Genomic DNA, 142,993 nt, shown 5'->3' with positions numbered 1-142,993 from the left:
GGTGACTGTTGTTCTCAGAGCCATGCTACAGAGGGAAGAAATGTTGGCTTTTCTGCTTCCAGGTCTGAGTAAAGGGTTCTCCAGCTTCAAGACGTCTCTTGCAAGCAAGCACACGATTGCTCTGAGGCTTGTGGGAGTTACAATTCCCTCAGCCCCTGCAGCTCTGCCAGGAAAGGGGGAGCCAAGTTCAGGGGTCTGCCTTGTGCCCATTGCCAGGACGGTAACATTGCCAGTCAAATGCAGAAAAATAAATGCCTTTTCCCTGGATCCAGTTCTAGGGCAGGTCGGTCATCATGGGTCCTGTGGGTGAGATTCTGGAACCTTCTCCAAATAGACCTTCTCCAGGGACTTCCCTGGCATTGTGTCCTCTGCAAACCTTTCTCTGCGGAACGTGACACTGTCATGGAAATGGGCAGTTCAAGTTGCCGGACTGTTGGAGTGGAGCACGGATAACCCATGCGCTGTAGCTCTCCTGCTGCATGGGGATGGAGGGAGGCAGGTGGTGTGGGAGAGCTGCCGGCAGGGAAGGGCGAAGCAGGTTGCCTGATGGACACAGCGCATCCCTGAGCCCCACGCTGCATGCCTAGTCCTTGGGAAGGCAGGGCACAGCCCAGGCAGTGGCAAAGCAACCTTTGCCCATGCATCGTCCTTTGCATGACAGGACCACTCACTCCTTGGCCATTCAGCTGAGCCAGCCAGAAGAGGGACCGCGTTAGACCAGTTGGCAAGGGCCGGGTTTCTTTAGGGGAAGTAGATGCCAATGACATTCAGCTTCTGCCAAAGGTGGTTTGGAGGTGGTGCTGCAGGAGACGGGCACCTTCTGTATGGTTTGAGCTTTGAGCAATGGGCTGGTCGATGCTTCACAAAGACGCCCGGCCCCTCTGAGTAGCCAGAAGCTGCTCCCAGCAGCACAGATGACAATAACATTCCTGTTGCCTTCAATTGCTGTCGTATTTGAGCCATTGTATCTGTTGACAATAAGCTGTGGGGAGAGCTGAGGCGCTTCCAAAAATGTCTCTTCAGAGCCAGCCTGTGAGTGATATAATTCTTTGGTACCCTGCTGAGGCACCAGCTCAGCAACCTGAGTGGCAGCGGTGGTGGGATGCTGGAGAGAAAGCGAGTCCGGGGGGATGAAAGACAAAAGAAGGGGTGAGTGGAAGGATGGAGACTATAACCCAGACCTTCTTACTTTCTCTCTGACAGTGCTCCCCTGCTGTAGTACTTATGGTGAGAGAACCTGTATATATTTTGTTTCTGTTCTGTTTCACTCTTTGGGCTTGACAGAAAAAAAAAGCAGCGGATGCAATGGAAAAATGAAGTGAGAACAGCAATGCTCCCAGGTCACCCTCTTTTTCCTTTCCACTGCGCTTGCCAAGCACAACCCATTTCGGTCTCTGCTAACAATGCTCCATGCTGCACTACAGCGTGCTCCAGCTCCCCAGGGCATGAACTGAAACAGAAACTCCTGGCAGCCCCCAGGGAAATGCAGCAGTGAGGAACCCACCACCAGGCTTTTACACTGAGTCCAAAGCTGTGGGGTGTCACCACCATGAGATACGCGTGTCACGGTACTTTGTGAGGGTTGCAAATGGCCTAGGAAGACACCACGTCCAGCATCTGAGCGAATGGCCAGCTACATCTCTGAGTGCGTGAGAAACGGCGTGGCAGTTATGATGAGGTTGTTGATGAGCCCCGGGGGGTTTATAGACCAGTCTGTCGTCGTTAATCAAAAAGCTTTTTTTTTTTCCCTCTGCCTGTCCACAGTCCTCTTGACTCTGAACTGCTTGCTTTTTGGTGTGTCCCGAAGAAGAGCTTCAAAATACAAATTGCTTCCTGGGAGCGTAATCCAAGGTAGAGCCCTAGGCAATATCACGTTCAGATGCCTGATCCCTTGCACTTAGTTTTAAAGAGCTTAAATATGAACTCCCTTCAACAAAGTGACCTTTGGCCTGTGGTCTGTAGACCCCTTAATTCTGAAAGCTCTGTGAAAGGGAGTTAAGGAAAGCAAACCTTTTGCTGGCAAGTTTAAATTCACTGTATGGGGCCTGTGTCTTCAAAAGGGAGAAAACCTTGCGAAGATCTATAATCAGAAAGGTTGAAAGCTACCCGTCCAAGAAACTGGAGGCCCTTACGGGAGATGGCTGTGCTGGCTGCGGTGTATCTTTTTGTTCACAAAGGAGAAGTTTTGCCTCCTTTCAGAAAGCACTGCAGGACCTGGTTCCTCTCACAGTCCTCCCTTAAGCATTGGCTATGAAGTAAATGGAGGATGTTTTCCTTCCCTGAATATCTATTTCATTCCTAAATAAACCATGGGTGAGTCTGTTGTTTTGGGTTGTTTTTTTTTTTTTTAACGGAAGAAACACAAACCAGTAGGGATCTTACAAAGATTTTAATAGCTGCATTTGGTCCCTGGGTACTATGAGGATTGGTGAAATCACTGAACACAGAATAGGAAGGGACATTGGGATAGGCTAACCCATCCTCCTCTCCAAGGCAGGATTAACTAAACCTAGCCCATGCCTGACATGTTTTTCTGACATGCCTTTAACAGCCCTCCAATCCTCCAGCCTACTCAGGAAGTGATTCACTCACCTTATTATTGAGAGACGGCTCATGGTATTGACCTGGATCTTCTCACGGTTTTAGGCACGTGAGTTTGACTTTTCCCCAGTGGGAAAAGAGAACGGGTTATTCCCTTCCCTTCTGCAGTGACCTTTCACATGTCTGAAGCCTATTACTGCGGCTCCTCTCAGTCTCCTGTAGACTGGATGAAAACACAAGCCATGCTTTCTAGACCTCCCATTGCAGTTGGGGCGGGGCGGGGGTGGTGGTGATGGTAAAGCAGCTGGGCAACACTTTGTGCAATTCTTCCAGTGTCCATGATGGTGATCATACAGAGGGAGTGGATAAAACTAGGATAGGTCGAATGCCACCCATGCTCACAGAGCTCAGCTGAGAGCAATTCATGTGCACCAGCACCAAGATGCCTTTTTGCAAACCATCCAAAGGCCTGAAGATATGGTTCTGCAAAACTCTCCCTGTCCTCATGAGTCACAGGATAAAGGAGCTGCTGGATTTGGACTCTGTTACCTGGTCTGTACCCTCTGCTGATATGAACCCTGTGATCTCTTCTGCTCTGGCTCTTACCTCTTACATGACTGAACTTCCAGGAAGGCTTGGACTGAGACTCAAACACCCGCTCTGTATGGGCAAGTTCAGACACAGGTTTTTGCAAGCAGGTCTTTGCTTCACCCATGGACAATTTTCATCAGGATGGTTTGCCTCCAGTCCCATCTGTTGTTGTGGCCTCACACATACAGCTCGTGGCTTGTTCTTGCCTCCTACTCCTTGGCCAGCCAAAGTCCCATCCCTGTTGCACATACCATAGCCCTCAGCAGCCAGGTACAGTGCTCCTTATCATGTTACAGGAAAATCAATCCTTTTCATCCACAGAGAACTAAAACTGCATTTAACTATTTCCTGAGTCAGCACCACTCTCGAAGCTAATGCAATGTCAGGATTTGGTCCATGGTTTCTGCAAGGCTGTGATATGGTAAACCTAGGCTGATCCCTTCTACATAGGTGAGGCCAGACTTTGTTTACGACAGGACATTGCTCCACATCTAGCCTATTGCACACTCTTTCTATCTCTAGTGTTATTGTCTAACCCTCCCACACTTAAGACCTGGTGTCACCCCATCAATATTGCGGTGGGGTGCAATACTGTCTTGCTGTATTCAGCAAGACACAGTCATGTTTGCAGGTAACATTTCAACAGCTCTCCTTAGCCAGGCTGAAGCATGGGGCATGTTTAAAGTGTTTGGCTGACTAAGTGCAGATAGCTTCATTTTGGCGTGCTGCCAGGATGTGGCCCTGTCCCCCCAAGGTTTCCCCTTAGCTGCAAGGCAGCATCACAGCATCCTTTCTGTGACCACACAGACATACCTAATGGCATGTCTCGCGCTTCTCCTGCGGCCAGGACTGTGGCCTGTATCACCTACACGTGCTTGTACTGGTATCATCTTCTTCATGCACTCAGAAGGAGGGGCCTCTGACCCACCCACAGTGTGGTAATGAAATGGTGGATTTGGTCATACAGGTGGCCTGGGAAATGCCCAGCTATAGGGTTCCTTCTGCCAGGTGTTCCTTGCCTCTACCAGAAAAGATTTTGCCGGTGCAGCTAGATATGGCATCCATGCTAGCATGGAAGTGCTACTGCTGGGGAGGTTCTGCCTATAGAAGGCTCCACAAAGCCAGTATGAGGCCCTGCACTGGGGCTTTTGCTGGGATAGAGTTGTCATTGCACAGCAGACCTTTTCAACTTCCTCCAGTATGTACTCATACAAGCTTCCAAGAGCAGGAAAGTGCTTTTCACAAGCAGAGCAATTGCGTGCTGCAAATCTGGGTGTACTTCATGTTGGTGGTTGGGTGCCCGCTCCCAGTGCCAGTTTTTGGTTGGTCACTGACACACATGGGGAGCACACCATGACCTCAACAACCAGCACAGCAGTGCTTCTGACAGCTCAGCCGCTCTGTGCTCGGTACTGAACAGGTCTGCCTCCATCCCTAGAGCAGCTGTTTCACTGGCCTTGGAGCTTTGGTCGACCTCGCAGGTCCCCACTCAGGTTGCATGGAAAAGAAACACCCTTGAAACCATAAATGATCACGTATTACTTCTATTGAGGGCACAAGTGGCAGTCCCTGCCCTGAGACGAGAATTTTCCAGGGGAGATCTGTGCAAACAGACATGCTCTGTGCAAACTCCTGTACCGGTCTGCTTTCCACCTGCAGTCTGAACGAGTTACATCTCTACTGCAGAAATGCAGTTGCAAATACAAACTCTCCTGACGCATACAGACCAAACGCTGCCTGTCTTTTTGAGTTCCCAGCTCCAAATTATGACTTTTGAAGTTCCTGGCAAAATTTATTCTGAATTCGTATTCTAAAAGGGCAGAAACCATTCATGCATTTCCTTGTTCCAGAAAAGGCAGAAAAGCTTTGATGACGACCTACCCTTTAACATGCTACTTTTGTTCAGAGCGTTTCTTACACTGAAAGCCAGGTCTGATGCTTGCTTAGCTGCTCTGAGCAGTGTGAAAATGTTGTGTTATGTGGTTGTCAGAAAACCATGATGAGGCTTGTCCACTTGGGAAATTTTACTGACATAACTTCTTTGACTGTATGAATTTTGCTGGCGTAGCTAAACAGATGATAGATATGACCACATATTATATGTCATTCCTTAGCTAACAATACCATGCAAAGAACATGTTGTGGGCAATACCCTGTTTTGATGTCTCTAGCCTGCGTAGACAGCGGCTTCCTCAGACTGCAATCAAGTCCCAAGATTGCACAAAGGTTATGGACTGCCTCCAACCTTCCAGTTGGGGACCACTGTTGTGTATAGGAGTAATAGCTAAACTATATAATTACTTCTGATCACATTCACATCAAAGACTTTAGGACCATGCCTTTGCTACATCTGCTATCAGTTAAGGATGCATGATCTTTTGCTTACTGAGCTGTGTCAGCAAGTCCCTGCTGTCTTGTACATGGAAGAGTTAAAAGAAACTACAACTGGTAGGTAGTGTAAAGCCCCATGTGTTTTGCTGTGCAATATAGCAGTGAGCTACCTTGAGAAGGAGGTTAATACAAGACCTTGCAAGAGAGTGGCCAGCCAAGAGAGTTTTGCAGCTAGCAGCCTGCAATCAGCCTCACCAAGCACCTGCATGAAGAAAGGAAAAGGGTTTTGTGGTCTGAAGGGCAACAAAGACAGGTCCCAAAACAACCAAGTCCTGCAAAATCCAAGCAGGGCTCAGATCCATGCAGTGAGCTGTCCGACAGCAAAGCCTAACAACTCTTCATGCCCTGCCTGGTCCTCCCTGCCCACGGACACCTTGCCAGCTTCACCAGCCAGCAGGGGAAGCAGGCTCCCAGCAAAGAGAAGCAAGATAACTCTCTTCCACACCAGTCAGTCTCAGGTCTCTTAGCCTGACCAGCTCCATCTGGACACTGTCAGCTCCAGAGATGGGCAAGACACAAACACAACGAAAGTAGAAACGTAAGCCTTTTTTTTTGCTGCAAGGAACAAGTAGACTCCAGTCTTTTATGTTCGCTTACGTGAAAGGACTGATTCGGAAAGGGCAAAGCTGGGAGGCTGAGTGCCCCGGGTGTAACCAAGATCTGTGTTATGCTAACAAGGAGCTTTGCTACACATGGCGCCATTTGTTATGCCGCTCTTTTGCCAGGCTCCTGCTGCTCAGACGGTCACGCAACAACCTCTCGCTCTCATTAATGCCAGACTGGGTTCCCGCCACCGCTCTCCTGTTGCTTTTAATGATGTGGCCACCAGCCAAGGACTGCTGGGGAAAACCCTACACCTTAGGCTGGGTGTCAGCTGATCCACAGAACTCTTGGGATGGGGGGCTTAAAAGAAAACAGTTGAAATGGGGACAATTCATGGGCAAAAAAGTATGAAAGTCAGAGGGTTATAAGTGCAAGAATAGGGAGCCAGGAGGGGACGCAAAGCAGATCCCCAACATTCGTGCCTAACGCTCCCTGCAAGCATCCCAAGTGCGGGGAGAGAAATTGCCACTGTGGTCCCCCCTCTTCGTCCTCCTCCTCCTGAGGCTGCATGTGGCCAATCTGACCAAGGCCAAGAGGAGGCTACCAAGGTCTTGTGACATGGTGGGGCCACAGGTGGAGAGGGTGCAAGTGGAAAGGTGGGGAGAAAACCACTTAGCTCTTGGGGGAGCTGGGAGAGGGGCAGGGGCATGCCAGGTGCATGTATGCCAGGGTCTCTCGCATGCTGCAGAAGGGATTTGTGTCTGGGGACCCCATAAACCCATGCTTTGACCATGTCTGTGTCTGCTGCTTCTGTGGGGTGTGGAGTTGGCTCAGGGAGCAAGGAGTCCTGCTGGTGTCCTTCCACATCTTCTGAGGGTAAAGGCTGGCTCCATATAGGGGCTGGGAAAAAGAAGCAAGTGGAGTCCAACCAGTTGTAGTCCAGAAAGGCTCTGAGTTTGGTGACACCTGCAAGGACTGTCCTCTGGAGCACTAGGGTCTTTCTGCCATCTGCACACAAGAGGTGGAGGATACACAGTGGGGACTCACCAAGGACATCCCTCTCTGCCCCTTGGTGGTTGCAGGAGACCTGGTTGCTCTGAGATGTTCACTCTGGGCTGGAGAGGAATCTGTGGCAGAGGCAGGCCTGGGCAAAGCATGGAGCTGGTGTCCCTGGGGATGGCACGGAGCACAGGCGAAGGGACCCATGTGGCCAGTGCTCTTAGCCCCACTGATGTAGGCAGGGGAGGCTGCCACGTCGGTGACCAGGCAGCCTCCATATGCACTAGGTCTGGGTGAGGAGGAACACTCTTCAGCACGCGCCATGAGAAACACCTACAAGCCCAGCTCTCAGCACAGCCCCCTCGCCTCGCTGTGCTGACAGACACGGGTCCCTTGCGATTCAGAAGGTCCAGCATGGCAAGGCCAGCCCAGAGGCACTTTGCTGTACAGGGGTACCGCTGTAGCATTTGTACTGTGGTGGTATTTTTAGGGGCAACGACACTTGTGTTCCCAGGCATACAGACACAAGGTCAGTCTGAACCTGGTACTCCTTCCTATTCCCTGGCCCCAGGCAGCTCCCCACACAGGCCCTCTGAATTGCTCACCAGCCTCCTAAGTGACCCTAACAACCCCCACTGTCTGCAGGCAGGGTTCCGGAGGGACACAGGCCACCTGAACGAAAGGACAGTGTGCTGGCTTGTCCTTGGCCGGCTGCCAGACGCCCACCCAGCTGCTCCCTGACTTCCCCTGCCTCAACAGGACGGGGGAGGAAATAAGATGAAAAAAACCCCCTCATGATCAAGATAGTGACAGTTTAACAATAAGAGCAAAAGCTGCACAGGGAACCAAAGCAAAAAGAGGAATTCATTCACTGCTTCCCATGGGCAGGCAGATGTCCAGCCATGTCCTGGGAAGCAGGACCTCAGTACGCATCGCGGTTGCTTGGGAAGACAAATGCCATAACCATGGACACCCCTCCTTCCTCCTTTTCCTGAGCTTCTATTGCTGAGCATGATATATGGTATAGTCATACGGTACAGAATATCCCTTTGGTCAGTTTGGGTCAGCTGTCCTGGCTGTCCCCTTCCAACCTCTTGTCCCCCCCAGCCTACTTACCTGTGGGGTGCAGAGAGGAGAGAGACAAAGCCTTGACACTGCATTGTTCAGCAGTAGCCAAAACACTGGTATGTTATCAACGCTATTTTAGCCACAAATGCAAAGCACAGCACCATACGGGCTGCTGTGAAGAAAGTTAACTTCCTAACTCCATCCCAGACAGACCCAGTACAGACAGTAGGCGAGTCTTGTCTCTTTTGTACACACACTTGCAATCGCTCAACTTTTTTTTTTTGCACTCTTGCCATCTCACTTGGAGCTGGGTCTGCCTCCCCAGTGATACCCATTTCTTAAATGCAATCATGTCAGCTCCATCATGTATACAATGAACCGTTCTCTGATGTCCTCAACAACCTCAGGAGTGCTCCCACTCAGAGATGCCCATTTCCTTCGTATATGCTACCATGAACACCTGCAAATGAGCCATTACACACATTTGTGCTCATACACACCCATTTGTTCCTACCACAAATACAGTTCTAACACGAATCTGAACCTCTGCACCGGCAAGCTACTTAGCAACCTGAACTCTTAACATAAACTACACTGACTGCACTGGTGAGCAGCACTTACAATAAAAATCACGTTAGCTTCCTTTCTGGCTTCCCATCCAGACAATGTGGTAGCCTGGGAGTCATGTTAGGTCAAGAGATGTAGAAGTCTGAACTAGCTGCAGCTGCCTCAAACAGCTCTAGAAGGATCTTTGCCTTTGTTCAGTTTTGATCCTGCTGTAATAGGCAAGAGTAACTGGTTTGGGTCAGCATGCAGAGTCCCTGGGAAACCCACTGCTAGAGCAGATGCTTGGCTTTGTCCGGCGCCTGGGCACCTCATGCAAAATGGGGACTTTGTGTTTGCTTTTAGAAGATAACTAATTCATATAGGAGGTTCATGAATATTCAGTTGGTCCTTAGGGTTGGGGAGAACAATCCCTAAAACAAAGAGGCAAATTCTTTTACCCTTCATTTGGGGGAGTGCAGTTCTCAGCCTACAGGCTGTGAGTAGCCTGCGGTCCCTGTCTGTCACAGTAGGATCCATTAATGACCCGTGTTTTTCCAAGCCTGAGCGTGCATTGGTTGTGAAAAACAGATGCAGTCAGCAAGAGCTTGGAGTTAATGTTTCTGGGTGAAGGAGAGTTTGGAGGCAAGTCCAAGAGCATAAGGAGCCAGGCTGAAGTCAGTCAATCTAGCTGTTGTAGCCTCTCTGCCTTTATCCCCTTTCTGTGGCTGTACCTGCCCTGGGAAGCTGTAACAGTCTCCCAGCAGTGTGGACATGGCTTTTTCTGCATAGCTACTGTAGCTATTCCTCTGTGCAATGAAAAACAACTGGTGAAGACTGTCTTCACCAAAGGGGTTTGTCAGCAGCATGCTATTCCCAAAGTTTGTTTATGGCCTCCTCCCCCATTTTCCAGCACACATTTTAGAGCTTAGACACACTGTCAAGGTATTGATGGTAACAAACTACTAATAAATAATGATTGTACCTTGTTTGTCTATGTTCAATGACCCTGCAGGTGTTGGGAACTCAGACATTTCTTCCCAGGCAATATGCAGCTGATGAGCAGGAGTTTGCTGTGCCACAGTGACCTGGGTGCATATCTAGGCTCTTGTATACATACTTCTATATACCAAGCAGTTGTTGACATTGTTTTCACGAACTTCCACGTGAAATAAGCCTTGTAAAAGTGAAATAAACTTTCCTGGTAAAAGTGCTCTTTTGCAGCATAACTGTACCTATACTTGGGTTGTTACTGTCTGATAAAGTGCTGTCTTCCCTCCTCTTCCCAGCCCCCTTCCAAAATTATTACCCTGGTATTAAGTACAGCCTTGTTTTCCTTGTCTTCACCCTCACAGGAACTCTCCAGGTTCCTGTAACTGTTCCGCGTTGTCCAACCGAAGCAGTAGAACAAGTTGGGTGACCATTGTGTGACTGATTGCCACCCTGCAGTGGGGAAGGCAAATAGTCAGGGCTGGAGCTAGGTGAAGTGGGCACTGCTTGCACCAAATGAAGGCAGTATTACTTTGGTGGATCTCTGGTCTGGTCCCAAAACTCTGCTCCAGCGGTGGCAGGTGAAGACAGTGACTAAATGTGTTCATCAGTGCTACCTCCTGTGTGTGCAAGGCACCTGCCAGGAGATGCGTGTGCTGCGAAAGGAGGCTCCGTGTGACCTCTCATCTCGCTATATTTTCCCACTCGCCAGGAAATGTGTACAACACCAGCACCCATCACCAGGTCCTCTTCCATACTTCCACCTGTTGCCCTTCTTTTGCAAGGGTGTCTGTGTGCTCCTTTCTCCCCTTCCCTCTTTTACCCCAAGATCTCCACTTTCTCCTGCTCAGCTCCAGCTTTTCCATCTGCCCCACACTGCAACCCTCCTTCCCCCTCCATCGCCATTCCTCTTTTTGTTTTCCCAGGAGAGGAGTGGTTCAGGCTGTCCAGCTGCTGACCGAGGAGAAGGAACAGAGATGAAGGAGAAACATGGTCCGTGGGCAGCAGGAGCTGGTGCAGCATAACCACATGCTGCTTTTGCCCCCCGTCGCCGAGCAGTGATGGAGAGGGCTGTCGCACCGGTGTTGTTCTGTTGGCCTGGCAAAGGTGAGAGAGCGGAGGCAGGGGATGGGGGGGAAGGGAGTTGAAACTTCAGCTGCCCTTTGTCTTTTCACCTCCTCCGGTTTATCTGGTGCCCTGTGGAATTTATGATCCTCCCCCCTGCAAAGGGCTGTTGTATTTCAAGTGACAGAGTGCCTTCCAGCCGGGTGATAGACCTCGCATAGTTAGGCCAGTTAGCCTGCCCTTTAACAACCTCGAAGGGCTTAATGAGCAATAACAAACTTTCTCCCAGCAACAGATTTGGGAAGACTGATTATCTCTGTTTTACAAGTGGGGAAACAGTGTCGATCCAGTCCAAGCCTATGTGGTGCAGCTGAGCGATGGATACAGCCCACGATTTCTCATACATTATTCTGAGGCTGCTAACAATCCCTTGTCCTTTCTCCCTCTCCATGCTCAGCTGGATATTTGCCCAACTTAGGGAGAATAAGCACATTAACTCTTGGCATTTGAAGAAGCAGAGAACAGGTAAAGCAGAGGAGAACAGGAGCAAGTCCAGCCAAAGTCAGACAGAAAAATCCCATCTCAGCAGCAGGAGTTGTCACCTAGGTGTTGCTTTTCAGGTAGCCCAGGTGAAGGACCTTAGGAGTGTCACCTTATCTGTTTCTCATCTCATTGCTATAGTGTGTTGTGAGGGGGACAAGAGGCATGGTTCGAGAGGACGTAGCCCCTGTGACATGCAATTGGAAAACCACAGCTTCCAGAGCTGTTCTGCCAGTGACATTTTTTACAGAGCAGCCCCTCAGTGAAGTCCCAACACCAGCAAGCATGAGGGGCAGCCCCCCACCCCATGACCCCATGTCAGATCACTGATCAGGGACCACCTTCCCCTCTCCTCCATCCACATGGGATGGGCCCCCACAGCACCAGGGCAGCCCTGGCAGCAGACTCTTTCCAAGCACCGTGCCTTTTTCTGATTAATAAGACACAGCTGAGAGGCATTGAGAATTAGAGATTAGCCCCAGCACTGGGAGCATGTCCTCTGCCTAGCCCTCTAGCATAGTGGGAGAGGCAGAGGAATGCAGAGATGTGGATTTCATACCCCCTGTACAAGGTTTGAGGTATCCCCAGCTCTGGAGGAGGGAGGTGAGCCCTGAGCACCTTGGGGATGTGGCAGGCTGACCAGAAGCCCTCTGAGGACATGGGTAGCTGCTGATGCAGCCACCTGCATGCTGGGTGAAGCACCAGGTGCTGCAGCTCCTGGGGCAGGTGCAGGGCTGCAAGGTATCACATGTTGCTGGTGGCTCCCTGCCCCTTGCCAGTTCAGCCAGGGGTGGAAGGACGCACAGACCTTGGACAAACAGGGTGCCTGGCAGGTATAGCTTTCTCTGAGCATTAGCAGCCCAGCCTGCTTTGCCTGGGGACCTGGGGTGGCTTTGCTGCACTGGTACAAAATGCAGCTGCACCAGTGCTGCTGCTTGCTCCCCAAGAGCACCTGGGCATCTCCCTTTCCCTAAGCAGCCTGAGGGCCCCATCAGTCTGCTCCTCCTCTCTGTCTATGCCCGTACAGTGCCTTCGGGCTGTAGTAGGTAGCTGTGAGACTGTTAACTCCTTCCTCCCTATCCCAATAGGGAAACGCACAGATGCAGTCATGCCAGGCAGAGCTCCCATGCAGCTGAGACTCAGACTGTTGGCTTGACAGGAGTGGCCTCCTCTATATATCACCTGGCACTCAGATGTGTCAGTCTTCCTCCTCAATGCTAAGTTTCAGAGGTCAAGGTGATACCCATGAGATTCAGCTCTCTTGCCATTGTTTTCTTACATGTGGTCTCTCAGATTCTCAGAGACAGGGATGCATAAGCTGCAAACTTGTTGGGTTTGCATTTATTTTGCTTTTCATAGTCACAAAACATGAAAGGCCTGTTCTTCGATAATTTCCAATACTGCTATACTGATATCCTCTTAGTGGGATTTGCAACAGGATAGCTGATGGACTACATGTTTCTTGGATCAATTTCAGCTTGCCTTCCTTGTGGCTCTGCTACGGCTTCTCTGGTTACTACAGGTAGGTGTGCTGAAACCCAGATCAGTAACACACACTGTACCTTCTGCCGTCCGCGTTTGCAGGTGAGCAAGAAGGAAAGCCACCTGCAAAGGCTCTTCAACCTCTGCTGCCACAGAGGAGTCATGCAAACCTTGGTACAACCTGCAACTCAATCCATGGGCATGACCTTTTTGGTAAATAAAGTACAGTGCCCCAAGTTTCTAATTCTCCTGCATTATTAAAGTTTTGCTCGGGAATTAATGTGGGTCAGCCTCTGCTTATGGGCCCATGTGCTCATTTCAAGTGTAAGCTTATCCAGAGTTTGGAGATGGCTAAAGGCAGGATTTTGGCTCAGTCTTTCTTTTTTAAAAAAGACCTTATGAACTTATGACCCAGGGACAAGTATCCTCATAGATGGATGGGACCCATGTTTTCTTCCAGACACAACAACTGAGGAGAGATAAAAACCCTGCCCTTTTGTAAGAGTTGCAATGCATTACTCTCCATGTCCACAGAGGCAAGGCAGGCCTGGATTGATTTACAACAAGGATGATTTATGGTAGGTATTGGGGAAATATTTTCCAGTTTTCAAGGGTCACTAGTCCTCCAATAAGTACCCACAGCCTCTGCTGCTGGGCTACCACCCATCAGTTCTTAAAAGTCTGCACAGTTCGGGCAGGCTGGGGTAGGTATCCTAGATCCTGTTTCAGAGCAGTAAGTGGGTTAGAACAGCATGAGCTAATCAGTGAGGCAACTGGGTATGGCCCACGGCCTTTTTCCTTGGAAGAAGGTGGCTTTTGGGGTATGCATTCAGTCAGCATCCCTTTCATTCAGCTGTGTGGGTCTGGGTGATGAGAGCCAGAGACCTCCCCGCTGTACCACTGTAGGAGAAAGCGTGGGGGCACCTTGTATACAAGTGCATGATCCAGTGGGGAACTACAGTTTTCCATTTAGGATGAAGCTGGAGTTTCCTAGGCTCTGCAGTGAATCCTCACCAATTAGTACATGCTGTTTTAGACTTAAGTATGGCTAGAAGCAGGGTGATGCCCGTGCAGTGAAGCTTACAGATTGATCTTCTTCATGGTTCAGCTCTAAACGCTACCCTTTGGATCAAACTTTTCTTTCCCTTTCAGACTTAGGGTAGAAATCTAGTCTCACAGTCAGACTGGTGTAAAGGTCTACTAAGAGTGAGTAACATCCCAGCTACGCAGTGCTAAGCACAGAATTAGGTGCAGTACTTGGATTACCTTTTTTATTACACTACAGTCTTCCTTCAAGGCATTCCCTTTTATAGTGGCAATGACCCAGTTCATACTCATTAACTTGGGTAGACTGACAGCAAGGAGCTTGGCTTTCCTGCCCCAACCACATCAAACAAACAAAAAAATCCTGCATCAACAAAGGCACAAGCACTACTTGCCAGCAGGAACCAGAGGTGTAACCTGCATCCACTTGCACAGTTGTTTTCCACCTCAGACTTCTCTGACCATTACGTTTGCTAATGGTGTTGCATCTGCAAGAGACCTTTTGCAATCTACTGCACTGATCCCAAGCAGAGGAAATGAGGCTCCATCCACATGGTACAACAGGAGAGTGGAAATTTAAAAAGTTAACAGCATGAGGTAGAGTACCAGTTATGCCCAGGTCCCTCTGCAGTCCTGAAGACCTTCAGGTGAAGAAGGGGAGCTGACATCCTTCCACTGAGCTCCAGCTTGCCACAGCTGCCTCATGACACCCTGCCTGGAGTCCCTATCTCTGATCACACACTGATCCTTGTTGTGCTGTGATTCTTCTTTTTTTTTTTTTTTTTTGTCCCCTCCCTCACCATCTTATAAGCTGATTTCAGGATTGCTAGATGGCCACAGATCATGAAGGCACCCGTGTTTTGCTGTCAAGGACTCTGGAAGCACTGCTAGAATCTAGCTGACCTCCAATACAGTGCTGTCTGTGTTGGCAACATGGACAAAAAGTATTTCCAAAGCTCAAACACAGAGCAGACTCTCTCTTTGGAAGAGCAATAAACAAATCTCCTCTCCTCTTTTACCCAAACAATCCTTTTTTCTTTCTTTTTTTCTTTCCCCCCTTTTCCCCCCCCCCCTACTTCTCAGGGGGTTATGCCCTTTTATCACCCTGTCTGTTCTCTGTTGCCTGGGAGAGGCAGAAAACCTAACATGACAGATCCATCTTGCTTAGGGTGGAAACTCTCCCAAAAGCCTCAGCATATTCACGAAATCCAATACCTCAGAGAACCACCCACCTCGCTCATGTTAAAACCATTTCTTGAGAGATTACATGAAACTGTCTGTTGCGCAACTCTCAGAACATCAAATAACCCCCTTATTTATAGTATATACACTTACAACAATAAACCTCCCTTTTGAACTGCATTGGCCAATATAGATTTAAAAGGCTTTTTTCCTTTTAATCAACATCTCAATTTGTTGTTTAAGCATTCAGTGCTTTGGCTTGAGAGGAGCTGGTCTCGTGACTTCCCGCAGGACTAGTTGATTAGGTTTGCAAAACCTTCTGTTTCCTCCACTGTGGTTCTCCAGAAGAAGATGGTACCGCTCCAATTTAGTAATGCCAGCTTCTTGCTTAATATGCTCAGCTTGCATCAGGAAGCCTATGTTTTGAGTTTGCAGGTATACCTGGGAAATGCTGCCCCAAAAATGAAAGAAGATCAAAAAGGATATTTCTTCAAGCTGTTAAGCAAGATTAAAAAATATCTGTAAAATTTGAGAGGTCCCTTCTGCAATAGCTCCAGCCTGTAAAGGCCAGAAAGTGTCAACCACTGGCAAGCAGTCCCCTCTGTGCCCACTGCAGCTCCTTTGGTCAGTCAGCTGAAATGATGTGTTTCTGCCAGTGCCCTGGGCACTAAGTCAGGCTCCAGAAGTCACATATTTTTCTTAGCTCCAAGCTGGTGGCCTTGGCCAAGGGCAGCTGTTCCTTGGCCAGATGAAGTCCCTCCATGATGGCCAAGAGAGCCAGGCTAGCTCAGGCTGGGTGGCAGGTCCTGGCCAGGCACAGTGCCCGAGCCACCCTGGTCCTGCTGGATCCGCAGCACCCTGAGCCCACCCAAGGGCCACCTCAGCTGATCAGCTCAGGGTGCACTGAGCCAGGAGGGGAGCCCTCTGCCCCCCTCCCTGGTCCTGCTGGCCAGCATGGTGTTTTGGCTTCTCCATCACCCAGCTTGTTCCAGCCCCCTGTTATTTCAGCTAGGGAAGAGCTGACCCCCTCCAGTTCTTCCCCTGTCTTTTCCCTCTCTTCATTGCTGGCGACTTCCTCAGGGCAAGGAAATACTTTCTTTTATGCGTTCGTACAATACTTAGGGAATTATTTGCATGCTTTTATGGGCGGTGCGTGCCCTTGCCTGGAGATGCAGGAAAAGAGGATTGCATGGGCGTGACATGCATTAGCTCTTCAGAACATACCTCGGGGAGGCTGTCTGGTGAGTTTGGTAATGTCCTTGGAGAGGCTTGTGTGCACACTGTGAGGGTAATAAGCTACTAAGAATGAAGACAAGGGTGGTGGTGTTTGTCACTGGCATCTTCCTACTCATCGGGGCATAAATAACAGAGAGGAAGCTCCCATTGTATATGTAGGAACTGGAAGCAAGGGAAAGTTTTCTCGGCTGTCCACTGGGATAGACTGTAGATGACTCAGGCTGTTTTCCTTACTACCTCTTTGCAATATATATTTATACATATTTACTTCAGTGAGGTCTTATTCTTAAAATTTCCAGGTGTAAGTATTCCAGAGGAGCCATCCCAGCAAACCTTCCTTGTGGGAGTACTGCTTTTACTGTCACAAGAGAGTCCTGTTAGTTTAGCTGATTTCGATAAGTGAAACAAAAATGATTATATATTGGCAAAAAGACTTATAAGTGGATTCAACAGCATTTGCACTAAGGTTTTTGCTGTTATGGAAATTTCAACTTCTCTGCCAAAAAAAAAAAAACAGGGGAGGGGGAAGATGTTCCTTAACAATATTGCTGTTCTGGCACAAAAAAATACTTTTACAGACCTGCCTTAAAATTAGTTTTCCCAGGTATTCACTCAACTCATGATTAGCCTCTCCCCACTGAACACTTTCAATGTAACTAGAGACCAGGCTTGAAACAAGCTAGTGCATCCAGCAGTCCTCCTGAACATGCATACATGGGAACAAGATCTGAACTCTGACACTGAGCCCTCAAACCAAAATAAAATCCTCAGGCTCTTTAGAACTGGGAAAATTCAGCTCTGGAAATGCTGGGTCTGGTGGTTTTTGCTTTTCTCTGCAACAGAGGAATCTGCTGGATTTGAGCATTAGATCAGAACATCTTGAGGCTTAAGGGTGGATCTTGGTTATGCAGCTCAGGTCTATCACTAACCATAATGGGCTCTCTGCATTGTTTCTTGAGGACATGCCCGTGCAGACAATAGCTATGTGCTGGCAAGCCAAGGTCTAAACGTATCTAAACACTATATAATCATAAAAAACCCTCCACACTGGGGGATAGGGAGCTGGGCTGCTGTACTGCATGTACTTGGCATATACCTGTGCACGGTACAGAGCAATGTCATTGGAGGAGCAAATCACATTCTCCTGGGACACGCTATTCCTCCAAGCTGCTCCCCTGGTCTCCACTGTAATTGCCTCTTGGAGTGCTAGATGTTAATGCTGTGGCCCCAGGGAACGCTGCTTTTTCAGCAGCCTATGGGAAAGAACAAAGAGGGCGACAGGAGAGCACTGGGAGCAAAGCACAGCAGTAGGCACCTTGCTCTTCCTCCGGGAAAAACCCAAGCTACAAGTCAGCAGATTTACCACAATTTCAAGCACTGTTAAAATGTCATTGCAGTCCTGGCACCAAGTATGTGTTGCATGAAAGTAAAGCTGCACTTGCCCAAAAGCAGCCAGTGCCAGAAAGACGCTGAACAGAACCACTAGTGTCCTGGTGAAGAGGTGGTATCCACCTAAGCAGAGGCTGGGCTTTCAGGTTAGCCTGGAACTGGGACTCCAAGCAGAATATGGGCAATCTTAGCTCTGCTATGAACTTCCCAAGAAGCTCAGGCAACACAAGTTGTGGTGCAATTCACTGCCCCTACCTTCAGCTTATTCAAAAGATCAGGTCTTTAACAGGGCCAAAGTTAGTGGAGAAATATGAGGACTTCCGGAGTGACTCGTCGCACTCTAGGTTTGGTGGCGGATGTTAGTAGAATTAATTGCTCTTTGGAGAGGTGCTCTCTAGTGAGTATGGAAACAACATGAATCCTACCCTTGCCCCTCTGTGCTTTGTTTCTTTCTGCCTCCTGTACAATGTAGATAATGACATGATGAGGCTCTTTGTGTGGGACCACACTTGGAGATACAGTTTGCCAGCTGGGTAAATCCACAAGTGGCTAGTGCAGTGCATCAAAGCGGCTATGAAAGCACGAGCAAGCTCTCAGAAGGGTGTACCACGCGCACCTTTTGTTACTCATAGAAAATGGACAGCATCCTCCCCTCAGCAGGCATTGCCCTGGGCAGCCAAAGGAACTAATGCATTATAAATCCATGTGATCTTTCCCAGCAATAGTGTGTTCCCACGTACACGGTCTGTGCTGCTGTCGGCTGCACTATCGGCTGCCAGCTCGTACTTCAGACTTTTTCTAATTTGATTAAACCCAGGACCACTTTTTCTTAATCTAGGTGTAATCCCTCAGACAGAGCCTATCACAGCCTCTGGCCCATGTGCAACTCTTTTATCTAAGGCAGCCAGAAGCGCTGCCCAAGAGTGTGACGGCTGCATGATAGTCTGCCTGATACAATGGGGTGGAGATGGGCGGCCCCCATCGGGAAGAAAGGACCTGCCACCCTGCTGCCCTCTGCAGCACAGAGGGACCGCCAAGGTGCCTTGCTGGTACAGGGGAGTGCCTGGGGCAGCCCAGAAGTTATAACTCAGAAGCACATCTGGACAGGTAACTGAGAGCAGCCTTTTGGCCATCTCAGAGTAGGGCTGTAAATCCCCTCAGCCTGCAGAGCCCCAAGGTCAGAGAGAGAAGTGGAGCAGCATCCTCCCCAGAACTTCTCCTCGGCGGCTGGCTCTGCCCTGCCAACAAGGACTGTGTGACTTGCACGCCGGAGGAGACAATGCGGGTCCTTCCCTCGTTTCAGCCTGAGCCACCACCGCTCTGCACTAACTTTGAGAAAGATGATGAGCTCCCTGCTGCTCTGGTCTGCAGTCAGACCACGGCTATGCTCAGCGTACAGTTGCACAAGGGTGCTAGGCTGACAGTGTCCAGACACGCTCCTGTGGGTATGTGGGTATGTCGTATGTCCGTGCCCATTCAAACCCTTTCTTTGCGACGCATGCTGAAGCTGATTAAAGTACGAGAGCCTCCGTGTCCTCTGGTCTTTACACAGAGTAAGCAGCAATACAGACAACACTTGCCAGGAGTTCACTCTAATTTTCCCAGATCTAAAGAAATGCATCCACAGTAAATGTGAAACTGCAAGTTTATGCAGGTTCTTTTTGAAACTGTAGGGGAACTACATCTTGTCCTTCCCATTGCAGTAAGCAGCCATCCCTGGCTTATTTAAAAAAAGAAACAAGCATATATGCATGCATTTGTGTGAAACTCTGCTGGAAAAAAATCTCTGGGCTAGCACTTGTCCTTGTGGACACCAGAAATCCCAAGTAATGCCATTGAAGGAGAGGGGGTTAGGCTCAGCTCTTGGGGCAAACAACAGAATGGATTTCTAAGTATTTGCTTTTAAAGAGATGCTATACCTCTCCACCATGCAGAGGAACCCATCTCAAGGTCTCAATTACCACTAGTCAAGGCTGCTTTTTAGGCTCTCTTGTTTGGGTTCTGAACACATACACACAAATTTTTTAAAATGACATTTTTGTAAAAGCCAGCAACCTTGTCAGCTATGCCTGTCATCTGAGTTCTCTCTCTCTCTCTCTCTCTCATATCAATTCTCTTATTGTAATTAATTTCCTTACTTTTTCCATGGGGTAATATTACAGAGTGTTGATAAGCAGCTCTTTTCTTTTGCCCCAGAACAGTGACCAGTGCAAACAGGTAGGTTTTAAAATCCTTGGAGAGAAAGATGTTCTGCAAACAGAACCTGTTACTGAATTAAAATTGTGTTGCAGATAAGGAGGACTCATAAACTTGAAGCAAAAATCTATAGCTGGTCAAGTGCTTTGCTTGCTCATGCCTATTTGAGTTGCTCTGGGCAGTAAACACTCTGGGAATACAACACATCCTTGGGCTATAGCCCATCTGCATAGAACAATTTTGCTGCTGAATGTGCATTTCTTACTAAGGCTAACTGCTCATCTCAAGGCTATAATGATACTGATGCACTCACGCCATGAACTGCAACCCACTGTTCTGGCAGTTCTCTTGTTTTATTTCCCCGCCGCAAGAGCTGGAATGGATTGTATTTGTTGCTGAAGCTTATTTTTGCTGGCTTTCCATCTCAGGCAGTGGAAGATTTTATGGAGCTATCTTGTCTGTTTCAAAACCTTTTTTTAATCATCCTTTTTCCCAGCAGTTACATTGTCCTGAAATAGCCCCGTATATAAATACCAATCATGCGTATGTGCTTCATGTTTCCCAGGGTACAAAACTCCCTCTACAAACACAGTTTAGGAGAACTACTGTGAGCCCGCACCTTCTGGCCACCAGGTTGGCTGGCTGCAGCCAGTATAGCTGACATCCGTGCTCTTTCCTGGACTTCTTGTGTGTCTCAGCTAAGGAGACAAGCGATTTCTCTGCACATAAACTCCAGGAGTCAAGGGTACTTCCAAGCATCAGGGATTAGGACCATATTCAGACTGCCCCAAATCCAGACTGGGGTGTTTCCTAGCACCTTCCCCGGTTCTGTCACTTCTGCAGGACCCCAGGGGCATCCTACTTGAGACCCTACCTCTGTGCCTCAGGGACACAAGAGCACTTCCTTACTAATTCCAGGTGGGCAGGACTCTTTTCCTAACAGCTGTGAAGCACTTGGCCATTATAAGCTATGGGACCTGTATAGGAACTATACTCGATTACCAGCAAATCTGGGGGCTCCTGGCTCCCACACTGCGGTGGCAATGCTGGTTTACGGCAATGCTGCCTTGTGCTGGCACTGCTGTTTGTGCAGACCTGATGCGAGATCCCTGAATAAAAGACTCCAAGGAAAAAAAATGGGGGATGCTTTCAGCGTGTTTGTTTCAAGTGGGATCGGTTCTCCAACTTGTTTCACAGTGTTTGTCCACAGCACTTGGGCCAACACAGCTGCTGGGAGAGATGGGAAGTACCAGGGCAGCAGAAGGAAGGGACAGGGGATTATGGTGGTGAGGCAAAGCTTTTGCCCTGTGAGTGCTGACGGATGAGTTCGGACATCCAGGCACAGCCCCAGACTCCTGAATGATGAGATTACCCTCCCTCTTTCTTAGTGAGACATATTTCGAATGTACCTGGCAGACATGCCTTTTTTCAGTTTGGTTTTCTCCTTACCACATGCTGCTTTTTAGACAACGACATAGAGGTACTACTAAAATGCCTGCTCTGTAGCGCTTGCCTTATCACAATACCTGGTTTTGTAGCTTTTTGCAAAAATCTTCATGGGGGCTGGATTATCCCAAAAGCGAGCCTGCACAATGACTGACTCCATTTCAGAGCCTGATACTTTCAACCTTTTCTCTATAATCCTGAGGCTGTATAGAAAATTTCCCTGGTTCAGGGGGAAAAAACCCCCAAACAAATCAATAACACTTCTAATCAACAACTAGCTCCTTCCGAAAGCTCAAGCACTCCCATGCTTGATAGTTTGCAAAAAAACTATCTAAAAAAAAAACTAGCAAAAAAACTAAAAAAAAAAACATGCAAAAGCAGTTTGATAACTACCAGCTGAAAAATGCATCTGGTGGAAGACCCAGAGCAAGAGTCTGGTCCTTAAGAACAGGGTGCTAATCCATAACCTATTACTGTGTGCAGCACTTGCCAAGAAAGCCCACACAGTGAGGTAAGGTTGCACCATGCTCCCTCCTTCCTTGAATAAAAAGTGCCTGCTCTAATGAGAAGCAAGTCCCTGATTCAGCAAAGCACTTAAGTGTTTTGATGAACCAGGGCCAGACTGAACATCTTGTGCAGAACTCGGTTGTCTAGTGAACAATATCAAATATTTTATTGATGGATGCAGACTTAAATGAAAATTAAAGACGTGGCTATTTAAGGCCGTAGGTGCCCAAACTCATATTGTTCATTTTCTATTGTATTAAAGTAATCATTTGTATGGGAACAGAAGCAGCCACCTCCAGAAAATCCATCCCTGTCATGCTGGGAAGAATATTCTCAGTCCTCCCCCAGCGCTCTGTCAATTTGATGGCTAATGCAGCTTGCTTAGAAACTCGTCGCATTCAGGCTGTTTCAGATCAACAAGTTTCAGCCATATCCTCTCTTTTCCTACCAGAAACGCCCAGCTTTAGTACCCCCATTGGCTGCGTAAGGTATGGGGAAGTGAGGCACGGCCTCCTGTAGGCCAGATCAGATACTAGCAGGTATGACCAACACGGTGGAGCACCACTAGACAGGTCTTAAGATCCTGCCGTCACCCTTACTTGGCCGTGGGTCAGCAGGCAGGGCGCTGAGCTCCGTGCTGACCTTGGTCTGTGAGGCTGCAGCCAGCAAGGGTCCCCGTCAGCCTGCTCTCCTCTCTCCAACACCTCCGGCCGTCCTGCTAAAAGGGGCTCTGGAACTCAGAGAACATTATCCATTATGGCAGAGGAAGATAAACCTCAGTCTGTTAAAGCTGGCTCCCTCTCATTCACCGTGCAGCTTTTCACCCGAAATGCTGGAAGCGGCCGCGTGTTGTAACTGAAGGCTGCACCACAGTGCATGCAGACAGATGGGGCGAGCAGAGCTTGGACGTCAGCACATCCTGACTTTGGGGTGTCTCTCTTTGGAAACGTCGTATTTTTCTAACGCAAATTTTTTAATAGAAAGTTATCAGTATCTTTTATATGTTTGAAAAGATATCTGTAGCATAGTAAAATGCCAAAAACACCATACTTGTTTCTAATATGGCAACATATACTTTATTCTCTCTCTCCTTGTCCACCCTAGAGCAACAATCTTCAACTCCTTTTTACTTATCAATCATACACCCACTTGCCCTCTCAGCTAGGTAAAAAGCCAGTGGAAGTATCAGTTAAAAAAAAGAAATCTGGCATTTTTCACCAGCTTCTATATACTTAGATGCAGGCACCTCTCTGCCATGGAATACAGGCAGGTGCAAATGGGGGGAAAGGAGGGGGAAAAAAAAAAAAAAGAGTACATGCAGACATTTTTTGGCTCAACCCTATGCTCTTTCAAATATATTCCCATACAGCCACTAGTGCTCCAACAATTTGCAGAGAAGGTGTAAGTTACAAGACACTCAGTTTATCTGCTCTGGAATGGCAAAGTGCACACACAGATATACACCATGGTTCCAGGGAGTCTAGGGATTTCAAAGCTGCTTTATCTCCCAGATAACTCACTGGCAAAGAAGGGCGAATTAAAAACAGCGTCACTAACTAAAAATGGAATGATAGATTACAATTATGGGCTTTAAAAAGGAAGTGTCACTTAAATACATGTTACAGTTTTGTCCAGAGCAAGAGTTTTAAACCTTTTTTTTATTATTTGTGGATTCCTAAACATTTTTTCCTGGAGAAGTGCAAATCCTTGAATAGTGTATTTGAATCTATCGGCGATGACGTTGCTTTTCTTGTTCTCACAGCATCTCCCCCCCCCCCCGCAAGTAGTCTTTGGGGATTTGTGAACCAGTAGTAAAAATCCGTCTCCTAGCAATCGGCCAGGAACCACACTCTCCTAAATCCTGCATGTTGATCTGAGTCACTGCATGACTCTTCTAAGCCTCCACCTCCTCTCCAGTAAAACACAAAAATCCCACAGTTTTTAAGTTCTCAGGCTGAGGCACTTTGAGCTTACTCTTGAGAAAGGCTGAGTGGCAGAAGTTCCCACCTACGGAAGTGCCAAGTGCCCAGGAATTTTGTACAGGCATAGCACTGAGGCACTCAAAATGGCAGGAATGCTGCGTATTTCTGCCCTTCGCCTCTGCAGCCTGCAACACCATCGCTCTAAAGAAAGGTAATGCCATTTATGTGCAGCAGCCAAGGCTGGAGCCCTCATTTTCACAGGGCCTTTGAGGAGTCTTTGTGACGTTTTTGCAACAGTATTTGAATGACTGACTTGAAAGGCTTCAGAAAAATGCAAAATACTATCAAAAATGCAAAATGTTTGTATCCCTCAGCCAGGGGGAGGAAAAAAGTGCAGGAAGAAGCTTAGCCAAGCCTGACTGGGTGTAGTGGATCTTGATCTTTGCTCACCCCATAGTTAGATATTGTTCCCCCCCCCCCCCCTTTAATGGAGTCACAGCCTTATCTCTTAAAGCAATTTCATAAAAGGCAGGGGACAAGACAGCAGGGGGTGTGAGACCTGTAATTACAGCCAAAAGGTTGATAGAAATCGTGTTACATACAATCACCGTGTCTTCTCTGGGTCCCTTCTTAAGGGAATTACCCATCAAAAAGCACGAATCCCTTTTGTCCGCCTTTCTGAACCACACCGGATAGAGAGCTCATGGTGGAGCACATCTCGCTTTATCTGCACTGCTGCTGCTTTTGTTGCCTGCTTTAGCCTGCTGAAGGTAACCCCATCCTCTGAAGACTCTTGAGATAAGGTACAAGCAGATGAGGGAAAACAGCTTGTTTGGGCCCACCTCTTCTTTTTTTTGCTAAGCGGGAGCCCCTGCTGTGAAGGGCACTGTACTGTCCACAGGCAAGCTGCCCCAATGTGCACATATTAGTTGCCACTGAAGAAGTGGGTGCAGCTTTCAAGGTGGAGGCCAAAACGTGACTCTTGTTGCAACACATGCAAAATGCTGGTGGACGTGGCAGATGTCACAGAAGGAAAAAACAGGTGGGACACGACATTCTTTCCTATTCCGGGTAGTATCCACTGCTGGCATCTAAGATTCCAGTTTTCCCAAGAAATACAGCCCTAGGCTGTGGCAGTTGCAAAGGGATAAAGAAGATTTGCTTCTCTGTGTCAAGCTACACGCAGTCTGTTACTGGAAGCAGGAATATGCCTGAGCAGAAGCTGTTGTATCTAGCACCAAGAGCAAAGGGCTTTCAGACCCTTGGGTTCTTACCTAGAACTTGCTAAGGCTTTTCTGCATGCCTGCCTTCCCCCTCTGTGACTCTGTTTTCCTGTCCCTAAAATAGCCATTATAAATCTCCCTGCTGTAGAGCGCTCCCAGCTTCTCAAAGTAAAAAAACACTGCAGTAGGGCTGTGTGATGTATTGCTGCAAATCTACAAAATAACGATTCATGATTACTTCCGGGATGGGGACACACAAGCCAAAAAGCAGGAATTTTCAGGTATTAAAACCTGATTTGGATCTGACCCACTGGCAGGAGTGAAGTTCCCTGTGTGTTATCTCTGCTTCTCTCGGTCACCCTGCCAAGGTATCGAAAAGAGTTTGTAATTGCTTGTAGATACTGAAAACAGAGCTCTCCTGATTTTTCTTAAGCTAATCTCTCTGATACCTATTATGGGAGGAGAACACAAGTACTCTATAACCTCCCTGCCTGGTTTGACATAATAAAACTTCCTTTGACCTGTATGGATTTGCTCTCTGTTTAAATAACTGGCAGTAACAGAACTGATAGCATTTTTCTCCTGAAAGAGACACTAGGTCTGAGTTTATGGCACCACAGTTGCACACTACGGTTCCATGTTGTGAAGAAATGACAATGCGTCAACTACCCCAAGGCAAAAGATGGATCAAACTGATAGTGTGCCAACTCAGCTACACTGTTTAGAAGAATCATAGAATCATTTAGGTTGGAAAAGACCTTTAAGATCATCCAGTCCAACCATTAACCTAACACTTCAAGGGGAAACATGGCTCAGAAGTTGTTTGGAGGTCTTCTTTTAATGTCCTATTCATGATGCTTCACTGCCACATAGAAAGAAACCCAAGTTTGGCATGGTGGATTGCTTTTAAGGGGTGAAATGCTGTCAAAGAGTCAAAATGAAATGAATAGGTGATTTCAGGCTCTGAAATTTCTACCCAGTTCCTAATGCCTATGCCCTGCTCCCCACCCGCTGGCAAGAGCCAGGCCTTTCATGGGAAGTCTTAAAAGAAAACCTCAAAAATGAGTAATGAGAGCTAACTGACAGCACTGCCTCAGGCTCAAGACGGTGCAACTTGGGAGGGAGACGGCTGCCCAGGTGCCATGTATTTTTTGGGTAAACCAAAAGCTTCAGTCTCCAAGTCTGTCAACACAGTGCCAGATCCAATAAAGACCATCAGAGGCACAAAATGGAGCTTATGCAGAAGACTAAAAAAAAGTGTCTCTGAAATGCTGTCCTGACATCTAAAATTGCATCTGAGCTCAGTGCTGGTTTTTAAAGTTCACTACGTTCAGTCCCAGTAAGCAGCTCAGCACTCAGCAGGTCAAGCCATTTGTAAGCCCAGCTGGAATCCCGAAGATGGAGCGTCCTGCATGTCCACAGGCGCCAGATCCATCGGAAGCTCTAAAAGCAGGTCTAGGGCACAGTGACAGGACCAAGCTCCACCAACAGTGTGGTGCCTCCAACACCTCTTAAAAGATGATGATGGTCGTAGTGGCAACCCTTCCCCTTACATACCTGGGCCTGTGGGCAAACGGTTTAATGAGCAAGCTCTTGCCCAAGACGTTTAAGGCCTGAACTCAGTTTTCTTCTCCCGCAGAGGGGAGTTTCAAGGCCTGCTTAGCAGTGAAGTGCCGTAACTACGTTCCTCCTCCGCAAGAAAGTTCCCAGCTAATTTTTGGGGCCCTCGGCAGGTGAAGCCTCCTGCGGGGACGAGCCTACTGAAACACTTTCTCATTTCCAAGTTGACGCAGGGTCCTGGAGGTTCTACTAAGCCGTCAAGAACGAAAAAGAGCAGGAGCTGATTTTCTTTGCCAGAGGATCTAGACAGAAGTAAAACGCAAAGCGATCAAACACACAGTCACAACTTCTGCGCCCGTCTTTCCCACAATTTGAAGCATGCGGGAAGGATGGCGGTCCCCCGCGGAGGGCACAGAAAGGTGCCCTCGTAACTCTTCACCGAGCCCTTGACCGCCACGTGTAGCCACGGCCACGCTTTGAAGCGGTTTCTGGCAAGCACACGCGCATCTCCCAGCGCAGGGAGCGCGCTTCACCCTCGCCAGGTTTGAAGCATCGCGGCGCCGTGCCACCCATGCCCGCCCCCCACAGCTCACCAGCGCACCCCCCCCCCCCTCCACGCAGCGGCACAGGCTCAGGTTTGGGTGGAAAGGGGGCCCCGGAGGTCCTGTGCCCCTCCGTGAGGGGCGGCAGCGCCGCCAAGACCGGCGGGGCACCCACGGGGCACGCCGAGACTTCGGGCGGCCGCGACGGCGGGGCGGGCTCCCGCCGTGACCGTGGGCGGCCGTCACGAGGGAGAAACCGCCAAACCCTCAGGGGGGCAACGGCGGGGGAAGCGCGGCGCCCGCCATGGCGGCGGCGCTGGGGCTCGGCCCGGCCCGGCGCCCCGCCGCGGCCTCTCCCCCGGGGGGGCGGAGGGAGCCCCGGCGCCCCGAGCCGCCTCCCCCACCGCGGCGAGGCGCGGCTGGGGCAGCCGAGGTGAGCCCCAAGGTGCAGCCGGGGCCGGGCCCGCGGGCAGCGCTCCGGCCCACGGCCCCAGCTCCCGCCCAGTTGCGTCCCGCCTCGGAGGGGAGGGGCGGGGGAGGGGGCGGGGCGGTGTGGCGAGGGCTCTTTATGCGGCGGGAAGCCGGTGGCTCTCTGAGCTGCAGGCGGCTGCGGCGGCAGAGAGGAGCGACCCGGGCGGGGCAGAGGGGGGCGAGGCGAAGGCGAGGAGCCGACGAGGAGGAGGAGGAAGAAGAAGAAGAGCAGCAGGAGGCGGAGGAAGAAGAAAGAAGAAGGAGGAGGAGGCGAGCGGCGGCCGGGGCGCTGCTATTGTTCCGCACCTGCCGCCGGCCGGGACACGTGGCGCCGCTGAGCCCCGCTCCTCGCCCCCAGCCGCCTGACCCGCACGCAGTCGCCCGGCACCATGGGGAAGGGGGTGAGCGGCGGGGGCCGGGCGGGCTGGGGCGGAGCGCATGGCATGGCCGGGGAGAGCGGCCGGCAGCGGGACACCCGAGGAGCGGGACCGCGGCCGGTCCCGCTTCCCCTCCGGCTGGGGCGGGCGGGGCTCCGCTTTGTCTGCGCCGGGCCGGGGCGGGCGGCCACGTCGTGTGTGCGGGCGGCGGGGCCGGGGCGGGCGGTAGCGGCCGTTGCGAGGGCGGCGCCGGTACCGCCCGCTCCCGAGCAGCGCGGCCGGGCGGGCGGGCGCCGCCGGGGAGGAAGTAACGGACTGGGGGGGCGGGCGGGCGGGGCCGGCGGCCCCTCCCCGCGGGCCCGGCGGCAGACATGGCCGCGCAGGGGGCCCTGTGCCGGTGAACCCGGGCGGCTGGGGGTGGCCCAAACCCCGCCGCCTTCCCCTTGACGCCGAGTCCGTGTCTCCCCCCCCCCCCAAAAAAAAAGGGGCCCCCGGGCGTGTGGGGCCCGCAGCCCCCGGGGCGGGTGTTATCTGATGCCCTTTTGGAGCTGAGCTGCGGAGCGCGGCTGCTCCCCTGCCTCCTGAGAGTACTTTAGACTTGTCGAGACACGAGGGCCCCCGGGGGGGGGGGGGGGGGGGGCGGCGGGAAGAGGAGTTGTCGGGATTATTAGGGTTTGTTAGGGCTAATTTGCCTATTGGTAGCAGTGAGGGCGTGATGGGAGTCGGTGGCAGGAGGGAGGTGATCACCCCTGGCTTTATGGTGTCTGTCCTGTTCAATGAGGTGATAAAAGCATCTCGGGAAGGCCCCGCAGCTCTTTCTGCCCTGTACCAGCGTTGTTTCTACCTTACAGCCTACCAGGAGATGTCCTTATTCAGATCGTATCTTTTAACTAAAGAAAAGTGTATGTGAAGGCTCTTGAAAACAGGAGTGAAGAAGTTGGATGTTGTGATCAAATGCCCCTGTGTGGAGCAGAAGCACCTCTTGGGGTGCTCTGATTTTATTTTATGTTGAAAAAGTAGACCGGTGTCTGGGTTTTATTATTGTTTGCGTGTTTGGTTTTTTCCCCTTCAAATACTTCCCTGTGTATCTTGTATAGTTGGGGGTGTGTAGACTTTTATTTAGTTTTGTTTTAGACTCATTCCTGGAAAATTCCCAAATTTCTCCGCTTCTTGAGGAGAGCGTGTTGGTGTGGGGCCTTGAGAGGCAGAGGTGGTAGCGTTGTCCCTGCCTACAGGTGTTCTGTTCTTCCCAAGCGCTGTTCAAACATTGACTTGACTTTGCATTGTCCTCATCAGTGCGGTACAACGTTGGCAATGTTGACATAACCGTATGAATAGTAGAAGCTGCAAAAACATGGCTGAATGGACAGTTACTCGGAAAAGGGAGTTGAGAAGTGCATGGGGTGGGCCTTGGGAAATTTTTTTGTGGGTTTTTTCCTTGGTGAAGCCCTTTTGATGTTTGGCAGTCCAGCGTGATGTTTTTCAGTCCAGTGGGCAACAGGCAGCCTGCACAGTACGAGGTCATCTAACAGACAAAACATTGAGATGAGGTTTGGTGGTGTTGCAGTCTTCTGGATGCTTTAAATCATCAAAGAAGCCTTAGAGTTGTGTGTGTATGTATGACTGCAGTGCAGAAGGCTTTGGGGGCTTAGGCTGCCTTGGCTGGACTAATGGGAGGTGCAAACACTTGCTAGTATAGAAGGCTGTTGGCTGTCTTGCTTCCATTTCACATTTCATATGTTGCATGGATAATAAAGCAGTTGGCCTGAAACTGAAGTGCTGATGTGAGGGATAATGCCACAGTGTACGGCTGCCTCAGGCTTTCTCGTAGCAAGTCACAAGATTTGTTTGTTTAGTGATGAGAACACATGCAGTAATTGGGGACCCCCTGAAAAATGGGGATGTGAGAGGGCAAGGCTGTGAAAAAGGCAGTGTGTGGTTGCAACACTGAACAGCATGTGCCTGCCCCGAGTTAGGGTGTCCGAAAAGGAAACCTCTTTCCCAGGAGCATGGGATGGAAGAAAGTAAGAGTGAGAGAACAAATCCCTTGCCTTTGCGGCTGTGAGGAGAAGCAGAGCATCTGTTTTACTTTAAATGGTAACGGGGCGAGGGGAGGGCCATGAGCTGCCCGGGTATGACGTTCAGCCCAAAAAGCAGATTATCCAAGGGTGTGTGTGTAGTGGAGGAAAGTAGATGGGATTTCATTTCTGTTCTGAGCTGCCTGGAAGCTGGCTGCACACAGCAGCGTGCTTTGCTCCATCTCCCTTGTTGCACACATGTAGCACACAGTCATTAGTGTGTGCTTTGAGTTGCTTCTGGAGGTCAGCGCTAATGCCTGAACACCCCAGTTAAGGGTTTTTTTTCCTGTCAGAAACTAGGAGGGCTTATTGTATAATGGACCAGCTGAGGGGAAATTATGCAAATCAAAGCAATCCTCTGGTGCAATTAAGAAATCTTAATATCTTACTGTCCCCCCCTTCCCCATCTTTTTCATTCCGACTTTTATTACTAAGGCTAGAGGAGATTCCTTTTGCCAAAGAAAACCCTGGGCCTAGTTAACGCACGCTTTTGCAAAAGCGGTGTAACAGGATGAAGCGTCTCTGGCAAGTGGGCTGTACCTGTGGATTGCAATCCCACAACCCAGTAGGATCCTGACCTTGCTGAAGACTGCAGAAGGTCATGCTTCACCCAGGCCTTTTCAAGGGGTAGCTGAAGTCACCAGCTCCTCTAGGGGAGAACTGTGTCCAGTCCACTTATCTTCATGTGCTTGATAACTACTAGAGATTTCTGGATTGATGGTAAAGATGCACTAATAGTCCAGGCAAAGAAGTGTGGGAGATGACGCTCTGTAGCTGGCATAGCACCGAAAAACCAGCAAGGGCTGCTCAGCTGTGCAGTGGTGGCATTTGGAAAACCAGCTCTGCACTTCGACCTTCAAGCAGCTCCACAAAAAGTAGAGATGTTTGTCCTAATATCAAGAGAAGATTTAAGGTGTGTGGGTGGTCCTGTTTTTACCCTGATGATGAAAACCCTTGCAAAGTTTAGATCCCTTGTCATGGGAGGAGAGCTTGTCCTTCCGTATTTTGGGAAGCAGCAGTCTACTCACAATGAGTGATTACTAGCTGTTGAGTAAAAACTGCTTTGTACTGTCCTAGATGCTGAGAATCTTTTCAATTGATGCAGTTGATTAGACTTTTGATTAAAGATAGGAGGTTGAACACAGCTCTTGGGAGGGAGTAAGAAGGATCCAGAGAAGGCATTTGCATCCCCTGCTAAGATTACGTAGGGTCATGGGGTGGTGTGTCCAGTCCAATAGGCATAGTCCGTATCATGACTCATCTGGTTAATATATTTACTGAAGACTGTCTCATGAGGCAGCAGGACAGTAACTTTTCTGTCTTCTCTGCACAGTTGATTATAATGACATAAGTACTAGAACAGACCAGGCCTCCAGAGACTGTGTAATTTATTTTGGCTCTTACTTGATATTTCTTCTTGAATTAGGTGATGTTAGAATAGGGTACTTCTGAGCTTGTCTGCTGATTTGCACCCCTCCCGTTTCCTGGTCAATCATGGCTTGTGTTGAGAACATCAGCAATGAATGGCTCAATTAGTCCGGAGCGGAAGAGCATAAGCTGTATCTGAAAGACAATAGGATTTTCTGGGGGCTGTATAAAACTTCTTACGCTGGTGTGTACAAATGTTGTGCTTAAGCCAGTGTGAGGGGGGGAGGATCTTGCATGGAGGGAAAAAAAAAAAGCTGTGTTGTTCTTTGTGTGGCAGTTTTGATGAGTCAGAGTTCCTAGGCTAAGTCAAGTAACAGGGGTGACATTTCTGATGAGACAGACCTTCCTTTGTCTTCAGGCCATGTGATTAATTCTCGATAAGATGTGGATCTGGAATACCGTAGGCTGCCTTCTCATTGTACAGCAGGAAAAGGAGGGGAGAGCAGGGAAATCCTACAGTGCTGAGGGGTGGGATGAACCCCTTGTCCCCTTGCAGCACAGCCAGCACAAGCCTTTGTTGAACAGAAGAGAGGCAGTGGCCCTGAAGGCAGAGAATTGGGGCAGGACTTTGACCTATGCGTCAAGTTCAGATTTGAATGATGGAGCCGGAAGTTCAGACTCTGCATGAAATGATCCTGTAGCAAGAGCTGAAACTGATGCTACTGACTTAGCTTTTCTGTAGGGGTGGGAATGCAGTAGTAAAGCAACAGAGGGGAAGATACTGTGCTTAATTTTTTTTTAACTGAGGAACTCTGAGCTCCTTGGTAAGATGGACTCAATTAAGACCCAAATACTTGGGTGCTTAAAGAAATGAGTAACTAGCTGCTTTTTGTCCTGAGTGTAACTGATGGCTGGGTTTTTTGTTCAGTTTTTTTAAGCAAATCATGCTTGAACAAGGGCAGCGAGCCTTTTTGTGTTTGCCCATTTGTATGTTGTCTCTGCAGCTGAAAGAGCTGAAAACCCTTATATTCTTGGGCTATTCACTGCTGCCCCTGATAAGCTAAGTAACTGTACTTCTCACAGAAGTTTCAAAGAACCAGGAAGCTTTTTAGATCACCTGCAAGAGCTTTTTTGGGGGGGAAGGGGTGAAGCTGAAGGTGGTGAAGCTGATGGACTGCTAGTCAAGGCACCAGCTCCTTTGCCTTCATTAGAAATTATTTCTCATCTCAAGCAGTAATCAAGAAGCATGTGTTTTGTGCAGGACTGTATTTGGACTTGTCTGCTAGAACTCTAGCAAAAGTCAAAGTTGTTTCCTTCAAAGACTGAAGGAGAGAGAGATGCTTCATGATGACTCTGTGAATTGCCCCATGGCAAATTCTTGTGATGCTGGAATGCAAGGACCATGCTGGTTTAAGTTCTGTGGCTTTTGCTTTTTCAAAAAGTGAAATGGGAGTTTAGGTGCAGGGAAGAGAATGTCAGGAATGCTGACAGTCTGTAGTTCTGTGTCCTTTTCCTGGAAGAGAGGAGGCAAACAGCTCGGCTCTGTTCCACTTATTAAAAACTGTTCCCACTGCACAGCTCTGTAGCTGCGTGTGAAGATATGGGGGATGCAAAGCCTGCCTTTACTGAACAGGGCAAGGGAGGGCTTCTGTGCATGTGAAATGTATGGCTATGGCTGCAGAGTGGTGTTCATGAAGCTTTCTCAGAACAATAAAAAGACTTGTCTAGATGTGACTGACAGGTTCTTTTAGAAAAGTTGTGATTTCCCCCCCCCCTCCTTTTTTCATGTAGTTTCACTTTTGGGTTTGGTTTCTACTTCTCACAAGAGAAGTAATCATTTGTAATCAAAGTAATCACAATCAAGTAATAAAAATTTCCTGTGCTTGCTGCTCAACAGGACAGGTTTTGGATCCTAACAGTAGTTTCCGTGTCCAGATCACTCTCAGGAATCCAGTTAGTGATTTGAGGTGCTCATGCAAAGATCAAGCAAGGCGATGCCTTTGAAACCTTTTCTTAATCTTGTTAACGGTTTGACTCTGGTGCTACTAACTGCTGTTTCATCTCAAAATACTTCTTGGGGATCTTATTGGGTGAAAGTGTCATCACATAAAACTTGACAGGGATGTAGTAGGTCCCACGCAGAAGAGGAGGGAGGGAAAAGCTGCTATTGGAGGCTTGTGAGAGTCTGGAAATGTATGGAGTACTGAATGCAGGAACTGCACTGCGAGGCTGTACTGGTGCCTGGTTTTGGTATCTTACAGGGTGACCAAACTTCTTGCAGCTTGGGATTATTTCTGCCTGTAACTCTTCTGTACTTTTTTTGTCTTTCAAGTGATGTTTATATGTGCTACACTGTGATTTCTTTGTCCTTAGATGCTTGTCTACCCCATCATGACAAGATCTAAATCTCTGCATGATTTCATGTAGAATTAACCATAATGAAAGTGAATGAAAATCCATCTGAATAAAGAGGCTTTAAGCAAATCATCTGCTCTATGAAGTGTAAGCAGGACTGAGCATAGATTGAATCTGCAAAAGTGACTACTGCTTTGTATACCATTCTCGCTGGTCAAACTGCCATAAATTGAAAGCAGATTTCTGTTGCGTAACCAGCCAGCTAGAGTGCCAAACTGAGAATGAAAGTGTTGGAGCTTATCCCCCAGATTCAACCAGTCAGAGATACCACCTCTTATTTATCTTCAGTTGATAGGCTGCTCCTTGCCAGAGGATGTGGAAGACTGAGGGGGGGCGGAGGAGTTAATGTCTTGAAGGGAGCATACGTACACACTCAGGAATTGGTTTCTTCTGCTCTTCATCACTTTTCAGCTTGAGCTGGGGCTCATACATCAAGGCTGACTGAATAGCATGTAGCTTGCTTTCCTCTGAACTTGACTTGCACAATGTCTGGCTGTAATCTGCGTATTGGGGATGCTGTTGAGCAGACTTGTCAGCTCACTAGCTCTTTTTTTATTTATTGAAGTGGTATAACTTTATTAAACTAATCGTTTTGTCTTCCTGGCAGTCTCGTGTGCATAGTTCATGTCTACTGCTGTAGAAGTTGACTGTAAGGTGTTTGTTACAGTACTGTGTCTTCTCTTGCAGGTTGGGAGAGACAAGTATGAGCCTACTGCTACATCAGAGCATTGCACAAAGAAGAAAAAGGGGAAGAAGGAGAGGGACATGGATGAACTTAAAAAGGAGGTCTCCATGGTAAGAGTGTAGGGCATGGAAAGAGCAGCTTTAAGAATATTCAGTTCCCAAAGCCCTATGTTTCACATGACTAAAAGAGAAAAGCACTGGTGTGCTGACAGCATGGTATGACTGAAAGCGCTGATCTCCTTTCTGGTCCCCTCTGTCTCCAAGCCAGACATGCTGCAAGTGTTTCAGCATCAAGATGATCACACAGTAGCCCTGAAAACATCACTTCTCAAAAGGCACTTGACAGAGAACCCAAGTCTTCTGCTTGCCTGTGTTACCTGTAGCAGAGCGTAGCTGCATTTCCTCACCCAGGCAAGCACTGTCTGGACAGCAACATTGCAGGCTTTATTGTGCCATCATGTGAGCGAGACTGCTGTTTTTATTCCAGCTGAGGAGTTGAGTCTGTACAGCTCCATTTACTGCTGGCCTCTGCTCAGACTGACCTCGGTGTTGTTATTCTTTCTAATTATGTGTGAGGCTGTGGGGAGTGTCTCCCATCCCCATCTGTGAAAGTTAGATGATGCTATGCATCTGTCTGTGCACATCATCCAGCTTAGATCTGCTCTCCTTGATGTTGATACAGGTTTTGTTTCTGTGATATGGATTTTACTCTGGGCTCTCATGTTTTTTGCCCCCTCTGTTAGGGAGAGGGGATCCTAAAGCTTGCTCCAAGATCTTGTGTTCAGTAGTAATGCTAACTTAAAGCATCTGTTCCCTCCCCTCTTTGGGGGAAGAAACACTGCTTAAGCTGGCAGCATTACTTTAAAATGTATGAAATTACAGGGCTAATCTTCTGTAGATTCCTACCTTCCTTCCCAACTCCTTTCCTTTCCCCTCCTTCTTCACCCCCCTCCTGTGTCGTGTCGTGTTCCCCCCCCCCCCCCCCCCCCCCCCCACAAAAAAAAAAACCCAAACCAAACAAACCCCACTGAGGCTTCACAGAATCTGCTGCAAGCGTAAAGACTGCACTAGTCACGGTTTGTTTAAAAAGCTGTCGTGTCGTACCCAAGTAGTCACAAGAATGCTAAAGATTGCTTTGAGTTGTGGAATGAGATGAGATTCTCTTCACAGAGAAGATGAGCTAGAGCATTGCTATCTCACTGAATTGTTACAGATAGGAAACCTGGGGTGAGGGGTGGAATTGCTGAGCTCTTGCTGATCAGCCTGCAGGGACTGTGATCTCTTTCCCCCCACCCCCCAACCATTTCTTGTCTTTCAGGATGACCACAAGCTGAGCCTTGATGAACTTCATCGTAAATATGGAACAGACTTGAGTCGGGTAGGTAGACTTTGTTTTTCCTCCCTCCTTGCCATGATGTGAAAAGGAACAGTCTCGGCTTGGAGCACTTCACAAAGGGAAATCTGGGTGGTCTGGCTTTTTTTTCCTTTTTTGTTTAATCTCCCCTCCTCCAGTTAAGTTTCCCAGGCTTTGGGAGAATTGTTGAGCTCACAAATACTTCTCTTCATCCTCCCACTGTACAGCCTGGCTGCAATACTTTAATGACTTTGTTTCTAACAAAGTCACTGTTATCTGCCTCTGAATTGTTCCAAGGTCAACTTGATTCTTGGATTTATTTTTTTTCCCGAGGAAAATCCCGAGGATTTTTTTTTCTGAGCTTGTAATAAAGACAAATGTTTGTTATATTGCAGATGTAGTCTAGTGAGCTAGCACATGCCCAGGGACTTAATGATGGCTACTAGGAGTTAAAATTTCACCCTTTTATAGTAAGAGGTGTGCAAATTTCCTAGCTAACCTCAAAGTCCAGTGCAGAAGCACTGCAGTGGTTTTGCACCTTTGCTCTTGTTTGCTCTCCTTAATGTGTTTTTTGCATGATTGCATATAGCAACAAGTCTGCTCTTACTCTGTAACAACACAGAGATTTGCATATTTCTGTCAAAGACCTTGGCTTCTGAAAGCTGAACTTCCTGGAAGGCCAATCCAAAGTGTCATCATCTTTATGGCCCCCAGCTTTCACTTGTTCCATAATTTGATAGGATGGATTGTGCTGGGCTGTTCCTTGGAGCTCAAAGTCTGCTGCTGTGGCCTTCCCGTCATGCCCTTCTTCAGTGTTTGTAGCCCCATGGCCTGCAGGCTGTTCAAGCAGTATCCAACATCCTGTAGCTCCTCTTATGGCATTCAGCTTTTACATCCTACACTTGTGTGGCAGAGCTCTGGCAGCTGTGGAGATCTCATTACCTGTTGGCATCTCCTTATTGCTGTGGCAGGACTGCCTGCCTTTCCGAGCAGAACGTGAACAAATTCAGAGCTGCCTTCTCCAGTCAGTCTTGCCACAATGCCTATAAAAGGAACCTCTCTTCTAGGGTTTGACTTCTGCACGTGCAGCTGAGATTTTGGCTCGTGATGGCCCCAATTCCCTCACACCCCCACCCACCACTCCTGAATGGGTCAAGTTCTGTCGGCAGCTCTTTGGAGGATTCTCGCTCCTGTTGTGGATTGGTGCTATTCTGTGTTTTCTGGCTTACGGCATACAAAGTGTGATGGAGGAGGAGCCCAACAATGATAATGTAAGTGAAAATGTCTGTTTTACCTCAAAGGCAGGCTGAGCAGCCTGTTTGGCTCAGAGCAGATTAACTTCCTCTAAGCATTTAGTCCAGAAGCTTTTCCCATAAGCACGGGAAATTCAGTGGGTGAGCTTAACACATCTTGGAGTGCTTCCACGTAATGAAATGAACAGCCAACTTCCTTCATGTTGTGTTAACAACACTAGCTTGTGGATGTCCTTTGTGTACAAAATGTACAGAGGCTACAAGTACCTCTATGCTTTGTAATGGGGCACTTAAATACCAAGCAATTTATCTGGATGAACTGGAAACCTTTCAGGCAGATCGTCCTCTGACTTGCTTTCTCTGCTCCTTGTAGCTGTATCTGGGTGTTGTGTTGGCAGCTGTGGTTATTATTACTGGCTGTTTCTCTTACTACCAAGAAGCAAAAAGTTCCAAGATCATGGAGTCCTTCAAGAACATGGTGCCTCAGGTATGGAATACCTCATTTCCCTGACATCTGCCAAGCTGTAGCTAGCTCAAGGTTATTACTATTTTAAACATGGGCTTCAATTGCAAAAGGCCTGGCTGTGAATGGTATGTGTTGGCCTTTAGCAGACAAGATGTCTCTTGTGCCAAGCTGTTAGTGTGTGTTACTAGGTCTTAATGTTGAGGGGTCTGAGAGTCCTTCCTCTTTATGCTCCACATAACTGTGCTAATAGTCCAGGGCAGTTCCTGGCACCTTGTGAGTTCCACCAGCTTATTAACATTCATGGGATGCTTTCTTGATAGTCTAGGGAGCTCAGTAACTGGTGTGATAAGCACTAAAACTCAGATTCCTTCACAGACAGGGTCTGTATCAACCTAGCCATCTAAAGTTCCTTGTTGCCAAGGTGACAGTAAATATCAAGAAAACAAAAATAGCTGTTTTTCTTAAATAAGAATGTATTAAGAATATATTTCTTAAATAAGATGTATTGGAGATAAACATCTTGGTACAAGTAGAAACCTTGTAGAACCATAGCACAGCTATTTCAAGATACTCGGATATCTTAAACCCCTTCTTAAGAGTTGCTTTTGACACAGGTTGTTTCTTTACTGTTTTTCAGCAAGCTCTTGTAGTCAGAAATGGTGAGAAGATCAGCATAAATGCTGAAGGTGTTGTAGTTGGAGATCTAGTGGAGGTGAAAGGAGGAGACAGAATTCCAGCTGACCTTCGGATCATATCTGCACATGGTTGCAAGGTACAGCAGTGACAGGCTGTCTGAAAACTTCATTGTGAAGGATGATGAATTAGTCTGGTTTCAAAGAATGTCTTCTATGCTGTGAATGGGTGGTGGAGAGGAAGAGAAGGGTGGGGGGAGTGCCTAGTGTTTTATGTGCTTTCATTGCTGAAAGCATCTGCCTGCTTGTGTATGACAAAGTACTCTCTTCCACGCAGGTGGATAACTCCTCACTTACTGGTGAATCAGAGCCTCAGACCAGGTCTCCAGACTTCTCCAATGAGAACCCGCTGGAGACCAGGAACATTGCCTTCTTTTCCACCAACTGTGTAGAAGGTATGTGATTCTCCTACTTCCCTGAAGTTTTAACAATACTAGGGATTGAACTGCATAGGTAAGCAATGCAAATGCTGTGTGAATTTAGTGTATTAGTTACAAGAACAGGCTGGAAGTTCACAGCAAAGGCTTTGCCTGTTCCAACTGCAGTACTGTACAATGGGCAAAGAAGACACCACAGGGCTGTTTCTTTTCTTTCTTGCTGCTCCTAGAGGAGTGGCTATGTGGTGTGTCTTTGAGCATGACTGCCTTATTACAGCAGTGTTAAAGTGCAGATAACATAATGTGAACCAAGATGGTTAGGCAGAGCTGTAAGAATTGCTGCTGCAGAAAGCAGGAATTTCAAACATCTCTGGTAGAACTTCCTGTTGGTTGTAAGTACTCTTTGTGCTGAAGCCCAGAGCATCTTTTCCATACCCATGGGGTTTGTAACTGTTCAGTGATGGTGGAGAATTCTCCCTGACTCCTATTGTGTCCTCTGCTGACAGATTGTGAGCAGCAAACTGCCCCCTGCTCTTTCCTCCCCTCCAAAAAGCCCAACCCTGCAGTACTGAGGGAAATTCTTGATCTTTCCCAAGAGCATTGGGGAGAGAAAATGGGCTTCCCATTAAAGGAGGGAAGAGGACACTGTCTATTCATTGAAGGTGGCTTCCTCTAATTCCCTGTACAATTGGCACTTGATTCCCTGGGGTAGAAGGGAGAGGGCACACAGCTTGGCCAGTCACACGGGAATCCTGTGCGGTACGTAACTCCATTTATTTCTCACGCTGCTGGAGAGTAAAAAAGTTGCAGTGGGAGACTTTGGCCATTGGAATACCTACCTGCATTATCTTGGTCAAAGCTTGCTAAACTCTAGGACAGGCTGAACAAACTCCGTTTAGTGTGTTTTGGGAAGTGGTTTTGTTTTCTAAAACCTGTCTCCCTTCTAGGTACTGCCCGTGGCATTGTCATTAGCACTGGGGATCGCACTGTGATGGGCCGTATTGCCAGTCTGGCTTCTGGACTGGAAGGGGGGAAAACTCCAATTGCCGTGGAGATCGAGCACTTTATCCACCTCATCACTGGAGTGGCTGTGTTCCTGGGTGTCACCTTCTTCATCCTTTCACTCATCCTTGAGTACACGTGGCTGGAGGCTGTAATCTTCCTCATCGGGATCATTGTTGCCAATGTCCCTGAGGGGCTGCTTGCAACAGTCACGGTGAGTGAAGTTGGAAAAAAAGATTGAATGAGTTACATACGTGGTTCTTAAGGAAGTGGAGTGCTTCATGCTCAGTGTGCATTCACAGAGGTAAACATTAAAGCAATGGAAGGTACTCTCTGTGGTGAGTGTGTAGGGCTAGGTTTTACAAATTCATTGTAGTCGGACTAGTTGCCCAAATCAATGTCAAGTTCTGCAGCCATTTTTCTAATGGAGATGGGTCCCTAAGCTAGACCCCCACAGAGGCTTGGCATGGTAGAATTGAAGTGAGCAGACTAGGAGTTCTGGACTTGTCTTGCCTTTTTCTGTGGCAAGAAGGGGCCTTCCTGTTACAACTGTTCAGGGTTTCTATACCCATGTGCACACCAGCCCTTCAAACCCTGAAGGGCTGGCAGAGCATCCAGCAAGCTTCACTCTACTCGCAGCTTTTGATCTGGGACCTGGCAGAGATTCTTGTAAGTTTAGTTTCCCAAAGAGATGGCGGGAGTATCTAGGTGTGCTCAGCTGTGTAGGTAGTCGTGACGGGGCTAGAGGTATCCATACAGCCTTAGGAAGCAGAGCAGCAACTGAGTCAGGGAATAAACAGGTGGGAGCTGGAACAGGTAAGAGCCTCTGGTGAGAAGGTGTAGCTGGGGCTGCTCAATTCCTGCACCATTAAGTTGTAGCCCTATCACCAGAGCTATTTTGGGCCTTCTCATATGTGTCCTGCCTCCACCTATTTTGAGAGTTCCTGTGGTTAGGGAACTGCAACTTTAACTAAAATGTTAGTCTGGGCATGTTATTCCCTTCCTAACACACTGAGAAGCAGGAGTCTGAAGCCTTTCGAGTCCTTTTCTGGAGGTTTTGTGATGAGGAAAATGTGTTGTTTAAACCTAGCAGCGGGGCCTAAATGTTGCTGTTTATTTTGCACTGGTGGGGTGAGCATGGAATTAGGTAATCACTGCAGGGCATGTGAGCTGGTTGTCATTCCATGCCCACGGTGAGTTGGGTAGCAGTGTATTACTGCACAAGCGCATCTAACCTGTCATCTTCTTCCTTTTCTCCAGGTATGTCTGACACTAACAGCCAAGCGTATGGCTCGTAAGAACTGCTTGGTGAAGAACCTGGAAGCTGTGGAAACCCTGGGCTCCACATCCACTATCTGTTCTGACAAAACAGGCACTCTGACACAGAATCGCATGACGGTTGCACACATGTGGTTTGACAATCAAATTCATGAGGCTGATACTACAGAGAACCAGAGTGGTAAGTTGGGGTTTTTTTGTACTTTGTACTTGAGGCATCTCATTAAAAAATGGCTTTTTTTTCTGGGGCTTCCTGTACACCTGTACTTGTAAGAACCCATGTTTCTAGCTCTCCAGTCCAAGTGAGGTTCACAGTGCAAGGACTTGTAAGATGATCTACAGTGAGCATTAAAAGACTTGAGGTGACACACAGAAAGCTTTGTGCTGTACCACAGTTCTGTTTAATCCTTAAACTCCATATAGGCTGCTTTTGCTCAGAGTTACTCTATTGGAATTTGAGCCTCTTGAATGTTCAGCCCGTTATGTTTGCCCTGTATGTAGAAATATTTGTTGTTCTGTACTTCAGAGTACCTGGTTATTTTTGCCAAAATGTATCTGATGAAATTGCCCCATATTAAGTCTGCTGAAAGTGTGGACAGCAGAGGTGTTGACCCTGATAACAAATTACTTGAGACTGGTTGTAGATGGAAATTTCCCCTGTTGAACTAGATGGCTGCCCTTGAACAGGGGTTTTCCCCGAACATCCCGATTGTGTTTGCAGAGTAGCAATGAGTGAAGTGACCATCAGAATTCAGCAGGAAGTTACTTCTAGATACTGATAAGAATTGGACATCTCAGTGTGCTGTGCAATTGAGAGAGGTACTTATCTCTCCAGAACTGTTTAGTACAACCAAATTCAGGAGTTTCCTAGCTGTCATCTACCTTGTGAAATGCTGTGCTTGCAACACGTTATTAGCACAAACTTTTTTCCAGTGGTGCTCCTGTACCCTGCCCCCAACCCCAACCCAAAACGTTGTGCTTGTCTGAACCGCTTGAAAAAGCTGCTTTACTGTTCTTGGTCTTTAACACTAGTGCAAAGTAACAAGTTATAAAGTGTTATTTGGAAGCATTCTGTTTTGGCATAGCAATGGTTGGCTTGGCTGCAGTAGAAATAAACCTAGAAGACTTCAGTTCATGGAAAAAGTACATTAGCTTATCAGTTAGCTGTCTGTTCAATTCATCTCCCTTGAAGCCAACTTGAGAGCCAGCATGGGAGAATGGGTATCTTTAAGCATTGTTCCTTTGGGAGCTATTTCATCTAGTTCCTGGGTGATGGATAAAATGAGACAACCTGGAGGTAGAATCCAGCATTGCTTACTCAAGCCCCTCTGAAAGAATGTTATCTGTCCAGAATTCCTTGGCTTTGTCAGCATGGCCTCTGCTGCTGCTGAATGCAGCTGTTACTGGAATCTTGAAAGCAGAGGTGTTGTCCAGCACTGCTGCTATTTCACCCTTAGGCTTGGGTCTTAAAATAATTGCTGCTCATCAAGTACCTGGGAAGGAAGGAGGATTGAAAGAGATGTAGGGTGCTAACAGGCTTTAAGTGTTTCCTGTCTCTGAGGTAAAGGCTTCTTGCTCTTAAGCCTGTGGGATTTTTGGCTTATGTGAATTTTTTTGGGGGGGAGTATGCTTTTTGACATTGTTCCTTTGCTTTCAGGTGCTTCTTTTGACAAGAGCTCAGCTACTTGGAGTGCTTTGTCTAGAGTTGCAGGTCTCTGTAACCGTGCTGTGTTTCAGGCCAACCAGGAAAATGTACCAATTCTTAAGGTGAGTTCCTAAAAGAAATGTTTGTCTTGTTCCCCATCACCACCCTCCCATAACAGTAGTGAAATTATGTCTTGTGGGTCACAGGAACCTGCAAAGTAGAGGTATCTGCCTCTCAATCTTTTCTGCAGTCTACCACTCTTACAGGAAATGGGCTACGGGCAGAGGAGATAGGACTGGGAAGACACATTTCCCACAGCAGACTCCCTGCCATCCACTAGCATCTACAATCTGTTTGGGGGGGTCAGATGCTTCAGACAGGGCTAGGAAAGACCAGAAAGCTTTCCTAGGCATTTCCTAATGTCTGGCTGTTCCAAAAATCACTCTCTCTGGCATTTGTACACTTAAAAGCTACAAACACCCTGTTCTGGGAGCTGGGAGAAGTAGACACCAGAGCTGGGGGAGCAGCAGGGAGACTGTCTGTAGCTAGTCTGTTCTTGCTGGCAAGTCTTAGCTTTTTAAACTTTTGGTGCTTCAGCACTGGTGCAGATGCCAGCCTAACATCAATTCAGATTCCTGCTTCTGAACTGTGACCCAGCCAAGGCTGAAATTAACTGTACAGTGCTTATAATCTGTAAAATATTAGTCATGTTGCTTAGTAAACTTCTTCCCAAGGGTGTTCTGATGCTGTGGTAATACAAAAGATGGAACGAACTATTTTTCCCTAGTAATCCTCTGACTATAGCTTCAGGTCATGTTTTTTAGACCCATTATAAAGAGCTCGAGTTCTTCCCATTTAAGGAAGACTTGGGAAGGGGGAGTTTTGAAAAGTCTTTAGATACCAAAAAGCAGTATAAAAGTGGAAAAAAAATTCATGGATGAAGAGAACAGAAGGGCAAGAAATATTTGGCTTAAACTGCAGCAAAGGAAACGCAAGCAGGACATTGAGCACACACAAATCTCTAGGGCTGAGAACCCCCTCTACAGTGTCTGCCAGTGCTAACCTTACAGGGGAGGAGGCATGGACAGATTAAATCTTCTCTGCCAGAGGCTTGATAAGCTGATCTTATATTGGGGTGGGAGAGCACATGCAAGTGCTTCTGTGTGCATGTCATCAGTCTTCATCTCGCATTTGCTGTGCATTATGGCAAGCAACTTCCAGTAGTTCTTCTCAAAGTTTACCCGCCAGCCTCTTTCTCTGGCTGCACCTGGTTACCTGACTTTTCTCTGCCCTTTAAAAGGGCTTATTGACTTTGGCACCAGAAGACTGCTGGTCTCTCAGGCTGGGAGGCCTGGCATTCTGAAATGCAGTATTTGTCAGTCCTAGATAATAGAATTATTTATTCTTTGCTCTCATATCATGGTATGTAGAAGCTGGGACTGGGCTGAGTTGAATACACCTTTTTTTAAATATCTGATCATCTGTGGTGAGTCCACTGGGACATATGCTTTGATAGTTGTCTCTTTCCTCAGAGAGCAGTGGCGGGAGACGCCTCTGAGTCTGCACTTCTGAAATGCATTGAATTGTGCTGTGGTTCTGTCAAGGAGATGAGAGAAAGGTATCCCAAAGTGGTGGAAATACCATTTAACTCTACCAACAAGTACCAGGTAAGCGTGTGTCCTCTTGAGGGAGAGCCACAGTGTGAAGTGCTTATGTAAATTTGCATGCAATGTGCCTCAACTTGTTTTGGCACCAAAATCTAGTCTAGTTGTTACTTGCTTGTAGACTGCTTAAGACTATAAATTTAAGTTAACGGACCATACTTAGTTACACTGTGTAAGAGCTTCTGGAGCTGCCTTGACACTAGTGTCAGCTGCTCAGAAAAGACCAGACATGCTTCCTGCCTGTGCAGCAGTAGCGCATGGAGAATGGAAGAACTCAGATCTGGGAATAGGAATGAACTGCTGGGAAATGACCTTAACAGATGGAGCTTGGATACAAAAAAGGCCATTGCAACATCCATGGTTATATCTTAAAGAATATATAGTAATTCCTTAGTTTGTGAACCTCTTTAATGTGCAGGTAAATGAAAACTAGAGCAGAAGACACAAGCTGTCCTGAGCTACTGTAGTCACAAAACACTGAGTGATGGTGACTTACTCGTGACCTTTACAGTATATGTCTAGAAAACAGTTTCATTTCTTCCACCGTAGCTGTCTATCCACAAAAATGCAAATCCATCAGAATCCCGTTACTTGCTGGTGATGAAGGGAGCTCCAGAGAGGATCTTGGATCGCTGCAGCACCATTCTTATTAATGGCAAAGAGCAACCACTGGATGAGGAAATGAAAGATGCTTTTCAGAATGCCTACCTTGAATTGGGAGGCCTCGGGGAGAGAGTATTAGGTAAGGAAAAGCAGCCTTAATAAATTGGAAAAGACTTGCCCCTCATGTTACTGTGCGGAGTCCCCACAGATTAAGTGGAGGATTGTACTCTATTCCTACAGCGTAACCGTAGTGTTGAGTCAAGGTGACTTCAGCAATTCATATAGGAACTGTCCTGCCTTTAGCCTTTAATCTAAAAGGCAGCCTGCAGGGTCTTGTCTTACCCAGCAGCTGGGTCACTTAGATCAAAATGAAGCAAAGCATTTGGGACCTTCAGTCTCCATGGGGCCACATGGTATTAGATTTGTTCCACTGCATGTGAACCAAGCTGTGTCTGGGCACCTAGCAACAGCTATTAGTTATCAGAATATGAGCGTGACTCCTGCCTCAATAGCCCTGGCTAAACCTCTGACACTGCCCTGTTATTCTTGTGCAGTTGTTTGCAGAAGCAGTAAGTGTTCTCTCTCTCTGCCTCCTGATACGTAGGAACATGGTAAACATGTTTGATGTGTTACAGGATTCTGTCACTTGGCTCTGCCTGATGATCAGTTCCCTGAAGGCTTCCAGTTTGATACAGACGACGTGAACTTTCCTGTAGAAACACTCTGCTTTGTAGGACTGATGTCTATGATTGACCCTCCTCGTGCTGCTGTGCCAGATGCTGTTGGCAAATGCAGAAGCGCTGGGATCAAGGTACTTATTCCTGAGTTGAAAATGGCCTTGCTCTGTACCTGTGGATATAAAGGGCTTCCCTTAGTCTGTGTGTTTGCTGTAATGAGAGCAAGTGAAGAGAAGTATTAATCAGGATTTAACTAGTACTCCCTCAGGCTTCACTTCTGAGTTAAATACAAATGATTGTATGTTAATGGACTGAAAAATGAGTTACACTCCAAACTGCTAGGGCACTGGCAGGTGCTGATGGCATCGTGTCCCAGAGTATGTGATTTGGCTCAGGTGTGTTCTGCATGTCCCACAGTACTGAAGTAAGAGAGTGAAGCGCAAGCTGGAAACAGAACTGGATCTGACTCAGGATTAACAATTTTCTTTGTCTTCTATCCACCTCAGTCCCTTGCATACTGGTAGCAGGTTACTGCCTGTACCTCAGGCTTGCTCTGTGCCAGGGCTTGCTAATAGAACAAAAGCCACGTGGCCTTTTCAGTCTCAAGGGACCCTAATTCTTTGGGCAGTGTTGCTTTGTAGTACAGGCACGGCTTTCATGGAAGTCTGTTTGCATTTCAGGTTATCATGGTTACTGGAGACCATCCGATCACAGCTAAAGCTATTGCCAAGGGTGTTGGCATCATCTCTGAGGGCAATGAAACAGTAGAAGATATTGCTGCTCGACTCAACATTCCTGTCAGCCAGGTCAACCCTAGGTACTGACTGGTGGAGAAGGCCAGAACTGTTCAAAGAATTAAGCATTTGCCTCTCTCCTTGCCTTGGATAATCTCTCAGCATCTCTCCCTAGACATAAAAAGCTTGGCACCTGCTTAGCTCAGCATGTTGTGGCTCTTCAATGTGTATCATGAGTTATGTGAGGAACGCGCAAGGCTGTCTTGAATGTGCATGTTGTCTTGTGCATGGGAAGTAGTTAGGAGTAAGCCCTACATAGAAAACTCGGGCAGTTTCTTCTGTCCTTTCTCTGTCCCATAGCCTGTCCTGTCCTGATGGTTGGCCCCCACACTGGGGGAAAGAAACAGCTGGCTGGGTTGAGTCTTTTGGGGGCTAACTTTTCCCCCTGAACTGAGCATTTGCCTTGCCTGGTTCATGTCACTGCACAAGCACTGTGTACTGGCCCAATGTAGCAGGCATGAAAAAGTATCTAAAGTGGCATGAGGGAGGGAGGTGGCTGTTTGGGGACTGTTCTGAGCAATCCTGCTGCAGAGCCTGAAACCATGTACTCCTGTGATTCCAGATCTTTAAATAGAGGCTAGGTCTAGTTTTGCCCCCAAACATATACTTAGTTAAGCTTATTTAGTAAGATAACTTACAGGTTCATGGGAAAACTGGTAAAAAGAAAACACCAAGTTTGCTAGTCACAATCCAGACTGAATGGGCTCCTGAAAGTAAGCTCTGTTTAACTGTTTTATACTGTTTAGAGAAAAGAGCTGAAGTGCCACCTATAAACTTGGATCACTCAAAGCCCAGTTCTGTCCCTCTTGCTCTCAAACTCTCTTCTGGGTCTGATTGCAGGTGGGCAAAGGGAGCAGGACTTGGGTTGGGTAGAGGAATTGACACTCGTCAGTGGCTACAAGCAGAATAAATGTGAAAATGGAATTCCTTCCTCTTCAGGGTTAATGTTTGCCTTCATAGCCTGGTGCAGAACTGAGGCATCCTCAGAAAATGTGCTTTGGCAATAAGCAGGCTTTTTGCAGAATGGCTGGGCTGTCTGCATTGCTTAGCTTGACCCAGCCTGTGTTTGGGCTGGAGGGTAGCCATGTAGCTTATGAACTGTGAATAGAGACACCCTGTGGAATGAATTGCTTGGGGAAGACAAGTATTGTGGATTAATTTTTTTTTTTTTGAGGGTAACTTTACAACTTACTAATGCAGGCTGGGGATCACTGGGCTGTGTGACTGAGCAGGTCAGCAGCTGGCTGTAAGGGTGGGGAAGGAATTTCCCTGTCTAAACTAGGTGATGTCATGAGCTGTGTGTGGATAGTGTCCTAGACCTATAAGGGATGGTATGCTGGGTTAGAGAGGTGGTATTTTGTTGTAGCATGCAGGGTACCAAACCAGCCTAAATATAACATTGCATGCTTTTGTTGCTGAAGAGTGTAAAATAGTCTGAACTGGCATAGCGTGAGCGCTCTCTGGGAAGAGCCATGTGTAGATCATCAGTCTGTTGCAAAAAGGATTGCCTGCAGAAGACCACAGCATCTCTTGTGATGTTGGAAGCTAACTGCCTGAGCCAGAAGTTCCTTTCTTGCAGAGAGGCCAAGAGCTGTGGAAACGACTAGTCTTTGCCTTGATGCATTTTAAAAAGCCATAGAAAGAATTAGTCTGCTCATGGGGCTCTTTGTCTGTTGCTTGGCACTGTCTTGTCTTTTTCTTTGTGTTCCCCATCTACCTTTAAACCTGGAGCATTGAACTTCTGTGCAGAGGCTGCCTGGATTAGTATTTAGTTGCAGCAGGAGTTGGTCTTTCCCTAGAGCACTGAAGAGCCATAGTTTTATGGGGCGGATACAGCTAATGAGAAACTCAGTTTAACTTGTGAAGTAAAACATTATACTGTCTCTTGATTGCAGGGATGCCAAAGCTTGTGTTGTTCATGGCTCAGATTTGAAGGACATGACTAGTGAGCAACTGGATGACATCCTGATTCATCATACAGAAATTGTCTTTGCCAGGACATCTCCTCAGCAGAAGCTTATAATTGTGGAAGGCTGTCAGCGACAGGTAAAGAGAGGGAGTCCAAGGATTTAATATCGGAGAAATCCCCAGACATACATGTAAACTACCAACCAGTGCTTCCTTCTGAAGTGGCAGGGCTTAGTATTCTCAGTGCCCTCAGGTAAAGGGCCAGACTAGATCTCTGTCTGTCAGCAGCCTTCAGCTGCTGATGTCAGGCTGCTCTACAATACATAAATATAAGTGTCTTGCAGGAAAACTTCTTCAGTTTGTACTGAGGCTTTCTTCTGATCCTGTGATGTTTCTTAACACACTTAATTCCTAAATGCTCTGGAGGTGCTTGGGAGAGGAGGATTCAAGCTGTTTTATGTTGTCCAACATCTCCTTTGGAGAGAGCAGCATGGTTCTCTGATAAGCCTGATGAGAGTGGGGAAAGGGGCGAGGGGAGGACAAGGAGAAACTGAAGTCTCTTTACAGCAAAGTGAAATTTTTTTTTTATTCTTCATCTCCTGAAAGATAGGAGAAAACTTTTCTGCACAAAACATCTTACAGGATGATTTCAGTCTTTCTATTCTTCCCTTTGACTAGGGTGCCATTGTAGCAGTCACAGGTGATGGTGTGAATGATTCCCCAGCCCTGAAGAAGGCTGATATTGGTGTTGCTATGGGTATTGCTGGCTCAGACGTCTCCAAACAGGCAGCTGACATGATTCTGCTGGATGATAACTTTGCCTCCATTGTCACTGGGGTTGAAGAAGGTGAGTTTATAACTTGGGCGCAGTGGTGGCAAAGTGGCATGCTTCAGCAGTGTTACTTACTGGTTCCCTCTAAAATAGAGGCATCTGGAGGGCTCTGTTTTATTTGAGCTTGTCTCTGTGACAAGTGTTTTCAAGGAGGGAGGCACTTTCTTCTCCCTTCAAAGTCTTCTCCCTTTCCATGGGACCAGCATGACCCTTTGGGATGGGTAGCAGTAGGAAGCAGCTGAGTAACAAAAGCTACTTTGTCCTTTTGCCTAACACTGACCCTACAGTCATCTTTGCCAGCTGAGTCTGACACATTTTCCTCCCTGATGAAGCAATAGCTCTCAAACAGGAGCAGAACAGAGGGTATCTCCAGGGACTCTTGGTGATATTCAGAAACCAGGCCTTAGTATCATACTGCTGTATGCACTGAACCCTAATTGCTGTGACCAAAAATATTACTCTGTATAGGTGATGCCAGGCATGGAGCACGCAGTCTCACCCTTACATGCAAGAGAACTCTTCAATTTGCTGCGCTAGCATTTTGCCTTTCAGTGTTACCACTGAAGCTGCCTATGAGCTACTTGGCTGCCTTCTGCTGATAAGCGAGAGTTATGTTGTTGTCTCTTCCTTGCCCTAGGGCGTCTGATTTTTGATAACCTGAAGAAGTCTATTGCTTACACCTTGACCAGTAACATTCCTGAAATCACACCGTTCCTGATCTTCATTATTGCGAACATACCCCTTCCACTGGGAACAGTCACCATCCTCTGCATTGACTTGGGCACTGACATGGTGAATGTCTTTTTTTTTTTTTTTTTTCTGTCTGAGGAAGAAATGTGGGTGTTTTTAGGTACCCTAAAGAAAGGACAGGTGGAAGGAGAATGCTTAAATACAGTTTTCTTTAGTGTTCCGATGTAAAATAAGTGATCGTTTGATACTCCGTTAATCCACACTCCCTTGTCTTGTGGCTCTCTGAGTCTGAGGATCCTTCAGGGCTCACATAAGGACAAACTGGTGATGGGGAGGGGGTAAGGTCCTTCCTGAATGCTACAGCTAGGGCTTTTGGGCAGTGCTGTTTCTCAGGCTGAAAATATGGGGCAGGGAAGGCTATATACAGTGGAAGATTGAAACGGTTCTAACAGCGGTCCTACCACCTCCAAAGGTCCCTGCTATCTCCCTGGCATATGAGCAAGCAGAGAGTGACATCATGAAGAGGCAGCCCAGAAATCCAAAAACAGACAAGCTGGTGAATGAACGGCTGATCAGCATGGCCTATGGGCAGATTGGTAAGCTGGTCTGTTTTCTCTGGCACTGATTTGAACTTGGTGGTAGTAGGGGTTATACACCATCCTGAGTCAGTCACTGTTCTGCTTATTTTGATAGGGTTGAGGTTTGGGATGTATAAACCAGAACCTCAGGCTGTTAAGAACTTGCCATGATTCTGCCCCCATGGAACATAGTGGTGGCTTGTGCAGCTTGATCCATTGAATCGCTTTCACAGTAATTTTGTTTAATTGCATAGTGCTGTAAAGGAACTGGCTGACAACCAGCTCTACTCTGGTTCAAACTTGTTCAGCAAGAACATAGATCCCATTGTTAGTTTAATTAGAAGTAAAGGATTCTCTCCAGCATATCCCTAAACACAGTATTAGGAGCCTTGATTAAAGGCAGCTGCAGAGATGTGCTGAGTTCACAGGATGGGAGCTCATGCTTAATTGCAGCAGACCTTGGGAACCTTCTTGACTGTATTTTGCGACGGTTGGGGGTGGGCAAGGCTTAATGAGAATACAAAGGGAGTTTTATCTTGTGTCCTTGAGTACCATGCCATCGCAGAACAGAAGTAACTCTGTACAAAGTTGGGAGCAGAAGCTGCTCAGCAAAAGGGTTGCAGCCAAGTTTGATGTTAGTGTGAACTATTTCTATAGCTGCTGCTTGGGAGACCGGGCCCCACAAGGAGTAAGTTTTTAGGTGGTTGGGGTCCCCTGCAAACTGCTTTCTGTTATAATTACACTGCACAGTAGCTTCATCATCCTTTCTTACCTGTTTAGGTATGATCCAGGCCCTTGGAGGTTTCTTCACCTATTTTGTCATCATGGCAGAGAATGGGTTCTGGCCTTCTGGCTTGCTAGGGATCAGAGTTCAGTGGGATGACCGATGGGTTAATGATGTGGAAGACAGCTATGGGCAGCAATGGGTAAGTCTTGAGGCACAGCTTAGAGGCTGCCAGCCAGAACAGTAATGCCTGCTGAACTTGGTGTGAGCACCGGAGAGCAAGGCAGCATGTCTGAACAAATGCTCTCTGCTTTGTCTGCTTCCTAGACCTACGAACAGAGGAAAATAGTGGAGTTCACTTGCCATACAGCCTTCTTTGTCAGCATTGTGGTTGTGCAGTGGGCAGACTTGATCATTTGTAAGACCCGAAGAAACTCCGTCTTCCAGCAGGGGATGAAGTAAGTCGGTCTGTCCATGGAGGATATGGAATTGGATTCCATGTATTCTCCAGCACATGGCATTCTAGTTCTTCGTCCCAGCAGTGTCTGGGCATCTTGGCATAAGTCTTGAACAGTCTACTGCCTTGGTAGTGTATAAAAGAGGGACTGGGTGCTCTCTGTCTTGTAGTACCTGCTGTGGTCATCAGGCTGAGACAATGTGCAATGCTGACTTCCGCTGGCGTTGTCTGTGGGAGCTAGCCCACCTCAAAGGACAGCGTCATACTCCAGTGCACAGCCTTGTGCAGCAGCAGAGCAGCTGATGTCTCGAGAGATCTGGTGGCATGAACCCCAGCTTCCTTCTGAATTTGTGGTGAAAGCAATTGCTTGTTGACTTATTAGTTGTGAACTGGAATATTTCTGTCTGGAGACATAAAAGACTCATGACAATTGTGCCATCAGCTTGGATTGCTTCATAGTCCCCACCTGATGGACTTCTGGGCTAGACCAGAATGTCTGTTTCCATTCACTACCATGTGGCAACTAGGTGTTTTTTAGGATGCCATCTGTGAAAGTACTTTGTCCCTGACTGCTTTCCTGTTTCTGCTAGGAACAAGATCTTAATATTTGGTCTCTTTGAGGAGACTGCTCTGGCTGCCTTCCTCTCCTACTGTCCTGGGATGGATGTTGCTCTAAGGATGTACCCTCTCAAGTAAGTTGTATCATGGTTTTTGTGCAGCAGGCTGTACCATGGGACAATAGTGCCTGGGCGGGGGGGTGGATAAAAGTAGTTGTGAGCTTGTGGAGAACGAAACCTAGTCTTAACCAAGAAGAGCTCAGGCTAGAAGGAGCAAGTGATCCTTTGCTGTAGCGTGCCACACTGGGGGTTTGCCTTGCTGTACTGCTTGTGGGCATGCTTATGGGGAGCCTGCAGTTCAGTGCCCCACTAAAAATTAGCAACATAACTTCACTGGTACTAGTGTGCTGTAGCGCAGCTGCTCTTGTACTTACTTGCATGGCGTATTTTTTATGGATACGGGAGTGCACCTCCAAAGAAAGCTGGTTGAATTGCTCTAAAACGTAGGCCAGCTGATTCTTCTTTACTACAGAACTGGTGATGACATCTTGTGCCTTTTTCTACCTTCCAAAGAAATAGCACAAGTAGTAAAGTCTTTTGAAAGATGCTATATAGCTGCAGATGATCAGTTGGTGCATAGTAACTTTCCTAATAGTTGGGAGGGTGCCAACATCTGAAGCATTGCCCAACAGTATTGCAACACTTCATGGCAGGGTTTAGTCTCAAAACTTGGAACAGTCCTCTAGCTTAAGTGCTATGACATTTTCATGGCAAAAAAAAAAAAAAAAAAAATCCCAGTACATCTTGCATTCCATTCAGAAGTGTTGTCTGGAGTCTGATGCTGAAGGGTGAGCATTTCCTAGCAAGAAAGCTGGCATCTGCCCAGTGCCTGCAGCAGCTAGATGTTAGCACGTGTAAATCATAAGGGAAACCAGTGCAGTTCAAGTGAGCAAGGCTGTGGGCACAAAGGTTATGTGTACATAGAGGAAATAGTGCTGGATTAATAGGTGGAGAGGTGCTGGTACAGAGATGAACAAAGGTGCTATGACGCACCTTGTGTTGGAATTAATATCCGAAAGTGGATTAACCTATTGCAGCAGAAAACTTGGTGGTAATTCTTGGCTTGGAGGATTCTCAGCTGAACCACAGCCTTGTGGGAGCTGGTGCACTGGCAAGCTGGGACATGCCAGCCTTCCTGCACTCTTCTGTGCCATCAAGTCAGAACTCTGCTAGGCAAAGAGCATCTCTGCTGCCTGTGTTCTCACTGCCTCCTCTCCCAAACAGGCCGACCTGGTGGTTCTGTGCTTTCCCATACTCCCTCCTCATATTCCTGTATGATGAAGTCAGAAAGCTCATTATCAGACGCAACCCCGGTGGTAAGAATATTCTGCTAATCTGTGTTTTCCCTTCCTCACCCCTTCATGCTACTGAGCTCTGTAGAAGCTCTGACGGTGCTCAGGGACCCCCAGTGCCAAGCACTACTCAGGGGTGTATTTTGCCGAGTTTCCCCTTCCTCAACATTAATAGTGCAGTTAGTTCAAATTAAGGACTTTCTCTGTCCCTCTCCCTGCATTCTCCTGCAGTATGTGAAAGTACCAATGCACTGAAGTAGATGGAAAAGCCTGATTAATGCTTGGGTAGTTCTAAAAAGCTGGAACAGGGCCTGAAAACTGCAGCACAACAACAATTTGGCAAGATTTTTCCATTGTGATGTGTCATTAGCTCAGGTGCTACAGTGCAAGTTTTCAGAGCCTAAATGGAGCTCTTACGAACCTCATACTTGGTCTGCCTTAAGACTAACTGCTTTCTCCCTCCTTTTCCTTTAGGTTGGGTGGAAAAAGAGACCTACTACTAAAAAGTGCCTGTAAAACATTCCACGCACAGCCCATGCCACCTCTCCACCATCTCCCCTGTGTGTGTACTTCATCTTTGCAAGGGCAGAACTGCCTGGGCAGGAGTGAGCTGAAGCTAAAGGAAACATGAAGAAACATGGACTGGGGGAGAAAGCGAGGGGGAGGCTGGGGTAGGGGGAGCGTCCCGACCATCAGTCCATGGGGATGAGAGTTTTAGCAGTTTCATGTGCCTTTTTGTAAAAGGAAAGTGAAGATTTTCTATGTGCATTTTTACAAATAAAGATGGATTATAAGAGGATGCCCCCACATGGTCTTAGGTGGATGTTTTTCTCAAGGCAAAAACTGGTTCAGGGCAGCCTCCCCTCCCTGCTTAGGGTGGGGTGGTGACAGCACGGGTTAGCCCCTGGCTTCCCATTTTTGAAGCAGGGAAGCAGAGCTGCTTGACCTGGAGGCAACAGCATATGCAGTTTTTAAAAGCCCTGGTGCATCCTACTCTGTAGCTCAGTACCTAATGTGACAAACTGCTTGCAAGCACTTGCATTTCAAAGCCTAAAGCTCAGGAAGCATGCTGGCCTCTATGCATCTTTGGCTACTTTCTGCAAATGTAGCATTGAGTGGAGAGAAGAGCTGGTGGCTGGATATCTGCTCTGGCCTGCTTTTAAGAGGCTGACTTGCTTGCTGGGTTCGGAATGAGAAAAGGCTTCCACTGAAAGGTGCTTGGATCTAAGCAGCCTTGTTCTCAAAATTCTGACGCTGGTTTTCTCGCTTGTTTTGCCAAGCGAGGGATGGTGTTTCCTAGTGCCCTCTGTGCATGCACACACTTGGTCCAGTGTGGCGCTTGCCCCATCCTGATACTGGCTCGTGCCCACAGTAGAGCGAGGGCAGAGACTGGTCATGGGTACAGGATGCTGCATCTTCCACTTTTGAGGAAGGCATTGCTGTTGTCTGGGCTCCAAGTTGGCTCTGTGGGCTGAAGTGGGTCATGCTGCTTCCCTCTGAATATCTAGCTGTTTTCTGTATGTTTTGATTTACTGTTTAATGCTTGTATGGCTCACTTCTGGGAACTCAGTGGGAAAGCTGGCCTTTTGCATGTGGACAGTCACCATGAAATCCTAACTTCATGCTCCTAGTGCTAGGAGCAGCTAAAGCTGCCTGGAGATGCTTCAGACCCTTGGTCCTATTCCTTAACTGCTGGTCTGTGCCCCTCTGCAAAGGATCACTCCACCACAGCACTTGAAAGGATCTGCAGTTAAAACTCCATGTTGTCATCCCTCTTTCCTCATTACTTTTTTTTTTTTAAAGGTGTTATTTTAAAGCCAGGTCACTTCTCTCATGTATTGAACAATATAAACTCAAATAGCAAAGAGGCTGAGGGTGGCAACTGTTTTAACTTGTCTTGGACACTCCAATGTGGAACCCCCAGTTGGAGATCATTAAAAAAATAAAATCAAGTCTTCCAATTGTTGGAGTCTGCCCATGCTAACAAGCTGGATTGATGCAACTGGGCTTGAGATGATCCTAGCTGGGAAGCGGAGATGAGGAGTTGCACTAAAGGAGGAAGGAAGAAGGGGGGATAAATTTTGCTAGATCTGATGATGGAAGAGTGATGCAGAAATGATACTTGTTCCACCCAGCTGTGACACTTGCTTGAACTTTCTGACTAGTGCTTGAGACTTCCTCAGAGTCCTACTGCCATGAAGTTGCAAAATCAGCCTTGCTTTGTCCAATGTTGGCAAAAAAAAAGGAACCTGTTCTTCCCCTTGCCATTTCAGCTTTAAACAGCCATAGTAGTGGGCCTCTCACTAGGATAAAAGATGTAGGTGGGAAGGGACACTGAAGGTCCAATGGCCTGCTCAAAGCACAGCCATTTTCAAAGTGTGGTCAGGTTGCTGATGGCCTTGTTGAGCTTAGAGGTGAATATTTGTGGGGAGGACGGGGGTTCCACACCTCTGAGCACCTGCACCAGAGCTGAACCTGTACCCTGCAAGCCCACAGGGTTCCTCGCTAGGCTGTCCTTGTGCTGTAACGTAGCTGCGGCTCCTTTGCAGACTGTTCCAAGCCATGTCCTGTGGGAATGCTTCTTGGCTATTGTCATGGTTTAGCCCCAGCCAGCAACTAAGCACCACGCAGCCGCTCGCTCCCCCTGCCCTGATGGGATGGGGGAGAGAATTGGAGGAGTAAGAGTGAAAAACACTCCTGGGTTGAGATAAGAACAGTTTAATAATTGAAATAAAGTAAAACAGTAATGATAATAATAACAATATGGTAATAATAACTATAATAATAATAGTAATAATAATATACAAAGCAAGTGATGCACAATGCAATTGCTCACCACCTGCCAACCGATACCCAGACAGTTCCAGAGCAGCGATCGCTGCTCCCCGGCCAACCCCCCCCCCCCAGTTTATGTACTGAGCATGACGTCATATGGTATGGAATAGCCCTTTGGTCAGTTTGGATCAACTCTTCTGGCTGTGCCCCCTCCCAGTTTCTTGTGCACCTGGCAGAGCATGGGAAGCTGAAAAGTCCTTGACTAGCATAAGCAGTACTTAGCAACAACTAAAAACATCAGTGTGTTATCAACATTCTACTAAATCCAAACCACAGCACTGTGCCTGCTACTAGGAAGAAAATTAACTCTATCCCAGCTGAAACCAGGACAGCTATGCTTGCTGCTCAGGAACGCCTCAGGATGTCCTCACCTGGGTGCCTCACACCAGTCCAGGAGCATCTCTTGCATTTTGTGCTGTTACTTGCCAGTCTAGTTGCGATCTCCTGAAAGAAAACTACTCTGAAGCCAAGCCTGGAGCAAGCATTAGCTTGTAAAGGAAAGCTTCACCTCACAGTGACTGCTTTAACATCATTGCCTGGATAAGGGACTGAGGGAGCTGTGACTGGGGCAAACTGGGCTCTGACGCTTGGGGAAGAGAGCAGGTAACCAGGGCCGGGGTGGTGGTGAAGGCAACACAAGATGTTTTATAGATGTTGGCCCTAGATGTTGGTTAATATTTACAAGCTAAGCAATACCTAGTAATTAGAGACTGAAACTATTAAATGGCACCAAAGTAGAGTATGAGGTTTGGGCTTTAATAAGGCATAGGTTTTTGTAGTAAGTGACCCGTACACATGCTCCTCATACCACTTTGGAAAGCTGGTCCTGGGAGGTCATAAAATTGTGAACAAGGCCAGGCAAAACTTCCTTCCCTCTTCCTTCCCATCATGGTGCAGAAGTAGAATGACTATTTGAATGCAAGGTCACTTCGGCAGAGTTTTCCCAGTGCTGAGACCACCATGGTAACAGTATTTGCTCTGTTCTGCTTGCATTTATAGAGCCACCATCAATTACATGGGACTGCGTAGCTGCTGCCAAGCTACAAGCAGAAATATGGCACTGCTCTGTGCTGAGCCGAGGAGCATCAGGGCTGCGAGACTTGCACTTGCCTGTCCCCCTGCTCCAAGGGCTTCATGCCACTGGGATGTTCAAGCTCCCAGTGCCAGGTTCTCAAAGCCTTTAGAAAGGCTTCCTGACCAGCATCAGTTTAGACAATGAATGAATGAAGTGGTTTCATGTCATGGATGGTGGATCTCCAGGCTTTTGGCCATCTGATGCCTAAATGGTGTTGCTCCTGAAGAAGAGTGTGCTAACTTTGCTGATGTGCCAAGTCCACGCTGGTTCCCTTCAGCCTGGCCACTGAGGGACCGAGGCTCAGACCCACCTTTGTGGGGGCCTTTGGTTCCTGATGTTGAAGCTACTGTGGATGGGACAGGTCTGGCTAGAGTCCAGTGCCAGCCAGAGCGGCAGGCACGGATCATCAACTAGAATTATGGTCATGAAGGTGACGAGCCCAGGCGGTACCACAGGGGACTGGGCACAGCTTGGAGAGCACCTAGGCATTGTGCTTGCTGTTGGCTTGCAATCCAGATGCAGAGAGCAAGAGCAGCAAGTCAGCAAAGGTGCCCAAGGCCCTTTGGCCCTTCAGGCCTGCAGGGTCGGGAGCATGGTGCTGTGGCTGCACCATCCCCACCACTTGGCCCATGGTCATGGCTGAACCAAGGCACTCTCCACCTCCATCGCTGCTGCTGGACTTGGAGCACCAGAGGACACAATGTCAGCTGGCCTCTGCCAGAGCACGGCACAGCACGGCCTCCCAGCCAGAGTGCATTTCCACTTTGCTCAGTCACCCCACGCAGAGGTGGGCGGGTGGTGAGACAGGGCTTTGACTCAGCAGCCATGATGGAGGGGCTCAGCACCCACCTCCGGGTGTCTTCAGGGTTGATGGTGGCACCCAGTCACCATCACCCACCCGTGTGCCCCTGACAAAACTGCTGCATGCCCCTCATGCTTGCAGGCTGAGGCATCACCTGCAAAGCCTGGCTCAAGCCTCGCAGCCCTCGTGTTTTATTTGAGAAGCCAGCTGGGCTGCCCCACGGCACACGGAGGCATGGGGCCAGCCACATCTGTGGCAGCAGCACACTCCACCTTCGCCGGCAGAAGGGAGATGAAAAAGCCAAACTGGAAACCAACCACCTGAATTTGCTGCGCCAGTGCCAGACGTGGAGATTTAATCACTGCCCCACAGGCTTGGCAGCTGGGCCAAGCATGAGCAGCAGGCGCCTTGCACAAACAGTACAGGGGAAAATCCGGAGCTGCTTCGCTCCCCTGACCTTGGCTTCGGCAAGAGGCTCCTTCCCCAGCCTGGATGAGTTTGGCTTTGAGGACCAAACCTTTTTGCAAGAGGTTGTGTGCACGCAGGCGCCCCCTCCGATGCATGGGCAGGTGGGCAAACCCATGGAGGGTCCCTGCTGGGTCCCCTGGCAGCCCCCAGCAGGGAGGGGAGGCAGGGCTGAGTCATGGGCTGCGGGATGGCCGGGGCAGCTGCGGGGGTGAGCTGGCACAAGGATGGTTTTGAATAACAGGAAGGTTACATCTGCCGTGATTAAACAACACTGGACCTTGAGTGTCTGTCACCAGTCGGCTGGGCGTCATCACAGCGCCAGCGTTGTTTTGCCTGTGGTTTTGTTGCCTCGCCGGGGAGAGCGTGTGCAAGCAGCCCTGAAGGCAGCCCAGGTTTTCTTGTGCTCCTTTTCGTGCAACTTACGGGCTCTGAATAAGGCTCTGGGCTCCCTTTTGTTTCCCACCCAGGACCTGAGAGCTTTCTGAGACCCTCTATATGTTGTCTCCTCTGAGAGACTTGCGGGATGAGCATTGCAGCGATTTTCTAGAGGAACTAAGGCTTTTTTAGGGACTGGTTTGGAAACCACCTCATGTGGCATGCTGAAGGGGTCAGACCCATCCTTGACCTTGCAAGCACAAAGGCATTAGAGCAAACTTCTGCTTGACAAGCCTTGAGCTTGGGAGGTCCAAAGCGCTGGAACCGCCACCGCTGGCATGTCCCATGGCTAGGCCACAGCCACCATGAAAAGCACTTTACACACGGGTCTGGCATGAGGGGCAGCATTTACAGCAGCTTCCCCTTAGCGCAATGGGCTCTTGCCACATGGCTGAGCTCATCCTCCTGACTCCTTTTCCACCCTCAGAGGGTGGGATGTGCTTCTGGTGGCAACAGCGTCTCCTTTAACCTAAAGCAACAAGGAAGCCTTTGTGTGAGATGTCCATGACTCACCCCCTCCCGGCCAGCAAAGGGACCTGAAATAGCAACAGTCCCTGGGCACACGGGCACAGAAGGGCTCCCTTCTGGCAAAGTTCACAGGGGACAGAGGGACAGCAGACGCATGTGCCTGACCCAGCATCTCCTTTGCTCAAGGTGGGGCTCCGAGGCAGAAGGGTGAGGGCAGGGCATGGGGCCAGCTGGGGATGGTGCCCACCAGGATTTGGGAGCCTCAGCAGTCCCCTACAGAGCAGTTACCTCGCTTAGTGCCAGGCTCTCACTGAGGTGGGTTTTTTTTCCCCAGTAATCCTTTGTTTTCATGAGACCCACCAATTAGTGAGAAGAAAGGCACTAGTTTCTCCCACAGACCTGCTCCCCAGTGCCATTCCTCAAGGGATAAAGCACTTTTCCGCCAGACCTGACACCAGGCAGCTCTGAGCCCCTCCACAGCGGTCAGTCTGCCCTGACTCCACGGCCTGAAAACATGAGGAGGGCAAAATACCCCCCTCCAACCTATTAGGCCTCTGAACCAGCCGATTAGCCAAAACACAAAGTAGATTAACCCCAATTAGGTGGAAATGTATAAACAAACTTATTCATTAAAGCCTTTTGGCTAGGCTCCCCAGGAGCCTGACTTTGAACGCACCTCCCAGAGACCTCCCATCGCTCCCACTCACAGCTTCATACTCCATCAGCTCCCAGACAGTACCGATGCTTGGGGTCCCTCCCATAGCTCCCTGCTGCAGGCTTGCTCAGCCCCTGCCTACACTCACTTCAGATGTTGCTGTGTTGTTCTCCTCTCCTCTCCTCTCCTCTCCTCTCCTCTCCTCTCCTCTCCTCTCCTCTCCTCTCCTCTCCTCTCCTCTCTTCTCCTCTCCTCTCCACTCCTCTCCTCTCCTCTCCATCACCTCCAGCCTCTGCAGCCCTCCTCCTTCTCTCTCCCCCTTACTCCACGTGCCACCCCAAGAGACTCCGGACCCCTGGGCTTTGCTGATTATGGCAGAGGGTCTGTATCTATGGAAAGTTTTACTTCCCATAGGGAGGGATAGAAATCCCTCTCATCACACTCATCTTTCCTTCCATGAGATCACCTGTCTCCCTGCTTCTTTCATCTGGCTTCCCAAACACAGTAACATCTTCACTTGTGTGAACCTTTGAGCCCTCTGACTTCAGGAGGCTGGAAAGCAAATATGGCCAGTTTGCCTGGCTCTCATAACAGCAGCAATGGGATTGTTATGCTTCCTTTCATTTTTAAAGGCCCCAAATTTCCTGCACCATACACAAAAAATTCCTTCTGCCTCCAGGAGGCTTGTGCTGCTGTCAGGCAAACAGCCAGTTCAAACAGCCCAAAGGGGAGATCTGATCAGGAGGGAGATACCGAAAAAAAAATCTCTCCAGTGAAATGCCACTGGAACTTTCCTACTATAGCTGGAAAAAAGCTGTGCTTCCTAAAGAGCACGGGACTCTGGTCCCCATGCCTAGGAAAGCTGGTGTCACCCCCTAGAGGGCTGCCCAGCCAGCACCCCCATGGTCCAGTGTGCTTGCCAAACTGGATCCCCGACGCATAGAAACAAGCCAGAAAGTGAGAGATGGTTTGAAAACCATCAGCTGTGAGGAATGGGAAACCTCTCCACAGGCAGAGCAGCTCAGCTCTTCCCCGTACTGCTGCAGAGAGGAGGGTGAAGAGCCAGCAGAAAAAAAAACACAGTAGTTTTTTAAATGTTAAAGGGCAAAGAAAAAAACGATTCTTTACAGCATGTCACGTGCATGGACTGGGACCCACAGCTGACTGGAATCAGGGTTAAAAATAGACATCGGCACTAACGGGCTTAGAGCAGCCTTTGGTGAATGAGTCCCAAGGTGAATTATGAAATCTAATATGCATTCTCTCCCTAACAAGTGTGGTTTCTATTGAGGGTTATTTACCTTGGTCTTCATACCTGCTGGACATAAGATACTACTCTCAGGTTTCACAACTAAACAGATCGGGGCCTGATGGGGAGACAGCCAAGAAGTTGACAGAAGCACCATGATGGAGGATGCAGCTCCACACAAGGTCTCAGCAACAGCACCAGCCAAAGGAGCTTCTGGTTGTGGACCCTTGTCCAGACAAACTGATGCAGCTAAGTTGTGATGCCACTTGGTGAACCTGGCTTTCAAATAACACCCTGAAACCCTTCCTTCGTACACCACCTACTTTGTCTGTATTTGGTGATATGTATTAGGTGGTGAGGATCTGATCATTTACATCCAACCAATGCCCTCCTGCATTACCCATCCCTATATAAAATCTGGCCTGGCTCAGGCATGGTAACAGGGCTGCATTTCTGTCGAATGAGCCAGAGCATCGCATGGCACTTGTGATGGCTTTGTCCCATGTGTGGGAGGACAGGCAGCATCCGATCCAGAAAAAGACCAGAGCAGCACAGTCATGAAGCCTGGCTGTGCAAGAATTATTGTCTCAAAAAATTCACAAAAGATTTTGAACCAACAAGTTTATACTCATCTGCCCTGTGTATGGCATGGCTGGGGTGTGTTTGATCTGATGTCAGGAGCCCTACAGTCAGGTTTACCACATCGTCAAGCTACAACCTGAAACAGCTGGGAAGAGTCTCTGCAGCTTGGTGCTGCCCCAGTGCCCAAAGCTGGGCCCACAGGCAGAGGGGAGGGGGAAGAGGCTTAGCAGGCAGTTGGATTTTCTTTTCCCCAGTTAGGCTATTTTCCCTTGTTGTTTTCAGTTGTAACTACAGCTAATCATCCAGGCACATTTCTTCCTGTTCCTTTTTTTTTTTTCCCCCTTTAAAAAAATACTTTCTAAAAAGGATCAATGTGACAGCCAGTCTGAAACCTGGTTGTCCCCAGCCTCCTCTTGCTCACACATGCTCACTCACACGCTCTTACTTCTGTGCTCTCCCAGGTTTTTTAGGAGGCAATTCATCCCCAGAGATTAAAATAGAAATGAAGAGAGTTTTTCCTTGGAGAGAAAAATATTTCCAAGTGACCTTCTTTCTCCTCCTCGGGACCATCTTGGATGAATTACTCCCAAAGCAACAGATAGCACTTGCAGGCTTTGAGCAAAGTCTTCTCATTACTGCAGACCAAGGGTCAGGAATGGCTCAGCTGCATTGCTGGCATCCAGCGCAAGCTGGTGGAAACAGTGTGATCACTGGGAAATATGAAGGTATGATAGAAAAGAAAACTTAATACTGGGATGAGCACCCTCAGGATCTGCTGGGTAAGATCTATTTTGGTCACAGACAGAGTAGTCAAGGCAGGATCCTCACTACCTCCTCTGAAAGCAGTCAGATAGCTACAGTTTGTCTGAGCCTTCCTCTTTTTTGTTCTGGATTTCAGTGTGTTTTTGTAATCAGCTGCCTGAACTCATCAACTTCTTTAAACCGCCATGTGTCATTACTGGCATCAAGAAACTTGCATTGGTGCCAGCAGGGTCTCTTTTTCACGCCCTCATGACGTAGCTGGTTTCATTTTATCAATGAGGTTGTGTGAAATCCCCAGATTACTACCAAATTTGGAAGAAGCGCTAAGCATCTCTTCCCCCTCTCTGTGCCTCATCCTCCAGTTAGTGCCTTGTGTGAAGCTCTCCACTCACACTGCCGCATGCACGTGGTTGCCGGATCCTCAGCCAACACACATGAACACACCTCCCCAAAACACACACCTGTGGTATGTAACAGCCATGCTGTAAGAGGACTTCAGGTTCATATTATCCTTAAGGATTGCCCTGTCTTCACTCACATCGGTGGAATATTAACACCTGAACACTCAGGCAAGAGCTAGTTGTTTAAATACATGACCACAGGTGTCTTACAGCTGCAGCTGTATAACTACAGCTACATAAATACTCTTTTGCCTGACCACCTTTAAAGCTTGAATAGGCTTGTCCCACTATCTAGGGAGAGCACAGCAATGCTATTGCTCCCAGGGTATCAGTGGGGTTTGACCTCCAGCAGCTCAGCATCCCAGCCCTGCCCTAAAGGAGAGCAGAGAGCTGGCTCTGGATATCCTCCAGCAGCAGCCTGGGAAGAGTGCAGCAGCCCCCAGGGACAGGGCTTGCACCCTCTGCTCAAAAACACAGGGAGAAGCAGGTATTTTGCCCAAGGCATCACGGAAATTAACTGAATTGCCAGCTGCCCTGGGGAGCAGCTTAGGATGTGCCGTGTGGGGCCAGAAGTATGTGATGGCTCACAAGGGATCAGGGGAAGCAAAGCCTCCCAAGCCAGGTTTGAGAAAGGCACGCTGTTAGAGTCAAGCTTGAGGAAGGAAGGAGTACAGAAAAGCCTTTTCTTTCACAGCCTCACTCATGCCAAGCCTTGAGCAGGAAAAGGGAGGTCAGTCCCTCTCTGAATTTCGGGCTAACATCTGTGATCCAACCCTAACAAGGCCTGTCCCACCTTGCTGAGGGACAAAAGCGTCCTCAGATGCCACGTGTTGTGTTACTGTTAGACAAACAGCTCTTCACACGTCCGTGGGATGAGTTTCTGCGCTCACTGAATACAGTGGGGACACAACCCTCCAGCCCCGCAGAGGTGAGGAGGGAGCCACACAATCCCAGGAGGGCACAGTCAGAGGGGTAGGTTTGATGGAAGGGGATGTGACACAGGCAGGAGAAGAAAAGGGGGTTTTTGCTTTCCTTCATTGTAAAGCACTTGGGAGCAGACAGATCTTGCTATAAATGGCAACTTTTTCCTGCTCTATGGGGAAAACTATGTCACCCTTGGCCTAGGAGTGCAGAGCTAGCCAAATTAGAGGTAATCCTCTGTACTCACATCATTCCCAGCTCCCTAAACTTCCCATCACAAGCCAAAGCTATGCATTAGGGAACACAGGACGGGGGATGAGATGTAGGAGGAGAAGGGTTCTTAGGAGAAGATCAAATCTCAAAACATTGTATTGGCACTCATTAGGAGGCAGTAAAGAAGCTAGGCAGGCAGGACAATTAGAAATAAGGGCGAGCAACATGCTGTTCCCGGCCCAATGTCCTGCCTGCTGGTAAAAGTGGGGGTGCAGCCTAATGCATTCTTGACATTTTGTTCTCCCAACTGATGCCAGCTCAGTTCTTATCAGATATTTCCACGGCCAGTGATTTTTCACAGTGGATAACACTGCTGAACTGCATAGGGAAAAAAAAATCATACATCTCTGTCCTAGGCAGCTAAGCAGAATGTCCCCATCCGGGCCTTCATGTCGGGGTATTTGTGGCTTTACCTTTTCCACTCTTCTTCACTTAACCTCTTTCCTGCCCTGCACATTTATGGCTCTGACCCACCCTGAGTTGCATGAAGGTGACGAACCTCAGACCAGATCCTTCCTCCACTCTCCTGGTCTAGTCTGACCTCCTCTTCCACAGGCAACCCAGACTCACTCCCCCTTTTCTTTAAGATCGAACACACTCTTTGATCTTTCCCTGCTGGTCAAGCCAACCTTAAATTGCAGGGCCAGCACTGCCAGCGCACAGGCTCAGAGCTGGCAGGAGGGCACAGCCAGAGCAGGGCTGCCACTAGGGACTGGCATGGCAGCGGGCAGAGGCTGAGTCTTGATCCAGACCCCCCAGACTCTCAACAGCAGGAGAATGCCCCTGTCTGCCCTCCCCACTGAGGAAAGCATCCCCATGCTCAAGGATGCTCCCAGCTTTACAGTTTCCATGAGGATGCTGTGTCCGCAGTCTTGGTGGTGCCGGCTGAGGTGAAGGCGCGCCAGCTGCCCACCACCATTTCAGGCTTAACGTCGGGATCGCCTTGCAGCCAACGGAGCCGCCTCTCACAGGAATCTGACCTTGCGTACGCCGGCCTGACCTCCCAGCAGAAGTGGCACCTGAAGCTCCCTCCTGAGCAGATTTTGGCCAAATCTCAAGGATGCTTTTGCTGCTGTTCTTCCTTTACGCTGAACTACATGAAACTGGGCTTGGTGTCACTGTGCTGGGTGAGAGAGAGACACCCTCCTTGTTCTGCTCTGTGTCCAACTCTCTGCTAAAGCAATATTTGGGGAACTCAGTTATGTGTGCTGAAGCCAGGGGAGCTGGGGATGCAATCCAACTGCTTCCCTTTAGATTCTGTGCTCCAGGATAAGAAAGCTTTCGTAAGTGATCACACCCCGGTGATAATGATGACAAAAGCACACAGTTGCCTAGGGTAACACGTGCTGGTACTGTTAACATAAGCAAGGTGCTGCTCTGCCCTCCACCCGTGTGTACAACAGCTTGAGGTTTTTTTCAGGACTCCCTGGGATGGGTCCTCACAGATTAGGCAACAAGGAGCATGTTCATTTTGGCCAGGCAGTGCTGGATTCAACCTACCCTGGGCTGCTCTGCCCTTGGCTACGCACCCCAGGGGCTCCCCTTTTGCAGCACACTCACCCCAGGGTACTGAGTGTGTCCCTCTGGGGATGTTGGTAGCCCTGGGGCTGCTCGGGGCCTCAGGCTCTTTGCAAGAGATCTGCCTTTTTCTGTGTGGCACAGTTCAGTCTGCAGCTTGCCTGAACTACCAGGGCTACATCTGGCATGTACCGTGTCCAGTTCCACATCTTCCTTTTCTGATCAAATTGGGAGAACAACAGCAGAGTTCATTAGTGTCGGGCATCACTATAAACAGCCAGAACAACCCACCTGGCGAGCAATGCCTGACGGCTGCTGCAGCACCCACTGCCGTTGTTCCAACTTGCAGGGTTCCTCCAGGACATTGGCAACTGCCACCAGGAGCAGACGTTTTCCTTGGCTGGGTGCTTCACAGCCCCTGCGGGGCTCAGGGATCTCATTCTGCTGTAGCACTTTCCTGCTCCCTAACTTCAGATCCTGGGGGGTGTTTGTTGTTTCATCTTCCTTGTCTCTTTGTGCTGCTTCAAATCCCCCATGTCTCGGGCAGCAGGGTCTTTCTCTTCAGGTTTCTGCTGAAGGTGACATCAGTTGGCAGAAACATACTCTTCATTAAGTGCTCTATTGTAACATATATAACATATATAATATGTATACTGTATGTACATTGCCTGTGTGTGTATATATCCATACATATACATATATGTGTATATACAGACATACCTGTATCTCTGTAATCTGTGTCTATATTTACACATGTGACACAATACTCGCACATTATCAGTTGCTCTGCAGCGCTTTGTAATGGAAGCGTTCTTGAAACTGTGATAGCAGGGTATCCGGGAGATGAGCTCCGTGGCAAGTTTCTGAGCCAGTTGAGGCCCTCCTTTGGGTCTTTTTCAAAATAAGCAGGATTATTTTCCATTTTGTCCATTCCTCCATTTTATTGACAATGGTAGGCACCAGCAGCCACCAGTCTGAATCTCTTCTGGGCAGACTGCTCTACCAGAGACCCACTGAACTGTAGCCAGTCTCACGCATTATCATATTACAGCATCAGATATCAGCTATATCCAGCTGTGTTCGTATTTCTGTGGCTTGCCTAGGGCCTGCAGGTCTGTGTGCAGTCATCCTTGACCCATACACCTTGCTCTGTAGGTCCTAACTCCCTCTCTTGCAGTGCTGTAGAGTCCCAGCTCTACACACAGTTTCAGGACTCTATTTGCCCAGCCATAGCCATGCTTTTGGAGGGGATGCGCTGTGTTGCTTGGCACAGCTGGGGTTAGTTCTGGCTCTCCAGCAGTCCTTGTTTTTGGTTCCAGCCACGGGCTGGTCTCCTCTAAGGGAGTTGGCTATGCTCCTCTTTTCCTTTCTCCTCCCCTAAAACTACCAAACCTATCAAGCACATCAGAGACAGCCAGCTTAAGAACTAGGACTATTTCTCAAGGCCTTTTTATTTCCTCGCACCTTGTGCAGGCACAGAGTGAAAGTCTTTGACCTTCCTCTGCTGCTTCCCACGGCCCCAGAGCTCCAGTGGAGCTTTAAGCACTCCATCCTTCTGCTCTGATGTTTTCTCTGTATGTTTGGCACTGTGTGATCATCAGAGATTACTCAATAATTCAGGCATTAATTTGCAGGACAGGGGCCTGCTTGTGGTCAATAAGGAGGTGCCTTTCTGTTTATTGCATGCAAAGTCTGCCCCTTCTCTGTCCCAAGAAATGCTTTCCAGCACCTGTAACTAATGGAAACCCTTCAATACAGAAGTCTGACAGCCACAGGACTGCCAGTTCCCAGCTCCTTGCAATTGCAGGGCTAGATCTGCCAGATGAAATCCTGGGGGGACCAAATCACATCCCCACAATTCTTCCTTACCTGACCAGAACAAAGATTTTTTTCCTGGCTTAGATCTGGACACTGGTTTACCCTTAAATGCATGAATGAGATGCACCAGGGAGATCCTCGAGAGGTTTCCCAGCTCAACCTGAATGCATACCAGCTGGTGTCTCTATCTGTCACCAATCTCTAGCACTTCAGACAGTCAGCCAGAACTGTCCTGATTTTACAGGAATATGTAGCAACGGAGAGCAGTTAAGCAAGCTGCTTGCAGACAGAGACAAAATCTAGCCAGACTGCATGCCTTCCTCCTAACCGTGCAGACGGTAAGCACATCTGTGATGGAGAAGGAAACTTTAGAGAGTGCTCTTTGCACCTGGATCACATCTCAAGAGAAAAGGGAAGCTGTAGCTCAGCAGCTGCTTCTGGGCACGAAGTGTGCACTGCTACAGGTGCCACAAGGTGCAAGGACATGGGCAGTCAGATGACCCTGCGAGCTGTCCCCTCTCTCCCTCATCCCACCGTGCATGGGGCCCTGTGAGTGCCTGGTAGGAGCCGCATGTTCAGGACTGCCTTTTTCAGCAGACAGGGGAAGGTACCCTTTTGCCGAGGGTGGATGGGTGGCAAGAGCAGGGACAGCTCACCTGGGCTGGCTGCTGCACGCAGAACTCCTGGCTGGCTCTTGTTCCAGGGGTTATCTAATGACAACACAAGGTTCATCAGCCAACAGCCAAGCTATGTTGCTCGAGACCCATTCAATGTTCATACGTCCAGCATGCAACCTCACAGCCTTGCTTCCTCAACAGTGTTCCCTGCCCAGACACCAGCCCCCAGAAGGGACCAGCTGTGGCCTGTCTCCCAACTCCAGAGGAAACTTACTGGAAGACCCTGGTCCAGTGTCTACCCAAGCCCCCAGCAAAGGCAGCCTGAAGGAGCACGACACACTGTCCCACTCCTTTGGGTGGACGTGACACCATTGGTGCACACTGATGCTAATTTCAGTCGTTAACATTGTTTGCTTCTCTGAGGGCAGTGTTGGCAAAAACATTTGATCTCCCTAGCAATATAAATACACAGCTGCTTCCTCCAAAACAGGAGGTAAATGGAAGCAAGAGGAGTGAAAGTGTGTGCGCGTTTGTGATGCTCGTGCTACAGAGAAAGAGAGAGGAAATGAGTCTTGGTGCAAAATAGAGGAAGTGGGAGAAAAACAACAAAAAGCAAAAGCTGCACCCATTGAACAGGACTTGAATTGATATCTTGGCTGCTGTTTGACTAACTTATGGTATCACTAAATCCCATCCTCCCCGCGGGGAAAGAAACCCTGCAACTGTGCATTGTCAGTGTGACGGAAGAAACAACGGCAGCTGATGCTGGTTGGGTCAGTATTACTCTCAGTCTCACAGACTGGCCTTTGTTCCCAGTGTGGTGACAAAGGGCTCCCTTCTTTCCTTTATCTCCCTTGAGTTGTTCATAGACGTGTTGGAACAGTGCATGTTTTAAGACTATATTGGCTATGGGTGGCATGCCTGAGCTCCCATCAGGACCACTGCCACCCCTGCCTCTTGGAAGTGCTCCTCTTGTGCATGGGTGCCCTCTGTGGAGGCCACAGGCAAAGGCTCGTCTCCTTATCGCTTGATGGAGCTGTGTGCTCCCTGGAGCCCACTGGTGCTAAGCATGACCAGAGGCAGATCACAGAGGACCAGGAAGGTGCACAGTGCTCATATCACTTTCTGGTTCATCCCTCTGGTTACCCTCAGCACCTCCTAAATTTGTTCACTTGGGCACTCTGCTCTCTCGCCTCTCCCACAGATGAGCACAGGGGAAAGGGAGGTGGTGTTGGTGAGTCTTAGCTGACATTGATCAGGGTGACCTCTTTCTCCACCCGTGTCCTGGTTTCGGCTGGGATAGAGTTAATTTTCTTCCTAGTAGCAGGCATAGTGCTGTGTTTTGGATTTAGTAGGAGAAGAATGTTGATAACACACTGATGTTTTAGTTGTTGCTAAGTGCTGCTTATGCTAGTCAAGGACTTTTCAGCTTCCCATGCTCTGCCAGGTGCACAAGAAACTGGGAGGGGGCACAGCCAGAAGAGTTGATCCAAACTGACCAAAGGGCTGTTCCATACCATATGACGTCATGCTCAGTATATAAACTGGGGGGGGTTGGCCAGGGAGCAGCAATCGCTGCTCGGGAACTGTCTGGGTATTGGTCGGCGGGTGGTGAGCAATTGCATTGTGCATCACTTGCTTTGTATATTATTATTACTATTATTATTATATTGTTATTATTATTATTTTACTTTATTTTATTTCAATTATTAAACTGTTCTTATCTCAACCCAGGAGTGTTTCTCGCTCTTACTCCTCCAATTCTCACCCCCATCCCATCGGGGTAGGGGGAGTGAGCGAGTGGCTGCGTGGTGCTTAGTTGCTGGCTGGGGCTAAACCACGACACCCCGCATGGAAAAAAAGACTTCAGAAGCTTTTGCTAGCATCCAAGAAGGGGCAAGTTACCTCTGCTGGTGTAATCCCAGCCTGTGGTGCATGCTCTTCTACGAAGAGGATGCCTCTCAGCCGGTGATCTCTGGCAAGCGGCTGTGCCCATCATCTGGCAGAGGGAAAGAGTCTGCAGGACATTGTGGTGTGTGGCAGAGTTCTTCCAGACAAGGGACTTGGCTGGAAGGTGTGCTTCCCATGTTCTGCTGTCCTCTGACTGGCAGTGAAGGTCTTGCCTTCTGCTGTCTGTGAGTTGTACATGGAGACTACACACAGCAGGGCAGTATCTGAAGACCTGAGAGTGCACCTGTGAGCCCATTTAATGTGATCCCCGTATTCCCAGTCTGCACACTGTGCACAGCTCTGGTCTGAGCTATCAGTCTGGTGGGATTATTCCAGCCACATTTCTAGTGCTCTTTAACTTGGTGGCAAAAGGATTTCACCTTCATTACATTTCACATGTTCTTGGTATAGAAGGATGAATCTGCACAGAGACATACAGAGACACAAAATAGGGCCCATGCCCTGATGCACACAGGTCCTAACATACAAGAAGACACATTTGGAAGCATATACACAGAGACCCACTTGTAAAAGAAGGATCTTGCATGGACAAGCAGAACAGTAGTACATGGAGATAATGACAGACAGACAGATATCTTCTAGTGCTTTACAAGAAATCCGAAGTGTCATTGTCCCCCAAGGGAATCTGACAAAAGCAGCACAGTACATTAGATCTGAAGTTGATGTTTCAGTGTCTCCCTTTCAGAAAACAGAGAAATAAATTTTAACCTCTGAAAGCAGCAAACAGCAGCATATGGAGGAGCCAACACAGGTGCCACAGCCTCCGCTATGGTCTTGATGCGTGAAAAGACCTCAGCAGGCACATCACATGCTAGCCACCATGTCTGCACAGAGGTCATACCACTGGGAGTTGCCTGCTGTCAAGAAATCCCAAATCTATCTTTGGAAATTGTGTCTCTGGGTCACATTTTTACAGGGTAGCACAACTACAAGGAGTGGCATTCCTTGAAAAATGATGACCATTTCTGAATGGAAGTTAAACAGGTGGAGCTGACCACATCAGTCAAAACAAGGGGCTCATGACTAATGTTCTCCTCCTCTCTCCTCATGCTTCCTCGGGAGCTAATTTTTCCCCTAGGGCTATGTCTGATGCCAGGTAACATGACTCACATGAAGCCTAGCAGGCACTGGCGCACACATATGAGGACAGACCTGCTTCTGTCCTGAGGCCTCCACAGGCAGCCTAGGAACACAGCTCATACTCTCCTCTGGGGTTTGGGTCCTGGATCATTGGTTTTCTAGAGTAGGGATGGACCAGGTGACTTCACATATATGTAGGGTAAGTTCAGGAGAAAAATGAAAAGGGAAGATAAAAGATGATTTGTGGTGCAAGTCGTCTTGCTTAACCCATATGTCTTTATTTCCCTTAACTCGTGGGCTACTGTCCAGACCCCCATGAGGAGCTGTGGTAACATGTCCACTTGTATCAGAGAGTGCACAATGGCAAAGGCTGTGCCAAATATGTGCATTTTGGGGAGGTCAGTGAAGAAGTTTCTTCTTTATGCTAATAGCAGCCACACATGCATCCAGATCCCAGGAGCAATGAGACCAGGGACTGTACTTTATAGCTCAAGTGAAGCTGGGCAAAACCACATGCCTTTGAATCTATGACATGTGGGGGGACTGACCTCCTGCAGCAGGAATTACGAGTTACCTACAGCACGGCTTAGCTAATGGTTCCCACAACAGAGCAGGAGGAAGGGCTTAAGCTTATTTGAGATTGGTCAAGGGAGAGAGAGTTTGTCTTCAGAGCTGTTTTTTATGGCACAAATCTGAAAACAGTTTACATGTGGCTAGAAGGAAGTCTCTATGTTATTGTGGTTAAAATGACCTTTTAGTATCTAGTCTCTATTTTAAGTAGGTGATGCATATATGTTCTCGTGCCAGTACTCTTCAGTCTTTTAGCTGAAATAGCAGTTCTCTTTCACTGGGATTTACCCATCTGATGTATTAATAGGCAGCATTCATATGCCCTCTTAACATTCTTTTTGATAGGCTAAAAAAAGCAAAGACTCCTACCATCATCTTGCTCTCTTTTTCCCCAGATCACTCTAGTGCCATTCACTGCACTTGTTACAATTTTCTTTCTCCTTTTCCAGCTCTTCTGGAAGGTACTTTTCTCCTCCGCAGTACTGGCAATGCCCCCTTGTTCTGTCTCTTCAGCAAACATTTAGATTTTTTTCTCCAAGGTCATCAGTGAAGATATCAAATTAACTGGTGCCAAAACCAGTCCCTAAGGAATTTCCTTAGCAGTTGCCTACTACTTTATGTTTCAGGGTCTCTTCATTAAGCAATTCATTACCCACTTTTCAGTTCAAGTGTGAATCCCTGTATTGCCCTGCTTTCACAACTTCCCAACCACCTGTGAAACCTCGATACATTTCATATACTACATAACAGATATTTAAAAAATTATCTATTCTTGCTCCCCCAAGCATAAAAATAATTGAAAATACTCTACCTTTCATACAGCCATGTTGAATTTTGTCCCATTGTCTATGTACTTCAATATCTTAATTATTCCTACTTTGTTCTAGGATAAAAAGAAAAGTTGTCCTAAGCCCTTGGGTCTGTAAGTAACCACAGCCCTTTTTTGTTACTTAATTAGATTTAGATAAAATTGTTGATACTCTGCAAGTGGTCCCCATCCCACCTTCAGCTGAACAGGTTGACTGAACATCAGTGCTATTGGATTTACTACTTGATGTGTCTCTGGGAACCTTCTGATCTGAATAAACCTTGTGAGTTTTGCCTTGACCTCTGATGGGATTGTTTCTATTTCCAGACACTTTTAGCCATCAACTTGTAATCCCCTTCTACACCGTCTTTCCTGCAAAGTGAGGCAAAGCTTTTGGTTTCTGAGGCATACCTTGATCTCAGCCGCACTGCGCTGAGGTCTAATACCTTGCCTTGTTCTTTTTATCTTTACAAAGAACTTTCAGCAACTCATGACTTCCTATGCCATATCTATCTCACCTTGATTTCTGCCGACTGACGTGTCTTTCGCCCTAAACTTTGTGACCTCTGCAATGTAGATTTCTTTGCTGACCACTCCCATCTTTCACTAAGGAAATTTTTTCTCCAGAGACACCTTTTCTCTATGCTCTCCCTCCATTCTCTTGCTCAGGAAAGCAAGTTAGCTTTTGCAGTGCTGAGCCTGAATGTCTTCCACACACAAGTACTTGTGACTTTTAGCTGAAATTGCTTCATCGCCTCAGTCCCATAGCTTCTCTGATCATTCCTGTTTTGAGGCTGAAAAATCTTAGCTGTGGCCCCATGATATTTACTCTTCCATTTAATTTAAACAGAATCAGTCTGTGCCCAGTCAAGGTTAAAAGTTATCTTCTGCTGCATTGTTCTGTAATGTCTCACTGGTTACTAAGACCAGGTCAAAAACAACAGCAGCTCTGATTAGTTTGCTGCCTCTTTAGTGAAGAAATATGTCAACCAGTGCATCAAGGAATACCTGGGCCCAGCCTATGCTAGTAGCAATTATTCCCCACATAAGAAGTTAAAACCTGATGACAATCCCTGGTACTGCATCTCTTTCTAAAAACATTAGAGACCTTCATCAATATCCTGATGCAAGCTTGGATAACTGCAGCAGAACTACAGTTGTCTTTCCTCAAGGTGATTTAAGCCCAAACAGATTCTGCTTTATCACCTCTGCTGCTTCTTGTTTCTTCATACTCAACAATACCACAAACAGAAAATACTACCACACCCCCCACTTTTCTTTGCTCTTCTGAGCAGCACAAATCCTTCAGTCACAGTGGTCCAGCCATGCCAGCTGCCCATCCTGCCTCCAAAAGCCCTGGCATACACAGTTTCATACCCTAGTCCTGGCTTCACCTATGTACTGCTCATGAACTCCTTGTCTTAGCATTCAGGTGCTTCCATCGTTTGTCCCAGTTTCCCATATGTACTGGCTATATAATCTTGGATGGAGTATCAGTTTCCTGCTCAAATTAGTATTACGCTCCTGCTCTCATATGTTCCTTTAGCCAGCGCTGTAGCTTAATATCTATGCTCTTCCTTCAACTACACATCAAAAGCAGGCATAGAAACCACACAAGTCCCAACTACAAAACCCACACAAAATCCCAAGTCCTCCTCCCCATGTCTTAGTCTAAACCCTGTCTCGGCCGTCTCGCTCCCAGCAGGCGGTGCTCCTCCACATGCACAGTCAAGCTGCCAAAGAGAGCTCTCTTTCTGTGGATGCCTTCAAAGAGACAACACATTGCTGGCAGCAGTTCCCAAGGCATCTGTAATGTCTGGGCCATGGATTTGCCCTTCTTCTCTTAGGACATGTTTCACTGAGGTATGTAAAGTGCCTTGAGCAGTATCTGCAGTCTTTCTTCTTCCATTTCAGTGGGAATCTGGCTCCCTCATTTGTCTCAACATGAAGGGCAATCACTGGATTATTCTCTTTTCCCATCAGGCTCCTTTTCAGTTCCAGATCCCCTTTGTAACAGGGTGATGATTTGTCTTAAAGCATCCCTACTCACACAGACCTGCCTTTCCCGGTGCTCCTGAGGGTCTTCAGCTTCATTTTATCCCTTCCCCTTGCCCTTTGCAGCACCTCCTGAAGTCTCTCCTCCTTTGCAGGTTCCTGGACTCATGGTTCCCTGGCATCTAACCTTGAGCCATCCCATCTCCTTTTTTCATTCTCTGCTGGGTTTAGTTTTTCCTTTCTCCTTGCCGCTTTTCCTCCCCATTCCCAGTCCACAAGCTTTTTCTTGAACTTCAAATGATGCAGTACCAGGGAAGAACTTGCTAACATGCCTGATAAGCTCTGCTCTGATGTTTTCTCAGAAGGTACAGTAGGGATGACCTGAGTGCATCCCTCTCTATACTGAAAACCTGAACTCCCAAAAAGTGCTGTGAGATTTCATCAGCACAGAAGCTGTAATCCTAATTTAGCCTGACCCAGGTCCCAGCTCTGAAGTGGCATGCTGTCTTAAAGCAGCAAGGGTGGGCTGCAGCAGTACAAGGCCAGACCATGCAACTGCCTTTACCTCAAGACAACAATTCCTGTTACAAGGTTGAGTTGGGAATCTCACTTCCCTAGGAGATAGGCAGCTGTTACTACAGGCATCATACATCATGGTGACAGAAAGTGCTGCCAGTGGGGTGGGGGACTCGGATTATATGTCTTTGTTGTAGGTATCTCCACCTGACCATGTTGCCTACACTCCCTGGTCCTAGGCAATTAACTCAGGTGGAGGCAGAGATGATGGACACATCTTCAGCACCCTAGTCCAAGTGTCATACCTCCCACTCCCCTTTGCTAACGCCTGAACCACAGTCCTTGCCACAGCTCCCCTGTCTCTTTCACCTGGGTACCGCACTGTTCAGCTCAGTACTGCTGGGTAGCATTGCTCAGGTGGAGCACGTGTGTTTCTTCCATTAAGTTTCCATCCCAGACAGGGCTGTATTGTCCGGGGCGAGTGACATGATGCTCCCACTTGCTGGGCTGAGACACAAACTGCCACAGCACAGCGAAGGACAGCAGCAGAGTCACGGGACCGTCTCCCCTCACCTTCCGTCAGCCTTGCTCAAGGTCACACCACATGGCAGTGACAGGAATAGAGCTCACGAATGCCACCTCCTTATCCTGCTTGTCCCAGGGCCAGGCCCTGCTGGGAAAAAGCAATATCCATCCAAATGCGGCAGCAATGCCCGGGTGTTGTTGTGAAGCTCAAGAACAGGTTAACACTTGTGCTGAAACCCCCACCATGCACACAATAGGCAGTGAGAGGTGCCAGCTCTGGAAGCTGGAGGCCTGGGGACAGACTGTGCTGGAAACGCTTTGGCCCCATCCAGCTGCACCAGCAGTCCCTCACCCGTGGGACTTCGAGTTCCTCCCTGGGAAAGCAGCAACGCCCAACTGACTGCGCTCCAGCCCCGGCAGGAAAACACTGATTTTTGGACAATGCCCAGGCGGGGTGATTAAGCAGCCCGTTCAGCAATGCACTGGCCAACACGTGAGCTGCATGTGTGCCACGGTGCACACCTGCACTCCGGGCTGTATTTTGTGCTTTTTTTTTTGCATAGGTCTGCATGTTAGGGATGCTTTCCCCCAGGGAGACAGGTGAGTGGCAGGGCATTTTCCCCCCACCTGTCAGGCAGCTTCAGCTCTGCCCCAGAGGCATCCTGAAGGAGACTGTGGGGTTGTTTACCCTCACTGAGACAGCTATCAAATCTGTTAGCGTGGGCCTTCAAGAGCTGGAGGGATTTGGGCACCCAACCACTAGGGAGTAAAATGTGCTTCTCTGACTTTGGTGGAAAAGGTCATGTATCACAGGCTGCTGCCAGCTAATGAGAAATGAGTCTGGACTATTAATCAATACACAATCTCCTCTGCTAATCATATTGATGGAAGATGAGCTCTATTCCCCAGGAAGGGCAAAGGCCATTGAGCTAAGCCATTTAGCGGCATTTATTTATATCCTTGGTGGTTCAATAATTTGAGTCTTGCCTGATAGCATCAGGCCCCCAAGGGCTAGGCAATATTGTCCAGCTAAAAAAAAAAACACAACAGGTATTACTTAAGAGAAAAATAGCCTTTCAATGGAAATTAACACTTTTAAATGCAAATGCATTCCTTTCCTCTAAATTTTCAACCACATACGTGTGCGCACAAAGAATTTCTGAAATATTCTATGCAAATGGCCAAAAGGATGTCGTTTTCTAAGAGGAATACTCAAACAAATATTGGCATATATTACTGTCAGTTGCACCAGAATGTCCTGCTCTAGAAGTCTACCGTGAGGCATTAAAAGAGAATTTGTCCCTCACTCATTCATCCTAAAACCACACCTTTCCTCCAGCAGGTACAAACTGCTTTGTAAGAAACCTGGCCCTCTAGGTAAGGTGAGTTCACACCTGTGTAATTAAAGCCTATGCTGAAACAGGTATGCACCAAGGGACAAAGATGGTATCATGGCACAGCTGTTTCTGCAACACAGATGATTTCCTGGCTCTCTGATACAAATCCTGCTCTTGCTGAGCTGCAGCAAAGCGGGTGGTAAAACCGTCAATTGGTAGTTGCAGGTTGTCCCTGCCTGTTGTGTGTGGTGCTTAGGCTGTCCCTGCAAAAGCTAGTAGAGCCCTTCCATTGCACCCTCCGCCAGGACAACGTAACTTGTGGAGAAAGGCACTGGTGCTCGCAAAGAAGCTGTTTACTTACACAGTTGCCTGCTGGGACTTTTACAGAGTACTACCGAGAACCACCAAATCTGCTTGTATAGCTCTGGAGACAGTTCAAATCCTCTGTTCCCAGACCAGTGATTAATGCTGTATGGAGAGAAGTTAGGACTGAGGATAAAACTGAGCTTTCAAAACAAGAGCCTCTGATCTCAAACTGAACAAACATTTCCCCTTGCCTGTGTCAGCTAGTTTGACTTCCAATAAAAGGGCAGATTGCTTTGGAAACGGCAGCCACGCCACTGAATTACCTTTCTACTAGCCAGAGAGAGTTCCCTCAAGCACCCTGCCCTGCTCTCTCAGTCAGGTCAAAGGCAGAGCTCCCTCTGCAAGCAGCTAGCACAAAGTAAGCTCCGAGGTAAGTCTCCCAGCTCAGACCTTGGCAGGAACAAAACCACACTCTTTAGAGCCCCACCTCCTCATTAACCCTTACTTACAGGCAGCCATGGGGCCAACGTGTGCTCAGAAGATGCACCTGATCCTGCTGGCAGCAGATCCAAACACAAAGGCATCAATGCAACAGCTAAACCGCCCTTTAAAAGGACTACAGAAGCCAGAACAGGATTTTCTCACAGTTTGAAAGCATCTCTGGACAGAAGGGACTTAATTGCATTGGCAAAGATGTGTCCATGTCAACAAGGGTCTGCAGCAGCAACACACAGAGCACTGTGGTAGCAGCAGCCCAAGGCACGGTGTCTGGGTGGTATGATCCTCCACAAGATGGAACTGGCTGTCCCCCATACACAGAATATATGAAACGTGGTGGATGATTATTAACAGCTTTTAAAGTCTGTGGCTTTTAGTCTACATGTACAGAAAATGCATGCAAGTGTAGACACATATATGTGCACGCACACACCGTTGTTCATATGCTGTGGAAAGTTGCTGCCTCGGGTACTGCCAATAACTGAGGAGCTCCTGCTGAGGAGTGCTCTAAGCCTGCCTGCGCTCAGGTTTAACTTCGTGCTAGCCTTTCCCAGCTGAGTCCACAGAGAACGCTGCTATTGTGAGGGCCAGAGCCTTTCTGCCATGCCAGCACACGCAAAGGCTGACGTTTCATAAGCTGCCTGCCATCAGTACAAAGTCCCGTTGAGTGGGCACTGGCTCTGCCTTCCCTCGCAGATAGCAAGGGATCAGCTGAACGCAAGTTTGGCAGCCTCCCAGGGCATGGCACAAGGCTAGCCAAGCATGTGAGGCAGAGTCATTATCAGTGCCCTGTTCCTAACAAAGTGAAGACATTCCCTTTCATCTCAAACTAATATTTGTCCCTGCTCTTTCCAAGCAGAGGAAGAAAGATGCACACTGTGCCAGATCCCCTGCTGTGATATGTATCTCCTAATCTGTAGCTTGTACAGTTACAGGGAGATTGCGGGCACAGGAAAACACTTTAACATCTGAATTCAGGAATAGCATCCTGTCAAGCTGTAAAGTGTCCTGGTTTCGGCTGGGATAGAGTTAATTTTCTTCCTAGTAGCAGGCACAGTGCTGTGTTTTGGATTTAGTAGGAGAAGAATGTTGATAACACACTGATGTTTTAGTTGTTGCTAAGTGCTGCTTATGCTAGTCAAGGACTTTTCAGCTTCCCATGCTCTGCCAGGTGCACAAGAAACTGGGAGGGGGCACAGCCAGAAGAGTTGATCCAAACTGACCACAGGGCTGTTCCATACCATGTGACATCATGCTCAGTATAGAAACTGGGGGGGGTTGGCCAGGGAGCAGCGATCGCTGCTCAGGAACTGTCTGGGTATTGGTCGGCGGGTGATGAACAATTGCATTGTGCATTGCTTGCTTTGTCTATTATTATTATCATTATCATTATTATATTGTTATTATTCCTATTACTATTTTACTTTATTTCAATTATTAAACTGTTCTTAACCCAGGAGTGTTTCTTGCTCTTACTCCTCCGATTCTCTCCCCGATCCCACCGGGATAGGGGGAGTGAGCGAGCGGCTGCGTGGTGCTTAGTTGCTAACTGGGGCTAAACCACAACAAATAGAAACAATAAAGGCTCTTTGGGAACGAGGGAAGACAAAATAACTTAATTCCGTGTGTTTTCCCATCACAACAGCTAAGGAAGCTTAAGCTTTGCAAGGGACAAGTGAAGAAGGCTTGTCCATTCCCCTTTAGGAGAAAGAAGGTGCTGGCTGCCCAGAGACAGTATCCAGAGCCCTGGTATCTCCTCAGTCCCCTTTAAGACCAGAGGCAGGAAAGATGAAGCTCTAGGACCCTCCTCAGAATTTTAGTCCTGGTTTATGGCACAGACCAGTCAGGCTCATGAGTTAGCCAAGATCCTGAGCACCTGAAGGGACTTCTTTCTGCTGAGAGTAATCATAATTCTGCATGACATCTGTGTATTTTTTTTCTAACTTGACTCCATCCATGAACCAGATTCATGCGCATTTCTAAGTAAACAAAATCCATCTAAGTAAACAGTGACTTACGGCTAAGCTGAGCCTAAGTGATATGACACATACTGGATACACCCTGTTCCTTCTGGGATGCTGAATATTTTATGCAGAGCTGTCCAGGGAAACTGCTTGCATGCCTATTAGCCATGAAGTAGTGGAGATGCTGAGAGTCCACAAAGCACTGAGTTGCAAGGTCCTGGTCCTAGGCAGGTAAGACAGGCTGTCCGGTTACAGAGGGGTGCCTGTTCCTCTGCAAGGGTTAGGCTGAGACAGACAGGGAGGCAGGAGGAGAGGGGAGAGGCACAGCTCAGGGGGTCACTGTGAACCAGTCCAGAATGCCCTGAGAGCGACCAGCTTGCCCCTGTATCCTCAGGCAGCTGAACTCTCAAGAAACCCCAGTGCGGAAGTCATCAGAGGGGACTTTGCCATGTGTATTTGCAGCTTTCTGGGTCAGCCAATTTTGGAAATAGAGGACCAACGTTCATTTAACACACCTTGCAGTTAGCTCCTGTTCAGAGCCAGTTGGTCACATGCAGCCCCTGAGCTGCTCGGAGAGAGAGAGGAAAAAGAGAGGAAAGCTCCTTTATGGCTCATGCCAGCTGTAAACATAGGGAAGTGGAAAGCATGTGGACTAACAGACACCGAGAGGCAGAGTACAACTACTCAGCCACGGGTCTCATGCACCTGCATCTCCCCTGAATTGGAGCTATTTTGCATCCAGCCAACTCAGAGCACAGGCAAGCAGATGGGCTTTGTCCCCCCTCCCTGTGGAGATGTGCCCTTGCTTGCTTCAGTGAGGAACAAAACAGCACAGTGACCCTGAAGCAGGTCAGCCTTTCAGCCGTGCCTTTTATTCACCCCCAGGTTTTCCCCAGTCTTTGCAGATATGGGCCCCTTCATACCATCTCCCCGTGATGCTGTCTGGAGAAGGGTATGGGGGAGCAGAGCGAAGGAGAGTCAGTGATAAAATGGACAACACAGCCCCAGAGTGCCTGGCGTCGACCCCTTTTCTCACCAGCTTTCCTTTCCTTCAGCAGCCTGCTGAACCTTCTTTGCAGGTTACTACAGACTTCTCACACAGCATCTGCGTCCCTGAAGCAGAGGCGGTGTACGGCCAGGTGGCTTTGGTGGCGTGAGCCATCAGTGAAGCAGGTGCCTCATCACAAGGGCTCCACTGGGCATGCAGCAATACCCAGCACCACACAGGGGATGATGCCCAACATCACAGCCAAGAGGCTACAGTGCAGGCTGGGCAGCCTGTGGGGTCACAGGTGAGGAAGGTGGCCACAGCACAGCGCTGCAGAGGTGTGTGATACATGCAAGGAGTGGGACAGGACCTCACCGCGTGCCCCACATGTAGCCACGGCTGGGCATTAGCAGGCCCGCAAGCATAGCTAGCCAGCCTCTAGCCAGCCCTGGAGCGTGCACATTTCTTGACTACTCAGTCTACTCCGGGCACTCCTGCATCCAGGGGTCGACCAGGGTTGCTGCAGTCCTTTCACAGGGTGCCAGTGAAGCAATAGGGAAAGAGCCAAGGTAAGCTCTTGAAGTAAAGCAAGAGCCACCACAAACACACCTGACTGAGCCCAGCAGGAGCAAACGTGTGCTCAGTGTTGTCCCTTTAAACAACATTCAGGGAAGCAATATAAGCCAGAGGCTGGTTCCCTGGAGCCAAGAGTCCTGGCTCCCATGGCCAACCTTGCCAGTCACCTTGCTTTTTGGCTTTGCCCAGGCCACAGGACCTCTGTGCTCCTGTTTCCCTGCTATTACAGCATGTGGCAAAAGGTGAGAATTCCTTCCAAAAGACATCTGCCCCCTTCAAGAAGAGCAGCAAAGGACCAGCTCAGCTTGGCACCGGCCAGCAAAGACAGGGAGAGCATGTAACGCCTGTGTCATGTACAGAGGCTGCCTGCCAAAGTGCTTGGAGCACAGATCCTCAGGAAGTAAATCCCTGGGGAAACAGGCAATGTTGCCCATCTGTTTCCTGCCAGCCACCCTGCAGCGCTCTGCCTCCATGGGGCTGCTCTGCCAGGTGGTGAAAGGCAGAGGCTCGGGTATCTGTTTCTGCACAGTACTTTAGGCACCTGAACACCACATTATGGACGTGAGCCAAACATTAAGCAATGCCTGAGTCCCTTGACCTGACCCACCCCACTGCCAGCATTTCAGCTGCTTACCCCTCAGCCAGGGCTCTCCTGCAGCCTGGGGGCATGCTGGAGCTCTGCAGGGGGCTCAGCCCATGCACCCTTCCTGCCCCAGCACATGCCCTTCCCGGACCTCCCACCCCTGCCAGGTTTAGCAGCTGCAGAGAAGAACCTTCCTGCTCTGTGTGAAAGAAGGAGCTTCAGAGAGGCTTCACAGCAGCCAAAGCAGACTGGCTTTTTGCTATCCCCTCCCAGAGCTAAGGTGACCAGCTATTTCAGCAAAGGGAACCCCTTTCCTGCATGGCTGGCATCTGTGAAGCTCGCCTGTAAACCTTTGGTTTTTTCTGTGTGTCTGTCAGGTGAAACTAGTCACATGGATTTTAAAGTACTGGATGCTATCTCACCATCTCTGTCCCAGAGTCTGTCTCCTCATTTGTACTGCTGCTTGACAGTCAGCTGGGGCCTCTGCACTTCATCCAGGAATTAATATTTTATCTAGAGGTCCAGGGAAGCTCAGTGGAAATTGTGCTAGCCTTGAAATGCCAAAGGTAACTTTAAAATATTTCCTTCCGGACTCTGAAATGTTGTGAGTAGAAATGTATTTTCTGATAAGGAAATGGCTCTGGACCCACACTAACAGCTGGGGAGATTATTAATGGAAATCAGTGGCATGAGTCTCTGTATCACTTTCATCTGTCTTTCCCAAACCCCACCTTTATGGAGACCAAGTGCATCACTCTTCTAGCTCCAGGGAGGTGAAGTGGGAGCAGCTCTCCAGTAGAGGAAAGTCTGCTCATCCTGAAAAGGTTTCTTTGTTCTCATTGCACAAGATCGTTTTTCTACCGTGCAGCAGATTTATGTGAGGAACAGTGGTGGCACAGGGAATAATGACTCCATTTTGTTTAATAATTAACTCACGCAGTCGCCTGGTGCCACACGTTCCAGCAGACGCTGCAAGGCAGTCAGGCTGTGCCGGCTGGAGAGCTAAGCACAAGGTGGGCAGGAAGGAAAAACTGATTTCTCCTTCTTCTGCTTGGTGATGTTGTGCCCTGACTTGCCAGTGCTTGGCAGGAGGCTACCTGCAGTGCGCTGTCCCGACAGCTCTTTGAACTCTGTGGTGTATTATTTTGATGGGGGGTGTATAACAACTATTTCAAAGAGCAAAGCCAAGCTATGTAGCAAGAATAAGAAAGGAAACCAAGAGAAATTCACCTCATTGAGTTCTCCAGCTGCCATCAAGCAGCTCTGTCTTGCAACCCATCACTGCTTGGTTTCCAAACCTCCAGGAGCAGCTTTACAGCTCAAAGACACATGTTTCAGGAGAATCTGCTGGCAACCTTTCGCCAAACTTTTCTCAAATTTTAATGCTGGTTCCTTACAACCAAACCATTTTTGGGGAAGAGCTGCTTTCAAAGAACTTCTCAGCTTGAAATATTGCTGAGGGCATCCCATTTCTAAGTGTCATAACATTTTAAAGGGAAAAAAAAAATTCTCCACAGATTTAAAACACTTAGCTGTTAAAAACCAGAAGAAAACATTTTAAGGTTTCTGAAATAAAATATTTCAAAAAGAGATTTTTTTCCCTAGAAAAATAGAAATTCTTTGAAAAGTTAGAAATTTTAACTTTTTCTCCCAATTCAAGATACATATTTTTGCTCAATACCTCAAACCTTTGGGAGAGAGAGAATCTATTTCCCACTCAGCTTGGCTTTTAGAGAAGCAGAAAACAATAAAACAGAACTCAGTTTGGCTGGGAAAAAAAAACTCAACCAGAACCCTTTGCTTCAGTGAAGATGACCCTAGGTCTACCGGTGACACTTGCAGCCAAGGCTGAAGCAGCTGTAGTTTTAGCAGCACTTGCCTTTGTGAACAAACGCCTGAGATGCCAGCAAGTCTACGCTGCCTGCAACGTGAACTCTGTTCCTATCTCTCCGTCTATTTTAAGGCATATCCCATATGCGGTCCTTTCAGATCATCATGGTTAGGAATGTGGCTCCTCCTGGAAACCATCGGCTCGGGGAGACAGCTGGGCTTTTACTGCAGGCTGAATCTATGCCCTGCAATGCAGCCCCTCCCGGATGGGTTAGGATGCCCTGAGCAGCACTGTCAGGGTCAGGATAAGTACCTCCTCACAGCAGGTTTCCAGGGTTTCACAACCTCAGCACTCAGGGCAGACCAGTGAATGTGGAAGGGACTTCGATTTACACAGTTCCCACTTATTCCCAGTCTTCAGGCATCAAACAATGCTTTAGATACACCCTGACACCCATGTCCTCCCTACCTGCCCCACACGAGTTCCCTTTCCAGGCCTCCCACGCCCTCTGTGTTCATCAGAGTCCTGCTGATAGCTCGTGCCAGGTGACTGCTGCTCCACGTCCTGTGGAGGCTGCCAGCCAAGCTTTGCTGGCCTGCTAGCCCAATGGTCTGAAATGACCTTCAAGGGATTGGCTGCAAGGTGAAAGCACACAAGCAGATCGAAGCTGGTTATTCAGCATCCAGGGATTAGAGCAAACGAGAGAAAACAAAGATGGTTTGATTGTCTTCTGCAAGACGTCATTGTCTAAAAGCCAGATCTGCAAGCCCCAAAGCAGAAGCTAAGAAGAGCAAAGGGCCAAGGTAACCCAAAATCAGGGGACTAGAGGACTCCTGGCTGGGTTCCCAGAAGAGAGGACATGAGCCAGTGAGAAGTGGCAGAATATTACTTCAGACCACATCCAACCAGGTACTGAAGTGTGGATCCAAATCAGTGCCCTATCTTCTCTGCTTCCTGCAGTCAGTCCAAGGGAAATTCTATACAATGGGTGTCATCTTTGATTCAAAGTTGGAGAGACAACAGTTCCAAACTAGGAACAAACTTTGGGAATGGGCAAGTTTCAGAAGAGATCCTTGAAAATCCTCCCTCAAGCAAATATCCTAGTAATGTCTTAGTGGTTTCTGAGAGCCCTAATGCAGATTTTATCTGTCCTGTGACTGCTGAATTGTACTATGTTCTTTTAGTTACCCCCTGAGTGTTTCCAGAGCAGACTGGCTGGGAGGACACACAACAGCACCCCAAAATCATCAGGTGGTTGTTTAAGTCCTTCAGAGGAGGGGGGAGTGATCTGGAAAGGGGAAGGGGTGGTCTCTCAACAGATCTCAACCCCCCGTTTTTGCTTAGCACCACCACATGCCTTCTGCAATGCCTAGTCTGTAAAGGTGGTACCCAAGCTCAGGGGGTAATGAGGATTTATGGCTAAAATTCTCCCTCTTCAGTCCTTGAACAAACAAAGGGTGGCTCCACATTTCCTCCCAGTCCCATCAAGCTCGATGATGTGTGACTAACTCTTTCATTGACCAAAGCCCAACCACTTCCCTCACGTGACCTTGCATAACTGCTCGTCTATTTCGTTAATGAATGGAGCTTGAGAAAATTTCCATTGCCCAAGGCCCTTGGGGGAAAATGCGTGAGCACCATCTCCACCTTTTGTGTGCCAATGTGGGATTTTCCTATGGATTAACTGAGTACAGAGGTATTATTTTTTTGGTTGCTGTCATTGGTGCCTGAAATGGTAACCTAACAGCCGGGTGCTGGGAGATGAAAAAAAGAAAGAGCCATTGCCTGAGCCAGAGGAAACAGAAGGCTCTCTCTGCCAGGAGGAGTGGCAGGGACATCACTGCAGTGGCCAACAACTGCACCCACTCCCAGGCAAAAGATGCTGTGTTTGCTCAGCCCTGTGTGGAGCCAAAACACCTCCCGGCCTCTCTTCTGTCCCCACCACAGACCCAGTAGCTGCTGGTGTCCTGAGGGCCAGACCAGGTCCTGGGTCTGGCAAGCAGCTCGCTCTGCCCTGCCACAGTCAGGACAGAGCAGCCAGGAGGACAGTCCCCACGGACAGGGGTGTCGCGTGTGCTCTGTAAGCTCAGTTACTTCCTCCATGCGCTCTCCAGCTTTTTCTCTGCTTGCAGGGAAGGAGACAGTGCCCCAGAGCAGCCACGGGAGCCCGGTCTGTTCTTCTTCCTCTGAATGCAGTGTAAATCCCCAACTCCCAGTCTGATGCTGGGCAGCAGCAGAGTGGGGCGATAGGTACCTGTTGGCTATATCAGCATGTCAAAGGCACACACACCAGCATTTACAGCAGGTACGAGCTGGAGAGAAGATGGGGATATCCCAGTGTTTCTAAAAGCCCATACCGATGCTTCAGATTTTTGCATTTTAACCACTTCACTGTGGTGCTGCCTAAGATAGAAATTACTTTTACCATAAAAGTCCTTCTGCTGGTGGAAGGCTGAGGAAGAGAGGAGCTCTACTTCTCCCAAAGTAATGTCACGCAAAGGTGTTTGTAAGTGCTAGAGACACGTGATTTTCAGAAACGCGATTCATGCTGTTCTCTGAGGATGTACTTTGGAACCGAGGTATTTGTTGGGTGTGCAATGTGGGCTCCCCATGGCATGAGCTACAAATCTCATGGCCATAGGGTTTACAAATGCTGCTGAAGCTAACACGACAGCTAGGCTGAACTGGGCATGCCTGGACTACCATGAAGGATGGAAGTGGCAGCACTGAAATACTGGAGGATGCTCCTTTCTCTTTCAATTCATGGGGAGAAAATGCAAATGCAGCCCTAGCCTCTGTAATGCATGGTCCATGTGCAATGATGAGTAAATATTTAACTGCAGGAAGAACATTCCCCTGCAGAAAGAACATTCTCTCCCAGAGATCGAAGCAGCCCAGTTAATCAGTTCCAGACTATATTCAAGTCATCGTGTCAAGAGGACAAGTTCAAAACCTTGAGGATGTTCAAAGTCTTCTACTATGCCTGGGCAGTTGCCATGTCTCCCCTGGGATGCTAAAAAGGAGGATCTTTTCACCTGCTGAGAAAGCAGGATGATTAACTCACTCAAGGACATGCTTCACAGAGAAGGGGAACGGCTGGAGGTGTGGCAAAAAGGGATTTTGAAGATCCTCCTGTGGCATCCAGATAGTGCTTCAGAAGCTTGGGAGCAGAGGCTGCTGCAGCAGCTGGGCTGGGCTAGGAAAGCCCTCAGGCAGGTCTGGAGATGTTTCCTGGCCTGGCAGCACACTGGATGTTCACCTGCAGGGCTGATGACAGAAGTTGTCATCGGTAGTAGTTCTCGGGCGTTGGAAGATGCTCAGTTTCTGCCAGACCCTCCTCCTACACAGTAACACCCTCCTCTTACACAATAACATACTTCCAGTTATTCTTTCACCCCAGTATAGTTAATTTGCCCTCATCTGTCTCTCCCTCACAAAGCCAGTCTGTTCCCTTCAGAGCTCATGTGGTGGAGAAAAGGTTGTTAGCACTCATCCTTATAATAAAACAAGCTCCTCCAGACACGATGTAGCTCATATTTTCTTATAATGTCTGTAGGGCTCACACTATGCTCCTGGAGCCTTGGAAAGAGACTCAGTTATCAGCATACTTTCTCCCACCCGCATCACTAGCTGACCGGCTGATGAGCTGGGGACTTCGTTGCTCTTGGCTGCTCATTCATGTCGGACTTGTGCTGGTGCTTCAGAGTAGAGATGTCTCTCTGTGGAGAGAAAAAACACTCCAAGAATATGTTTATCTGCAGGCCCATCTCTCCTCTGGTGTCTCCCCCAGAAAACCCCCTGAGGTTCAAGGTAAATGTTTCCAATCCCCTGCACTAAACACTATTCTTTTCTCTAGAGCCCATTTTACTTGAAAGGACATCATTTAAAGCTGGGAGGAGACAGGAGGGAAGTGATTCAGTGTCCAAGACCATTTGGATCACTAATCATCTCTTAAGTGCTTCAGCCAAAGCATTCAACATTTAGTGTTTGGGGCATTTTTTTGTTAACAGTCAAAAGAGTCAAATATTTTACCATGCAATTGAAACCTTTGTGTATTATTCAAAGCTCAGCTCCTCCTAGAGGAATGACAAATCAGAAGCTGTAATGGTAAACTGAGTTCTGGCTACAAAATAAAAAAAGCAAAAGTCTGTGTTGCTATTTTTCACTTTGTATTTAAATCCCTTGGACTGAACAGCCCTCTCCAGGCACTGTATAAGGTTTTTTCCTAAAATAAGATGACAGGGGTCAGGGGCCCAAGCTAAACTGATTAGCACAGCTAAAGCTGTATCACATTGCCACAGTGGGGTCATATGATTGATCATTGAGGTAAATATTTAGGAAGCTTCCCAGGGAAGGAGAGTAGATGGGGAGAGAAGGGGACCAGAGAAGCCAGGGAAAATGGACATCTGGGATGTAGCTAAGGGAGGGTCTGATACCATTTGCCTGTGATAATGCAAATCAAAAAAGCAGGGGTAGCTTTGCTTTTTGCATCTCTCATCGGCTTCCCCTCTGAACACATGTTCTGCACCACTGACCCAGGACTCTGGATCACCTTCACTGCAGGGCAGCGTTTTCAGCAGGCAAGACAGGGAGACTTCAAGGTAGTCCGTGTCACTCTGCAGTTACATGATGCCGTCCTGTCAGGCCTTGGGGACAGGACCTGGGGGAGTTTTCTTCTTCTCCTACCTCCAGCATAGGTGCTTCAGGAGCTAAACCCTGCTCTCGGAGCAGTACCCAACTCGCCTCAGCCCCCACGTCCTCCTCTGGGGCCAGGCTGCACCCTTTGCTCTGCTGTTAGGCGGTGCTGACTGGCCTCAGGGGCTTTGCCCCATCCACAGCCACAGCAGTGGTCCCCACAGGGTCTTCCCCACTGGTGGGGTCTGCAAGATGGCTGCCCTTCTTCACGGGCAGACCACAAAGCTCGTGGAGACCCCCCTTCCCTGCCGGGCCCCGGAGACCCCACTGAGGCACCATCTCAGGACCAAGGGGAGCACCACAAGATGGTGCCTGCCCTGAGATGGCACCCGCTGGCAGGCCCAGGAGGGGGAAGCAGCACCCGATCATCCTCTGCTGCCCCACGGCTCAGCAGGGACCAGAGAGGCCTCTGGGTTCCCCTTTCTCCCACAAATGAGGGGCAACATACCCGGCTTGAACCCAGCCCTTCGTAAGCACGGCCAGGGCCTGGCTCAGCCACCAAACCCACTCGCCATGAGGCCCCCAGAGCCATGATGTGAAGTTTCCTGAGTTCCCTCCATAATTAATGGCAGCCAAAATGGCAGCTGGGAGGGCTGAGGGGCAGACGGGAAGGAGGCACTGCCCCAGTGACCACCTTGGGGACCCACTGCAGCACCCAAGGGGGGCCTCCTTTGTCCTGGTGGGTCCTGGGCTCCTGGAAGTCATGGAAGCGAAGGCAAGGCCTGAGGATTTAAAAGGATAAACATGAAGGCAAGGAGGAGAACCTGTATTATTAAACAGGTGTGAGTGCCAGCTGCCAGCTGCCCTGGGAGGGAGAGGCTTTCCACACATGCAGGGCTTTCCCCCTGCCAGTGGTTAAAAACCCCCACAGTGGTTAAAAAAGAAGACACCAGAAGTTAACCTTGTCCTTTAACCACAATTTTACCAGTTCTCATTTCTTCGCTGTTTGTCTTTCCTGTCCTATTGCAGACTGAGGTTGTTTGCCAGAAAATAAGACAAAGGCTCGTTGCTGCCAGAATCTGCCCTCCAACAACAAGGAATAGCAGTAAGTGGGCAAGTAGGGACACACAGAGCTGCACAGAGAGAGGAAGAGAATAGCTCCTATTATTTTGGTAAGTCGCTGTTGACTTTGAGGCAGGACTCTCAGGGAAAGGTAACAGCTGGTGTTAGACAAATGATACAGCTAGAAAAAACAGAGGAGCTTTTAGACACGCAAATCCTTCTTCCGAGCTGAAGCAAAAGGCTGTAAACGTCAGCCTAAGCACAAACTGGAAAAGCTTCCTCTGAATGTCCCTCTTCTTTCTTCGGGGAAAAATGAGGCTCCATGGGGAAAGAACTTGCTCCTCGGCACACAGCAAAAGAGAGGCATGACTGCATCCCTGATCTCGGCTTTTCTGTGATGAGATGGTGCTTCCCCACCTGTAGAAGCCATTGCTGTTGCTGGGTCCATCAAACAAAACCTGTTACAGTACTGCAATAACACCCTTACTTGTAAAGTACTGGCATATGTTTTGCCATGCTGCATCACTGCACACAAGCAGTTTGCAAGTACAACTCAGACCCAGCCTTGTAATGTTGAGCTGTGATTTACACTGACTCCAGAGATTTCGCCTCATGCAACCACTCCAACTCGGTCTTCACTGCAAAAATTCATGGCATTTTACAAAAAAAGGAGCAGTTTGCAGGCCCTGAGGAGAGGTACCAGGATTGAGCAGAGCTCAGGAACTGCATCAGCACTAGAAGAAGCAGGTGAGTTAGAGGAGGCACAGCATGAAGACACTGTTGTGCTGCGACTTGACAATGGCCAGTGAAGCAAACTATGCTCTGCCAGGTTACAGGGTCAAGCAGCAGCAGTATATTGATTAATGATGTCGAAGCTGCCAGAGGACCTGTCCTAGATGCAGCAGACAGTTCACATTGCACTCTGGGATCTGTATGTCTGCTCTGGGCTAGCACTCTTGATTTGAACTGCAGCGCCATTTGTCCTTAGGCAGACGTCTTGGCTTTGATATTGCACAATGGGATTTGCACAGGAGACTGCACTCGAGTATAATCACATTGAGTGTCACAGGAGATAAGCAGCAAACTCGGTCCCTGTGACTGGTGCTCAGCTATGCAATTTCCTGTTGCATGGTGCAGACATTTTCCGACTTGCTGTTTCAGGCCTGCCTCACCCTCTGCTTTCCCTCTGTTATGAAACTCTAGAGATGCTTCCCCAGCAACAACACTATTTTGTTTGGGAGAGAAAAACCTAGGACTGATCAACCCTGCTATCAACAAGCAGGTGTCTCAGATAGCAACAAAAGAACCAGCATCAATAATGGAGAGGGTAGAGAGAGACAGAGATGCAATGAAGTGGAGAGAGGGAAGCCAATCAACTTAATGAAATAAGGCGCAAGGTTAGTGAAGGGCTATTTATAGACTCCAACTGGTTCAGCCCTGTGCACTTAGAGGCTGGTTCAAACTGGCTCCTTAACAGCAGTAATAATCATTACAGAAAAGAAAGAGAAAAAAAAGTGAAAGCTTGGAAAATTCACTGCCGGAGGTAAAGCTTTAGAGCTGGGGCTGGCTTGAGTCAGAAGTAACTGCATTACTGAGAGATTGAAAGGTTAATAGGAAACCAGCTGACACTGAAAGAGAACAATTAGAGAGGTTAAGGGGCTTAATATTAGATTAATGGTTGCCTGGAGGAGTAAAAGCAGAGATTTCAGGAAAATGGGGGAATGGTACACAGAAGGCTGTTCTTTCGTGGACAGAGAGCCCCAGGTCTGCTTCTGCCGCTCCCTGGATAAACTGGAAGAAGGTGGCTCTGCCGTTCCTTGCCAGTCTTGCTCAGTCTCCTGTTCCATCCCTCTTCCTCCACTCCCATCTGTTTGTCTCTTCAACTCCCTTTGGGTTTGCTCTCCCCTCTTAAGCGCTGTCTGCATGGTCTTGTCTTAGCATCTTCCTTGTGTTCCTTCTCCATCCTCCCACTGTCTCCTTAAAGGTCATAATAATAAAATGATGTCTAGCATTCCCAGGGCCCTTTCATTCCTCTTCAGCAAGCTGCTCGCCAGAGGCAGGCATGGTGGGGATGGACACTTTTATCCGCATTACCCGTAACCAGGAGTCAAAGCTTCAAAGAGAAAAAAAAAAAGAGTTGACAAAGATCAGATGACAGGTCTGTTCCCCAGCAAATTCACCCCAACTAGATGGACAATACTGACAGTGGGGAGGTCCCTGACTACCAGCAGTCATTTTAAAAGGTTTTTTAGCAGGAAGATGTTGGACATACTGCAGAGAGTACTTATTTAGCAAGATAGGAACTTAGGGTATAGATCAATGGAATCTCCAAACCCAAAAGAGGGGTTGAAGATACTAAGGAGGGGACATTCAGCACAAGCACAGTCCTACCAGATGATGGGCCATAGACATGCTGCTGCTGTGTGGTGGGCTGAGCACTGAATGGACAGAAGGTTAAAATATGCCTCTTACAGGAAGACAACAAAGAAAGGAGGATGTAGCTCAGAGATTGCTGGATGTTCTCCTGAAGCCTTGTGCTGCAGAGGGAAAGAGATAAGCTGTCCTCCCTTCCCCCACAGTATGGGATGAGTAGCAAAGTATTTGGGATGGACTTGCTGCATCTATACAGTGCAGACTCCCCAGCCATAACCTGACCTGGCCCATGTCCCCACGATCACTGCAGTTGCTGACATACTCATCGGTCCCCTGAGAGTCCCTGTACCTCAGTGCCAGGAGAGCCTTGTCACAGAGCACCACCAGCTGCTGCTTAGGACAATGCTGAGAGCACTGGACTGCTCCCTGCACCACCCCGAGGGACTCCTGAGACCCAGGGAGAAATTCTCCCCTCCTGCACCACCCACAGCTGCTGCACTCAAGGATCTTTCCAAACACACATGCTCCTCCCATGGGACAGGGAGAACTTTCCCCGAGTGCCTGGCCCTTGGCGGCAGCTTGTGGACTTAAACAAGTGCAAGCTGGCTGGATCCATCCATATCTTACACTGCTTCCCAGAGCACAGCCTCCCCTCTGAAAACCTCCCCGGCAAGATTAGAAAGCAATGCACTCAGCACTTCCTTCTAAGGGCTGTAAAAGCCAGGCTGGGACTCCGACACTATGCAGGCACCTGACAGAAAAGTTTCCTCACTTGTGATAATGACAGTGAATGTCCTAGCCTAGACGAGTTGTGGTCACTTGCAGCATATTAGCTCCAAAATGCTTGAAATGCAGCGCTCTGGCTTAATGCAACCCATGGAGGTCACCCATGGGTTCCCGAGGGTAAAAGACCAAGGATGCTCTGGCTGGCATCAGAAGGCAATTCAAGCTGTTTTCTTCTTATATGCATGGCAGCTGAGCACTGACTTCTTACCAGCTGGGACCCTGCTGATTGATAGAAAGATGGCTAGAGAAGCATTCAGTGGATGTATTATTCCTGAGGTCTCTCTTCCATGCAGCCACATCTGTTTAAAAGCAACGAGCCTGAAGGGACAGGCTCTCCCTCCCACCTTCCCATCCTAACATAGGAGCATTTCCCAGGTCTAACACAAACCTCCCCTTGTGTCTGGCCAGCCACATCCCTGGAGCTGCATCTCTGCTTCAAAAGATCTGATATCCCCCCAGTGCTGACCTCTGCCAGAGCCCAGCAGTACCCATCACCTCCAGTCCACAGTGCCCCGGAGTTAAAAGCACATTTCAGCTAAGGATCTCCAAGTGCTGTACAAAAAGCCATTAATCCTCAAGCCACCCTTAGGAGCCAGGCCTGTAATTATTTGGCTTGCCATTTATCTCTGGAACTCACTGTGCCATTCCCCCAGCCTGGGGATGAAGGAAGGTAAAACAATACCTACCATTTCGTAACAAATTGCAAATTAAATTGACTGCAGCTCAGCAGTTAAGGGAAATGCTACCTTTTCCATAATCACCCCCTGCAGGCAGGAGCCTGAGAAAATGTAGCAACAGCTATTCTTTAACAGTTAGGTAAACTTTGACACAAAATTTAAGTGACAAGCTCCGAGTGAGACAGCCAACAAGTGGCAGAAGATTTCTGAGAACAGAAATCAGGAACCCTACCTCTTGGTTTTTGTTGTATCAACTGGATTGCCTTTCCTCCACCCTCCACCCCTTAAAGATGACCATCAAAGGAAAAGAAATGCCGCTTATGCCCTTTATGTGCCTTTGTATTAGATTAAGGAGCCTGTAAGATTTCAGTCCAAGGGAAAAAGATTAAGTGTTTTTCCACTTGTTTTCTTACATTACAAATGCAGGTCTTTGGGAGCCTAAAAGCCTCCAGTCTGTCTAGCCTAGATCATGACAAGACCTGGAACAAATGAAAGACAAGAGAGCAAGAATGGGGCAGAGGAGAGGAGAGGGGAGGGGAAATGGAGTCAAATTCACAAAGTGCTGTTTGCAGGCAACAACTGCATAAACACAGTAACACAATGACACACCAAATATCAGTAAGAAATGACGTGCTGTTTAAGAGTTGACTCTCCCGCAGCCCCAGCCCGGGTGTGAGAACCCAGAGGTCAAACTCTGAGTACCCCAGGAGATCTGCATGGGAAGAAGAAAAGGAAAAAAGAAAAGGATCCTCATATCTTTTTCTTCTTCTCAAACAGAAGCCATAAGTGGCATGAGATCTCAAATAAGATGGGCCCAACCTACAGGAACGGGAAGGACTGGGCAACAAAAGCAGAGCAATGGCTGTCCTTTTTATGCCTCCTGTGTTGGCCAGGTTCCTGCAGAGGAATCCCTGGAGAGGAGGTGCTGAAGGGAAGGAGCATGGGGATGGGTGGGGTAAACCAACAATGCAAAAGGCAATTACAAAGTGAAGCGGAGGTGAAGAAAGCAGCAGAAGGACAGGGCTGAAACAAATGTCAGCACACAAAGAAAATTGTCCCACTTCAGCCCAGAGAGCAGAAAGGTCACTCAATCTGTTTCTAGCTGACAAAGCTGTCCCTTTTACAGTCTTTCTCTGCCCTCTTCCTGCGGCTCCCTCCCCTACGTGTTCCAGGCAGGCAGCAGGACCCCTGCTCCAGTCTAAGCCCAGAAGGCAGTAAAGAAAAATTTCAGTCAGTTCCAGCTGTACCTGTTTAAACTACTTCTGCGGCTGGGAGATTTAATTACAGCTAGTCTGCAATATGCAGGCTTAGCACTGCTTTAATAGTCTGCGATCGAAACCTGTATGACCAGAGGGAGGGGGTGTTGGGGTGTTGAAGCTGTATTGAAAGAAGCGCACTAGAATGTGTCTGGATGTGGCTGAGGGGTACACAAACCCTGTTTGCACAAGGGTACCTGGTTGCAAGTCACTGGGCACTCTGAGGGCTAAAATCCAATTCAGTAAGCAAAAGCCTCTCAGGAAATCTGTTTTCCCAGTTCTTTGAAAATCTGCTTAGGTAGCTCCTCCAGAAACCTCCAAACACAGAGCATTAAATAATAATCTGTTAAAATTACCTCCCTCCTGACCAACTACCTGCCAGTAACACTTTATTGCTACATCTAGGTGTACTGAAACCCAGGAGAAGTCCAAGAACTGCCTGCAGTAACCAAACACAAATCTTGTGGAAACCCCTTCCCTGTGTCAGGAAGCAGGTAAATACACTCACTGCCCAGCTCACAGCCCCCTCGGGCCATGCCAGAGCTTTTCAGGCCAAACTGGTGCCTTGAGCTATAGCCACACCATTCCCCTGTAAAAGGGGAATGTAAAAGGAAGGGACTGCCAGGAGTGCTTCCCAAACAGATGCCACAGCAGGCAAGCAATTGCTGATGCTAGAGCGGTGCCTGCTGGCCGGTCGTATCAGAAGCACTTGGAAATGCTTCCACAGAGGATGAACTTGCAGTCAAGTTCAGAAAAACATTTCTAGGGAAGAGCCTGCGTGTCCATCCTCCCCCGTGTTTCTGCCAGAGCTGGCATCCAAGTTCCCACCTGCTGCAAACAAGATGTCCCAGTTTTGTGAATCAGTCGGGTATTTACTTCTGTCGGACCTCCAGTCCCATGCCATTTCTCGTCTTTCTTTACTCTTTAAGGTTTTATGATTTTTAAGCCAATCCCAAGATAATAGATGACTTTATTACTTTGGTATAGAATCACAGAATCACAGAATGCTTTGGGTTGGAAGGGACCTTTAGAGGTCATCTGGCCCAACCCCCCTGCAGTGAGCAGGGACAGCTTTAACCAGATCAGGTTGCTCAGAGCACCATCCAACCTGACCTTGAATGTTGCCAGGGATGGGGCCTCCATTACCTCTCTGGGCAACCTGTTCCAGTGCTTCACCACCCTCACTGTAAAAAATCTCTTCCTTATAGCCAGTCTAAATCTATTCTTCTTTAGTTTAAATCCATTACTCCTTGTGCTGTCACAACAGGCCTTGCTAAAAAGATTGCCCCCATCCTTCCTATAGGCCCCCTTCAGGTACTGAAAGGCCGCAATAAGGTCTCCCCGCGGCCTTCTCTTCTCCAGGCTGAACAACCCCAACTCTCTCAGCCTGTCCTCGTAGGAGAGGTGCTCCAGCCCTCGGATCATTTTTGTGGCCCTCCTCTGGACCCACTCCAACAGGTCCATGTCCTCCTTGTGCTGGGGGCCCCAGAGCTGGATGCAGTGCTCCAGGTGAGGTCTCACCAGAGCAGAGCAGAGGGGCAGAATCACCTCCCTCGACCTGCTGGCCACGCTTCTTTTGATGCAGCCCAGGATTCAGTTGGCTTTCTGGGCTGCAAGCGCACATTGTTGGCTCATGTCCAGCTTCTCATCCACCAGTACCCCCAAGTCCTTCTCCGCAGGGCTGCTCTCAATCTCTTCATCCCCCAGCCTGTATTGATATCAGGGGTTGCCCCGTCCCAGGTGCAGGACCTTGCATTTGGCCTTGTTGAACCTCATGAGGTTCACACAGGCCCACCTCTCCAGCTTGTCCAGGTCCCTTTGGATGACATCTTGTCCTCTGGCGTGTCAACCGCACCACTCAGCTTGGTGTCGTCTGCAAACTTGCTGAGGGTGCACTCGATCCCACTGTTTATGTCATTGACAAAAATGTTAAACAGCACTCGTCCCAGTATGGACCCCTGAGGGACTGAGGGTATAACTGATGCAGTTTTGATAATGCAACTCCCTGTGAAAGTTGAGATTCTGGACAGTGTCATCCAGCAAGCTCTTTAACCTGTCTAATGTTGGATGCTAAGAACATAAGGCACCTCAAATCACTGAGAGCTTTTGAAAGATCTGACGTTTTACACACCTTTTACATACAGAAACATGCTCAAAATGCCAATAATGCCACTGTTATGCAAACTGGGTGGAATGGGTGCCAAAATGGCACTGGTTTACTGTCCTTCGGATGTGCTGAGAGAGAGAAATGATGCTATCGGTGAAACAGCTCTCATCACAGAGGCAGGGTCTTGGATGCTCACAAAATGATGAATACAAAAAAGGTGAAATCCCAAAGAAATAATCTTCAGAGATATAATGTAGCACTCTTACTCCACCTCCACAGATGTATAACAACGTACTATACTGGACTTTGTCCTCAGCCCAAGGATCTGGAGACAATTTAGATATGAACAAAAGAAAATAGGTAGTGCATCATGTACTTCCTGAATTTACAGTATGAAAGAAAATACAGTTCTATCAGAAGATTGGGATTACGTCCACCTGAGCCTACAGCTCTTCTAGGTAACAACACACCCCTATACATACACACACACACCCCCACCCCCCCTGCTCCTAAGGCAGGAGTTTAAAATGGGTAAGACTGGTAATGGCAAAGGGATGCATCCATCTTCATGGATCTTCCAGGGGCTGAAACTATACAGCAAATTCTCTCTTGGACAGTCACAGACCCATGTTTTCTCGCTGATGGCAGGTGGTGCCATGTCAGGCAGCCTCAGCTAGAGACTTTCCCACTATTCACATTTATATGCTATTTTGCCACACTTGAACTGTCAGACTGATATTTTACATCCTCAGCATAACCAGGGCAGATGTAGGTGGGAGGTGGGCAGGCAGACAAAAACAACGTAGGCCGTTAAATTCCTTTCTGAAGAACTGGATGTTATCTGTACTGCTGTTTGAACTCCCCCATGCTCTACATAAACCAAAACATTCAGCTGAATACATATTTAAGGTAGACACCAGCCAAATGTCTGTGTTAGGCCAGCAGCTGCGCAGATTATAACCATTCTCCTGCTTCAGCAGAAGAAAGCACCCCTCTCCCCACATCTGCTCCAGCATAATTCAGTGGAGACTGCTGCATCTAGGGAAAATGGACCCCAAACAGTCCACAGCCCCACACAAGCACTTATCTACTAGCAAATACAGTAGGAACTTAACCCCTTCTACTCTAAAAGCTCCAGAGCACTGAGAGGCTAATAATTTACCTCTTTGCTGTACTTCCCTCCCCTGTATGAGCAGTGCACAATACACAGATGCACACACATTCATGCATGTACACAGAACATAAGCATTTGCACACACACAAAGCACAAGATTTCCAGACATCATTGGTCTTTACTTAACAAGTCAAAGCACCAGCTTGTACAACTCATTTATAAACAACTATTCTGAATGCACTGTTCTCTTTCTAGCAGGGGAGGACAAAAGCACAGGGAACCTCATCTTCTCTGCTGCCTAAATAAACGGAGTTTCACCCAAGCAGAATTCATACATGGATTGCCATGCTAAACCTGTTTGTGCACTCCCTGTTTCCGCATGTGTGCAACAAAAGATCTTGCTAGTAGCTTGTAGCTGCAACTGAAGGTGAATGGAGCTCTACCTTAACCAGATGAAGGCGCCAAGACTATGCAAGCATGCAGGAAAGCCAAGACTTGGTCATGTGTGCTCCCTAATCAGTGCACACATCTGACAGGCTTGGTCATAATTTCACTGTGTGTCCATTTGCCCATCTGTAAAAAGGGGACTGTACCACCATCTGTCTTAGAGGGTAGAAAATTTGTTTGTAAAATGGTCAGATGCTATGGTGTGAACATTATAACTCAGAAACACCTGAAAGAAAGTGAATTACTCTATGTATCTTGGATTATGCCTAAAAGAGAAAGCCAGGGAGCTACACAAAGTTAATGCAAAAAATCAAATGAAACGTTGAAGCAGGATATATTCACTACCAGCCACAGGAATCTGCTGAAAATATCAGACTATTTTCAGAGTGCATTAAGTACAGGGAATAAAGGAAGATTGTGCAGAAAATCTTGAATTCAGCATTCGCTAATCTTTCAGTGTTTGATTTTGCCACTGCAATGAAGTCCAGTCATAATTTATTTGGCTGCAGAAATAGAGAATTGAAAAACAACCAGATAATAAATAATAAGCAATATGGAGCATATTACTTATAATTACAGTATTTCTATTCACCATATACTTGTTACCACTGTGATACCATAGTAATTAGAAAAAGCATATTAAATGAGTTCTGGTTGACATACTGCAGAGTTGAACCAGAGGACTTTCATATTTAACTGGTGCTGTTGAGCAAAACTCATGATTCAGAGCCATGATGGAGTCAAAGAACAGTAAACAGTCTGGCTGCATTCCATGCACTGACATATCTGGGTATCATATAACGGCGGTCCCAAATTGGGTATTATTTCCCATGACTTTTCGCTGCTAGATTGGCCGCAGGAACCAACCAGGTCCACACCCACTGGAAGCCAGCAAAACTTTTCTCAGGACGCTGGCACGCTTCAGAGCAGATGTAATTTAGCAGCTGTGCAAGGACACAGAGCAATAAAACTCTGCATGGAATCCACTCCACTCTTCTAATCTTCCACTATTGTGCACTGCTCATACAGGGGAGGGAAGTACAGCAAAGAGGTAAATTATTAGCCTCTTAGTGCGCTGGAGCTTTTAGAGTAGAAGGGGTTTAAGTTCCTACTGTATTTGCTAGTAGATAAGTGCTTGTGTGGGGCTGTGGACTGTTTGGGGTCCATTTTCCCTAGACGCAGCAGTCTCCACTGAATTTAGCAGCTGTGCAAGGACACAGAGCAATAAAACTCTGCATGGAATCCACTCCACTCTTCAGTGGTAAAATTCTACTGCCCTGGCAAAATTTTTCTCCTCCTACTGTTGAGGGGAAAAGAAAAGCGGTGGAGATGGGAAGTAGAAGAGCCCAGCACACAAGCACAGGACACCATCAGTCTACGTGTAATGGGAAATGTGAGTCACAGCACCTCTGGGTCACATCTTTTTATAAGGAACAAGTCCCCCACCCCCATGGGCTGGCCCTCAGCCATAAAGGCCTTCAACCTCAAAGTCCCACAACCAGTTTCTTACAGTTTTCTTCTCAAATCCAAACTTCGGCCCATCCTGTCTGCTGGCCTTACATTATCCTAAATCATGCTGCTGCTGCTGAGATAATTTCCCCCAAGGGTTCAGGCCCCTCTTTCTGATGTTCTAAAGATAATAAAAACCATCGCATGTCTTTGCCAATTTCTAACTCCTCTAGACAAAAAAATTATTGGCCCTTGAAAATATCTGCAACAAACCACCCCACAGAGTAAGCCACACCCACAGTCACGAAATGTCCTTTGTCTGAGTAAGTGGGCAGCAACCTGTCTGCTGCAGCTCTTAATGCAAAACAGCTAATCCATAGCTGATTCATCTTCAGGAGCCCTTTTCTCTCCCCTCAGATCATTGGCCTTCCCTAGAAACCCTCCCTCTCCACACAGCAGAGGGAACCTGGGAAAATCTGCCAGGTCCTGCCCTGGGGCAAGGGCAGAGCAACAGCAATAGGACACACAGAGCTACAGGCTGCCACTCCGGCACTGAAAGCTTCTCACCTCTTTTTCAAATGTTGTCTCCCTGGTTCAGTGCTCTGGCTTGAGTGACAGACACTATCACCACCAAGGACTTTCCTTGATTAGTCTAGTTAAATTAGTTATTTAGGTTAGCTTAGGTGCACTTAAAACTGAGAACTTGCAACTGGAAGTGAAACCTCTGAATATGTAATTCTCACCCAGAACTAGCAGGGAAATGCTGATATCAATGGAAAGGCATGGCTCCTCTGTTGCCAGCATTGCAAGACACAGCCTGTTGCAGCATAGGACAAGCATTTCAAGAGATGATTCTGGATGAATTTACCCTTGGAGCCCTAAAAAACCACTCTGTTTTGCAGTACTGTATGCAGAATTTCTGGACCTTATTTCCACTTACCTCCACCTACCATTCATTGCTCAGTTCCCCTCTGTTCCATCTTCCTGGTCCAACTCTCCACTCTCTTTTCCCTCCTCTCCCCCAAGAACCCAATAAGGATCAAAAATGCATACTCGAAGAGCACTGAATCCCCCAGTGAAGAGGAATGGTGAACAAGCACAACAGGATATGATAAAAGAGGAAAATACAGTCTAAATGGGAAAGAAAGTTGAGATTTTTAAGGCTAGGAATTAATTTTTCTAAGTAGAGAAACACAGTTTGTCTCTCTAACTGCTAGAAAAAGTTGACAAGTTTTGGGACTCACAGGCCTGTCCTCAGATACCCAACAGGGATGAAGCAGAAGCTGCATTATACCCAATTTTTATATTTGGGTCATATAAAACTTGACAAAGTAGAAACTTAGATATGTCCCTGGGCATAGGATACACTGATTTCTCCCATGACTGCACTAGTTAAGCTACAGCAGCCCACCTTGTGCCCCACGGTCAACTGTACTCATCACCTTTTATGGAGGAAAGTCCCTTTGAGGTCAACCCTAAGGCAAAGCTCCTCAGAATTTTGTTCACATGCTCCTTAGGGTCCATAAAAACATTTCATGTCCTTGTACCTACGCCACAGTTCAAACTGCACCCAGAGACAGTGGGAGCACACAAGCTCACCTCCCCTTTGCTGCTTTGGGTGTTAGTAAATTAACCTGCTACTGCTTGAAGAGCACTGTGCTCCAGCAGCAGCGTGCCACACAGGGTGTGCAACACCTCCTTGCAGTCTGCCAGGTGTTATCTACCCCTGGATTTCAGGCATAGATACAAGTCTGCTCAAAAGACAACTGTGCCGTCTCTTGGTGTTCCTGCTGTCCCTAGCTTTTGCTGCAATCCCGCTCCTGGAAGCCAGTCCTCACAACTCTGCTTGTGCAACTCCCCATGAAGTTGGCTCTTGGGCACTGATGAAGGCTCTTTCAACTCACATGACTGCTTTCACACTGTAATCTATCAGACAGTGTTCCAACAGTCGCACAGCCAATGATAAAGTGAGGATGGTGCAACTTTTCAACCAGCACAGCTAGATCCAGGACAGGGTGTCTGCAAACAACCGAAAGCTAGCCTGTGCTTGTAAGCACAACACAAAGCTGCCTTGACAACTGTGCTTTCGGTTTGATGCCCAAAATCCATAAAATCACTACACCAGCACTCGAGCTCTGATCTCGTTTATTCTGGGATAAATGAGGAGCAACATCTCCTTCAGGCACTGCTTCCATAGGTTAAAGCTAGTATAAAGAAAAAGGAGTCAGGACCAAGGAATCAATTAGGATGTGTCTTGTGTACTTAGCAGCAGCTTCTAAGCTCACTGCGAGTTTCTGTTATTAGCAACAATCAGGTCTCAACATCAGCATGAGCTGGGACTCTGCGGCGCCAGAGGGCAGGCTTGCTTCCTGCAATATAGTCAGCATTTCCTGGGCTCAAGTCACACAAGCCAGAAGTAACTGTTTGCATCTCGAGTGAGCTTCTGCTCTTTGCTATTGAAAATTGCCTAGTTTTGTATTCACTGCAAGATAAGATTGGACACAATTTTTTCACAGAAAAAAAATTTATTCTTCTTTAGTTTTTGCACAGGAGACATTTGGAGAAGGGGACATGGGGAATGGCACTGCAAATGCTGTCACCAAAACCAACAGGAAGTCAGGTTAATTTATTCTCCCAAATGTCTGGCTTCACATCCCAGATGTTTTGGGTTTTTTTTTTCCATAGGAAAAAAAATCTACCCATCATAAAAACCAAAGAAACACCACCACCAATAAAAAAAGCCCTGAGCTTCACTCTTGCTTGGAAAACTGCAAAGTCTATACCTCTACTAGTGGGTAGCAGTTTCTCATGCACAGCAGACACTGTGCAGAGTGGGTGAAAGCCTGTAGTTCTTGGTCTTATGTCAGCCTGTCATGTAAGTGGAGTTTTCTACTTCTGATAAAGCTCCAAAATTCCATTAATTATGCTGAAGTCTTCTAGCAACTGTGGTTAACCACAACTGCTTACTATTTTTGAAGGCTATTGCTTTTTGCGTTGGAAACAGTCGATATCAGGCCTCAAGGGATTTTCAAAACCACACCCTATGTGAGACTTTTGCATGCTGTTTAGTATTAAATTGCACAGGATGAATGCAGTGTATTAGATGAACTGGTATAGTTTCTGGTAGCAATTTCAGCCAACTCCTCCAAACAATCATTTTTTGAACCATTATTTCTCATATCAATAACAGAAAGCAAGCCTTTGTCCAAGCAGGAAAACAAGCTACAGGTTTACCCTTACCACAATACACATGACAAAGGACATTTCTGTGTGGAAACATGTTAAAAAGTTACTAAGTAGACAGCATCATCCTGATAAACCTGTTGAAGGTGCAATGGAGAAAGACGCTTGGTTCAGGAGCTGTGACATATATATATAAATAAATCACTAGGTTAAAGATTATTTTGGGGATCAATTACTGACTTTTAAGGTTAAATAAAAAGTGTAGGTATATATTACAAAAAGATATGGCAACGTTTTTTACATTTTAAGAAGCTTTTTTTAATAAATTATGCACAAGTATTTACAGGCAGCAGTACAGGTAAGATGGTCTAGCTCTAACAAAAGGTCCTGTTGAACATTCCTGCAGTGCAGCTGCAGAGCAGAAGAAATTGCGTGAGTGGAAGTAAACATCTAAACAGTATGTGTAGCATAAGGAAAGATCTCAAGTTTTCTGTAGGGTCTGTACTTCCTACAACAGGACAGGACATGTGCATAAGTTACCTGTGATCCTTCTCATACTGTTAGTAACCGCTAGTTACCAGAAAAAGCATACAAGCGTAGCTTAAATGTCCTACAGACCTGTCTAATGTAAAAACTTTGTCAACAGACTGGCCAATCTCATAAGGAAAGCTCTATAGTAGGAAGGGAGATCACAACTCACAGCTAAGCAATAGTGGACAGGGGTCCAGATAAAGGGTACAGGGTGACAGGAACAAAACAGACCTCAGAAGCAAAAAAAAAAAAAAAAAAAAAATTGGCAGTAGGAGGCATGAAGGTACATGCACAAATGCATACAGATACACGCAGCATGGAAAGCAAGCAGGAAGAATTATAGTTCTCCATGAGTTCACAGAACTACAACACTGTTGGAATAACCAAGATACGGTGAGCCAGCTTGCATGACTGGAGGACTGCAGTGGATTCATAGAAGCTCTACAGGAAAGTCATGGAGGAAGGAGAGAAGAGAGGCTGCCCTCTCTGTGAAAGAGTGGCTTCAATGTATGGAGGTGTGATACAGGTTACAGGCTGGGAGCTTGTAGGTCAGGATCCCAGCAAAGGCCAGCACAGATGATGACATGGTTGGAGCATGGCCACCAGAGCAGGGCAAGGAAGGAGGTAAAGGCTTCTCTGAACAGCTCGAGGAAGTCTCTGACTCGCAGACTCTGGCACATACAGGGGAACTTCTGACATCTACTGGAAAGGCAACACAGCAATTCAAGCAGTCAGGAGGACTTCAGGGCAGCATCAGGGACACCTTCTTCACGCAGGCTACTGGATGCACCAGCAAGGGCTGATGTGCAGCTGTATCTGCTGCTCACTAACAGAGAAGGACTGGGTGGGGATGTGGTCACGAATGGCTGCCTTGGCTGTAGTGACCAAGAAACAGCTCCAGATCCTGAGAGGAGTGAGGCAGGTAAGCATCAGAGTACAGGCCCCACGCTTTCAGAGAGCAAATTTCCGCTTTTTCAGGAAGATGGTACGCAGGATCTCATGGGAGACAGTTCTGAAGAGCAAAGGAGCTCAAGAGAGCCATCAGGCCTTTAAGGAGGACTTTCTCCAAGCATGAGCACAGGCCATCCCCATAGTCAGGAAAACAGGCAGGCAAATCAAAAGATCAGCTTGGCTAAGCAGGGAACCTTCTCACATAGCTCCAGTGCAAAAACTGCTTATACTAGATGTGCAGGCAGGGACAGGCCACAATGGAGGAATTTAGGACCACTGTCTGGGCAGGTAAGGATGCTGTCAGGAACGCCAAGGCTCAGTTGTATTTAGAACTGAGGAGGACATCAAAGGCAGCAAGAACTGCATCTGCTGCTACACTAACTGTAAAGGAATAAAGGAGGAAAATACAGGCCCATTCCTGAATTCAGGGGGTGATTTAAGGATATCAGACAGAGAAGGCTTAGTTACTTGATATGCTCCTTGCCTCAGTCTTCGTTAACAAGGTCTCACAGGCTCTATGCTTAGTCAAAGGGCTCAAGAAAAATTACCACAAGTCAGGGATTACTTGAGAAAATTTGATCCACACCAGCCCATTGGACTTGATCAGATGTATTCAAGGGTGCTACAAGAGCTGGCTGATGTCACTGTGAGTGCTATCACCATTAAAAGGTCATGGAGATTGGGGAAGTCCCTGACAACTAGAAAAAGGTGCACTCATTTTTAAAAAGCACCAAGAACCTGGGGATCTACAGGCTGGTCAGCCTCACTTTCATCCCTGGGAGAATCATAGAGCTAGTTCTCTTGGGGCACATTTCTGGGCTCGTGAAGGAGAATGTGGTTGGGAACAGTCTGCATATAAACTAAGGGTAAATCATGCCTAACCAACCCAACTGCCTTCTAAAATGATGAAATAAAATGATGAAATCTAGATTTATGGATGAGGGGAAAGTAGTATTTTTATACCTTGTCTTTAGCAAGGCTTTGACACCACGTCCCACAATATTTCTGTATCCAGGTTAGAACATTATGGCTTGAATGAGTGAACTAGATTGACTGTTAGATAGATAAGGAATTGGCTGGATGGTCATGTCCAAAGAATTACAGTCAATGGCTCAATATCCAAGCAGAAACCAGTAATGAGTGGTGTCACTCAAGTGTCTGCACTGGGACCAATACCATTTAGTATCTTCATCAGTGACAGAGATAGTGGGATTGAGTGCACCCTCAGCAAGTTTGCAGATGACACCAATTGGGGAGAATCAGTCAACAGAGAATCATAGAATCATTTAGGTTGGAAAAGACCTTTACGATCATCCAGTCCAACCATTAACCCAACACTAGCAAGTCCACCACTAAAACAATTTAGGGTAGAGTAATAATTAATTACATGTTTCCTGGCTTAGTGGCTGGACTATTTTTTAATGAAAGTAAAACTAGGAATCATCAAGCTTGGAAAGGACCTTTAAGATCATCAGTTCAACCATCAACCCAACACCACCATGCCTACTAAACCATGTCCCAGAGTGCCATGTCTACACATTTTTTGAACACCTCCAGGGATGGTGACTCAACCACCTCTCTGGGCAGCCTGTTCCAATGCTTGACCACTCTTCCAGTAAAGAAATTTTTCCTAATATCCAACCTAAACCTCCCCTGGCGCAGGTTGAGCCCATTTCCTCTCATCTTATCTCTAGTTACCTGGGAGAAGAGACCAACACCCATCTCATTACAACTTCCTTTCAGGTAGTTGTAGAGAGTGATAATGTCTCCCCTCAGCCTCCTCTTCTCCAGGCTAAACAATCCCAGTTCCCTCAGCTGCTCCTCATAAGATTTGTGCTCCAGACCCTTCACCAGCTTTGCTGCCCTTCTCTGGACACACTCCAGCACTTCAATGTCCTTCTTGTAGTGAGGGGCCCAAAACTGGACACAGTATTCCAGGTGCAGCCTCACGAGCGCCGAGTACAGGGGCACAATCACTTCCCTGCTCCTACTGGCCACACTATTCCTAATACAAGCCAGGATGCTGTTGGCCGCCTTAGCACACTGCTGGCTCATGTTCAGCTGTCAACCAACACCCCCAGGTCCTTTTCAGCGAGGCAGCTTTCCAGCCACTCACCCCCAAGCCTGTAGCATTGCATGGGGTTGTTGGAACCAGTTGTTGGCCTTGTTAAACTTCATACAATTGGCCTTTGCTCATGAATCCAGCCTGTCTAGATCCCTCTGTAGAGCCTTCCTACCCTCGAGCAGATCAACACTCCTGCCCAATTTGGTGTCATCTGCAAATTACTGAGGGCACACTCAATCCCCTCATCCAGATCATTGATAAAGATACTACACAAGACTGGCCCCAAAACTGAGCCCTGGGGAACAAAACTTGTGGCCAGTCGCCAACTGAATTTAACTCCATTCACCACAACTTTCTGGGCTCGTACATCCAGCCAGTTTTTTACCCAGTGAAGAGTACACCTGCCTAGAGCCGCCACGTTCCCTAGGAGAATGCTGTGGGAGATGGTATCAAAGGCTTTACTGAAGTCCAGGTAGATGACATCCACAGCCTTTCCCTCATCCACTAGGCAGGTCACCAGGTCATAGAAGGAGATCAGGTCAGTCAAGCAGGACCTGCCTTTCATGAACCCAAGTTGGCTAGGCCTGATCCCTTGGTTGACCATACTAAAGGGCTAGGCTGTCAGAGAGACCTAGACAGGTTAAAATTAAAAAAGGACAAATGTAAATCTCTGGAAAGGAGGAACCACTTGCAATGATACAAGCTAGGGTCTAGCTGGCAGGGAGCAGTTCTGCTGAAAAGAAACAGGGGGATCTTGGTAAACAGCAAGCCGAACATGAGCTAGCAGTGTCCCATGGCACCAGAGGCAGCCAACAGCATCCCAGGCTGAATTAGTAGGAGCTTAGCCAGCAGACTGAGGCTAGTGATTATCCCCCCACTACTCAGCATGAGTTAGACTGCATTCAGAATACTGCATCCAGTTTTGGACCCCTTCAAGAAGGCAGACATCAATAAAATTGGAGCAAGTTCAGTAGAAGGCTACCAAGATGGTCAGAGCACTTGTATTGTGAGGAGAAGCTGAAGGCAGGATTGGAAGCCTGGAGCAGGATTTAGGAGGGTAACTAACAGCAGCCTTCCTGTACAGACAAGCTGATCATCAAGAAGATGGAGACATGTTCTTCATAGTAGTGCCTGGTGGGAGAACAAGAGATAATGGGCATAAGTCGAAACAAGAGGGAAGGTGAAAGGGGAGCTTATGATCTCTGGTTATCCTTGTCAAACCTTCATGATTCTTTACACATACCAAGTTCAAAATCAGCTGAAATGGCTTTTAACTTTCATTAACAACCAGCATGCAGAAATCATGAAACACACTCCATAGCTTGATGTTTTGAAAACATTAATACATGGTATTCTTTCCCCTTTGATACTTTTTGAGCTTCAGTGTATGTGACCTCAGTTTTCAAGTTTTCTTTCCAGTCACAAGCAACCTAAAAACATACTATTATTCTTTAGAAATGGGTACATTGACATTCTCTTAGAATAATGGGAAGCAGGAGCTAAGACATAAAAAAGAACCCTAAAAGTGCAAAAAATGTCAAAAGTTCAAGGAAAAAACCCAAACCACTGCTAACAGCAGCAGTGTTGTTCCAATGCAACAACAAACTGAATTGTAGCTTTATCACAAAGTCAACCACCATCAGAAGATGATCAGTTTGCCCGTCTTCTGCCAACTCCAGGAGATGGCTATCTTGGAGAATATCTGTCTGGAGCATTGAGTTCCTGCTGGAGAATGGAGACTAGCAAATGCAAACTTCAATCCATCTGGAAGTGCTGAAGGATGATCCGTCTTTCTTCTGCCTGTAAAAAGGTACTGATCCAAAATTGCATAGAAAGCTGATGAGTTCTTAATTTACCCACATTCATGCAAATGGACAAGACTTTGTTAATCTCTAAATACCAGTTATAAAAAGGGCCCTAGCTCTTACATTTTATGTTAGTAGAGCGCTGCTTGTTAAAACTGGATACAAAACAATAGAAAAAACATTTTGTTCATGATTCGGCCTATTTATCTTCATGCAGTAACACTAAAAAAGGAGGCTGTCCCTTCTGAGAAAAGGAAAATAGGCACTGGAAACAGCTCAGCTAGTCTTCAAAGCACCTCTTCATGGATGACTTCAGTACTGATGGAAAACCTCCAAGAGAAAAGATAGCAGCTCCTTCACCGTTGAATTCTACTGCTTCTCTTCCATTGTTGTTTGGTCCACAAAGCAATTATTTGTTTATGATTTAAAATCTCAAGCAAAAGAAAAAGAAAAGCACACAGGTAAATTATTATGTCTTCTCTTCTAGAAATTGAACTAGTTATACAAGAATACTGCAGACTTTAAATACTAATAAAGTGTGAAGATGAATTAATTGTATATGAATATGAATTGTATATGAATAATGAATTATTGTCACATGATCCAAAACAATCGAATTACAGCAGCTATGCGACCCATGGTATCCGATAGCCACTAGCCATTTTACCCAAATTATCTCTTTATGGTTACACACATTCCTCTGCAATTGGAGCAGGTTAAGAACATTTATCACTTACTGCCACCTGCTAAGCAGCTGGTAACCTGTGAGGCTGTTCTGACTCCATGACTTTGGATCACATAACTAGGCACTTAAGCTAAGACATAAAAAAGAACCCTAAAAGTGCAAAAAATGTCAAAAGTTCAAGGAAAAAAAACCATTTTTATGCAAAGATTCAGGTCTATAATCTTAGTATCAGCTGTGCACCACACATGCATGTGGTGCTGCTGCTATTTCCTCCACACAGTAATGCCAGATGCTTTTGGAGTTTTCTCTTTTGAGGATTGCAAATAGAGCTCTTACTTGACAAGCAAAGAAACTGAAGGTGAAGGGAAGTTACAGTGCAGGAAGTTAGAATCCAGCAAGTTCAAGACTACGTGCCCAACCTAACTCACTGCATGCAACATGCATCAACCTCTAACCAGGCTGATTTCCAATAAAGCATACACAAGGCGCACTTACATTGGTCTTGGTGCACACAGCACAACAGCATAAGGGGAACCAACTGGATGCGCCAAGGCACTGCCTCATTCAGTCTTTGCTCCTGTTTTGATAGCACTACCCCTCCCTTCCACTAGCCTCTACCTCAGCATCACTCCAACCTAGGATAAGATGCCAGGAGACAGTCTAGGACAGCAGCACGTGGTGACACATGGTACTCATCTCTGTAGACAATGAGAAAAAGAAAGATGTCCCTAGACTGGTTCTCACAAGGTTCCTGCATAGGCCTGAAGTATTTTTATGATTTGCATCCTTAAAATCCAAGCAGGTTTACTGCTTTACCTACAGCTGACTTATGCCAGCTTGATGACAAGACTAAGGAACACGATCAAGAAGCCAGCTTGTGTCTATGCAGAGAGGAGCTGAAAGTGAAATTAGTGTTCTCCTCTCATTTTATAGGTATGATAAGCATCAGGTTTCACACTCCCCACAGACCATGCAAAACGTTGTCCCCACGCAGCTTGCAAACAGCACCAAAGAAAGCACAGCTACATCTGATACCCTGACATGACGTAACAACGTAACTATTTCAAATGCTAAGCCTTTAAGCATGATGTAGGAGCACAGTTTAGCCAAGTAAGCAGCCCTTGCAAAGCAGCACGTCACGTAAGACATGCATAATAATACACCGACTTACTTAATTTGGTCTTCAGTATTATTCCTTGGCAACTAACAGGATCTGACTCAGTTATTACAAGATACCGCAGCTTCCTCTCCAGCTATACAGCCCTGTTTCAAGTGTTTTCTTGTTTCATGACACTTTGATTGGCAGTTTCATCTGCATCACAGAGTCAGGTTTTATATACTTAGTCCTGACTCCCTCCCACCCTCCCACTCCATCCATGTTTTCTCACATTCGGAGATATTTTTTTCCTCTTTTCAACATTGTCTTCAGCAAATAGCTGAATGTGAATGCTTGGCTGGTAATTCAACAGAAGCAGCAAGCCTGGCAGAACAGAAAACTCTGCAGCAGTAAGGTGCCACTAGCTTCCACATTGCTGTGCATTTTGAGTATCTGATTATCTGCATCAATGATCTCCAAAACGGGGCGTGCGTAAGGCAATCCATTGTGGTGCAGGAAGAAACTATTTTTGCACCATTAATGAAATTAAAAAATTAAAATACTGTTTACTTCATCCTTGTCTCATGCTTTTTTAATTTCTATTTTTGTGCATGTTTTATGGTGTACATAATACTCGAGTATGGTAGCACATGTATATAATTTATAAATAAGTATACATAAATTGGGTGTGTATGTTAAAAATATTTTACTGATAGGGTGCGTAATCAAATAAGTTTGGAGACCACTGATCTACAACACAAAAAGCAGAAATCAGTATGAAATGCCCACAGTTACATCACTTAACTAAGGGCTATATGACAGACAAACCAACATTCTTCCTTTTCTTTAGCGGAAAGGAAAACTGTTTTCAGTCAACCTGCAAACTTCATTTCTTACCAAACAAAAATGTTTTGATACACACTGGCTTCTAGTACACATTTTCTAAAAGCTTTTTAAATTTTCTTTTTAAGCATTTAAATCAGATTAAAAAAATTCAAAACAAGAAGTTTCTGGTGACTCAGTTAATAAATTTGGAAAAAACCTTTCATAGAATCATAGAATATCTCAAGTTGGAAGGGACCCATAAGGATCATTGAGTCCAACTCCCTGCTCCTCTCAGGACTACCTAAAACTAAACCATATGACGAAGACAGTCATCCAGATGCTTCTGCAACTCTGACAGGCTTGATGCTATGACCACCTCCCTGGACAGCCTGTTCCAGTGACTGACCACCCTCTCAGTGAAGAACCTTTTCCTAATGTCGAATCTGAACGTCACCTGATGCAGCTTCATTCCATTTCCTTGTGTCCTATCGCTGGTCAGAGAGAGGAGATCAGCGCCTCCCCCCCTCAAGGAAGTTGTAGACTGCAAGGAGGTCACCCCTTTCATTTCACAAATAGCAAAATAATATTTTCCATCCATCACTTTCTTCCCTCATCCAGTTTATTTGCTACAGCTGACCTAATTTCACATCCCTCCAAAACTTTGTTTCTTCACAGATGTTTTATTTGTCAAGTGCTTTTTAACAAGCTACTTTCTATGTAGAACAGCCGGCACCGTCAAAGGCTTCAGCTCTGGGAAACCACGTCATGCCCTCTACCACCAGGCTCATTCTCAGTTAATCTACAGCTGTTCTACAACATGCTTGAAGTGCAGCAAAACTTTACAGTGTGAGAAAGTAACAGCTTCATGCAACATGTATTTCACAAGCACATCTCAGCCTGTCCAGCTATCACTGCAACAGCCCATCCCACCTCCCAGCCCCTTTCGCTGTCTCCTGCCCTTCCTTCTCCCTTTGAATCCACCACTGACCAGCATCCCATCCCCTCCAGTATGTCAGCCGAGTGCTTACCAAGGCCCTTTATGATCCGATTTAAGCTATTAGTCCAGCAGAATACCACCCAGATTTTTCTGCTGGGTCAGTTTCCTGATACATGAGGGAGTTAAACTGGCTCACAGAGGGGTGTGATGAACATCAGAGCTGGTCCAAAGAGCAAGACCTCCACTTTTAGTGATAGTAAGTGGTCAGGTTGGCTCAAGCCATCCTATAAATTACAGTGCATGTGGAACAGTTTTCATCCATCCACAGGGAAGACAGAACTCCCTAGAGTCAGAGCAATGCATGCTTGAACTAGGCTAAATTACAAGAAGTCTCTCAAACCCAAATAAGTTGATTACCCTCATTAGATGGATTCAAAATTCAGCAGTCATTCTCAGTATCGTCTTAACCTGTGTAAGCTTTGCAGACACACCAGCAATGAGAAAGCTTTATTACATATTTACCTAGAGTTTTACTTCTGAAAATCTTACACAACTCCAGTGAAATTCTTTCTAAGAGGGTCATGCACTTCAACTATATGCCTTGGGAATTGAAAAATTCACAATTATTGACAGCAGCTGATTTCAATTCTCCATGCTGCCATTGAACCTGCTAGGTTGGGGAAATTACTTCTACCTCCACCACCTGGCTGTCACAAAGACCAAAGACTTTCAGATATAGTACTATGCTACAGCTTCAACTATTCTTGGACCCTGGTGACCTACAAAAGCAGGACCCCACTTCAGTCTCCAGCATCATAACCAAAACCAGATATGAAGCTTTAACAGCTATCGACACCCACAAGCAAGGTGTGCAAGGAGAACCTGTACCAGCAGCACACAGTAGATACCATAGAAACAACGAGCGCTTGTAGTGGGTGACTCTCTGCTAAGGGGCACTGAGGCACCCATCTGCTGGCCTGACAGGGAGTCACAAGAGGCATGAGGCCTTCCAGGAGCTAAGATCCCAGATATTGCTGAGAGGGTGCCACAACTTGTCAGGAGCACAGACTACTATCCACTGCAACTCTTTCATGCGGGCACAAACAACAGCCAGAACCTGGGCAGAATCAAGGAAGATTATAAAGCCCTGGGGTGCAAGTGAAAAATACTGGTGCCCAAGTTATCTTTTCCTCCATTATACCAGTTGGAGGAAAGGGGGCAGCCAGAAATAGACATATAATGCACATCAACTTCTGGCTTCATGGCTGGTGCTGTTGTGAGGGTTTTGGCTTTTATGACAGGACATTCTTTGACAACTATAACCTGTTAGGGAGGGATGGACTCCACCTGTCTAGAAGAGGCAAGGGAATCTTTGGCAGCAGGCTGGCCAACTTGGTAAGGCGGGTTTTAAACTGAAGGACTCAGGGTGCGGGGTCCAAAGTGGCAATGCTCACGCCATCGCATCCAACTGGGGAATAAGCCAGGCCAACCAGAGCAATAACAAGTGTTCCTTATCTGGCTCCCAAGATGAGAACCAGAAGGCCAACCACCTCAAGGGTGTGTATGGCCATAGTGGATCTTCTTGCACCCCTCCTGGGAAACATGTATGCTCGATTACCTCTCTGAAATGCCTGTACACCAACACACACAGCATAGGGAATAAACAGGAAGAATTAGAGATCTGTGTGCAGGTGCAGGGCCATAATCTCATTGCAATTATGGACACATGGTGGGATGGCTGACTGGAATACTGTCATGGATGGCCACGTACTTTTTAGGAAAGACAGGCCAGCAAGGTGAGGTGGTGGAACTGCTCCTTATGCGAGACATCAACTGGAACGTATCGAGCTCTGCCTAGGGATGGATAAAGAACGAGTTGAGAGCTTACAGGTAAGAATTAAGGGGCAGGCTAATATGGGTGACACTGTTGTGGGTGTTTACTACAGGCCACTTGATCAGGAAGTCGATGAGGCCTTCTACAGACAGCTGAAAGTAGCCTCACGATCACAGGCCCTTGTTCTCATGGGGGACTTCAGCCATCCTTGATATCTGCTGGAAAGACAACACAGCTAGGCACACATGGTCCAGGAGGTTCCTGCAGAGCATTGATGATAACTTTTTGACACAGGCGGTGGAGGAGCCAATGATGAGAGATGTGCTGCTGGACCTTGTACTAACAAACAAAGAAGGACTGGTTGGGGATGTGAAAGTTGGGGGCAGCCTTGGCTGCAGTGATGATGAGATGGTGGAGTTCAGGATCCTGCATGGAGGAGGCAGGGCAGTAAGTAGGATTACAACCCTGGGCTTCAAGACAGCTAACTTTGGCCTCTTCAAGGACCTACCTGGAGGAATCCCATAGGCTAGGGTTCTAGAATGTAGGGGGATCCAAGAGAGCTGGTTAGTAGTCAAGCATCACTTTCTCCAAGCTCAAGATTGGTGCATCCCTATGAGTAAGAAATCAAGCAAAGGGTGCAGGAGACCTGCACGGATGAGCAAGGAGCTTCTGGCAAAACTCAAATGGAAGAAGGAAGTTTACAGAATGTGGAAAAAGGGACAGGCTACTTGGGAGAAATATGGGAACGCTGTCAGAGCATGCAATGATGCAGTGAGGAAGGCTAAGGTCCACTTGGAATTAAATCTGGCAAGGGATGTCAAGGACAACATGAAGCACTTAAAGTACATCAGTAGCAAAAGGAAGACTAGGTAAAATGTGGGCCCACTGCTGAATGAGGTGGGTGCCCTGGAAACAAAGGATACGGAAAAGGCAGAGTTACTGAATGCCAACTTTGCTTCAGTCTTTACTGCCAAGGCTGGTCCTCAGGAATTCCAGACCCTGGAGGTAGGAGAGAAAGTCTACAGAAAAAAGACTTTCCCTTGGCCAAGGAGGATTGGGTTAGAGATCATTTAGGCAAAGCGGACATCTACAAATCCACGGGCCCTGATGGGATGCACCCACGAGTGCTGAGGGAGCTGTCAGATGTTATTGCTAAGCCGCTGTCCATCATCTTTGAGAGGTCATGGAGAACAGGAGAGGTGCCTGAGGACTTGAGGAAAGCCAATGTCACTCCAATCTTCAAAAACGGCGAGAAGGAAGACCCAGTCAACCTCACCACCTCACCTGGAAAGGTGATGGAACAGCTCATTCTGGATGCCATCTCTAAGCATGTGGGGGAAAAGAAGATTATCAGGAGCAGGCAACATGGAGTCAGCAAGGGGAAATCATGCTTGACCAATCTGATAGCCTTCTATGATGGCATGACTGGCTGGGTAGATGGGGGAGAGCAGTGCATGTTGTCTACCTTGACTTCAGCAAGGCTTTTGACACTGTCTCCCACAACATCCTCATAAGCAAGCTCAGGAAGTGTGGGTTAGATGAGTGGACAGTGAGATGAATTGAGAACTGGCTGACTGGCAGAGCTCAGAGGGTTGTGATCAGCAGTGCAGAGTCTAGCTGGAGGGCTGTAGCTAGTGGTGTTCCCCAGGGGTCAGTACTGGGTCCCGCTTTGGTCAACTTATTCATCAGTGACCTGGATGAAGGGACAGAGTGTACCCTCAGGAAGTTTACTGATGATACAAAACTGGGAGGAGTGGCTGATACACCAGAAGGCTGTGCTGCCATTCAGCAAGACCTGGACAGGCTAGCAAGTTGGGCGGAGAGGAACCTAATGAAGTTCAACAAAGGCAAGTGTAGGGTCCTGCACCTAAGGAGGAATAACCCCATGCACCAGTACCAGTTAGGGGTTGATCTGCTGGAAAGCAGCTCTGCGGAGAAGGACCTGGGAGTCCCGGTGGACAACTAGTTAACCATGAGCCAGCAATGTGGCCTTGAGGCCAAGGCCAATGGTATCCTGGGGTGCATTAGGAAGACTGGCCAGCAAGTTGAGGTAGGTTATCCTCCCCCTCTACTCTGCCCTGGTGAGGCTACATCTGGAGTACCATGCCCAGTTCTGGGCTCACCAGTTTAAGACAGACAAGGAACTACTGGAGAGAGTCCAGCAGAGGGCTATGAAGATGATTAGGGGACTGGAGCATCTCTCTTATGAGGAAAGTCTGAGAGCTGGGTCTGTTTAGCCTGGAGAAGAGGAGACTGAGTGGGGAGCTTATCAATGCTTACAAATATCTTAAGGGCAGGTGTCAGGAGGATGGGGCCAGACTCTTCTGGTGCCCAGTGACAGGATAAGGGGAATGGGCACAAGCTGAAACACAGAAATTCCATCTGAATGAGGAAAACTTCTTTACTTTGAGGGTGACAGAGCACTGGAACAGTCTACCCAGAGAGCTTGTAGAGTCTCCTTCTCTGGAGATATTCAAAACCCACCTGGACACAATCCTGTGCAACCTGCTATAGCTGAACCTGCTTTAGCAGGGGGGGTTGGACTAGATGATCTCCAGAGGTCCCTTCCAACTCCAACCATTCTGTGATTCTGACTGAAATCTTCCTGTTTCATGGATAGGAACTTTGGATTTTCTACAGACAAGTGTTCAGCACGATCTTCTGCAATACTACCAAGTGCTTTGGAAGCCAAACTTAAGAGTGTAGTAATTGCTCTCTTGGCAAGGGCTTGACCTTATTGTGTTCTTTGCCAGATTTAGATGTCTCAGTAAGACTTTTCACTACAAACTAGAATTCAATGATCTCAGCTCCAAACCTATGATCTTTAATACTTCTTGGAAATCACCAGTGTGAAACTAATTAGTAACAAGAGTGAAACCATAGGCTTTCTCTACTCTAGAAAAATTCTACAGAAACAGTATTCTGGTCTGGATGAATGACAGACCAATGTAAATCCTTGCCTGTGCAGTTTATTAAAGGATAGCCCTTATATCCTTCTGTTATCAGATTTGGTACAGGACCAATCTAAGTTTTTATATTCCCCGTGTTGATGTACTCCAAGAAGCAGCTGCGTGACCTCACAGATGCTCTGGTCTGCACACATACCATAGAAAACAGATTGAGAGGTCAAAACATCTTTGGAGATACGTAAACGGAGGCCTGTTATGCCCCCATAGTAAATGCAGCATACAGAACTGATGACTGAGTAAAGGTTTTAAGTAATTAATGGAATATGAAACAATCATTGAGAAACATTGTGTCTTTGCAGCCTGAACTTCACTAATATCCATAAGACATAGTATTGATCAACTATTCTCCTATACAGAGTAATAATCAGTTTTCTCATTCCACATGTCAGTCCTCAGCCCCACTGGTCTATTTATTTAGAAGAGCTTTCCCACCATGTCCATGTAGGTTTAAAAAACAACCACCACAAGAAAAACACGAATTAAGTAAACTCTGCATTCTTTGTGACCAAAGAAAACACAGCTGCACACCTAAGCAATAAAAAAACCCCTTCAGTGTTCCATGATATCTCTCTACTTTGATATGATGTTCAACAGCATTTGTAATTAACAAGGTAGAATTGCAGTTCAGAAGTCTACTGACACAAAAACATACTGCCTTACTGACATCTCAGCCACTATAAGCCTTTATTCCATGCCTTACCAAGTGATAAAGTAGAAGTGCAAGCGTGAGCAAGAGGTGTGTTATTAATGAATGTTAGTAACATTTAATCCTACAGTTTTAAACTGGCTAAGTTGGCCAGTCTTCTGAACACTTCCATCACAAACGTGATTTCCTAGCACACATCACACACGCATGTGCCCACCACACATGCACCCCTTCCCTCCTAATAACTCTCACTTTGCTTTCTACTTGAGCAAAAAAAGGGGTCAGGGTCATACATAGCCTGGCCCAGCACTGCCATGCCCAGCCTCTGTGACAGTGCACACTCTCCCAAGACACAGGGAGCTTCACTCTCACATACCTTCTTTACTGCAGCTGTGAGAGTGGCTCAGGTGCTCACCTTCTACATCCTGGGTCATCTCTGCCAGGACAACAGGCAATACTCATAACACTCCCTTTCCCCATCCCAGACAGATCAAGAGTAATCTGACCAAGAGCTGGGCCATTTGTTCGGCATCAATAATAGCTCTGACCAACATCCCCCGCCACCATAGGGCCATCATATCTCCCCTCTCTCCTCCAGACCCAACTCCACACTGTCCTCATACTCCCTTCCAGACCCTGTGAAGGCCAAGCACAGAAGGCACTCAGCTCCCACAGTGCCACCCATAACTTCACATCAAGAAGCATTAGGCAAAAGTCACAACAAAGACCACTCCAAAGCACAGGCACTCACCTCCCTCAGTCTCACCATGGTCAACTGCACAACTGGATGTCAGGGTGCTGTTCTGCTTGGTAGAGAGCTCTGAAAAGAGATTACAGGACAGCTACATCCCACTGCTTAACTTTACGGTGGTATCAGTCATTACTTAGAGATGAGTCACCAGCTATAATTCATAAGAATTATATAATCATTCAGGTTTGCTCGGCGGGGGGGGGGGGGGGGGGGAATCCAGGAGGTCTCTAACCCAACCTCCTCCTCAATGAAAGCTCAACATTCATTTCCAGACAGGTTGCTCAAGAATTTCTCCAGTCAGGTCTTAAAAACCTCCAAGGGCAGAGACTCCATGATGACTCCATGCAGCCTGTCCTAGTGATTAGTCATGCTTAGGAGGCAGAAATCTTTTCCTTGTATCCACACAGAATCTCCCCTGCTTCAGTTTAGGACCATCACCTTGATATCCTGCTATACACCTGAGTAAACAGCCTGGCTTGGTCTTCTTATCAATATCCTCATAGGTATTGGCAGTTACTGTTAGGTACCCCGAAAGCCTGCTCTTCTCTGGGCTTCAACAAGTCCAGTTTCTTCAGTGTCTCCACAGATGACCTGTACTCCAGCCCCTGACCACATTGGTGGCAGTCTGCTGAACTTGCTCAAATTTATCAGCACTTTTCTGGCACTGGGTGGGCCAAATTAGATGTAGTACTCTACACATCATCTAACAAGTGCCAAGTAATGGAAAATAACCACTTCCTTCAATGTACTGGCTTAAGCACTCCTTAAAACAGCCTAGGATGCTATCAGCTGCGTTTGCTGCCAGGGAGCACTGTTGACTCATAGTGTACTGTCCACAAGGACTCCCAGGTACCTTTCAGCAAAGCTGCTCCTCTGCCAGTCAGTCCCCATTCTGCACCAGTGCCAGCTGTTGGTCCATCCAGGTGCCGGACCCTGCATTGCCCCTGCCAAATTTCATGAGGTTCACACAGGCCTCTTCCCCTCCAGCTTCCTCTGAACAACAATCCTGCCCTCATACTGATGGACTGCACTCCACATTTACTGTCATCTACAAAGTCAATTACACTGTTTTCTCTCTCCTGTCCAGGTCACCAAAAAAGCCAGACCTCTGCAGTACTCCACTTTCCACCACCATCCATGTGGGGTACAAACCATTAACCATTACCTGCAGGCCTGACAATCTAGCAGTTTTCTACCCATGTAGACAGACATTCATCCAGACTAGGACATCCCAACTTAGGCTTTTTATCCCACAGCATCGTTGGAGTCCTAAGTTGGGATGTCCTAGTCTGGATGAATGTCTACAGACTGGGTGGGGATGTGGTCATGAATGGCTGCCTTGGCTGTAGTGACCAAGAAACAGCTCCAGATCCTAGAGGAGTGAGGCAGGTAAGCATCAGAGTACAGGTCCCGTGCTTTCAGAGAGCAAATTTCCGCTTTTTCAGGAAGATGGTACGCAGGATCTCATGGGAGACAGTTCTGAAGAGCAAAGGAGCTCAAGAGAGCCATCAGGCCTTTAAGGAGGACTTTCTCCAAGCATGAGCACAGGCCATCCCCATAGTCAGGAAAACAGGCAGGCAAATCAAAAGATCAGCTTGGCTAAGCAGGGAACTTCTCACATAGCTCCAGTGCAAAAACTGCTTATACTAGATGTGCAGGCAGGGACAGGCCACAATGGAGGAATTTAGGACCACTGTCTGGGCAGGTAAGGATGCTGTCAGGAAAGCCAAGGCTCAGGGAGGCTTGAAACCACTATGGGATGACCAGGACAGTGAGAGAAACTTCTGCTGCTAGGTTATCTGTAAAAGAATAAATGAGGAAAATGTGGGCCTGTTGCTGAACAGGGGATTGATTTAGTGATATCTGATGCTGATGAAGTGTAGACTAGATGAGCAGACAGTGAGGTGGACTGAAAACTGAATATGTTTCTGGTCACAGGAGAAAGATGGTGACTGGGAGTAAGCGGGATGGTTTTACCAAGCATAAGTCACAGTTGACCATCTTGACAACCATTTTTGGATGAAATTACTAGATATGTGGATGAGGAGAGAACAATGGGTGTCATATACCTTGACAGCCTGACTCCATTTCACAGAGTAGCAATCTCTCCAAACCCAGACAAAAGCTGGGAAAGCTTCCTCTTGGCCACATCAACTCTTGCTCCTCACTTAAGTGCTTCATATGCACACACTGGAGGACTGGAGGCCCCCTTGCAGAGATCTCCTAACAGGCAGTATTAACAAGAAGACCAGAAGCCAGCACTTCAGCAGGGACTGCCATTTGACCAGTATTCTCATCTCAGTGTGACTAGGAATTTTTTTTTTTTTTTTTTTTTTTCCAAACCCCACTGATCTCCAGAACACACCTCCTTCAAGCCTGTATGCTCTGCTGGGGTTTCCAAGGGTGGTAAAAATGTAAAACTCGCTCTGCCCTAGTGAAACATAAAACAGCTGCTCTTGACCTCAGCCTAAAAGCTGGTTAATTCTGCTCCTGAAACTCCTGCACAGAGGACAAGCATTCAGCATTCATGGCACAATGGCCCCCCGTACCACCATTGAGAAGCATTCGACAGAAGTCACTCTGAGCCTTCAAATCTAAGGGATCCTGGCCAGTTTGCCCACTGGGTTATTAGCACTGACTGCTCCATAGAACAGGCACTTACCTTCCTGTTTTATACCACTGTTAACTGTCTGCTCATCCTTCAGGGCACTGTCCTCCTTGTTCAGTTCTTTGTCTGAAAAGAGATCAGAGAAGAGCTACAGTCCTTCAGGAGTAAACTCCATCGCTTCTTCCCCACACCAGCATAGGTCATTGCTCTGTGCTGTCCAGAGCTCAGCAGCACACCTTCTCATCTGCAATTGTTACATACTGCTGTGTTACCAGCAGAAGCCCTATTTAGGATTGCTTTGTATGTGCATTTCGGAGAACATCATAGCCTTGCCTGCTGTTTATTGTCTGTATTGCATGTTACCTAGGTGCTGCAGAGCGTACTGCACAAAGGTGCACTGATGCCCCTCCCTGATACTCCCACCCCACACTGCAACAAAACAAAGTATTTTATTTTGTTCCCCTAGTGTCCGAACAGGCAAACTTTATCTATGGACCTGATACTCTTTTGCCTGAACTGTACATTTTGCTCCTTTCTTCCATAAGACAGGCAAAAAATAAACCTCCTTCTCCTATATCCAGGTCTATGTATGTGGAAATAATTACACAAGTGATAGGATGATCCCACAGTGCACCACACCTTCGCCATCAGCTACACAACCCCTATTTCTTCAGATGAGGAAAACTGTTCTACACCCATTACAATTCATACAGAAAGAATAAGTGGCAAAACTCAGGGGCTTCTGGGTTTCCTTTTCCTTATTGTCATCATTAGTGATTTCTCCCTTAATTGGGAAAAACTTCTGCCTTCTCCAACCCCCTTTATTATCAGCTCCTTGTGGAAAATGGTGGAAGAGTTAGTGAGTGAATGAATCAGTGCAACAGCCCGGGCCAGGGGGGGAACCCACAAACATTTTTTTTGCTGAGTTGAACTATAATGTTCATATTTCACTATCCCTCTGGAGTAAAAAGAACTTCTAGAAAAAAAATACAGGTCCCAGGATTTCCTTGAAATTTACACTGGCCATACTAAGAAAACAAAACTGGGGCTTTGCTTAGCTGCTTGATGAATGCAGTCAAAAGACTTTCCTAGAGCCTAAAGCAAGTGGAAGATACCACATCCAGAAATGGTGCTTCTCTAAGGAAAGAAGCCTGTTGTATCTCCCAAATTAGCATTTTGCAAGCTTGTAAGCATCCCATCTCTAAATCGGCATGTTGAGGCTCAGACCTATTTGCCATCAATACAAACAAAGCTTTGAAGTCGCAGCATTTTATTATCTTAGGTCCTGCTTGAGGGTTTCTTTCCAGCAGAAAGCAAAGATCACCAACCCATGATGACACACTATAAAAAAACCCTTGCACTCTTTTGCATGCAAATCAAACGTAACATTAGACAAAAGGGTAATTTGCTTATTTACTATAAAAAGGGATTCCCTTATACATGCTTTGTTCTTCTTTCCACAGATGGTGAAGTGATTTGCAAACACGGCGTGCACCATCATTCTCATCACATCAAGAGAGAAGCTGAAGCCCTAAGAAGGTATTTCTATGCTGAGAACATGCTAATATGTTTCGGACTGTGAAAGGCTGTGTGCAAAATTAATTCCCCCTTCCTGTTCCCCTGTTTTAGGGTACCATCTCACTTGTTACCTGCTTCAGGCTTTTCATTGTCATAACCAACAGCTTGTGAAGGTGTAGCTGCAAGCAAACAGAAATCCTTTTTAGAAATGTATATGGAGGTAGCACAATAGTCTGCAAAATATGCAACTCAGCCTTAAAGCGACAGTTTCATTATAACACTTTAGGTAGATACTCCTGAGAACTAGTATGTTATGCCACTTTATTGAAGGACTCACAATTAATTTCAACTTCAATTTCCCCCAGCAATCACTTAAGGTCCCAGTCCATAACCAACATTATCTAGGCTTATGCCTACAGCTTTACAAAAATCTTACTGAAGTGGGTTAACTTAAGGTGATAAAGCTGCACAAATTTGCCATAAAAAGCCAGAGATAGCTGAGAAGAGAATCCACATCTCTTTTTATTTCATCTGTGTGTTGCATTAACACTGTGACTTTAAACCCTTTCTCTCTGCAGACCTTAAAGAATCTACAGTAGAAGCACAGGCCATTCTAAAGTAAATTTAAATGCAGTACGAGAAGTAGTTTTTTTGGGTTGGTTTTTTTTTCTTCCCATCCTTCTCTTTTTTTCACCTTCATATCAATCCATAGTCCCTGAACTTCAGTGATCTCTAAACCATGGGCTAGAGCCACAGCTTTAACAAATATATGAAAATATCAGAAGAAAAATGAAGTTCTTTATCCAACATACTGCTAAAAAGCTCGTAAGACTTTGATATGCTGGGACGGGGGGTGGGGAGGGGTGTAGAAAGGGAAGAAAAACCCCAAACAAACCCAACAACAAAAAGCACCCAAACCCCTGCTTTCATAGCACTGCCTCCCTACCTGTGGCATCTTTTCCAGGCCCATCACCAAGGACCTCATCGCGTTTCTTGAACCTCCAAACCCATAAAAACATTAAGAAACTTCAGAAATTAAACAACTTAAGAAATTAAACATACAGAAAATGTCTGCAAAGGTAGTTTGCCATCCAAGAAACATCCTGCTCCAGCCTTGTGCTAACTCCAGCAGCTCATGTAAGATACCAGACCAAATATCCCACAGGAAGCCACTGTTAGTTCAACACCAGAACACTCCAACAGGGCACTGAGCTCGTATCTGATGGCAGGAGCTTTGGCCATTCCCTATTCAAACAGTATTTGGTCTGGTGACCTCCACAAAGTATTTTTTAAAAGTCTTCCCCTGCTCTCCCTAATCTGCTTGAATGCCTGATTTAGTTTGGTTCATAAGAACAGACCACAGTGGTCCTGGCAACAAGATGTATACATGTTAAAACTGGAACACATTAGCCTCCTTAACCCTTGTGAGAAGAGCACAGACTAAAGGAGCTGTCCCCTTCCCTAGCTGCTCACCATATAGAGTGATTCCCACACCCCAACACACAGACCTGCAAGCCAGAGATCTGAGCGATTTTGCTGCAGACTAAAGAAGTTAAAAAAAAAGCAGCAGGATTAGAATGGACAGCAGAAGCGCAAGTGGAGATCTGGACAGGAAGACAGGAATGCAGACAACCCTGACAATCTGTACTGCCTGCAGAAGGGCATCACGCATGGGTGGGCAGCAGACTGGTAAGTAATGGAAAGAGGTGAGGAGTTCCTCCACTGACTGTTTCCTTCCCCCATCTTGACTATTACAAGGAGAAGACAGGCCTGCAAAATGGAGTAAGAGTGAATCAAAAGATGCTGCTAACAGATTTTTTTTCTGAAACAACTGAAAGGGGTTAGAGAAAGAAAAGGAAGGAAATGCAGCTTGACCCGCAGGATGTAAGCATGCACCAGAGTGATGCACCAAAATCAAGGTCCATAGTTCTACACACCAGACTAGCAATGTGCCTGTCTTCACCAGTCTTGGATGTATTTTCAAGATATGACCAAGGTAAACTAACAGCAAACTCCTGCCAGTCTGATGTGATACCACCTTCAATAATCATCATTAAATCTACTGCTACATGCACAGCACCAGTCCCCACCCACTGGAACCACCAACTTTCCAAGTCAAATTCAATGCACAGAGAAAAAGGATAGCTACCCAATTTCCAAGATAGGCAAGAAATTGCCATGGGGGACACTGGCAATGAGCAACGTTCATTCATGCCCAGCCCTAAGCACTTGATATGAATACTAGGTTTAGAAAAATAATCAACCAAATTTCTGAAAGAAGTTTATGTTAATGAGACAGGCAGGTAAGATTAAAAGAGATGGAAGAAGTGTTAACCTCATTTCAGCATGTAGACCCGCCCTAACCAAACAGGTAAAAAGTTCTCCAACAGACAGATTGTGCTTTTCCAGCCCCCATCCTGAGGCCAGCCCCCATTCTCTATTGTCAGAAGCAGAATTCATCTCTAAAGAGAGCTGCTCACTAGGCAAATCTCAGGCCATTCACCATCAGTAATTCAGCCAGTCACATTAACACATCCACTAAGTGCAGGTCCCTATGATTATTCAATATTGGACCTCAACTGAGACTTTGAGGCCGCATGTGCACACACTGAAAATCAACTCAAAAGCTTACATACTGCAAAAAAGGAAAGAGCAGACCAGACTCCTTGCTCCAACCAACAGCAGATGTCTGAAAATATCTATACCCCAATACAGGTTTCTTACCTCTGTCTGAGTTGGGCTGTTCTTGGCTGTCCACAGAGCAAAGTCGCTGATGTTCTCCTATAACGAAATTTACTTATTTTAGAAAGTATGTGTTAAATGACCTGGAAAAAAATAACTACACTCTGTAAAACAACTAAGGCCCAAAAGAAAACTTACTCTTTTACCTCTCCAATGAAAGACTATACTGCCAGAGAGAAAAAATTCACAAGCCTATACCAAATTAAAGCAATAGTCTAGCAATAGTCTTTAGCTGTCTTACCTGAGTCATGCACTGTACTGTTGTTCTGAGCAGCTCCTCGAGTTCCAAGCTTAGTTCTAGCTGCACCAAAACAAATAGAATACCTGGAGAAATTACTCAGAAATAAAGTTTTGTGCTTTTGGAAACTAGCCAACAGCCTCTATCCATTCCCTACCGCCACAACCCGAAAAAAAAAAAAAAAAATCACTGAGGACATGCAACTAAATACTTGACTTGTGGAAAGAAGAAACAGTGAAATATTGTTCTGGGGCAAAAACAGTCAGTGAGAGATCAACAAAATGGGCCTTCTGCAACAACAAATCAGAACACATCTAACCAAATCTAAAGCAGAGTTCAGCAGTTCATGACTCAGCCTTGTTCTTAAATCAGCAAATCACATCTTCTGTTTGATTATACCTATGCAGTGCTTATCCTACTGAGGTATAACAAGTTTATTTTCTAGCATAGTCAAACCTTTGCTGTTTCAAGGGAAGTAGTTGAATTGTTTTGAGCTTAACTGACAGCCAGTTATGAATGACATTCTTCCTGTGTTGATACCAAGCATAGTGTTGTTCAACATTACCAATGTGGACAAGGGCAGAGAAGGCACCCTCAGAAAGTTTGCAGATGACACCAAAATGGAGACAGTTAGGGGATATGCTGGAGGGCAGGGCTACCACTCAGACGGACTTCGACAACCTGGAATAGCATGCTGGCAGAAAAGATGTGACGTTCAAAGGCAAATGTAAAGTCCTGCACCTCTTGAAATCACCCCACAGAGCAGTACAGGCTGCCTGGTTAGAAAACAGCTCTGCAGAAAAGGACCTGGAAGCCCTGGTGGATGACAAGTTGAACATTAGTCAGAAACATGCCCTTGCAGTAGAAGCTTATCAGATACTGGGCTGTGCTAGCAGAAGTGTAGTCAGCCCATTGACAGAAATAATTCTATCCCTCTATTCAGTATTTGTGATACCACATGTGGAGTACTGTGTCTAGTTTTAGGCTCCCAATTCATGAAAAAACACCGACATTCTGAAGCTAGTCCGGCAAATATCCATCAAGATGTTTAGAGGGCAGGAGCTCTGCAAGGAGGTGCTGAGACAATTTGGTTTGTTCAGCCTGAAGAAGAAGGCGGCTAAGGGGATGGCTAATTGCAGTCTACAACTAACTTAGATAGCAAACAAAGGAAACTCCTCTCAGAAGTACAGAACAAAAAGACAGGACGCAACGGCTGCAAGTTGCAAAAGGGAAATCCCTAACAGAAATAAGGAAAATATCCTTCCCCCCCAGGGGTGTGCTTGAACACATGCTGAAAGAGGCTGGGGAATTTCCATCCTTGGAATTATTCAAAGTTTGACTGGACAAGGCCCTCAGAAACCTAATTAGCTCTGAAGTTGGTCCTGCTTTGAGCAGCAAGATGGATGAGACCTCCAGAGATTTCTTCCCACTTAGTTTATTTTATGATTCCATACCAACAGAAACTAAATGGAGAATGATCAGGAAAGCATAAGGTCCACATGCATTATACATCTATGTACGCTCTGATCAGAGCCTCCCTCCAGAATATCATCAATTAGTCCTTCCTAGATGAGAGAGATATCCCATGCTCTTCACCCTGCAGCCACCCCCAAGTGGTGACCCCACCTGGAAGCCAACAGGAATTTTCCATGCAGAGCACTCTTAGGATGAAAGAATGTATTCCTGTTTGGGACTCTCTCAAACACAAAGAGAAGAGATGCTGTGCACCTCTTTTTCAAACCAGAATACAATCTGACATATTAACCTAAAAAGATGGCAGCAAGAGATACACAGTGACAGGCTACAATTACCATTTCCAAATAAGTTGTCAGATTTACAAAAAAGATACTCAAATACGGTGTAGGAGTGGATCGAGAAACAAATCTAGAACTCCAAGACGATGGCAACACAGGCTGACGGGAGGCACAGAAGTCTCTGTGTATCAGTTGAGCACACAATGTTCTCAGAGTAGACTCAGCACAAGGTTTTCAGCAGGCCCTGGTATTAGTCTGTCCCAACAATAAATCTCATCTTGAGGGCAGCTCTCAAAAAAGGCAGTAAAAGCACACTCAGGTAGGAATGGGAGAGGCCATAGATACTTGCTAAGTAGAAACACACAGTAAACACCCAGTCTGAAGGAGAAATATGCAAACTACAGTGTTTCCCAGTACACAGAGCGCAGTGCCTGAGTGCAAGAAAGTTCAGTATATTATTTCCTTCAAATCTATTAGCCTTTGCCTCAGTTGTACTTGCTTCTACTACTGTATTTACAATACAACCCACAGTCAGAAGCTTTCATACGTTCTACAGAACCTTACATCAGCATAATCTTGGAGCATGTTAAGCCTAATTAGGAAGTGCTATACATACCTCTTCTGTATAGGACTCCTAGTATTACTACAGCTGAAGTTAAGAGAACAAACGCTGCAATAAGACCACCTCTGCTTCTTTTGTGATAGCTGTATCCTTTAAAAAAATAAAATAAATAATGATTGGTTAGTTAAAAAGCAACTGTGTGATACACTACTTTGGTAGAAATACAACCCTGAGTATGTTTTATAGCTATTTGTTTTTAAAAAACTAACCTGAAGAAATTAATGCAGCAGAATCAGTTATTAGCAAAACCCTAAGGTGCTGCAGGTGCTGGAGCAGAGATTCCCCTGCAACCTGTGGTAAGACCACAGTGAGGCAGGCTGTCCCCCTGCAGCCCATGGAGGTTAAATGTGGAGTGGATATCCACCTGCAGCCCATGGAGGACCCCACGCCAGAGCAGGTGGATGCCTGAAGGAGGCTGTGACCCCATGGGAAGCCTGCACTGGAGCAGGCTCCTGTCAGGACCTGGGCACCCATGGAGAGAGAAGCCTATGCTGTAGCAGGTTTGCTGGCAGGGCTTGTGACCCCGTGGGGGGACCCACGCTGGAGCAGTCTGCTCCTGAAGCACTGCACTCCGTGGAAGGGACCCATGTTGGAGCAGCTCATGAAGAACTGTAGCCTGTAGGAAGGACCCACATTGGAGAAGTTTGTGGAGGACTGTCACCCACGGGAGGGACCCCACGCTGGAGCAGGGGAAGAATGCGAGGAGGAAGGAGCGGCAGAGACAACACATAATGAGCTGACTGCAACCTCCATTCCCCACCCCCCTGCACTGCGGTGGGGGAGGTAGAGAAATCAGAGGTGAAGCGTAGTCCAGGAAGAAGGGGGGGGGGGGGGGGGGGGCGGAACGTGTTTTAGATTTGTTCTTGTTTCTCATTATCTTACTCTGATTTTGATTGGCAATAAATTAAATTAATTTTCCCCAAGTCTAGTCTGTTTTGCCTGTGACAGTAATTGCCAAATGATCTCCCTGTCCTTACCTCAACCCATGAGGCTTTTGTCTTATTTCTCCCCCCTGTCCCGTTCAGGAGGGGGAATGATAGAGCAGCTTCACAAGCACTTGGCAGCAAGCCAAGGTCAACCCACTGCATGTCTCATTTCTAACAAGTCTCTAACACATAATTCCAGTGAAGGAGGAAGAATTCTATACTGGTAAACCATGAAAATGACTTTTGCACAGAAGTGGGAAATTTTGTCCATTAGGGACTGCCTTACACACCCTACAAACCAGATGGTTCCAAACGTGTTCTCAACCTATGTTTTTTTTTTAAAGAAAAAAAAACCAAACAAAAAAACAGCTCAACTGAGGCTGTCCCAAAGGAATAAGCAACAGCAGGAAAACTCTCTTTTCTCCTTTTTATGTCGGTCTGTGAAGGAGGAAAAGAAGTTTGCTCAGTGACTCATGCATATGCTAGACGAGAAATTATTATATCTAATGGCTGCTAGATGACTCACTTAGGATGACGGAATAGTTTCATTCCATTTCATTTCATGGAAAGCAGTACAAAGCACAACAGCCTAGCATTAATTACACAAGGCCAGAAGGTCCAGCAGAGATCTAAGTGTCTCTCCCTCTTTATTATTACTCATTTCAAGTCACAGCTGCAGGTTTTATTCTGTTGAGATCCCTGCAAAAAGTATCTTTCTGGGGGCACCAAACTGTGAACCTCATACCTTTCACCAACCTTAAACACACTTTTAGCAGAAAAATCACTTCTGATGCTTTTACTCTTTAAATTCAACTTCCTGAGAAGTCAGTAGAAATCTTACAGTCAAAGTCCATGCTGCTTCCCAACCTAGCCTCTCAGACTTGCGTATACAACCTGACCCACTCATTACCTTTTTGATCTGGAAAGCATTGAGTCAAAGAGATACCAGAGCTCTTTTCCGTTTGAGAGAATTTAATGAAACATGAAGCTTTCTCAGAAGCATCAACATTCTTCGGAATGGAGACTTCCTGGCTGTGAGAAGTCTTTTGCATGCTGCTGAACTTCCAAGTGTAATTCAGAGGCTGCTGGAAATCTGCTATACATGTTAACACAAGGTTATCACCACTGAAGTTGCATCTTATTTCAGGTTCTGAAGGGGGATCTAAAAGGAGAGAAAACATTCTGTGTTACTTTGGCTATAAACTGCCTTGAATTTTAGCATGGGACAAGGGCTGGAGTAACAAAAGCAGCAGGAGAGTGCACAGATAAAAGTGCATGTGTAAGGTGTGCCTGCATATGCGCACGCATGTGCACGAGAGAGAAATGTATTTCTAAAAGTGGCCCTGTTTGTGGTACTTCAGTGACTAATTTGAGACTCCTCATGGTTCATTGTCAATAGGATTAATACACACACTGGTCAAATAGATTTCCCAAAGACTGCAAGTGAAGCTGCGTAGATCTGCACAGGATGATGCCACAGATATTCCAGCACATATAATATGCCTGCAGGAGCATCTTTAGTAGATACATAATGCCTGGGATAACTTGGTCAGCTTGCTCAAAGAGTTTGGTTATCTACCTGAAAGTATACAGTGTGCCATCTACACACATTCTAGAAGTCATTCCAAAGTGAGTAATGATGGGCACACAAATTAGATGCCACCTCTGAAAATTTGTTTAAAGTGCCCAAGCAACTTAACAATAGAGCCAAAGAACAGCTCCCCTCTGTTTCTGTTTGCTTCCCTGACAAATAAACAATTCCCTTTCTAGCCTTCTTAAAAAGTGAATGAAGTGGTGCAAATTCTTTATGCAATTCTCCACTACTTACCTAACACAGCAAGGCTGAAGGTTAAGAACTCATTTTTTTTCCCAGAATCCAAATATTCTAACATGTACATGCCAGAATCACTCTTCTCCAAGTTAAATATAGTCAAGCCTCCACTCCCCGTGTCAAGCAAGCCTCTGCTACGGAGAGAAGTAAAATATGTCGGTTGGTTTTGCCCTTCCCATTCAGCCACTTTATCCTTGTTTTTTGTCCAAATAATTTCCCTTATTTTTTGGTCTATTTTTACTGGAAAAGCAAAAGTTTCTCCCACGATGCCAAACACGTCCTCACAGCAGATGTGTGCTGCAGGGGGAAAAAAAGAAGAAAAAAGTTACTTTAACAATTTTTTTATAAACTATTGCTTGACTAATGCTGTATGCACTACCAGTTACATTCAAATTTAGGTTAGAGGCACATCACAGTATTGCAAAGTAAGGCATGTGTCAGCTAAGAATTACCCAAACCCAGCCTGCACAATCATGTGACAGGCAAAGGGATCCATTTTCCACATTCTGGTCCCAGGTAAAATCGTTGTCCTGATCATCTTCCCTATCCTAAGCTCCTCTATTCTCAGTACTTTCCCTCTGTTCACTTGAATTAGGCCTCCTGCCCATGGTCTGGTGAAAAAGACGAAATGAAGAACTGTTGTCACCAGCAAAATCTATCTCAGCATCTTGTTGCAGAATGCCCAGACTGAAGCTCCTGCTGGGCAAATAAACTGCAACTTTTCCAGCATGAATATTCATAGACTTAGTAAAAAAGCACAGTTCTGACAAAATTGCTACTCAGTTCAAAGCGCCTGCTCTGAAATCATGGGGATACTAGGGATTTCCTTTGGAAATGTCACTTAAGCAAGTTTATTTCACGGCCAATGTATGTGAAATAGCATCCCAACTGCTGAGATCTAGCAGAGCTGCAAGCAAGAAATGAGAGCTGTCCAGAAACCTTAACAGCTATCAGCTTTGAATCAATCATATTCTGCTAAAAAAGGCCCAGACAGTCAATATAAATAGGTAAACAACAACAAAAATGAAGCCGGATATGAGATTTTTCTCTAGTTTTTATTAAAAACACCTGCATGTGTGAAAAAAAAAATCTACAGATCTAACAGATGAAACCAAATTCTGCTGTGGGGAAGGGATACTGTAAACCATTAGCATATCTGTGTCCCTGCTTCAGTTTTCAGCAACCACCTCCTACTTCTGAATACCTCAGAATGGCTCTTAAAAAAAACCCCACAAGATGACTGCCATGACAGACATGTGTGTTGACATAGATAAAAACACGTCAATACTGAGTTCAAGTTACACTTGCATTAAGGACTCGATTCCACTCCATGGTAGTAGCAAAAAGTTACCACTTAAGTTGAAGGAAGGGCATGATTAAGATATAAATGAGGTCTCATATTAAAGCAAGATTCCCAATATGCACCATGGAAAACTTCCCTTTAAGTAGTAACTGTGCATGGTGAAAGAGAAGTATTTCAGAAGCCTACTCCTCAAGCCAACTGCTCTCAAGTGACAGCTACTATTTTGGGTTTGGTTTGGGGTTTGGTTTTTTTTTTTTTAAATTCCTAAATGGCATCAAGTCATGAACCCACCAAAATCCCTATATCATTCTGTGCTTCCCTTGCTTCTCATGTTATCATTATATGAAAACTTACTACTGTTCATAAATCAATGCAGATACTACAGCTTTATCACATCAAAACAAGTAGTCACTTCCCTTCACTGTATATGAGTCCAGAAAACAAACTGTAGCCCATCTTGCACCACATCCTATCACCTTTCCATATGAAAGCAGCCAGGAGGTCAGCCAGGCCAGTCATTAAGAAGATTAGGTTCCCTATTTGCAAAGAACAATGCTCATCAGCATACCAAGTGTCCTGCTGTTCTGCCTGCTGCCACACCATAGAAACAAAGACTTTCTCAGACAGGAAATGGGAAACACACTTCTTTGTGCTTGGGTACACAACTGCACACACAGAAGGTCTTCTCCATGCCTTACTTCTCATGGACTATCCAATTCATTTGCAATTTACCCATGAAAGTACTCTTCCCATGCCATTACAGTTTCTACTACTTCTTGTCTGCACTTATGCTGTGGCCTTGTCCAGGCACAGGAGCTGTTAAATGAAACAGGGTAGAGAGGGCTCAGCTACCACTCCCACATCTTTTCAACACAACCCACCCGCCTTTCTTTGTCTTCTATCCCGTTCAGACAGCTTTAAACATTTCACTTGCTCCTGCTGCTCCAGTATGAGCATCTCTTTCCACCTATCTCAATTAACAATTTCCAGAAAAGATAAGAACCCAGGAGCTCCAACATTTGTGTTTGGAGACCACAAGAAGGAAGGATGCTGGGCAAGATGAAACACTGTTTTGATCTGATGAAGCTTGGAGTCTTGTTAGAGACTTTTGTTTCATAAAGACAATTTCTAGGAGTGCATTTTCCTCAAGAAGTCATCTCTCACTGCCTAGGGACCTACAGTATTCCTAGCATGGAGAAAAACTCCCTGCTCTACCTACTGTGAAATTCTACCTCTCGGTAACTTTGTCTCACACTCGCAACCAAGCTATTGTGGCTTAACATCACCATGCGTAAACCAAGCCACAGTGGCTGTTGACAAGAGCAAGGTGAGACGACTCCCTTCGGGGAGGAAAGCAGCCATTTGCTGGGGCTAAGAACATGAGCAGGACAGCCACCACTGCTCAGCCAACCACTAATAGCTTCCTAAGCCTGGGTGTTGATGCATGTAAACTCTCCGTGTCTTTGCTCTCTTTCAGTTAATCGTAAGAGGCAGGCTGGAGTTAGGATGGCAAGATTGTTTCTTCTTCAAACCCAGAAATGAGACTGGAGGAAAGCAGAGCTGAAAAGAAAACACATTCTCCCTCCACAGTTTCTGCTAGCATGGGAGAGTGATGCCCTCTTTCAGGGCACTCTCTTCCTTCCAAAGGCTTGGCAGCAATGAGCTGAATTGTTCCTGCCCAAGGACAATCACAGCTCCCAGGAGCAAGACAGGGAAAAGGTTATCCTTTCAGGAAAACTGTCATCTCCTCCTGCCTAAAACCAGGGATTGGACACTTACTGCCCTGTTTCACTGCCCTAGTGAAAATGTGAAGAAGCCTCCCATTCAATGCTGTCAGCTTCCTTTTTTCAAGGAAATTATACATCATACAAAAATGTTGCCTAAGGTCTCTGTCATGTATCTCTGAGCTTCTAAAGAAAGCATGTGTCATCGTATGTTTTCTAAATTTCCAAGGAGCCCTTCCCCCTCTTTTCTACTTCCTTTTACATGGAGACAGTCTTCCTGTGCCACAGCAGTTAACTTCTCTGCTGTGAGCAAAGAGGGAGAAGTAACAGCCAAACACTTTCTCATACACCCTTTCTGGAAGACTAGAAATAAGAATGTTTTTTCTCTGCTTTCTCCCTCTCTCCTTATTGCAGCCTATTATTCCAAGATAAAGTTCACACAACAAAGTAGTGCTGTGCTAAGGCCTCCAGTAGCCCCTACAGAAACCGTTAGACTACCTGCTCCTGTATCTCCTTCAGTCCACCTCAAATTCCTTCTTATGCCATGTCTTTGTGTTCTATCCTTCCAAACAAATCACATCATTAAAGTGTTACTGATAAAGAGAAGCTAACATTGTGCGAGCAAAGCCTCTTCTGAAAACCCACTACCTCATCTGGTCTACATCATTTTCTGTTCCCACTTCTCCAGCAGCCAGATACCTTTGCCTACACAGCCTTCTCATCCTACCCTGGCCTCAGAGCCACAGTCAAGCTTTCTACCTACCGCACATCCGCTGGACCACAACAGCATGGGTGCACACATTTGGCCTGCAGCAAACAGCAAGCCATGAATCTTAGCCTGGTTTGCAGTACGTGAAAACATTTTAGATTTTCCCATGTTTGACCACTCAGCTAATGCACGTAACCTGGAACTCCATGCTAACTAAACCATGTCTCTGAATGCAGAGCTCGGATCGCAGCCTACACAAGACGAGGCACAGTCCTTCACTCACAGACTAACAGGTCACCCATACAACCTAGTGTGCTATACTCGCGTTTTAATATTTACCTGAACAATTCTGACTCTTTAAGCATTTAAGCAGGCTAAACGTATCCACACGTTCTGTTCAGACCAAGTAAATGGAATTCAATATTCCATTTATCAGCAATAAATGCTTCATTACTGTATTTGTCTACCTGAGTTGATTTTCTTCACTACTTCTCTTGGAGCTAATTTAAGGCTTAGTTATTCCAGAGAACTTCAGTAAGTTAATTCCCTTTTTATTTTTAACACTACCATTATAATCTTTTTTGGTCTCAAGTACCTATTTGAAATGCATATATGTATATATTAGGTCTATATAAGCAGCAGTTAGGCTCCCATATTACCATTAAGACATTAACATTCCGCTTGCTGAAGCTGGGTGGAAAAGTCCTTACTCATTAGCTTATCGCAAGGAACTGTCTGCCTCAAGAGTTGGGCTTTTCAAATAGTGGATTTTTGTTCTGTGTTTTGTAACTTCCCAACTACCCCTTTTTTAGGCTCTCTCTTTTTTTTTTTTTTAATCGTGAATTCCCCCACCAACGTAAGCAGCAGAGAGGTTACGCTCCCTCCTAACCCTCAGAACCACCAACTGCAGAGAGCCCTAAAATAAATGTTCAGTCCAGAAGGACTATCAGCATATTCACCCATAGTCCTCCTAATTCCCCCACAGGCCACAAACATGACCCACTTCCCAAACTCCAGTAAGCAAGCACTTAGACCCATGACATAAAAGCACGGGCAAAAGCTACAGCCAGGAAAGAGAGAACACAGATGACAGTAAGCTGTAGCAGCGTCCCAGGCTACTGCAAAAGAAAATCAGATTTGTACAGGAATGACTGCAAATCTTATACATAACGTCAAAAGCAGACTTTTTCTCTTGCATACTACAGCAAGTTCACAGAGGTATGTGTGAGGTATTGCTACTCCTGGACAATAGAGGCCTGCCTGCATTTACAGAGCTCTACACATCAGCAAAGGCAGGACCTAAGGGGGGCATCCACCAACAAGCCTGGGTCCCTCCCCACCGCAAAATCCATACCTTTGCTTATATCCCTCAGCACAGGCCTAACAACAGGCAGCATCCCCATGCAAAGGTTACCCAGTCATTTTAAAACTATGCTGCTGACCAGAAGCGTGGGGATGACCTACCCATTCCTCCCTCTCCTTTGTTTTTGTCTGCCTGTTCCCTCAATGAACTAGTCACACAGAGTACAATCTGCTCAAAGTTAACTTGACACACACCCCCACTCCAAAAAAAAAAGAAAACCCCACAGAAGGACTATAATTCCCAAATGTGACTCGCTGTGGGAACACCAGTACTCATGTATGGGATGGAGCAGAAACAAGCAAACCAGGGTAGAACATGAGTAAGACTGTCCCTTTGGCCAGCAGCATAGGCTTGGTTTGGAGTACAGTGACTGCGCCCACACGCCGGAGCAGTCATCTTAAAATAGCTACCAATAGCTAGGAAACGATGAGGATTGAGCTGCATCTTAAATCCAACCCCTTGCGTCTACCCACTTCACCGAGGGTGCTTGCCTCTCTCCACTCTGGCTTCACAGCCCTAAACCTTCCTAGGACACAGATAAAGTCTTCCAAAATGCTGTCAGAGACAGAGACGCTGCCTCCCTTTTCTCCAGTAACTTGCTAGTCAAACCACACATTCAAGACATTTTGCTGTGTTAAAGAGGTAAAATGCATGGTCAGCTGAAGAAGAGCCAAAAAACTTCTCACTAGTGTCCTGACCAGACCTGACCCTCTTGGGCCCAGCTGCATTATAATTCCCTCATGCACACTGGCACAGTCTGAAGATGAGGAGAAAAAGACCACACTCCACTGCACAGCTGAGGGAAGCCTATGGTAGGGTTATCAAAGCCTTGGCGTGTGACACTCAGAAGGACTCGGTGGATCCCAGCAGAGCTTAGGTACAAGCAAGATGCAGAAAAGCTTGGCTGTGACTAGGCAATCCTGGATACTTCCAGGGAAAGAAGTTGAGGAATGGGGAAAACAGAGGACCAAAACATCAGCTCCACAGGAATAAAGGTGCCACCAGGGTCAGACACCAGCTGACTTCGACACCAGAACTGAAAGGAAGCTGCAAGTCTCCAACAACTTTTGTAAGTTTAGTTCCAAAGACTTTTTTTTAAACAATGGCCAGAATTTTCAGTTCCTCTGCCCTGTTCCCACTTAACGTCTCTCTTCCATTTGCTGAACCTCACAGATCTCTCTAGCTCACTCTACCCTGCTTCCTGCCCAAGCCTCTTCCATTCCCCTTGTCCTCTGTTTACTTGCCCAGTCTTACTCTTCCTACTACTTGCCATGGTCACTGCTACCATGCACTTGGGTACTAGGTCTGCTTGGGATGGAATTAATTTTCTTCATAGCTGTCCGTATGGTACTGTGTTTTAGATTTGTGACCAAAACAGTGTTGATAACACACCAGTGTTCTAGCTATTACTGAACAGTGCTTGCACAGCATCAAGACCTTCTCTTTTTCTCACTCTGCCCAATCCTAGAAGCAGGCTGGGGATGGGCAAGATGTTGGGAGGGGACACAGCCATGACAGTTGACCCTAACTGATCAAAGAGATATTCCCTACCATATGTCATGCTCAGCAATAAAAATGAGGGAGAGGAGTGTTTTTCCAAAGTAGCCATTGGTCAAAGAAGTCCACTGGTGGGAAGGGGCGAGTGATTGCTTTTGCATCACTTGGTTCCCCTCCTCCCTTTGTTTTCCCCCCTTCACTTATTAAATTGTCTTCATCTCGACCCACAAGTTTTTTGTGCTTTTGCCCTCCTGATTCTCTACCCCATCCTCCTGAGGGGGAGCAAGCTAGTGATTGGGTTGGGCTTCACAACTTGTTTCCAGATCTCTACCCACCTCTGACTCTCCTGTGAGCCAGGAGGATCTGGTTCACAACAATGCACCTGAAATCCTGGTGTCTTTGCCTTTGAATTAAGGACAGAATCTATCCAATCCAAAGTTTTGCAGCTCAGGCCTGTTTCTCCAAAGATCTGAAATGGAAGCTCCGAGCCCAGTGCGGTGCACATCTCCACATGGATACTGATTGTGCAGCTCTGGCAAATTTTCTTAAGATTTAAAACTTTTGATATAAAACCAACCCTGCGGAGATGCCCCTAAATAAACTTCATATTAGAAGTATCCACTGGGACAGTTGGAAAGGATACTCCTCTCTCTCAATGTAAATGTGTGGACTCTTATTTTTGTGGCACCTTCTTGATTTCTGAGTTTTCTTTTTGCCAAAGCATTGCTTTAGGTTAGTTCTAGGTAAGCCTATTCATTTCATACTAAACAAACATCAACAAAAATATTCCATGTCTAGCAAGTCTGCCTGTTCATACACCAGGATAAAGGTATGCGTACAGTATCACCAGGGCCACACTAAAGGTAGCAGCAAGAGAAAAAGCTTCACAAAGTTACTGGTATTTTAGCTAGCATAGCATCTCTACCTTTCAAGTACCCGTTGCACAGTGGCTAACACATTGGTCAACCTGCACTCACACACCTCTCATACTTGGTTATGTTGCACTCCATTAACAGCAAGAGGAAACTACTGATGTAACAGCCTAGATACACACAACAGTATTAGCAAGCTTCACCTACTTGTAGCTCTCATCATCACCCTGGACTAAGCAGAGTTTTCACTTCTGCTAAGCAAACCACATGCAGTTTGTCATGCTGCTTCTTACTACCCATCTAGCACAAACCTGAATTCACCTCCATCATTCCTATCACTCGGATAGTAATGCAGCCTTACAACCCAAGGATTTTAGCTTTGTGTAGTCCTTCTACCTCCCGAGCCTCAGTCCCCAGAAATTACCTCTGAGCAGCATTATGACTTTATTAATAATTATTCAGTCACAGTTATTCTGATCATTGATTTAACCCATCTTACTATAAAAGATTACAGAAGTGCAAGACATTCTCTAGGAAGCAAGGAAAGACTGACCTCTGCCCTACAAGAGTCTTTCTTACGTGCTGTTCTAGAGCAGGGAAACTTCAGCTATTCTGCAGAAGTCAAAGTCCACTAACAGAGCAGTACTCCAGGAAATTCACCATACAGAGGAGGGGTTACTGCAGGACCATGGTTTCCAAATCTTCTTTTGCTGTGAGAGGCACTATATGGGGTAATAGTGGGAAGAGACCACACAAAATCATACTTGTATGTTCTGTAGTTATAGCATGACATGCTCTGCATACACAAACTTAGGATAACCTAATCACTTAACTCCAGCTTCAGAAAGGTTTATATAGTAGATTACTACCACCTGTACTTTGAGGCAACCTAGATTCAGCTAGTTTTCCTGTCAAGAACTTAACAAGACCCTTCTTCACGTCACACACAGGAGCACTGTGAGAACTCCTGTTCTAAAAATCTTCTGCCCCCTGCCCTGGACAATTGATTAGCTCAAGGCAATTAGCAAACACCTGAGCCCACTCATGGGGGCAGGTGTGTGTGGCCATCCCACTCTCCCTCCCCTCCACTTGCTTTTGCACTCCTTTTTGCAGTCTCAGGGTCCTGTTCCGCTGGCATGCTCCCTGGACTGAGCCAACACCATTCATTAACTTATTATCATTATTAACCCTAATTATCATTAGGGTTTTTTGACAAATTGCATTGCCATTAACGCAATGAACTAAATCCATTGAATGCCCAGGCCAACACATGGGCAGCAATGAGGCAAGGGAGGGGGGGAACTGGGAATCCCCATTTTGGCAATGGTGAGCTATACTGTATCCTGTAGGATACTGATTATTTCCAATCTCTGGGCTTTGCTTAGGGACAGAGTGGACTTGCATTTAAGCCTACCCTGAACTGCCAGGAAAATAAGAAGTAGTTCAAATCCTCTGGCCACTTAATCCCAGCACGCAGATAGCACTTCTGTGCTGTACTAGCACAGTCTTTATGTAGCTCTATGATCAATCAGACTAAGAAAATAATCTCAGTAACTCTTTTCCTTCAACCAAGTTAATTTTCAGCCATATCATCTTTGCAGTTCTGTTTGTAAAGAACAGCACAAACGGATGACAGAGAAGAACTGTTCTTGTCCTGTGGCAACACCAACTTCAATACACTCCAAACTACAACCTGTGTTTCTTCCAAGCCCTGTATCACCCAGATAGCCTACAGCCATACCACACTGAACACAGCCAATATGGTCTTATGAGACTGTAAACTTATAGGAGGGCCATTAAAAAAAAAAACCACAAATCTGTATCTACAATCAGATTTTTTTTTTTTCCTACAAACACCTTTAACAACACTGTCAACTCTCAAGATCAAAGGAGTCTGTGCACTTAATCCAGAGATGATCCTGGCTTTCTAAGGACTAGACCATTAATCCCATTAAGCTGAGAAACTATCAGTAACATTTTTCACTCCGTGTTCATTCTGTAGCATTAAATATCAATGGCAAAAAATTATTTGTTTCTTTTTGTTTTTAATATGATGTAACAGCCACAGTTCTGGAGGCAAAGATTTATCACAACCTTTTAAGCAGGGGGCAGAGGATTTTTTTCTTCCTCCCCCACCCCCCTTTGTGACAAATTCAGAACTGCCTCTGTTTATTCAGGAAGATTCAAGAGTAAGGTAACAGGACAACACAATCAGGTGTCAGCTTTATACAGCTGATGACTAGAAAAGTTTTTTCCATTCATACCATTTAAAACTGTGTTTAACATTTCAATTAGCAACCGACCGAACTAAACACATTCTACAAGCAACCTGAATTTGTTAGGAGTCCAGATTTCCCCCCATTCATCCCAATGCCTTGTGATGTAGTTCCCATGACATCTCTCACTGAGTGGAAAGACACAGAAAAAAAAAAAAAAATTGAGCAATCCTGGTATTTTTATGATCAATGAAAATGTAGAAAGGAACATATATTTCTGCGTATAGAGAAAGAAAGGGAGGAAATTTTAAAACAAAACCCAGTCCATTCCTGCCAAACTGCCTAATGGGAAAGAAACAAGAAACCCCATTAAGTAAGTCTGGTTTCTGTGTTGGTCACTTTTAGAAGTCAGAAAGAAAACATGAGAGTTGCTAACAGGTATCTTTCTGTCAGCCTATGCTCAATTGTATATAGTAACTTCTGTTCTTAAGTGAACCAGGTTGTCTCCCCTTAACTCCATGTTTATGACAGAAGTTGAACTGGGAAATGAAGCATTAAGGAACCCAGCAAAATATGTGAGAACTAGAAGACAGTTTATGCTTAAAAATGAGATGATGCTCAGACCACTGAAAGAGTTCCCTGGCTTTCAGATGAGCCTCACTACAGATGCAAAAGGCTTCTAGGTGCTCTAGTTCACTCATCTGACTTACCGCCCTTATCCCCTCTGCTTTTGGGGGTGGGGGGGGGGGGAAGTCCTGACTCTGCTAAAGTCACTAGAAGCTTGGCTGCCATCTGCAGCATGGTAGAACATCCCCACCGGTGTGGCTGACACCGCAATCCTGCTGGTGTGGCAGCCAACACTTCATTCGCAAAGATCTCTCTGTGCATTCCTTCAACAAACTGGGCCACAGGTACCACACTGACACACACATGCAATCTCCCAAAATTGAACACAGTTTTGGCTTAAATTTCCAATGACTGAAGGAGTGGGGTCTTTGCAGGTCTAAAACCAGAGTCCTTCGTAGCCTTCGTGACCTTTACAATTCAAGCATCATATTTGCAAGTCTGAGGTTTTATCAGACAAAAACCTGACCTGGCAGGGTGTTGTGAAAAGTAGTAATCCCTACAAGGTGAGTAGGGATTCTGAAGATGCCAAAGCTACACTGCAGTTTCTGTGTGTCACAGGTTCCCACAGGAGACTGAAGCAGCACATCTTCAGGATGGATTATGCTATGTGCTTCTCTTTCCCCCCCCCCTGCCATTTCCAGATGTTCAACAACATGGGACTGTGATAGGTGCAGTGCTTTGAATTTGGGTGGAGAAGCGGGAAGGCTGGGAAGGCAGGGATTCAGGAGGGGAAAGCTGGCAGAGGATAAGGATTGACAAACAGCACCCTGGTGTTTACAACAGGTGTTGCAAGGCTAGAAACTTGCATGCCAAGTGAAACTGCTACTGATTTACTTTATGCACTTGGGCAGATCAGTCTGACTTTCAGTCTTGATTTTCTCATACGGAGATGACAGATATGTTCATTTACACATAGGCAACAACACACATAACAGCAATAATGCAAGCATACAAACAAAAAGAGGGTGTGAAATCATGCTGATTTAGTTTAGTGACCAACAGTAAAAAGTTTGTATTTGTATTCCTGATCTCCTACCCCACTGATCAACCACTGCAGAATCAAAGTTTTATAGAGAGGAAAAGACAACCGAGCTAGTTAATTTTTTTTTTTTTATTAAAGGATATTATGATACTGGCAGCCACAATTACCCTCTCCAGTTGCCCAATTACCACAATCTCCCCCTTTCGCCTGTATGTTGTGTGGAACCTGGAATCTCATTTCCTGGATAAGTCTACAGCACCTGGACTCAGCAGCAGCCTGCCGACTTACATACCGTAAGGTAACAAAGTGCCTTCACACACAGAGGAAGTTACAAGAGGATACTCAATTAATCACACATTACTAACCCTCATCTAGAACTACTTGCAAAAGCCCTGCTGGCGAGACGAAAAAAATTGCACCTAAGGATGAACTGCGCTTCCTCGTAGCGCAGAGTACTTTCACTTAACTGTTACCATACACCCACACCCATTTCCCCCCATAACCTTCCCGTCTACACAGCTTGAGACAAACAGGGCGCAAGCAGACGGGTAAACGCGCTGACGCTAAGAAATGCCAGCGTTAAAGGCGAGGGGAAGGCAGCTCCGTGCTTCTGCCCGCTGCCACAGAGACGGCCCCGGGCAGCGCCCTGCTGCCAGGTGCCTGCAGGGCAGGGCTGAGCAGGCAGCGGGGCAGCTGGGCGCCTGCGAGCCATGGCGGGGAGGACACGGGGACGGAGGAGCAGGTCCCAGGAGGGCTGGCTCCAGGCAGCAGGGACACGGGCAGGGAGCGAGAGGAAACGGCGAGCGAGCGCTGAAGAAGGCTGCAGGCAGGCCCCCCTCTTTCGGCCCTTCGCCCTAGACGCCCAGAGGAGGGCAACGAAGCTGGTGAAGGGTCTCCAGCGCAACTCCTGCGAGGAGCGGCCGAGGGTTGTTCAGCCTGGAGAAAAGGAGGCTCCGGGGAGGCGGGCAGAGGCAGCCCCCGGGCCGTAAGGCACGGCGGCTGCCAAACCCGAACGGCGGCTGCAAACGGCCGCACCCCGCTCCGCTCCCCGGGGCCCGCGCAGGGAGGGCCGGGCGCGCCCCGCTGCCCGCCGATAACGCTCGCTGCCTGCCGTTAACGCTCGCTGCCCGCCGTTAACGCTCGCTGCCCGCCGTTAACGCTCGCTGCCCGCCGACGCCTGCGCGCCGCTCCCGCCGCCCCGACAGCGGCGAGGGCAGCCGGGGGGTGGGTGTCGGGAAGGGTCCCCGCCGCCCCGCTCACCACTTACCCAGGAGGCAGCCAAAGAGCAGGAGCCACACCAGCCAAGCCGGCAAGCCCATCGCGGCTCTGCCTAGCCGCTCGCCCCCTGTCTGCCTAGAAATCGAAAGAGCTCCCGGCCTGCCCTGCGCTCCCCGCCCTTCCGCCGCAGCGGGGGCCGGCGGTGGGAGGTCCCTCCGGAGTGCTGAGTAACGGGGGTTCCTGTGGAAACTCCGGGCCTCAATAAAGAAAGGGGATTTCAGACATCGCGGTCGCCTCCGGTGTGTCGTGGTGGGTTGCGGCCGCCAGAGAGGGGCT

The 142,993-nt window shown here is 47.1% G+C and overlaps 2 protein-coding genes across 5 annotated transcripts; one reads left to right on the top strand and one right to left on the bottom strand.

The window, feature by feature from the left end:
• Positions 1 to 27,860: 27,860 nt before the first annotated feature.
• Positions 27,861 to 53,922, top strand: ATP1A1 (ATPase Na+/K+ transporting subunit alpha 1). The gene is made up of 23 exons (XM_075725639.1): positions 27,861 to 27,872; positions 34,397 to 34,504; positions 35,712 to 35,771; positions 36,815 to 37,018; positions 37,374 to 37,487; positions 38,104 to 38,238; positions 38,436 to 38,553; positions 39,483 to 39,751; positions 40,798 to 40,996; positions 42,473 to 42,582; positions 43,993 to 44,127; positions 44,674 to 44,866; positions 45,363 to 45,538; positions 46,085 to 46,221; positions 48,094 to 48,244; positions 48,785 to 48,953; positions 49,576 to 49,730; positions 50,101 to 50,224; positions 50,987 to 51,132; positions 51,258 to 51,388; positions 51,978 to 52,079; positions 53,229 to 53,320; positions 53,771 to 53,922. Exons 1-23 carry the CDS (start codon positions 27,861 to 27,863, stop codon positions 53,797 to 53,799), a joined length of 3,069 nt encoding a protein of 1,022 aa, XP_075581754.1. The 3' UTR covers positions 53,800 to 53,922.
• Positions 53,923 to 91,367: 37,445 nt separating this feature from the next.
• On the bottom strand, positions 91,368 to 142,772 carry CD58 (CD58 molecule). Of its 4 annotated transcripts, XR_012831836.1 has the most exons (11): positions 142,707 to 142,772; positions 130,144 to 130,443; positions 129,226 to 129,477; positions 127,384 to 127,479; positions 125,017 to 125,076; positions 124,758 to 124,814; positions 122,165 to 122,212; positions 120,570 to 120,641; positions 117,908 to 117,976; positions 108,288 to 108,595; positions 107,461 to 107,490 (listed from the first exon to the last, which is right to left on the bottom strand). XR_012831836.1 is itself a non-coding variant. In XM_075725659.1 (10 exons), the coding sequence occupies exons 1-10, from the start codon at positions 142,756 to 142,758 to the stop codon at positions 91,511 to 91,513; spliced, it is 1,029 nt and encodes a 342-aa protein (XP_075581774.1). In that variant the 5' UTR covers positions 142,759 to 142,772; the 3' UTR covers positions 91,368 to 91,510. The 4 variants fall into 4 exon arrangements, 3 of the variants coding, with proteins under 3 accessions (XP_075581774.1, XP_075581766.1, XP_075581782.1); XM_075725659.1 differs by lacking the exons at positions 107,461 to 107,490; positions 108,288 to 108,595 and adding an exon at positions 91,368 to 91,533; XM_075725651.1 differs by lacking the exon at positions 108,288 to 108,595 and having other exon boundaries at positions 107,399 to 107,490.
• Positions 142,773 to 142,993: the final 221 nt, after the last annotated feature.

Source organism: Pelecanus crispus, chromosome 1 (assembly GCF_030463565.1).
Source record: "Pelecanus crispus isolate bPelCri1 chromosome 1, bPelCri1.pri, whole genome shotgun sequence".
Lineage (NCBI taxonomy): Eukaryota > Metazoa > Chordata > Aves > Pelecaniformes > Pelecanidae > Pelecanus > Pelecanus crispus.
Note: the sequence above shows the minus strand (reverse complement) of the source record. Positions and strands in the feature narration are given on the sequence as shown.

Coding starts and splice junctions, on each gene's coding strand:
- ATP1A1 (XM_075725639.1), top strand. Junction 44,128..44,673: donor ACTCTACCAACAAGTACCAG/GTAAGCGTGTGT, acceptor CTTCCACCGTAG/CTGTCTATCCACAAAAATGC. Junction 48,954..49,575: donor TGTCACTGGGGTTGAAGAAG/GTGAGTTTATAA, acceptor TCCTTGCCCTAG/GGCGTCTGATTTTTGATAAC.
- CD58 (XM_075725651.1), bottom strand. CDS start 142,758: ATGGGCTTGCCGGCTTGGCTGGTGTGGCTCCTGCTCTTTGGCTGCCTC. Junction 117,977..120,569: donor CAGTGGTATAAAACAGGAAG/GTAAGTGCCTGT, acceptor ATCTCTTTTCAG/AGCTCTCTACCAAGCAGAAC. Junction 107,491..117,907: donor CCATGGTGAGACTGAGGGAG/GTGAGTGCCTGT, acceptor TTCTCCCACCAG/GCACTACTATGAAGAACATG.